This window comes from Nyctereutes procyonoides, unplaced genomic scaffold (genome assembly GCF_905146905.1).
Source record: "Nyctereutes procyonoides isolate TBG_1078 unplaced genomic scaffold, NYPRO_anot_genome, whole genome shotgun sequence".
NCBI lineage: Eukaryota > Metazoa > Chordata > Mammalia > Carnivora > Canidae > Nyctereutes > Nyctereutes procyonoides.
In genome coordinates, this window is record NW_026575147.1 from 11,303,787 (window position 1) to 11,447,965 (window position 144,179).

General features: G+C 36.9%; 1 protein-coding gene, 1 long non-coding RNA gene, 1 other non-coding gene and 1 pseudogene across 10 annotated transcripts; 1 reads left to right on the plus strand and 3 right to left on the minus strand.

The window, feature by feature from the left end:
- Window positions 1-356: 356 nt before the first annotated feature.
- Window positions 357-80,045, minus strand: ZNF638 (zinc finger protein 638). Of its 7 annotated transcripts, none has more exons than XM_055312332.1 (28): window positions 79,792-80,045; window positions 64,622-66,137; window positions 59,393-59,454; window positions 52,925-52,963; window positions 51,540-51,766; window positions 49,734-50,011; window positions 48,191-48,337; window positions 47,170-47,292; window positions 40,505-40,563; window positions 40,074-40,126; window positions 33,190-33,240; window positions 30,935-31,003; window positions 29,893-29,979; window positions 29,526-29,594; window positions 28,905-28,945; window positions 27,122-27,253; window positions 25,156-25,284; window positions 23,737-23,778; window positions 22,989-23,123; window positions 20,333-20,458; window positions 15,356-15,393; window positions 9,735-10,950; window positions 9,074-9,139; window positions 6,774-7,728; window positions 6,151-6,255; window positions 2,976-3,077; window positions 2,155-2,273; window positions 357-680 (listed from the first exon to the last, which is right to left on the minus strand). In XM_055312332.1, the coding sequence occupies exons 2-28, from the start codon at window positions 65,933-65,935 to the stop codon at window positions 615-617; spliced, it is 5,850 nt and encodes a 1,949-aa protein (XP_055168307.1). In that variant the 5' UTR covers window positions 65,936-66,137; window positions 79,792-80,045; the 3' UTR covers window positions 357-614. The 7 variants fall into 7 exon arrangements, with proteins under 7 accessions (XP_055168307.1, XP_055168305.1, XP_055168308.1 ...); XM_055312330.1 differs by having other exon boundaries at window positions 28,905-28,942; window positions 51,474-51,766; XM_055312333.1 differs by having other exon boundaries at window positions 9,735-10,875; window positions 51,474-51,766.
- LOC129501571 (U6 spliceosomal RNA) lies at window positions 62,407-62,512 on the minus strand. Its single transcript, XR_008662763.1, has one exon. It is a non-coding gene; the product is annotated as a U6 spliceosomal RNA (small nuclear RNA).
- Window positions 80,046-88,420: 8,375 nt separating the features above from the next.
- LOC129501246 (ATP synthase F(0) complex subunit C3, mitochondrial-like) lies at window positions 88,421-88,823 on the minus strand (annotated as a pseudogene).
- Window positions 88,824-137,318: 48,495 nt separating this feature from the next.
- LOC129501453 (uncharacterized) lies at window positions 137,319-143,739 on the plus strand. 2 transcript variants are annotated; one of them, XR_008662739.1, is made up of 4 exons: window positions 137,319-137,392; window positions 140,833-140,902; window positions 143,047-143,146; window positions 143,467-143,739. It is a non-coding gene; the product is annotated as an uncharacterized LOC129501453 (long non-coding RNA). The 2 variants fall into 2 exon arrangements; XR_008662738.1 differs by having other exon boundaries at window positions 143,047-143,133.
- Window positions 143,740-144,179: the final 440 nt, after the last annotated feature.

The following is a 144,179-nucleotide window of genomic DNA, read 5'->3' on the forward strand; positions in this document are numbered from 1 at the left end:
TATTTTCATAGCTTTTCAAGCTACTACTAAATGACTTGCTAGAAGCTACCTTAAATGGATCTTGGCAGAAATAGATGTTACCACAAGCAGAAAAAAGATCTTCCTAACACATTGAAAACACCAACCAGGTTTACTCAAACCTACCTGGGTCAGTTATGCTGTAATTTAATTTTATCCGGAAAAAATAGGAATTTTAAGAAATCTTTGACCTGTATATGGCTGAAGTGAAGTGAAAACTCTGCTATGCTAGGACTTCTGGTAATATAGGAAGAATCCCTAAACATCCCAAGTCACAGGGGTCTCCTGTCTGCAATAAGAGGCAAGCAAGTCTTTAATAAATCAACCACAAACACAAGTTGGTATTTTAAATATACAGTAGGAACATTTATTTTAACACTTCTAAAAGATATTTCTCCATGCCTGATGATTTGATATAAAAATCAAACCCATCATACGTTCCCCATCAGTCTTTCCACATCAAGGGCAATCAGAAATTTGTACAACATGAATATTTGCTTCTGAAACAAAAATTACAAATTAAGTGATAACAAAAATACACAAATCAACTGGACCCTAAACGAATTTCTAATGAAGTCTTTCCCCCTTTCCCCCAATCACCTAGAACTTCTTTCTTCAGCCTCATTCTGCTCCTTCTCCTTTCTCTGCTTGGCCATGAACTTCTGTTAAAAGCAATTTGCAATATAAAATATTAGATGTTGCTCTGTTGTGTGTGCAAACATATCTAATATTTCACTCAATTTACAATTTAAAAGAGCCTGATCCTACAAAATAAAGATTAGAAACACAGTGCCTTACATTAACATTCTTTCCTTCCATTCACCAGTCATCTGATATTTATGATATACCAGGCATTATGCTTGGTGCTTGGGGATTCAGTGGTCAACAAGATAGGTAAGGCCCTTTACCTCATGGAGCTTACATTCTAGTGGGGGAAGAGAAACAATAAAAGAATAAATAAACAAGACAATTTTTGGTGCTGGTAAGCACTATAAAGGAAAGAAATACAATAAGTAACTAAGGTTGACCCTTTCGGGGGCTGGGAAGGAGTTTTGTGCTTTTACCTAAGTCTTTCTTAAGTAAAGGCCTTTCTAGGAAGTATTTGCGGCTAGACTTAGCTAAAAGTGGGGAAGAGGCAGCTATACAAGCAGGACTGGGAGAGGGCAAAGGAACAGCAATATATATGTGCAAAAGCAGCAAAGGGGACTTTGACATGTGAAACAAAAAGCCAAAAGAACCGGAAAGGAATCAATCATGTAGGGCTTTATAGATCTACAAGAAGTTTGGATATCATTCCAAGTGTAATACAAAGCCAATGGAAATTTTAAATAGGAAAATGACATGATAAAGTCAGGAGCACAGATAGTATAGCATAATGGTTAAGGGTTTGAGGCTAGAAAAAACAGAGCTAAGGTTCAAATCCTAGGTCTGCCACTAACTAGCTATGTGACCTTGTGATTAGATACTTCAGTTTCTAGACTCTAAGCCTGTTTTCTTCACCTTTAAAACTGGAATGATAAAAAATACAATTAGAATGATAGCATCTATTTCATATTGATGGGGGAAGGGGATTAGATAAGCTTCCAGCAAATAACACCTCAATAAATGTTAGTTGTTGAGTGTCAGTGCCACAAATTCAATTTCTAGGATATATAAAGTAACTCTCAAATGTTCAGGAGGAATCAGAACCACTGATTCAACTATGGCTAATGATGATTCTCTAAAGTACCACTTCCTACTCCTAAAAATGAGTAGGACTTAAAAAGGGGTGAGCGGTTGTAATCAAATCAGTTTAGGGAATGGGTTAAATACAGGTAAGCAGATTCTGAGTAGACAATTCACAAATTTTAATATGCTATGTGTCCATGACTCTGCAAGAGGCCATCAGAATACAGAGTTTCCCACTAAGAGAGTGTCACATGGGACTAGTGATCTGTAGAATCTACCCTGGGGAATGCTGTCAGAAGTTCCTGGCAAGGTACAGTGAAGACTGTATTTTTGAGCTGTAGAGGAATAAAGGTACACATCTTCAAAAGTTCTCCCCAAGGAAAGGAATGTACATTTTGGGTGAACGCTTAAGTAGTTTGATTATAATACCACCTGAAGAATTTTGAAGGGTTAAGAAAAAAAATTTACCTCTGTATTTTGCTTATGACGTGTACTCTTGCAGTGATTTGTCATTGCTTTTTCACCTGAGTAGAAGAGGGAACAAATTGGACAGAAGAATCCAGCCTTCGGTACAAGAAAGTCTAAATCTAGAGGAAAGAAAAAAGTGGGGAAGAGAAAGGAGGAAAATTATTATCTATAGCTGTTACTCAATTTATCTAAACATGACAAACATGCTAATCATTGTATACACTTATATACAAACATAATATATACTGCTATGTATCTAGGGATCAAGAGTAATTATGCCTTTAATAACAAAACTGAGGACTTTATTTTTGGACAAATTCTCTAATATTTTATAGCCTCCAGGATACCACAAAATTCCTTCAGAATAGCAATTCACTGAAAAAGAATCTATCAGTGTCTTTGAAATAAACCTCTCTGGAATTCCATTAAAAAAAAAAAGGCAGAATGATGGGTAACTGTTCACTTGAGGAATATGCTGGGTAAACAGATATGGTGCTCCTTTACTTCATTTTAGCAGGCCACAACCAGTTTGCTAGCTAAGCTTTTTAGCATGTTTACTGAAATTTTTGCCTGGGCAAGTATAACTCAGTTATTACCACAGCAGCAAATAAAGTACCAGAAATAAAAGAAAAGACTTATCCCAGACTTTCTAAGAATAGGGAAAAAATATCTATATCTATCTTCTATCCTGGTTTGGTAAAAAACATAGGCCTAGTGAACTTTTCTCAGAAATGCCAATGATCATCTAAACAATGCAACACTTGCTATGGTACTGAATTTTTATTTCATATGAATAAGGAAAAATGTCATGTTTACTTTACCTTCAGAGACATCAGGTACCCCTGACTTCCCTAAAGAAGAGTCCTCAATCTTCTTACGTTTTCGTTCTGGTCCTGAATCTTTTAATCCAGATTCCTCATCCACTAAAATCATCAAAATTTTCAAGGAAAATAAGTTATTCAAAATAGATTTACAGCCTGTAAAGCTAACATCAGGTAATCTCTGCTTCAAAGATTATGGCTCATCTAAGTAGACCTTCCCTGGCTAGTTCCATTTGGCCACTCTTCAAAGATTCTTCAATATTAGAAATAAATGGACTAAAGCTAATAGCATATTTTATTACATATTGTTCTCAAAAGAATTTAAAGAGTAATGGAAGAAGTTCAAGTTCTGTAATTACTGTCAAGAGTTAACTAGTGTGGGATCCCTGGGTGGCGCAGCGGTTTGGCGCCTGCCTTTGGCCCAGGGCGCGATCCTGGAGACCCGGGATCGAATCCCATATCGGGCTCCCGGTGCATGGGGCCTGCTTCTCCCTCTGCCTGTGTCTCTGCCTCTCTCTCTCTCTGTGACTATCATAAAATAAAAATAAAATTAAAAAAAAAAAAGTTAACTAGTGTATGTAAAGGGCTGGACTGGGAAAGAGCATAGACTGAGGAGGACAAGACATGGACAGAAAATCATTCTCATGTCTGATATTGAGGCCCTCTGAATCAAGATAAACAGCCTAAACCGAAAGACTGAGACCACTGTCCAATAAAATCACAAATGACATCACAAATGTTCAAGCCCAGCAAAGTAAGTAATATGTGAGAAACATTCAATGTCAGCTGACTCCACATAATATAATCTTAGGGAAGACAAAAACGGAAACTGCTTCCAAGCAATCCTGATTACCCTCAGCAGGTTTAACACCTTACTGTTACATGGAAGCTAACAAGTCTCTTTCACATATAACCTTTCATTTAGCTTGTATCTCGTGTGAGATAGACAGGTCAAATCATCATTATCTTCATTTCTTCATAGATGGATAAAGCAAAACCAAGACTTAAGAACTGGTATGCCCAAGGTCGTAAGGAGTTTAAGTGACAGAGGCTAGAACCAAAGCTTGTGACTTCCAGTTCAGTGCTCTCTCCATGCAACTGGGTGAGTCTTCAACAAATCTGAGGGGATGGGCAGGAACCATGAAATCATTTACTCCTCTCCTATTCCTTTTATTTTAGTGGTCATCAGGTCCTCAGGAGTAGCTAAAAAAAAAAAAAGCTCTTTTCCTGCCTTGATTAAAATAGCCTCTAGTCTCTTCCTACAAAAGTTTATTCCCTCATCAGAGTAATTAATAAACTTTTAATTATTATTTGCTCCTGCCACTCCAAAGGGATATTCACCTTGTAATATATATATACTATATATAATCACATAATTTTTTACATAGATTAGAACAATATTTTAGGTTTAAAATTGTTTAGAAAATTACTTTTTCTTCAGCTAGATTCTTTTTGTCAAACATACTGTCCATTAAGAGAAATAAATTATTTTATAAGCAGTAAGTCACTTTTCTCTATTCTTCATTTGCGACGAGACAATTCTGAGCAAACTAGGAGGGGCAAACAAAACCTGGGCGAGGGGGAATGGACAGGACGACACATAATCTCATGAAATCATACTAGGAGCTATCTGTCACATCACCAAATCACTAACTATGGCTTGGTATCAAGGAGAGGTTCTGGAGAATAACAAAGGAAAGGAGCCACTTGGTCATGGGAGACAGCTTCAACAAAGAAGACATGATCAAGTAACACATAACGCAGAGAAGTCAAAACTGAATTAGAAGGAAAAAAACTTTATAAATCAAGTTGGAAAACCATCCAATGGGAGTTTAATCAACATAAATTTCAGGAAGGTGGTTCAGAAAGAAGCCAAAATACATTCAGTTCATTGAGATGAAGAAGTGAAAACAGGTGATTCTGTCCAGATACTTTGCCCTGAAAGCAAAGAGAAAAGGTGGGAGCCAGAAGGATTTCAAGGTTAAGGGCACATTTTCTTTTTTTTTAACAACACTTTTGTTTTTTGTTTTTTTTTAATGGGAAAGACTTGACCATATTTTGTATGTTGAGGTGCCAAGGAAGATAAAACACAAGCTGGCAGAAAGTGGAGATCCCGTATTTGCTCTGGTAAATGGAAATAAAAGTAAGGTTATGAGCTGGGAAGAATGAACTGGGTAATGCAGTATGTGATACAGAGGGGGGAAAGACTTTTATTATGTCTGGTTAGGAAATGGGAAAGAAAGGAGGCCCATAATAGACTGGATCAGCACTGAAAGCCCAGTTGAGATCAGATTCAATGAACTTGGGACTGAATCACAGCTTTTCCTTAGAGAAGAGAGGATAGAAAAGCAAGAGGGCAAGGAGGGTGCATCAGAGAATGTACAAAGGATACCTTGCAGTGCTGTTTCAGTCATCCTAGTAGCAGATTTTTTGCTTTAACTCTCTGAATCAGGCAACGTGAGATATGGAACTCTGCGCTTTTTTCCTACCCTTTTTGTAACTGTGCTATGAATTAAATGGACACAATGACAAATATTTGTTGAAGGACTAGAGTATTATTCTCTCTTACTAGACACTGGTCCATACTTGTTTCAACATAAATTTTATTAATTTATTTTTTTATAATTTATTTTTGTTTAATTCACTGGCTGCCTGCATGGCAGCCTCCACAAAGCAAGGGATCTGGGTCCACAAATAAGAGCTGGTTAACCAGTAATTTCAACACTTCAACCACTTGTTTCAACATAAATTTTATTAATTTATTTTTTTTATAATTTATTTTTGTTTAATTCACTGGCTGCCTGCATGGCAGCCTCCACAAAGCAAGGGATCTGGGTCCACAAATAAGAGCTGGTTAACCAGTAATTTCTACTTGATGCTGCAACATGGTCAGGATGACCTTTCACATATGTCAGTTCCACAAATTTGTTGTGTTCTACTGTCACATTCTACCACAAAAGGGATCATCTATTATTCTGTTTTCCCATTCCATTATGTTCCATGATCTCTAAATTACAAAGACAAAAATCTTTACCGAGATAAGGGTGCCTCCCCCACTCCCCACCCCACTCTATTTCGCCATTTTTCTCCTTTTCTTCTTAGATGGTAGACCTTTGGAACTTCAACCACTACCCTTTCTCTATACTCCTCCCCGCTTCCATCAATCCTGCTTTACCTTCACTAATTTGGAAGGCCTCTTCACCTTTCACTGGTTCTGTTGCAACAGCTTTTTCCGATGGTGGTATTTTCCCAATTCTAACTCTCTTGGTTGGCGTTTTAGCTTTAAAAAGAAAGTCTAATTTATTGCTGTAGTAATTGCATGCCATTCTTAGTTCAGAAATTATTTTAATCACCCTAAAGTGAGCTAAACCTATTACTCTGTGCAATCAAAATATTACTTAAAAAGTGAAATGGCATCTTCATAAATTTTTCTAAATCCTAAATCTGAGAAAAACTTGGGAGGCAGTCTGGTATAACATCCTTCTACTAACCAAAAGCTGTTTTCCAGTAACACAAATAAATCATTTTCATTACAATTTGGGCAATGTAGTTTGCTTTCCAGCTTTGTCCTCTTTTTTTTGAAGTATGTTAAGTTGGGACAAAGTCGGCTCTGTAACTAAAAGATATCTTGTAAACTTGCACACATTTCTTTGGAAAACATCACTGGCAATGCATCACTATTTGTTGACTTCTTATATCAATACATGGAAAATTATGACTCATGTTGTAATATTATTTTTTAAATTTTAAGTATAATCCCCACATAAAGCAGAAAAATTACCTCCCCTAAGTATCTACCTGCTAAGTGTCTTTCAATCATGGTTTTTAGGTCTTCTTCCATAACATTCTCACTTAGTGGACCAACTTGGGACAAGGCTTCAAGTTTCATCTTCCTTGTGTCCACAGCTTTCTTTTTTCTATCCCCTCTTTTATCTGTGGGATGGTCATTTTTGCTTTGTGCTAACTCAACTTTTAAATCACCGTCTCCATCTTCCTCCTCTCCAACTTCATCAACAGTAACAAAATTAAGCTCTTCTTTAAGGTTGTTAAAATCTGCCAGAGAGTCTTCATCCTCTTCAGTTACTTCATCCAAAGTCACTAAATGCAGATCACTGCTGTCATCCTGTATTTCATCTACAGTAACTAAAGTAGAAGGGTCTTCAGGCATCTGAGAAGAAATGAACCCAATGGGATCCCTTCCAGTACTTCCCTCATCTCCTTTCATATTTAAAGTGTCAAAACTTAAGTCTGCTGACTCATTTAGGGGTAACTCTTCAACTTCTCCAATTTCATCCACAGTTACCAATCGTTCCTGTTTGAGGAGATCGTGCTCTTCAGCCACTGACAGTACAGTAACATCTTTAGGTTCACTGTGGGCAATGCAATCATCTTGATCAATTAACTCATCTAATGTAAGAAGTGAATTTGAATTTTTTACCATTTCTTCCATATTTATTTCTTCTTCATCAATTACTTCATCCACAGTGACTAGAGCTTGTGCTAGATGTGCAGCTCCATCTTCCTCTTCCCCAATCTCATCCAATGTTACAAAAGATAATTCCCCCTCAACAACACGAGGGGCAGAAGTTTTTGCCTTCTTCTTCTTTAAGTTAAGTTCAGAGGAAGGGGTACTTTTGAGAGCCTCTCTTCTTTTTCCCTTTAGTGGGTTCTGCTTGGCTTGAAAAGGATTTACTTCTTCTATAACCTCATCCACAGTGACAAATTCATCCAAATTAAATGGAAATAATGGTTCCTGTGGAAAAGATTAAAAACTGTGAACAGAACCAATTACTGGTAACTTGTTATGTTCCAAACAGTCCCAGCAAATGTGCATGAAATATCATCTGTGAGAATTCTAGTACAAAGAAGTTTCCTATTCCTAAAGTTATTTTGTAAAGCCCCACAAATGAATTAGCTCCAATTCACAAAGTAAACAATACCAAAGGTAAAATCCTAAGAATGCCAACCTAATTCCACCTATACTTAATTCCAATTAAAATTACATTTCCTAAATAATGTACAAGTTTTGATATATGAAGCATAAACATTTAAAGCATTTATCAAATAAAGAATTTATCAAACTATAATATAAAAAATTACTTTTTTGTTAAATATTTAACAAGTGTTCTAGAAAACTTAATGGATATTTAAAAAAACACCTCAAATGTAGCTAGAAAGTAAATTGCTAACTAGATTACACCACTGACCAATTAAGATATATAACATTAACATAAAATTTCTAGCTGGACAAAGTTGTTTGGAAAATTTCGTACTAAATATGACTTACTGCCAAATATAACTATACTTGAAAAAAAAAGTCTCTGTAATTTGAAAAATGGTGCCAATACTAAAGAAAAAATATTCCTAGCAGGCCTCCTATAAATTTAGAATGCTATCAATGATTAATTACTAGCATTTATAATGACATTAGAACATATATCCAGTAACTTTGGGGGGGGGGAGGGTGGGAAAACATAAACATTTATACTATCAACTTATTAAACCAACAGAAACATTTATCCTTACTTCTTTTACTTCTTAAACTACTAACATATCTCCATGCTCCGATAAGATGACTAAAAAAATATTCTATGAATGGTAGGAATCTAAAATATCGAACAACAACAACAAAAATACCATGTTTATTTGGCAGGAGAACTTAGCACCAGGAAAGTAAATATCAGAACCCAATCAGTTAGGTTAACTTGAGCCATCTCAAAAGGACCACCTGTTTGGAAGTTCCACAAAATGGGAAGGACTCTGGTCAACCACTAGTCTCCTTTAACATATATAATTCTATTGTGTTTATCACCTATTGCTGTCAATAGGAGATAGGAGGGATTTTCCTACTCTAATTCCCCCCCTTCCTGTACCTGTGTAACTTTTTGCCCTGCACCATCAACACAAACCATTTAGCCTAGCTCAAGATAAAAAAACAAATTAGTGGTAGAGCCTTAAATAAAATATCTCGTGCCTGTCTCTTGCTCTGTATGTATCAAATTGATTATTATAGGAGAGACACTAGTTATAAAACAGATGAACTCTTCTGTGGAAGGATAGAATAGAAAGCTTATTAGTGTTAGTGAATTGTTTCTTACCTCTTTAGATTTTGAACTTCTACCAGTGGTGCTTTTAGGATTCTTAGTGTTCTGCCCAGCCAAAGTCTGAAATATTAAGTAAAAAATACAGAGAAATAGAATTTACAACTGTGTTATTAACGTTCTTTTTAAAAAAGATTACAGACACCAAACAATATCCAAACACATTTAATTATGCAAATAGTTAACAGATACCACACTAAGTCAACAATCATTTTAACATAGGCATCATCTCTGTAAGTTGTAGGTAAATTTGGTTTTACTGATCTTTTCTTCTGTATACCCACAAATCTAAGTTGGGCAATCAGTAAGCTGATAAAGGAAGCTTCAATTTAAAAGAGAAAAAACAGTTTCCCATTCAGAATCAGTGGTAAATCACCTCATGAGTCACTGCAGACTTTTTTTTTTTTAAAAAAACAACACTTGTATTTCTGACCACATTTTATTCAAATAATGCTTTTCAAACCTGTTAATTACAAACCTGACATTATTTAAATGTCTATTGGCTTAAATCAGTGAAATCATTAAGAGAAATAGGAGGTTAGGGGTGGAGTGAGGAGATGAAAATACAAAACAAGATTACATCTCCTACTCCAAAGCTACAACAGCAGAGCTACTCATTTTCAAAGGTACACTGAACCATTCTTCCTACCCTCCTCACCTTATTGCTGCTGTCATGCCGTTTCATGGCGGAAGGTCTAGCCTCTGTTTCCTGAGATTGTTTTGTAATATCCCTGTAATCCAGTTCAGAATCCTTGCCTTGCAGGGCTGAGATCCTTCCACTGCCACCTCTGGTAACACCACTCTGAGTGGGTTTCAACTTATTGCTGCTTTCAGCCAAGCCTGACCTGGCACTTGGTTTAAGGAGACCCAATTCCTTGGCTGAAAGTTTCTTTTCAGCATTTATTTGATCTCTGAGTACAGACTTTAGAAAACTTTTCTGGCTTTCAGATTTTGAAGCTGTAGCTTTTCCCTTTGGAGAAGAGACCATACCAGCTTTGATGCTTGATTTAGTGCTAGATGTATTTGATACAGCCAACATACTGGTTTTACTAGTTTCATCAGGCTTATTGGCCTGACCCATTCCTTTATTTGGATATGCCTTGGTCACAGCATTTTCTGCAGGCTTTTCTTTCACTGCTGCCACAATCTTTTCCAACTTCTCTGCAACCATCCTAGCATCACTCTTTTCAGCTTTCTCTGTTCCTATTTGCAGATCCATTCTGGATTCCTTACTATTAAATTCATTTTCCTCCTTTTCATCCATATTACTTTTCTCAGAAATTCCCTTTTTGCTCACTGCCTTCTCATCCCCAGTGGAAATTCCTGACGCTAAGGCCACAACACAAGTAGTTGGTACTATTTCTGAAACAGTTTCGTGTTTGTCCACTTCAGCTACAGCTTCTATCATAGACTGTGTAATCCCAGAAAAGAAATCTGCTTCAGATGGAGGTTCTTCTAGAATTCCTTTGATGTTCCTTTCTTCTATAATTGCACTGTCAGATGTTGATAATTCTGCTTCAGGGTTAATAATTTCTGCCTCTTCCTTCTCAAAGTCATTGGTATACACCTGCTGATTTAAAACACACTCCTCTATATTTTCAGTGAATAATTCAATACTGATTGGAGTGGATGCCACAAGAGGAATTTCCACTTTGACCTCTTCTTGAGTTTCAACTTCCAATGTTTCAATAGCAAAGTCAGAGTCACATAGTGCTTTTTCAGGTTCTTCCTCACAAAGTTCTTCCTGCTGTCCAGAAGTTTCTGTTTCAATGTTGGGAACAGTTTCTTCTTCAATATCACTAGGTTTAACAGAGAGACTATCAGCTGTTGTTTGCACCTCACTTTCATCAACTGGACAGTTTTTCAAGTCAGGGCTAAAAGTATTTAAAAACAAACAAAAAGAACACAAACAAAACACAAACAAAAATCAAACTATGATGAGAATTCAACCATTATAAATAATCCTGTTGATGCCAATTGTTAAGACTTCCTGATGCATTAGTAATAAGCACTGGGAAATCCAGCCAATCGGCATTAAAATGGTTAAGATGTTTTGACATAAATATGTAAACAATATAAAATTGTAAGAGACCCTCCATTGCATTGAAGATTTCTTTTTTAGTTCAAAGGAAATAATGGCAAAATTATGACCATTGATATAATCCTTATAATCGATTTTTTCCTTCTGTGTCACGTTTGTACTAAACATGAGCTGAATGTGAATCGGAGACATCTCAAAGTATTAAGATTAAAGTATTAAGATCTTCCCAACAGTGGTTATTGAAACAATAAATACATGTACAGTTCTACAATGAAACTAATAGCCCATGTATTGAAATTTAAAACTTTAAGTTAATCTTACCTAAAATGAACAGAAACACATAGGGAGAAAGGGCTATACTCTTAACTGTGTCAACTTTTTTTTTCTTTTAAATATGTGAGATAGATTTGGTTTTCCCAAGAACTGTATTTATAAGACCTAAAAGAAAACTTTCTTTGCAAGTTACTGGATTTAAAGTCAGAGGCAAAACTGATAGAATCACCTTAACATAAAGTAGGTGCCTTTGGCTACTTGAGAAGGTATATATTCAAAGAAATCTTCCCAGTTACAGAGAATAATTTAGAATTCCAATATGTAATTTAAAGTTTTAAGTAAAATTATTCAGAAGAAATGAAGAAAATACATGGCAAGTATATGCAATTGATCTTATTTCACTGTTGTCCTCCCAAATCCAAAGTAAACAAAAGTGTGTGTGATTCTATAATTCAAACTTCTTTGAGACAGAATAAATTTTTATAATGTTCCATAGATCAGAGGTTATCTTGAAGAGTGACAAGGAAAATCTTAGCTTCCAAAACAATGTCCAGCATGCTATCAACACAAATCATCAAATTTAACAAATACATTCCCTTATTATGCTAGAAGCAGCAGGTTAGGGGAAGACATCAGAAAGTGATGCCCTATCAACACTTCATAATAAAGAATATTGTTTTTTTTTCCTCCTAGTTTTCAAGGAAGGAGAGGATGAGATATCCTTTTAACATGCTTCTCAAAGAGTGGCCATAATACCCTTTAGTTGTGCAAGATGATGTGTATCTGTGTCCTAAGATGTTAATATTTCAAAATTTTGGAAGAAGTAAATGCTACCATATAAGGGTCCAATCATTTGAACCAATACACTGGTCCTTCCCCGTAGAAGATGGTTAAGGAGATCTAAGAGATCAGAGAAACACCTCTTGACGAAAAGTTATAGAGGCAGAGTTTGAGGAAATTATTTAAGTTCAACAGTTGGTAACCATACACCTTAATCAGTATGTAGTCTACTCCTTTGTATAAGCTTCCTTTGTATACTGAAAGGGTTTAAAACTTTTTATTTGACATTATTTATATCCCTTATATTCAAAAATACCAGTGGCTGATTTTAAATGTTCCAAATTCTTAGAACTAGTCAAAGTCAACTTGTGGCCAAGCACAAATATGACAAAGATAAGAAAAAGTTCTGACATTCAACTACAGCAGTTATGTAATACTTCTCAAATGTAAGTTTTCATTTTTTTAATTGTAAGACTCATTTCCAATAATGAAGATTAAATTCAAATTCCTGCCTCATTACAGAACTGCACCAATAACCCTAAAGGCTTTATAAATTAGGGTTACAAAAGCACCAAACTATGCAGCTAGAAGGATAACAATGAAGGTTTTCATTCCTGGCTCTAGAATACAGCAAGTCCTTCCCCTTTACCATATTTACAGTTTGTCAATAGAAAAAGCTATTCTTTTATACAAAATGAATCACTGTGAAGTTTCATACTTCAATCAGAGCATGGACCTACTTGAAAAAATGGCTTAATGTGACGTTTGTGTGAGTTTGTCTTTTAAAATTAAAGTGCTTTCTTCACAAAATTTATTTACCGAAAGTTAGTATCTAGTTTTCTAATATGGGAAAAAGCTTTCTGCAGTCATCAGGTTAGCCTGGAAAGTCAGTTTGAGATGTCAAATAAATGAAATTATTAAACACCAGAGTAAAAAAAAAAAAAAAAAAAACCACAGTCTTGGGGATCCCTGGGTGGCTCAGCGGTTTAGCACCTGCCTTCGACCCAGGGCGTGATCCTGGACCACATCGGCTCTCTGCTTGGAGCCTGCTTCTCCCTCTGCCTCTCATGAATAAACAAACAAACAAACAAAAAACCCAACAACAGTCTTTTAGAAATAAAGGAAAACACAGTCGTATTTTGAGAAATGCACAAAAAAGAAAGAGGGAAGGCACTTGGGATATAGGTATCTAATTTCCAAACCCGTGACCCACTTCCATCCTCCAATAATACCAGGCTTTCAAAACTCAAAAAAAGCTGGGTATGAGAACAAAGGTTAATACCATACCCTATACTTTCTGAGAAACTTTAGACTGCAATTTAACAATACTGAAGATTAGTATTTATTTAAGAGGGCCACTGGGCTTGCATCCTTATTTGGAACCTTAATCACACGATAAAGTAAATAAGGTTTACATGGGAAGGGATGAAAAAACTGCATCTTGCATCCTTATTCAGAGCCTTAATCACATGATAAGTAAATAAGATTTATATGGGAGGGGATGAGAACAGACAAAATGTAGAATATTATTAATATATCCATAGGAGGTTTCTTTTATTTTTTTTTTTAATTTTTAGGAGGTTTCTTTTATTTTTTATTTTATTTTTTTAGGAGGTTTCTTTTAAATAGGAAACACATTTAAGTACTTTACACTAGTTATAAACAAAAAGATCATATTCATGATGAATTTGCACCTGCAAGCGCTTCGAAAACAAAAACACAAGCACCAGTATTTTCCCAGGATCAGTATACTTCAATAAAGAAATGTGAACTATTCAGGCACCATTCATGTCTTTTTATCTAATGTCATGTAAGTCAGAAAAAACTGACTGCAAAATAGAAATTATTAGTACTAGAATTTTTAAAATTAATTTTATAAGATTACCATAATAGACGACTGTGTAAACTCATTAAGAATCTTTGGTAAGTCAAGGTAAAGAGGAAAAAAGTGACCAGAACACAGACAATAGCTGCTCTTGCAGATCTGAAACTAAGTCAAATGATATATATAAAATGATTTTTTGGAAGAACCTACTCACTTAACCAGCCAGGGTTACTGTGGAAAAACCATAGGTCTATCTATTATCACTTATTGCCCTTTGTGGGCTCTTACATCAAACAGTACTGTTAGTATTATTTCTTAGACATGTGAACATAATTGGTATAAGGATGTATGACTTAAAAAAAAAACTCCGTGCTGGCATATACAGCAAACCTAATTGCTTAAAGTTATCACCGTATTTTAAAGCACTCTTAATCATCTTTATCACTTAAAAGCCTCATTTAAGAATTACTAAGAAAAATCCGTAAGACATCTTGCTTTTCAGGTATCTTAAAATTAGTGCAACAAATAAAACAAACATTCCATATTTAAACACTTTCAAAATGCTCTTTCAAACTTATAAGCTCTTACTACATTGACTCTAAACAAGAACAAATCACTAAGTATTAAAAAGGGGAAAGAATTCTAAATCAGTTATTTCCAATGAAGAGTAGTAAAAAGGTTATTAACTGGTGCGCAAAGGTGGTGATAAAGGTGGTATTCATCAGAATGAGAAAGTTACTAAAAAGTGGGTGTACTACATGTGGTCAGGACAAGGCTGTTAGTCATTAGTTTGTGTATACACCAAACAGCTTTCATCTTTTGTCCAAGCTTTCATACTTTATTTTGCTTTATAAATATTCTATTCCCCCACTCTAGCTGTTTTCAAAAAGTATCAAGATACATACTGATTATCTTTTTGGTTTGAAGTCAGTGAAATTTTAAAAGATCATACAAAATAATTAAAATTTTATTACTATGTTTAGCTATTTCGGAATAGAAAAATCTAACATAATACTGTTAAGAGTCGAGTTGTTCAAGAGTCTACAAAAACATTTCATAAAGTCATATTTATGTATTTAATTCAAACTGTTTACAAATTCAGTTTTTCTTAAAAAATCAGTAAATAAAAAAAAATCAGTAAATACCTGAAAGAGACTAAAAAACAAAACAACGCTAGGTTAATAGTAAAAAAAAAAACACCACACACACACACACACACACACACACACACACACACACACACAATGGACATGAAAGATATAAACATTTTTGCTACAAGTAAGCAATTACCATAAAATACAGAAACAAAGTTCAATAATTAAACGCTATGCAAAAATGTTAGCAAACTTAAGCAACATACCTTTCTTTTCCTAGTTCTGGGTCTTTGTCAGCTTGAGCCTGTAACACAATTCCACATTTCATTAGAGGCTATTCTACTGGAATTTAAATATTTAACTATTCAATGCAGTGTTCTTAGTTCTTAAAATCTAAGCTAAAAAAACAAGACAATGTCTTAAAAATATATCAAACAGTTTTCAGTATCCACATAACTATCAGGTTCTAGAATTATTTTCTCATTAGATAAAGAGCCCTAAGTTAGGTGATAGAGGCTGATACAGAGCAATTAATGAGAAAAACGTCACCTTAATGTTGATATAAAAAAGAAACTTTTTTGGACACCTGGGTAGTACAGTTGTTGAACATCTGGCTCTTGGTTTCAGCTCAGGTCATGATCTCAGGGGTCCTGAGATAAAGCCCTAAGTAAGGCTCTGTGCTCAGTGAGGGATCTGCTTGAGATTCTCTCCCCCTCCCTCTGACCCTCCTCCCATTCTATCTCTAAAATAAATAGATAAAAACTTAAAAAAATTTTTTTTAACTTTAAAACCTTGGTAATACTATTTTTCCCCCAAGAATAAAAAGTCAACCTGAAATACAACAGCTTCATCGTGCAATTGTTATTTAAAAAGGGAGATGAGGTGACTTAAAAACTTTCTACTCCAAACACCTAGAAGTGCTGAACAAAATTTAACAATCTTTTTTTTAAAGGCTCCATGATGGGCTACCAGGAGCTCAAACTCAAAACCCTGAGATCAAGACCTGACCTGAGATCACGAGTCAGATGCTTAACTGAATGAGCCACCCAGACACCTCTAACAATAATCCTTTAAAAAATATATTGAACCACCAAAAATGCAATGTCCTAGGGCCCAAAATAGAAGGAGAAATTAAAATTTAATGCCTATGTACCAAGCATTGGTCCAAGCAGTCATATATATATACATATATATATATACATATACACACACCCACACTAGCTGTAGACTTTTTCTCTGGGAATCACGTGTGCTCTGAGTTCAGAAGTATCTTTCTCTGGATATATTAAAATCTGAAAACTATACTTGAAAGAAATTGAGGGACGCCTGGGTGGCTCAGCAGTTGAGTGTCTGCCTTTGGCTCAGGGTGTGATCCTGGGGCCTCCTCACGGGCGCCTACTTCTCCCTCTGCTTATGTGTCTGCCTCTCTCTGTGTGTCTCTCATGAATAAATAAATAAAATCTTTAAAAAAAAAAAAAGAAATTGAATAATGTGCCTAGAAAGGGTTTCTGGTGTGGTTATAGGAGTCCCAGAGTAAAGGCTTTCTTTACTGGGGCATTTTGTTGGGTATTCAGTCTACACTGTAATGATACATAACCAAAATTAAAGATGGCAGTTGATTATCCCCATCCATAGTATTTAAAAGCAGACTTCCCATTCATGGGAAAACCTTTATGGGTACTTGTGTGAATGTGACAGCAGAGGAAATCTATACCAGATACCTGTATTAGCCAACCTGGCTCTTTATTGATAATGAAAGAGAAAAATAAATGCACAACAGAGAGCAAGATAAGCATACAAAATGGACTGAAGATAGTGCAGACAACTGAAATACTCCACAAAACCGGTATAGATGTTACCTCCTGAAAGAACATTAAAATTTAAAGAGAAGAAATAATCAAAGAAATAGTAAGAGGAAGACCTTCTTCAGGTGAAGGAACACACTCATCTTTATGAATCCACTGATTTGCTCTTAAAGCAGGATATATGAAGTAAGTCCCAAACCAAGGCAAACCTTGCTCACTGGGCTAGCCACACTGATCCTCCTTAGAGTTCCTAAATCATCAAATCCATGTCCTTAAGGACTTAGAAGGGCTTAGCACTTGTTCTTCTGTTTAAAAACCTCCTCTCCTTGTTATGGTAGTGCCTGCTCTCCTACTACACTCAGGTCTCAAATAACTATTCCTCAGAGGTGCTATACCTGCCACTCTAAAATATACATTTCCTCCCATCCATTACTCTCTACCCTTTTATCTTGATTAGTCTCCGTAACACTTCATAACATTTTTTTACCACCTGACATTGCATGTGTGTGTGTATGTATAATCTTTTATAGTCTGTCTTCGCCACTAAAATATAAGCTCCTTGAGGACTGGGACAGCAACTCTTCTGTTTATCAACGTAGTCCAATGTCTAAGACAATGGTAGCATAGAAGAGGAATTAGACAGCTATTTGTTTAATGAACCAATGAATAAATGCTAAAAGCTTCCAAAGGAAAAAAAATAGAATACATAATGGCCTGATTAAAATCAGCCTCCTCCTTAACAATATAGGTTAAGGGGTGCCTAGGTGACTCAGTAGGCAGAGCATGCAACTCTTAGTCTCGGGGTTGTCAGTTTGAGCCCCATGATGGGTGTAGAGATTACTTAAAAATAAAATCTTAAAAAAAATACAGGTTAAAAACAATGAAAGGAAAAACAATCTGAGCACAGAATTCTCCATCAAGATAAATTATCAATGAAATATGTAAGAGCAGGGACGTCTGGGTGGCTCAGCGATTGAGCGTGTGCCTTTGGCTCAGGTGTGATCCCAGGTCTGAGGATCGAATCCTGCATTAGGCTCTCTGCATGGAGCCTGCTTCCCCTCCCTCTTCCTATGTCTCTGCCTCTCTCTCTGTGTCTCTCTCATGAATAAATAAATAAAATCTTCAAATGGCCATAAATTTAGAACAGGGAGTTTTTTTTGTTTTGTTTTGTTTTTTTTTTAAAGATTTTACTCATCTATGCGTGAGAGACAGAGAGAGAGAGAGATGCAGAGACACAGGCAGAGGGAGAAGCAGGCTCCATGCAGGAGCCCGACGCGGGACTTGGGACTCGATCAGGAGTCCCGAGTCTCCAGGATCACACCTTGGGCTGAAGGAGGTGCTAAACCGCTAGGCCACCCAGGGATTCCCCTAGAACAGGGAACTTTAACAAGAGAGTAGATTAATGACCTGATTAACATGAAAACAGCCTTTCCTTTTCCTCTCAACAACCACCTCCCAAACCTGCACCACCACAAATGTAGAGGAAAACCATAATCCAAATACTGAGGAAAACAAAAACAGCATCATTTTGAAAACTGAATGGGAATGTAAGAAAGTGACCTCCAAATGTGCAAGTTATGGACAGATATTCTACTTCCTTCTTTACAGACCCACTCTCAAACTACTGAATTCTGCAGTATCTTCTTAATCAAGATATAAAAATACAGATATTGGGATGCCTGGGTAGCTCAGCAGTTGAGTGTCTGCCTTTGGCTCAGGGCCTGATCCCAGATTTCCTGGGATTGAGTCCCACATGGGGCTCCTTGTATGGAGCTTGCTTCTTTTCCCTCTGCCTGTGTCTCTGCCTCTCTGTCTCTCATGAATAAATACTTCTCATATAGACAGACCATTATAATACCTTGAAATTGGTTTACCTGTTTCAACCAACAATTTATCATTTGTTTAATGAATATAATAGACACTATGTGACATCCTCAAGATTATGAGGCTATCTTATTGGTGTGAGGCTAACGCTACAGTAAAACAATGTGTTTTTCAATTTAATAAGCCATAAGAATAACGTTCTGAGTTAAAACTTGGGAAGTAAAGTATCATTCAGGCAGATGTTTTCTAGAATTTTCATTTGTTTCATTTCCTTTAAGTCCAAAAATCTAGGACTACACTTTTAGAGAAAAATTCTGTATTGTCAGTGTTTACAATAATTCTGAACAAAGTAATAACTTCAAAATATCAAAAACAAATTTTTAAGAATACAATGTTCTGTTGAGAAAAAAAAGTGCTAAAAACATTCAAATTTTTTCTGAAATTATCAGGTTAAACAAGCTACTCAAATTTGTGCTGAAATGAGTACCTATCATTGGGTACCTGGGGGGCTGAGTCATTTAAGTATCTGACTCTTTTTATTGTGTGTGTGTGATTTGTTTATTTATTCAGAGAGGGGGGGAGCTGGGCAGAGACACAGGCAGAGGGAGAAGCAGGCTCCATGCAGGAAGCCTGACCTGACTCGACATGGGACTCGATCCCAGGTCTTCAGGGTCACGCCATAGGCTGCAGGCAGTGCTAAACTGCTGCACCTCCGGGGCTGCCCTGACTCTTTGATTTCACCTCTGGTCATGATCTCAGGGTCATGAGACGGATGGTGGGGAATCTGAGGATTTTCTCCCTTCTCCTCTCTCAGGCCCTCCCACCCACACCCTACTCCATTCTCTCTCTAAAATAAATAAATAAATCTTTAAAAAAAATTAATACATATCACAATGCCTTTACTTATAAGATACTCTAATTTGGTTTTGGATAACGGAATCTTCTTTTTCTTGAGCTAACACAAGATTTTTGGCATATTAATTAACAGAAAACAAGCAGATACCAAATATAGGCTCCATTATTTACCTCCTGTTATGGAAATACAAAGAAACTATTAGAAAAAGAAAATATCTGAGTTTGAATCTAATTCTTTCAAAGGTGGATTAGTTTTCATGCATATATTACTATGTAAGTCAATAATCTGTAAACTCTTATGTCTTACACAAGAGTTTATAATAATTTAAAGAAAGGAATAAATAAACTTCTATCAAGAGTAGGCAAAATTAGACTCAAAGTAGATTCTGTACTCTTGAGAGAATTATGATCATGTTAGGTATATGGAAATCATTCTACACATATGTCAATAACAAGTATCAGAATGAATATGCTACATTTTTCAAAACTACTCAATTTATTGTAATTTAGACAAATTTACATTGCTCTATAAACCATGAAAATTGGAGTCATGATTGCAACACAAATCTTTAAAAAGAAAGAATATCTAAACTCAGTACTAGTTTGGCCACTCTCCAAGAATGATTCCTGAAATTTCCTTCAGAGTACATCATCTAGTTTTGGAAGGATGACCTTTACACTTTCTTCATTTTTCTAAAGGCACAAAAGTTGATAGAAAATAATCTTACAAAAAAAAAGAAAGAAAGAAAATAATCTTACCTCTGATGAGTCCATTTTTGGAGATAATGTGCACGTCAATACATGGTCGCCTATGTTCTGGGGATTTTGTTTCAGAAAGCTATACATTGACTGAGCAGATTCAGGACTATCTAACTGAAGAATTGCCTTTGGAGAAGATAAAGAAAAATTAAATATTAATTTTTTAAAGAATATTAATTTTTAAAAAGATTTTATTTATTCATGAAAGACAGAAAGGGGGGGGACAGACACAGGCAGAGAGAGAAGCAGGCTCCGTGCAAGGAGCCTGATGTGGGACTTGATCCCGGGTCTCCAGGATCACACCTTGGGCTGAAGACGGCACTAAACCGCTGAGCCACCTGGGCTGCCCCCCAAAAATTAAATATTAAGCAGTTCCTTAAAAAACTGAAGTAGAATTACCATATGCTCCAGGAATTTCACTTTGGTGTTATATACCCCAAAGAACTGTAAACAGGAAATAAACAGACATTTGTACACCCATGTTCATACCAGCATGGTAGAAGCAACCTAAGTATCTATCAATGGATGAGTAAACAAAATCTGGTATATGCCAACAATGGATTATTATTCAGCTTTAAAAAGGAAGTTAATTCTAATATATGTCCCAATACACGCTGGAAGACATTAAGCTAAGTGCAATAAGCCAAATCACAAAAGATCAAATATTGTATGATTCCATTCACATGAGACAGAGTAGTGAAAGGTGGTTGTCAGGGGCTAGGAAGGAGACACAGAGGAGTTAGTTTACTTTTCTTTATATAGTTTTTAAATTTTTTATTTATTTATTCATGAGAGACACACAGAGAGAGAGAGGCAGAGACACTGGCAGAGGGAGAAGCAGGCTCCATGCAGGGAGCCCGACATGGGACACAATCCCGGATTCTCCAGGATCACGCCTTGGGCTGAAGGCGGCACTAAACTGCTGAGCCACCCAGGCTGCCCGAGGAATTACTGTTTAATGGAAAGATAAAGTTCTGGAGATGGACAAGTGATGGTTGTATTACATCATGAATATACTTTTTTTTTTAAATTTATTTATGATAATCACACAGAGAGAGAGAGAGAGAGACAGAGACATAGGCAGAGGGAGAAGCAGGCTCCATGCACCGGGAGCCCGACGTGGGATTCGATCCCGGGTCTCCAGGATCGCGCCCTGGGCCAAAGACAGGCGCTAAACCACTGCGCCACCCAGGGATCCCCCATGAATATACTTAATGCCACTAAATGGATACTTAAACATGGTAAAAACAGCAAGTTTGGCTACATATATTTTAGCACAATAAAAACATTTTAAATTTTTCTAAAGAAGAGATAGATTTTTCTTCCAGACCTCAAATGTGATTACAAAGGTAAGGTTAATCTTCATTTCAAAGGAAGCAAGAGAAAATAATCCTCAAAATGCTGCAAAGTCCAGGCAAAATGGAAAAGTATGATAGATATTTTTAATAAACTTAAAAAATACCTATTAGAGGATTAAATATATCTAAATAAAAGTTCAAAATTCCTTATGCCACCTGTCATCTCCCTTCCCTCCTATGTCACACTATTTCTAAGGTATCAAACATGCTCAAACATGTTCTAAGAATCAGTTACAAGCATGTAAAAGAAATTACTATCTACTTTAGTGAATTAGGTACTTTTTCTGAAGCAAACACTATCAACTTTGATATGAAATGCTACCTTTCTAATAATATGTTTGCTCAAAATTGATTTTTAATAGATAAGTATCTGAATTAAATATTAAACACAGGGATGCCTGGGTGGCTCAGAGGATGAGAGCCTGCCTCTGGCCCAGGGCCTGAGTCCCAGGATCAAGTCCCACATCGGGCTCCCAGCACGGAGCCTGCTTCTCCCTCTACCTGTGTCTCTGCCTCTCTGTGTGTGTGTCTCTTACGAATAATCAATAAAATAATAAAATCATAAATAAATAAATAAATAAATAAATAAATAAATAAATAAATAAATAAATAGTAAAGCAAAGGGCAAATGTAAAGAAGTTAACAATTTCTTTTAAAGAAGGAAGCCGCCAAACCATGAAGTGAGGGATCATCATTTTATACTTCTTTCTGCATAACTAAACAAAAAACCTAACTTTCTATGTGCTTTATGGCTGGAAGGGACTTCAGAAAAATACCTGATAACACCTTTTTTCATTTTACAAGTAAGAACTAACTAAAAGTATAAAGCCAACTCAGCCGAAGTCACAAAGGTAGTTAAGGCTAGATGAACTAGAGTCTTTCTCCATGCAAGTTTAATTTCCTGTTAAAACTAGGATTTTAGGGTGCCTGTGTGGCTCAGCTGGTTGAGTGTCTGACTTGATTTTGGCTCAGATCATGATCTCAGGGTCATGGGATCAAGCTTTATGTCAGGATTCCCACTTGGCAGGGAGTCTGCTTGAGATTCTCCCTCTCCCTCTGCTCCTCTCACTCTCTCTCTAAAAATAAATACATCTTAAAACAAAAACAAAATACTAGGAGTTCTGAGGAGAAAGTCATAATCTCTTCCTTACTACAGCCCAGGAGAAAATATGCCAATCTATCATAGTTAAGGAATGATGTTGATGGGTGCTTCAGTTTTCAAGACGGATTAAAAGTTCCAAACCGTCAGTCATATATTCTCTACAGAACATACAGCTAAAATAGGAAGGACCCATTACCTTGTTTTTATTACTCATGAATACATGGTGATCCACTTTTCCAAACTGAAGTCCAACACAAAGCACACACTGAAGTCCATCTTCTGGTAAGTTATCAAGATGTACAAATCGATTGTAAATTTTATCTATATTCGCCTGTAGTTTGTTTTTTTTTTTTTTTTAAGAGACAGCATAGAAAAAGAGAAACAGCTGAAGTATCAAACTACAAAACACACATTAATAATAGTTTAATTTTTCAGAGATCAGATGATATCCTCTCCCAGGAATAAGAAAATGTGAGTGAAGACAGTGAGATTTTAGTTTTAGATTTGAGTAATCAATGGAACAATATACTAAAAACAAGAGGTTTAATCTTTCTTCTATCAACATAATATTTACCCAAAACATTTAATATATACTTAAGCTACTTAATATGGCTCCAGTATCTAGAAAATATTTCACAGTAAGGAGTACCATGACCCTTTATTTCTTATTTTTACCAAGAGGAGATCCATCTGATACTTTCATCACCTCAGTATTTTTTAAATTTAAATTCTAATTAACATATGGTGTTAATTACAACATTAGTTTCAGAGGTAGAGATCAGTGATTGATAAGGTGTCTATAATACCCAGTGCTCATTCAATCACATGGCCTCATCATTACCTAAATATTTTAAAATCAGTAGACTTGTAACAGGTGAATAACCAATGTTTCCATCATTTAAACAGTGTACAAAGGCATTTAACTTATCAAATGCAAAACTTACCTCTGGATCATTTTCTTTAATCAAGGTTGTAAATATAGCTTCCTACAAAGGCAAAATAGAGGGAAAGTGAAGATTAAGTCTTCCTCATTCATATGCTTAGTCAAGATTTATAATAAAATAACCTATATAAATAAGCATTATTTATTTGAGAGAGAAACAGAGCATGAGCAGGGGGGAAGAGGTAGAGGGTGATGGAGAAGCAGACTCCCCACTGAGCAGAGAGCCCAACACAGGGCTTGATCCCAGGACCCTGAGATCATGACCTGAGTTGAAGACAGACATTTAACTGACTGAGCTACCCAGGCACCCCTCAAGTCCCACTAATTCTTCCTATTCCCCTAAGCGAATTCAAGTTTAATAAAGTGGTGTCAGGGGAAGACATTCAAATTCACACACAGGGAATAAGAGATTTAATTTGGCAGACAGATTCAAACTATAAAACAAAAAGTTAACTGACCAAAATAGAGAATGAGGAAGAACAGAAATGTAGGCTAGTAAAAAAAAAAAAAACAAAACAAAACACAACAGTACAGAATATTTAATGTACAGTTATTTAGTGCTGTTGATTATAAAGAAAGCTAAGAGTGACATGAGATAAAAATGTCAAAGCCTGGGAAAAGCTAGCTAATGGATGGTTTACCTGTATAGGAAAGGAACTTTATCTTAGGAGAGTCTGGTTCTTAAGTTTTTTTTCTTTTCAACAATGACATACATAAAACAATTCCACCAATTACATCAGAGTGATTCTCCATGGAAGGCTTTCTCAAATAACATGCATTTCCACCTTCCTCCAGAGAGTCTAATAATTCTGCTTCATACTTCTTAGCAGTTGATAATAAATGTTTGTATGCCACAAAGAAACAATGAAGGGTTCCTAGGTCAACTGACTTTGAACAGATTTAAATTTTATGTCAGTCTCATTACTTAATGGAGAAAGGTTTTAAGGGAGACAAAACTAAAGGCAAGAGACATAAAGAACTACTTTATTTGGAGTTTCAAGAAACGAAGCAATGATGGACGGGATATAGAGGGAATGAATTACAGAAATATTTATGATTTAAAAATACAAGACCTAGTGATTAGTTGTGAGAAATTAGAGAAAAATTAAAGTAACACCTGGAGTTCTAGTTTGAAGGACAGATAACAGGAGTAAAATAAGAATAGAGAGTTATTTACAGACAGCAGTTTTCAACTTTTTTCCCACTCTGACATACATGAGAGGTTAGATTCCTCCAATAAGGAAGTAAATCTCAAACACTGGGATGGGAGACTGTGAAGGGACAGGAAGAAACTTCCTCAAGGTCTCAAAGAAAACATGTAACCTGAAGACACAACCTAGAAAGCATAAGTGACCACAATAAATCCGATTTAAAAATTTCATAATTTTCTAGTAAAAATGATACCAAGTCTATTAGTTACCTCATCTTTTATATTCATGTTTTCAGGAACCATACTTATTGAGAGTTGATTTCCATCCATTGATATTGGGAAGCAGGTATAAAATTTTACCATAGATTCTGCAGATTTTCTATTAATTTCCATAAATACCTTTGAAAATAGAAATTATAAGACAAGAAAAATAAATGTCTTAAATTTAAGTTACTTTTTCTTGAAAAGATTTAATTCTTAAGAGACAGGTAAATTGAGTAACTTAGTAAATATTAAGATAAAAAAATGCATTCCTCCGAAGTGAGGCCAACAGACTCAGAGTATTACAACCATAAGGAAGAAATAATGAATGAACTCATCAGGCAATACTAAAGAGAGAAACAAGACGGGACATTCCAGTAAATGACATTAAGGAAAAATTGTATTTATCTTATTCATCCCTATATCCTTAGTACCTAGAGCAGTATTTAACATACAGTAGACATTTAATAAATATTTAAGTAACTAAATTTAATGATTAGTAAAATATGAGAAATAAGAAAATTGAAAGAACCAAAGAAATGTGTAATGATTACCAAGTTATTTTTAATTTTGTTTTCCTAATTATAAAATTATAGTTCCATGCATTTCAGTCTTAATTTTCATCCCTGAGTAAATAAATAGGTTGAACATTCTTCTCTGTCTGATATTGAGGTAAATATCTTTCATATATATTTCTTCATAGTTGTAATTCTTTTTTTAAGGAATTATCTATTTGTGTCATTTGCCAATATATTTATTGAACTTTTAATATTTTACAGCATTATGAATCTTTCTCTTTTACAAATATAAATTTTTAATTTATATCTTGTGTATGTTAATTTTAATTCACAAATCTTTATATGACTGAATCTGGTATTTTTCTACTTAATATCTTAAAAACTATTAAATCTCCAAATAGTTAATAATTCTACTCTAATCAAAATTGGGCAGATAATACTATACACTTTCTCAATTTGGATTTTATACTTAATGTATCTTCTAATACTTTGGTATATGATACAAAGTATGAATCTGAATTATTCATTTACAGATTCCCACAATTTCCCTGTATTTCAATGGACTGTCACATAAAAAAATTATTCTATTAAAAAACTCATTCCTTTTATTCTTGTCTCTAAATAGAAACAGCTTTAATGAAATATAATTTACATATCATAAAGTTCACCTATAAAGGTGTAGAATTCATTGGTTTTTAGTAATTTATAAAGTTGTACAACCACTCAAATAATCTACTTTTAATATTACGTGAAACTACATATAACTCATTTGTGTTCACTCTCTTCTACTGTTTTCTTAAGCACACTGGCTCTGACTGCCATCAAACACATATATCCTACTCTCAAAGATCTCTTCTCTAGTGACCAACTCCTAATATAAGAACACTACTACTAAGCCATCTGAGTGGCATTTCCATTATTTACACTTTCCCAAAATCTCACTCCCTGTATCTTCCACAGGTTGTTTATTATGAATTATACATTTTGTTTTAAAATGACAAAAGTAGTATGTACTTATTACTGAAAATTTAAAACACATAGATAACCTAGGTTATTCTAAGTACTACTGATGACATCTTTGTTTGAGAATGGTTACTTCCCATTTGTGTGCAATTGGTGAAACAGCAGGAATATTAGTAAAAAAGTGCTATAAATATAAGTTGTTATAAAACTCTGTATCATTAACATAGTGAAGATATAAAACATTTCCTTTAGACTAAAATTTTGAGCAAAATTTTGACACATTTAGTGCGCCATCCTCCCCGTGATTAAAACTATGTCAAATCATTTAGGATAACACTAAATACAGGATATCTATTTTATATTTAAAAAATCCCTTAGCATGAGTGGCTTAATTTTTTGAGGTGCTTCTTTTAAACCCTTTCTTTTTAGTTTTGTGAACTTAATGTATTTCAAAATGTGCTTCAGACATATGAACAGCTATTATCAACGCTTACCTTTTTATGAGATGATAAAATCAAAATATCCTTTAAACCACCAAATGGTTTTACTAGGTTGTAAACTTCTTCTATAGAATATCCTTTATTAGGCAAATTAGAAATAAGTACCACACACATTTCCTCTGTTTCCTTCAAAACAAATTTAAGAGTTGACATTCAAATTTCTTTAACTGCTTACTTTATACTTATTTAAATTTATGCTGCAGATCATGGTATAATAGTATTTAAACTGCATTTTAATACTAAATCTTACCAATTAAGAAGGCTGGTCTGAACCTCAAAAACAAAACAAAATGCAAATTTCCTCTCTCTGAGTACATAGCATAATTTCAGTCATACCATCTGTCACTTAGGGCTTTTAGTTCTCTTTTTCAACCACTGCTTAAAAATACAAGTTTAAGGGGCACCTGGCTGATTCAGTCAGGGGAGCATGTGAGTTTTGATCTTGGGGTGTGAGTTCAAGCCCCAAACTGGGTACAGAGATTACTTAAATAAAATCTTAAGAGAAAGTAAAAATAATAAGATAATAAAAGTAAACAAAAATACAAGTTTAAAAACACCAGTTTGTCTCTGACAACAACTCCTTCATGTACTGGCTGCCATTTCTGTGTCGTGTGATGCTAACATCCCCAAGCTCCAAAACAAAGCATATCCTTTTATCTTGCTGAATGAAATAATCTTTCAAGCAAAATTAAAGTTTCCCTTAGGAACTTTTCCCTACAACCTAATCCCCATTACAAAGTAAATACTTTCATTTCTGCCTTCTCTCAGATCAATTCTTTAGGATGATTCCATCAATGCCAATTTTTCCTTTACTGGATTTTGAGAAAATCCCCAAAGGTATACTAAACTGGACAACTTGTCACTTTTCTTTTGGAAAAAAAAGGCTGGGGCGGAGGAGAAGGAAGTTATAATTTTCATAAATCAATTGAGAATGATTTTTAACTAGCATGTCAATTGTGTTCATAAATGGTTACTTTTGAAGTCCTTTAAGGCAATCTGTTTGCGCTTTAACATATTCTTCCTAAAACAAAATAGTTAAGACATACTAGTTACTCTCGAAGAATGAATCTACCAGTCAAAAATTGTTTAGCATGTGAATGATCTCAAGATCTTAACCAGTAAAATCTAAATTAACAAGATGCTAATACATTCATAATGACAGAGGTAACCACAGGAAAACAATGTGAGCTTCATGCCCTTCAAATTGAACTTCAAATTCCACTTCCTATTCTAAAAACACACAGAACAACTGGTATTCTAAGATTAACTTATCTCCCATTTGCCTCTAAGAAAAAAGTAAAGCAGATTTCACAAAATTCTACTGGTTCTAATTTGACAACCTGTTTTTCTAGTCAAAACCCATTTGGCCTAAACTTTTTTCTCTGTAAAAGGTAAACCTCAAAAACATGTACATTTATTGATAATGTGCACTTAAACATTTATGACTTACTCTGCAACTCAAATCCTATCTAAAAAGTCATATATGACAAGGGTGCCTGGATAGCTCGATTGGTTAAGCTTCTGACTCCAGATTTAGGCTCAGGATGATCTCAGGGTCCTGAGATCCACCTTGGAGCCTGCTTACTTTCCCTCAGCCCCCATACCCCATTTAAAAAACAAAAAACCTAAGGTGAAGTAATAACACTTAAAAAATAAAGTTACAAATGACAGACTTTTCACCATGCCAAATCCTGTACAATTTTTAGTAGGTTTACAATAAAAATATATTGTGTCAAAATTTCCTAAGCTTTTAAATAAGTAAAATGTAAAAACTGACCTTGTTAACTGGTTCATTTTCTGTAGCCTCCACAGCAGCTTCTTAAGATACAAAATAAGGTAAGAATTCATGCAGATGTATTTGATTTATCAAGATCCCACTTTTCCCACAATGGATTAAATAGTATGTGCATGAAAATGTACACAACTGACAAAATACTAGAAATTTAAGAAGGAAATAGCTACAGAAGTAACACTGGCTTTTAAATAATGCTTCATTTTATTCCTTCTAAGAGCTAAATTTCAGAATAATCAAGAGACAGAGTGAAGATCTGAATCATAATATTTTAAATTTCACTTAGGTATGAGCCTGATATTTTAAAAAATATGTATATATGATGCAAAATTAAATACCTTATTTTCATCAGAAAGGGAGACAGAACATAAAGACTCCTAACTCTGGGAAACGAACTAGGGGTGGTGGAAGGGGAGGAGGGCGGGGGGTGGGGGTGAATGGGTGATGGGCACTGAGGGAACACTTGACAGGATGAGCACTGGGTGTTATTCTGTATGTTGGTAAATTAACACCAATAAAAATTAATTTATAAAAAAATACCTTATTTTCTTAAAATTTAATTTTCTATCTTTAAAGATGAAACAAAATAAAAAAATTTTGACCTACCTGAAACAGTTTCTTTAACATTATTTTCAGTGGCTTTGATTTCCATACTGGTCTTTATTTCAGAGTTTTCTGCATGAAATAGTCTGCTTTAATAGTCTAGAAGAACACACTAATATAATTAAACTAATGACTCTAAACAGGAACTTAAATTAGTTTATTTTGTCACTATAAGTCTCCCTAGACTGACCTGAATTAAGTCAAAGCTAATCTAGAAGTTGCTTTGGAAAAAAAAAAAACAAAGGAGTTGCTTTGAAAATCAACAAAACAATCCCTTTGAAGATTTTAAAGCAATAATTTCCAAATAAACCTTAAAATGTACACCAAGAAGATCTAAAGAAAGCGCTTAACGAAAGCATTTAAAGCTTACCTGGTACAATGACCGGTTTACTGGTGTCTTTGTTTTTGACAATGCCAGCCTTTTTGACTTCGAGAGACTTCTTTCCACTAGATTTTGCTTTTAAAAGTAGAAGTGAATGATTATTCTAGGGATCTGTTCAATCATTTGGTGTGTCTCATACTAATATATATAAGTAATGTAGTCCAACTTTATTATAAAAGCAGTTCTTTTCCATATATTTATCATTTCCACTTATATCTATTTACCAGTATGATTAAAAGTAATTTTAAAGGGCCTCTGGGTGGCTCAGTCAGGTTATATGCCTTTGGCCCAGATCATGATCCCAGGACCCTGAGGATCAAGCCCCTCATAGGACTCCCTGCTATGCAGGGAGCCTATTTCTCCCTCTGCCTCCTGCTCATGCACACACACACTCTATCTTAAATAAATAAACAAACAAACAAATAAATAAGTTGAGTAAGTAAGTAAATTTAAAATGAGACACAATTCTTGTTGATGACCATTAACGGGCCACAGGTTTATTCTCCACGTGGCAGAAGCATATTATAATCACTCAAAAAACATTTTATAATTCCTACAACAGCTCTTTAAAATTAGCCTATATATTAATAAACAGATGTTAGTTTCAACATGTTACATTTCTTTAAGGAGGAAACACTGTTTTAACAAGGAAAAAAACATTTTTTTGAGTAACAAAAATTTACAAGCTGGGAAAGGTAGCAAGGAGTGACAGTTCTAAAAATGGAGTAAAGTAAGTATTTGTAGGGGGAAGCGACAGAGCAGTCTGTAATTACACAGCTGTCAATAAGGTCTCCTCCACCAAAATGTATCTGCAATGGCACACACTGTCAAAGACCAATGTACCAAAATATAGAAGTCCCATTAAGTGTCAGGTTTTAAAAATCAAAGAAATATCTACTTCTTACTTGTAGTTATTAGATACTACAAATTATATGAATTTAAAACTTGTTTTCAATTATTATGGCTATTATATTCTTCAAGGCAGTATTAAGTACAAACTTAATAAATCCTTTCCTTCCCAAAGTCTTACCTGTTTTGACTGAAGCTTTACCTTTAGCAGCTACTGTTACCACAGATTTTACAGAACCCGCTGATTTCCCTAAATCACAAAAGCTGTAGTCAAAATTGGCTTATTTAACTAGTATCAACAATCCCCCCAAGGAACCTCATAGAGAATGAGTGACAGACTACATTTTATCAAAACAAAATGCCATCATCCTTGGGGCACAGGTCATTCTCTAAATCTAGCAATGATGACAATTTCCTCAGGAAAAAAAGTATCAGTAAAGTAAGAATTCACCTCCCCAGTGGGGTACTTAAAAATAGCATTCAGGCTACTTAAATCTCTGAATGAGTGAATCAACCAAGAAGCAAAATTACTAACTGCAAGGATATAAGAACAGTCCAAAAATGCTTTTAAAATTAGGGTCCCCCAGCCCAAGATTCCTTTGCTCCCAGTTGATTGGATAGGCTTCAAGAACACTTTCATTATGGTTAGGCCACATAAAGCTTGCTTTGACTGATTCCTAGTGGGCTCTATGTGAACAGAACTATTTAAATTGCTTTGACTCTTCTTTGTACATACACATTTGTTACTCTTACTTATATTCAAAGATAATGTATAAAGACTGTGACCATCCAAGTGTCACTGAGAAGATCACCAGAGAGCAAAATCCCTTTCTATTCAGAGAGCAACATAAGGTTTAGCTCTGAAAATTAGGATTCATTAACAACTAGTAAAGCTGCATTATGAGGAAAAAGCCCAGAATCAGAAGTCAGTAGAGCAACTGAATTCCAAATTAAATTGTGAAGTCTTGTGGCATGAGTAAGTTTCTGTGCACATTTGCCCATTTGTAAACAAGGGTGGCAACTGCTATAATTATTTAAGAGGACCCTTGTAAGAACATGATTATGCTTTTGAAAAATTATCACACAAAACTAGTGACATGCACAAAAATCAACTGAAATATTTATAAATCCACCCTTTATATCCAAAGATAGACCCTAACCTCTACTCAAAACAATTAATACCAATCCTTACAGAGTATCACCTAGCTATTTCTTAGTCAATCCCAAATTTTCATACTGCTTGTGTCACACTGAGCCTCAAAGAGCCCTTAAGCATTTCTTTCACTATCCCTTATTACAAGTCAATTCACGTTACTACTTCTAGCTGTGTATAAGAACTTAAGGAAATAATACATAGAAATAATATCCAACAGGTAAGGGGTGGCTAAGCAGCTTTAACAGCCATTATCAGCAAATCTCCACCAGAATTCCCATAAATGTACTATAAAAGTACTAAATACTGACTAAATAAATACATCCTCAAAACAAGATTCCTAGCTTTCCCTGACCCTCTCAGGTTTACTGCTTTGAAGAAACCACTATACAAAAGTTCTGGATTTGCCACTAACAATGGTTATTTACCAACGCAAAGCTGTTCTCTTTCTACCATTATAGAAAATGCAATTTAATACACTGATCTCTAGCCACTCAAAAAGATGACCCTGGGCAGCCCGGGTGGCTCAGCAGTTTAGCGCTGCCTTCAGCCCAGGGCCTGATCCTGGAGACTTGGGATCGAGTCCTGCATCAGGCTCCCTGCATGGAGCCTGCTTCTCCCTCTGCCTGTCTCTGCCTCTTTCTCTGTGTGTCTCTCATGAATAAATAAAATCTTAAAAAAAAAAAAAAAGATGACCCTAAACTAACTAGCATTTAGCAAAAATGAGAAGTAGAAAAAATAATGCTAGAGGAAAGAGAAAAAAAATCACTACTCTGAAACCCATGAGGGGTGCCTGGGTGGCTCAGCTGGTTAGGCATCTGACTCTTGATCTCAGCTCAGGTCTTGATCTCAGAGGTTGTGAGTTCAAGCCTGACACTTGGCCCACGCTTGGCGTGAAAACTACTTAAATAAAAAAAAACCACACATGAAATAACCCCCACTAAAGTCTGTAACAACTGAAAATATAGTTTTGCTGTGTGTTATCTGAACTATTTTATAAAAGAAAGTAAACAGAGACCTGAATAAAAAAGAGGGGAATTATCTCTGATACTCATCATGAGAAATTGTTTCCCACTTAATTATCTTATTTTGATAGTAACTACAAAGAAAGAGCATTGTTTACTAAGTCTCCTTTCTCCGAACTTCTAAATGGCTATAAATTTAAAACATTTCGTGTACACTCAGCACATATTTTGTCACATGAAATCCAAGATTCCTCCTTAATACTTTTTAAGTAATTTAAAGTTAACAAATATGTCTAGACATCTAGTAAAAAAGCATACCTGAAGACTTACTGACTTTGGCTCCAGATGTCTTGGCTTGTCCAGTTTTGGCTAAAAAGAAAAATATATTAATGACACATTACAAACATATCATTAGGAAAGAGCTAACCCAGCAATGACTGAAACAAAACATCCTTATACTTATCTTTGTATGGTTACGGAACTGCCTAAGTAAATTCTGAGACATGTAGTTGCTGAGACAAAAGAAAATATTTGAAATTTAACAATATTAAATTGTCCTGCATGAAAACTCTATCAATTGATATTCCCATCAATAGACAGGAGAGTGGGGCTTCCCATTTCCACACACAGTAGATAAGTCAAGTTATTAATCACTCTAATCTGAAATGGAAACTGGTATGAGTTTTTATTTCTTTAATTAGGAGTAAAGTTGCATTGATTTTCACATGCTTAATTACACACCATCTTTCTTCAACATCTGTTTTCTTAATATTTGTCAATTTATTATCTTTTCGGTTGTTGAGGTTTTTCTTATTTGAGGACTTTATATATTAAGAAAACTCATCTGTATCACATAGGTAACAATTTTTTAAAAACAGTTATGCAAAATATGCATGTAAAAATATTTATGAAATCAAATATCCTCCTGATAGGGAAGGATGTCTTCACTCTGAAATTGAAAACAAAAAAACTCGCCACATTTTCTTTCAGTACTTTTATTTACCACCTTATGTATCACGATCCATCTGTGATTTACTTTGCCATTAAAGTACCTTTTTCCTTTTACAAAGGGACCAGTCAATTCAATGAATAATTGATCTTTTCCTTGCTAATTTAAAATATTACCATGATTTACTGATGTTGCATTGTTCTAGGAACTACCTCTGGAATCTCTCTGTTCTACTAATCTTTTGTCTATTTGTGCAAATACATTAAACTATTGGGAATTTTAGTATCTGTTACTGTTAGTCCTAATTAGTCTTCCTTTGCATTATTTTCCTATGTTAATTTTGTATGTTTAAGCTTTATAATCAGCTTATTCAGTTTAAAAATCTTATCATTTTTGTCACCTTACTGTGAATTTAAAACATCTTACTGGGATTTTTATTGGATTCGTAACATTTATCTAATATAGGGGGAAAAAAAAGGCATACTGGGGCAGTTAAGCAGGGGAGCCTGCCTCTCCCCTCGGCTTGTGCAAACTTGCTTTCATAAATAAATAAATAAATAAATAAATAAATAAATAAATAAATAAATAAATAAATAAATAAATCTCTTTTAAAAAGGAGACACATAATGGTGAGAAGCTTTCTATCAAAGAGTGAGCTGTTTTCTCACATAGCATTTTATGTCTTTCAGTAATATTTAAATTTTTTTTCATAGCTTTTACCCTTTTTATTACTGCAAATGGAATATTTTATTAGATTACATGTATGGTTATTCTTTCTACATAATAAAGCAACTGAAACCCTATATTAATTTAGAAAATTAAGGTGGCTAATTAGCAAGCACTTCAGTAGACTCTCTTGGGTGTTCCATCATACACACACATTTGCAAATAATAATGAATCATACTTTCCAATTTTTATGCTCTTGACTTGCACCGACTGACTGGTGGTTATTAGTTTTAGGACCATATTTATGTTATTTCACAGAATTAACATAATTTTTGTTACGTGAAACTGCTCCATAGTTTTAATTTATTATGACAACTTTATCAGCATTTCAAAACATTTATCTTTTTATTTTGAAATAACTGTAAATTCATAAGGAGTTGTAAGAAATAATAGGGAGAAATCCCATCCCTTCACCCGATTTCCCCCAATGGTAATATTTTGCATAATTATGTACTAAATTACAAACAGAAAACTGACATCAATACAATCTACTTACATTTCCCTAGTTCTACACACACTCATTAATGTGTATTTAGTGCCATGAAATTGTACCATAATGTGTAGATTACTGTGATCACGGATCACAATACAGCCAGTTCCATCACAAGGATCCTTCCTACTACCCACTTACAGCAATAGCCACCTGCCTCCCCCTCCTCTTCAACCCAACAACTACTAATCTATTCTCTCTCTCTCGAACTTTATCATTTCAATAGTGCTGTATAAATAAAAGCTCTAATATACAATTTTTTGAGATTGATTTTTTTCATTCAGTGTAATTCCTCTGCAATCCATCCGAGTATTACATCTATCAATAATTTGTTCCTTTTTACTGCCAAGTTGTATTCCATACTACAAATATATCACACAGTTTAACCATTCCCTTGCTCCTAGTTTTTGGTTATTACAAATAAAGATGCTAACAACATTCATGCACAGGTTTTTGTCTGGACAGGTTTTGTGCAAAAGTAATTCATCCATCTAGGATAAATGCCCAAAGAGCATAATTGCTGGGTCCTATGGTAAAGCACATGCTTAGTTTTGTAAAAACTGTAATACTTAGGGCACCTGGCTGGCTCAGTCAGTAGAGCATGCAGTTCTTGACCCTGGTTGGAGTTGTGAGTCTGAGCCCCGCGTTGAGTGTACAGATTACTTAAGTAAACTAAAACAACAACAACAACAAAAAACCACCCTGCAATATTATTTTCTGCACCATTTTAAATTCCTAACATCAATGTACAAGTTTCTCCACATCTTCAATAGCCTTTGGTGTTACTATTTTCTTAGTTTATCCTCTGATAGGCATAGTGTCTGTCAGCATTTGATGTCCATATTAACCTGCTTCTTCCTGTTTCCCTTCTCTCCATCCCCATTTTTAAAGAAAATTTTCCTTTCCTCTGAATACCATGAAATAGCTAAAATAGAACTAGATTTATTTAAAGATTTGATGGAACTCAAATGTGGAAACTATTTGGGCAGAATGCTTTACTTGGGGAAATAAGGACTTAGCATTAAAAGTCTGTGTTTTGGTTGGTCTCTTTTTTTGTTTGTTCATCTGTTTTGTTCCCTAAAAGAAAGTTATTTTTATCTGGAAACTGAAAAGTATAAAAAATAAGATACATTTACTTTATTTTTTAAAATTATCTTTTAAAGATTTTGTTTATTTACTCATGAGACACAGAGAGAGAGAGAAGCAGAGACACAGGCAGAGGGAAAAGCAGGCTCCCCGCAAGGAGCCCCATGTGGAACTCAGTATCAGATCCTGGGATCATGCCCTGCGCCAAAGACAGACGCTCAACCACTGAGCCACCCAGGCATCCCCCAAGATACATTTACTTAAAAGAAAGAAAAGAAGAGAAAAGAAAGAAAAAAAGAAAAGAAAAGAAAAGAAAAGGAAAGAAAAAAGAAAAAAGAGAACCAATAAAATGTTAAGAAAAAAATCATTAAATTAAGGATGACAAATCAGAAATTTTTGGCTGTTTCCCCATGGGTTCAGTTACAACAATACAGTTTGAGTGTCCCCTGTATTTTAATTCCTACAAATATTTATTCATTAACCCTTATACATATTACATATTCCTTATTACATATTACATATTAAGGAATGGGAAAATAAAACTACAAATATTCCCTTACCGAGCCAAATAAAAGAGATAGAATTATTAAACTACTAATATCAGGGCACCTGGGTGGCTCAGTGGTTGAGTATCTGCCTTTGGCTCAGGTCATGTTTTCGGGGTCCTGGGATCGAGTCTTACTTTAGGCTCCCTGCAGGAAGTCTGCTTCTCCCTTTGCCCATGTTTCTGCCTCTTTCTTTGTGTCTCTCATGAATAAATAAAATATTTAAAATAAACAAACAAACAACTAATACCAAATGACTCAATGTATTCAGTATTACTAGAAGGGAACTGGAGGCTTCTAATGCCCAGGTAAGTCAGGGAAGGTATCACAGAGAAGTTCTATCTGAGGTGGGCCTTAAAAAATAATCCAAAATTTGCTCCAACTCCACCCCCCAAAAAAAGAGTCTTAAATGGCTTCCTATCCACAGTACCTTGTACAAGGCCTGGTACCTACTAAGTAGGTACACAGTAAGTGCTTACTAAAGTAACTGGAATTCAGAGAATCCCAAACAAATGGACAGCATAAATAAAGGTGACAAGGGAGTAAAAAGTAACCTGGGACAAAGGGTAAAGGGTCATTTATTCAATGTTAAATAATCTGGACTTTCTCCTGCGAGTCACTAGAAGTGGAATGATCAGACCTGCCTTAAAGAGATCTCAGGGCAATGGTATGAATAATGAAGCAGAGTGGAATAAAAATATGATCAAGAGGCCATCTTCAAAATTCAAATATGGATCAATTAAAATAGTTACAAGTGTGATGAAGCAACGTCAAAAGACATAGCTTGATCCAGACTCAAGAGAGAACTAGTTTGAATCAGCCACTGGTTGGATGAAAAGAGGAAAGATGTTATTTAAGCTTGAACTGGGTGGTATAGAAGAGAAGAGACAGGGAGAAGATTACTCATAATTTCTACATTGGATGATGAATGGTGACTGTCAGATGACATAAAAAAATGAGAGGAACAAACTCGAGGGGGTAGAGGTTTATGTATATACACGAGATGTCACTGGTCCTTAAAGCTGTACAAAGAAAAAAATTAGGAAGAAAAGTATGACATAAGAGGAACAGACATTTAGGGAAACCATTATAGGGAGATAAAAGAGCAATCAAAGGAGATTTTTTTTTTCAATCAAAGGAGATTTAGAACAAGTTTTCATAGTTTAATAGATGAAATGCTTTGAAATCATACAGTTCTAGATCTGAATCCTAACTCTTCCATGTGACCCCAAATAAGTCATTTAACTTTGAGTAAATTATTAATCTCTGAATCTGTTTTCTCATCTATAAAATGAGAAAGCAATTTGAAAGATTAAGGAAGGTAACATAAATTGCCTCGTATTAATTAGCGCAACCAATGGCAAGTTTCTTTCCCTTGTTTTCTGTCTTCTGGCATAGATTATACCCGTTAGTAGACTCTTCTTCTATTTAACAAATCATTATCTTATTCTAAACAGTAAGTTCAAACTCCAAACTAACCCTGGATCTCCTTCACCCTGTCACAACATTTTTCACTTTATAAAACATAGTATTTAGTATATATCATCTATTACCTCAAGTTAGTATATAAGCTACACGGAAATAGAGACAGTGGCTACTGGTTCACTGATATATCTTTTTTTTAAAAAAAATATTTTATTTATTTATTCATGACAGACACACACACAGAGAGAGAGAGAGAGAGAGTGGCAGAAGACAGAGGTGAAGGGAGAAGCAGGCTCCATGCAGGGAGCCTGACATGGGACTCAATCCCGGGTCTCCAGGATCACACCCCGGGCTGAGGGGGCGCTAAACCGCTGGGCCACCAGGGCTGCCTCACTGATATATCCTAACACGTTAAAAAGTATCCCCAATTATGAGCATATAGTAGATGCTCAGTTTTTTTTTTTTTAATTAGTGATGGGTAATGGTTCTAAAGTTTTCCTTTCTGATCAAATTATACTTTTGCTTCCTTCATGTATTTCTCTTCATCCTTTCTGATTTGTGCTTATAATTAAAGTTCTCTTTAAAATTATCTAATCAGGGATGCCTGGGCACCTCAGTGATTGAGTGTTTGACTCTTGGTTTCAGTTCAGGTTGTGATCTCAGAGTCATGGGATGGAGCCCCGTGTCGGGCTCAGCACTCTCAGTGTGGAATCCATTTCAGACTCCCTTGCCCTCTGCCCTTCCGCATTCTTGCTCAGTCTCTCCCTCTCTAAAATAAATAAATGAATAAAAACTGCCCTAATTAACTTATCATGCACCCTCATGAGACTTTCTCAATCCTATTTACAGGCTCCTGTCTTTCTACATTTCTATTAGAAGGGAGAGTATACTTGACTTGAAGCATTTTTCCCTCTACTCATTGCTTTTATTATGTTAGGACCAGTCCCAAAATTTAGACCTTAAACTTAAAAAATTTCCAAAGTATCCCACTTCTTTCAACACCAGGTGATGGCTGACCTAAAGGATATCTCCAACAGGTAAGTCTATGATACATGAAATTTACCAATGTTGAAATCAGAGTTCAAGGTTTTTCTCAAAGAAATCCCTGCATCAGGTAGCCCCGGTGGCTCAGAGGTTTAGCGCCGCCTACAGCCCAGGGCGTGATCCTGGAGACCTGGGATCCAGTCCCAGTCGGGCTCCCTGCATGGAGCCTGCTTCTCCCTCTGCCTGTGTGTCTCTGTCTCTCTCTCTCTCTATGTCTATCATGAATAAATAAATACATCTTTAAAAAAGAAAGAAAGAAAGAAATCCAGAACACACTATACACCTTTCTAAAAGAAAACATACAAAACAATTTAACTTTCTGAATTTTATAAACTTTCTAGTTTATATCTACTTTAGCTTTTCTGTCTCATCCTTCACTATCAAGCTACCTATTCTTACTAAACTCAAAAGAGTGTTTATTGTGGCAGTGACTTCTTTCCAACCCCAAACAGATGGAGAAAACTCAGTTTATTAAAACTGTATGCAAAATTCACTTAGCTAATTCATAATAAAGACCTGCAATGTTTTCCTGAGTATAAAGAAACAACTTTAACACTTGAGTGTAGTAACACTGCCTTCTGTTTGGTCTTTTTTTAGTTTACCTTTTGGCTCTCAGCAAACTTTCAAAATCAAAGGAGACCAAACAAGCAATCTTAACATATCTTTGTGTTGTGTCTTATTGGTAGGGGCTGAAAGGAGATACTACAAAATTAACCTAAACAGCTATTACCTATGGAACTATGATAGGTATTTTATAGACACTATCTCTTTGAACCATTATATATTAACTACTAACCACTAGCTTAATATAGGGACCAATCTGGGTTCCTTCTACTAATGCACAATAAATAGTTTTCCTACCAGCATCTTGTAAGAAGTTTCTAGTAAACTGACAAAATATACTTCTTTGGAGGAGTATTAAAAGTAACAACTTACGGGCAGAAGCTGAAGTCACAGTTTCAACACCTTTGGAAGCGTCTGTATCTTTTCTATTTAAAAGAAGAAAAAATTTAGCAAAGATTGAAAGTCTAAGTTCTAAAACTTCTGAAGATGAAAAGCTTAATCTAAAAAAGTTTAGAGGCGCCTAACTGGTTCAGTAGGTATGGCATGTGACTCCTCATCTCAGGGTCATGAGTTCAAGCCCCATGGTGGGCGTAGAGCTTACTTAAATTAAAAATTTAAAAAATAAAATTAAGGCAATTCAATTTGAACAATGTCTCATTTAAACTGGAATCAGAAAAAAAAAAGAAAAAAATAAACTGGAGTCAGGGTAATAAAATATATTAAAAATGCAGTTGTACAAAAATTTTAAAATTTGAATTCACATGCACATTCATTCTCAGATATGAAATCATGGCGTTACTCACTTTAAAGCAGATGCAGATATTTTCTTTGAATCTGATGTCTTTTTTTTCATCTCTTTGTTCTGGAAAGAAAAAGATTTTGGAAAAGAAAAACTTAAGTTTCTTCCCCAATTATCCAAGGCAATTTAGAAAATACACACAAGCAAAAAGATATACAACAAAAAACATAGATATTATGATATTCAGATCAATTTAACAAATATCTACTGAATGTTCACTAATTGTCAAGCAGAATTTTAGGCACTGGAGAGTAGTAAATAAAACAAAATTCTTAATGAGTTTACCTTCAAGGGTTAAGGAAAGAAAGACCACAAGGAAATTAAAAATATATACATATCATCCATTAGCAACAAGAGCTGTGGAGAAAAGTAACAGAGAAGGGAAACAACTGTTCCTGTTTGGGAATGAGGAGCTATGCAACTTTCAAAAAGTTTGTTACACAAGTCTACTGAAAAGATAATATATGAGCAAACACCTACAGGAAAGAAGAGAGCAAGCCATTCCCTGTGTTGACAGCACTCCAGACAGAAGGAACAGGAACTGTAAGACTTTTGAGATCCAAGCCTATTGGATGGTTTATGAAGTATAAAGGATGTAAAAACTTGAAATGGAAAAAAAGAAAGAAGGGATCTCTGGGTGGCGCAGCGGTTTGGCGCCTGCCTTTGGCCCAGGGCGCGATCCTGGAGACCCGGGATCGAATCCCACGTCAGGCTCCCAGTGCATGGAGTCTGCTTCTCCCTCTGCCTATGTCTCTGCCTCTCTCTCTCTCTCTCTGTGTGACTATCATAAATAAATAAAAATTAAAAAAGAAAGAAAGAAAGAAGAATAAAGGATGCTTGGGGTTGGAAGTAGAGATGGAAAGAGGTACAAGTGGTTTAGGGGCAGAGTGTGGGTGGAATGTGTGGTGTGAACTCTTATAAGCCACTGTTGAGTACTGGCTTTTCCTCTGAGTGTGATGAAAAGCTGAAACTATGAACGGCAAAATCAATCTGCTTCTATGTTAAGAACAGTCTGAGTGGGTGAAAAGGTAAGGACAGAGGTAGAGACTGTTATAAGGCTACAGTAATAGCCAAAACAAAAGACAGTGGTGGACTGGACCAGGATGACAGCAATTAGATACTGAAATGTCACTGTATTATTTGAAATGCATTTGTAAGAGAGTGGTAAGAAAATGTAGATCAATGGTAAAAGAGAATTAATGAATTACAAAGAATTTATCTCTCTTCCATTACACTGCTAAGACTAGACTACTCCTTTTTATACTTACACTGTTTGTGCCTGAATTATTAGAGGTTGCCTCTGTATAACTATAAAATTTAAAGTCTTCAACAGTATTAAAGTGGTGTCCTCTTTCTCGACTTTCAGTTATTTGCAGACTGGGTCTCCTGAATATACCCACCATGTCTTTCCTCTTCATCACTAGAAAACTATTAAGTTCCAAGAAGAGTGAGAGCACATCTGTCTGTTCATCACTCTATCTTCTGCAGATATCACAGTGCCTTATAACAGATTTTTAAGAAACAGTTTTTCAATTAAAATGAAATTAGGGAAGCCCGGGTGGCTTGGCGGTTTAGCACCGCCTTCAGTCCAGGGTGTGATCCTGGAGACCTGAGATCGAGTCCCATGTCAGGCTCCCTGCATGGAGCCTGCTTCTCCCTCTGCCTCTGTCTCTGCCTCTTTCTCTCTCTCTCTGTGTCTCTCATGAATAAATAAATAAAATCTTAAAAAAAAATGAAATTAAACTGTCATCTGAATTTTGATTGTATCTTTGGTTTTATTGCCTTGTTACTTTTTCTATAATGCTCAAACCCTAATAACGGTTTCTCAGCATTGTTTTTCATTTCTATGCAATCTTCTTGGATATTAGCTAACTGCTTACTCTGGGTTTTAGATGTAATATTACTATGGATCTTTCTAAAAATACTAAACTAGAGCAGCCCGGGGGGCTCAGCGGTTTAGCGCTGCCTTCAGCCTGGGGCCTCATCCTGGAGACCTAGGAGCGAGTCCCACATCAGGCTCCCGCATGGAGCCTGCTTCTCCCTCTGCCTGTGTCTCTGTGTCTCTCTGAGTGTCTCTCATAAATAAATAAAATCTTTAAAAATAAATAAACAAACCAAACTAAAAATTTCAAAGTATTGTTTTCATTTAGTTTTTGCAGAGTTAGGCTACAGCACTACTTCAGAGTTGCAATGAAAAATCTGATACTTTTTTTCTAGAGAAAGTACTCTTGCTCCATTAAAGAAAATTCTGGGAGTACGGACCACTGTCCATTTCTGCGAAAAAAAAAAAAAATGCCTCCTTTCATCAGATTCTTGGTAGTGGGAGCTCAAAAATGGTTAAGAATCAGTACTAAGAACTGAGGTCTACATTGGCTTATAATTAAAGACAAGGTAATTGAATTTGTTAAAGTTGTGCCAATTCATATTTTAATCCAGTTTTATTTATTTTTTATTTTTAAAGATTTTATTTATTCATTCATGAGAGACACAGAGAGAGAAAGAGAGAGGCAGAGACACAGGCAGAGGGAGAAGCAGGCTCCATGCAGGGAGCCCGATGTGGGGATTGATCCTGGGACTCCAGGATCATGCCCTGGGCCAAAGGCAGGCGCCAAACCGCTGAGCCACCCACGGATCCATTAATCCAGTTTTAAATACAGGGATGTAGGCAATTTTCATCTTTTCTGTAACATTTCTTCATTGAATTGAAGAAGTAGCAAAATGGAGAGGATATTCTTTGAATCACAGCCAGAGTCAAAGGCAGTCCTAACACGAAATATCAAATGTGGACGAAAACTTTTTTCTTGGTCTATTCGTGTCAAAATTAAGATCTGGAACAAGAAAGCTGTAGCAATGCCCTTCTTCCTGGTTTGGGCTCCAAGTCTGTTTTAGTTTGCTCTGGGAAAAGAGTTGATGTCTTCCCCTGTAATAACAGGCTAAGAAGGTTATCTATACATTTCCAATCTGAAACATCCATAGCTGGAGTTCTCTATGGGATCTCCTCCAGTCAATCCCTAGGAAGGCTGCTCAATTACAACAGAGTCATGAGTTAGCCTCATTCAAACTATATTTAGTTGAAGAATACCAATATTTTTGACACATAGATGGCATGTTTTCTAATTTATAGTGCTGATAGCTTCCTCTATTAGTTACTATGAAAATCAGAATAGTAAATATGGGTGGGCTCTTCTTGGACTTGTTACAACCATACCAACCTTATCAAAATGTTATCAAAGAGAATTATTTTGATCTTACTGAAATATTCTAATAACCTAGATGTATCCTTAATCACCTGTTTTCCCAGATTAAACTTTTTAATATTAAAGAAGACTTTCTCCTCTGTTCTCAAAATTTAATGATCAGCCAGGTCTTGCTTGAGAGTTAACTCGTTTAAGCGATTTCTCCTTCCTATTCTCAAGTTTACTAATCTACCTGAAACCATTACTATTATTATAAGAGGCTGGTTGGCTAGATGAATCTTCTAAACAAACTTCAGTAGTTTTTTCCTCTTTTCCCCTTTAATCACTCTGCTAAGCTTTCCTCCTCTTCTTCAATCATTTGCCTAATTTATTCTACAGATCACCAAATGATTTTATCTAATCCATCCACTTTCCGTCCCAGCTCTGTTCAAAACGTTGAATAACATTGAACGGTCTACAGGATAAACTTTACATTCTTAAATATATAATTCAATTCAATTCTTGCTTCTCCCTAACCTTCTCTGCAACTAGAGGAGTAACGTGTCACTGTTCTGGTAAATCATATATTGGTAAAAGTTGCTCATTCTTCCATTAAAAAAAAAAAAAAAAAGAAAAAATTCAAAACAAATAAAACCTAAAGAAACCTTCTTTTTGCTTTTGGCTTTTTTTTTTTTAATAGATTTCTGTTTTTTTTTTTTTTTTTAAACGTTTTTTTTATTTATTTATGATAGTCACAGAGAGAGAGAGAGACAGAGAGACAGAGAGGCAGAGACATAGGCAGAGGGAGAAGCAGGCTCCATGCACCGGGAGCCTGATGTGGGATTCGATCCTGGGTCAAAGGCAGGCGCCAAACCGCTGCGCCACCCAGGGATCCCTTGCTTTTGGGTTTTATTCCTTTCTTTCTTCTTGGAAAATAAACTTTATGGGTTACCATAAAATTCATTTTTCAAATCAGGACAATGAAAATAAATATATGGTATGTAACAGATGTAAACTAGGATCATGGGTTACTCTAGCAGTAACTAATCAGAAAACATAAACAAAATAAAACATATAGATCCTTTATGGACTAGCAATTTAAGTAATATTTATGATATATACAAATAAATAGAGTAAGTAAACTTAACATCCCCTCCAAAATGTACTAATGGAAACATTACTAAAGACCATTATGAAAAGACACTATATGAAGTCTACATAGAGAAAAGCCATGCTTCTGAACAGAAAGAATAAGTACTGTAAATCATCCATACAAATGCAATACAATATCAGGAGTAAATGTTCAAGATTAACCAAAATAATTTTTTTGTTGTTAAAAAGATTTCATATTTATTTATTTTGAGAGAGAGAGAAAGAATGTGCGTGCATGCGTGAGAATGAGCAGGGTGAGAAGCAGATATGGAGGGAGAGGGAGGGGGGAAAACATTCCAAGCAGACTCTGTGCTGAGTATAGAGCTGAACATGGGTCTTGATCTCAGGTCCCTGAGATCAGGGCCTGAGCCAGAAACCAAGAGTTGGATGCTTAACCAATTGAATCACAAATAGGCACCCCAAATAAATTTTATTTTTCCAAATTAATTTTAAGTAAAGAACAAAGAAAAAGGATTCTATCAGAAAGATAGGCAATTACGTAAAGTTACAGTAAAATATAATAACTGATATCACACAGTATTGAAACAGAAATAAACGGATTGATTTAACAACAGTATGAAAAGATCTACGTGTGCAGGGTAATTTATACACATAACGATGGTTTTTGAAATCAGTGAGGAAGAACCAATTAGGTATAAATGGTGTTGGGTTAGTTGGCTATCCATTTTGGAAATAGTTATTAATCCCAATAACACCTTAACCACAATTTATAGATTAAAGTAATAATGAAATCACATCTTTTCTGGCACTGGTATAAAGGGAAATTCTAAAACAAGACAAAGCACAAAAAGCAGAAGCCATTAAGAGGGGGGAAAAAATCAACTTGAGTACACTGAAATTAAAAATTTTATATAAAAAAATTTACATAAACGACATACTGGAAGAAAATACTTCTCAGAGATAATACAAAATTAGTATCAAAATCATGAGCACCTTCAAATGAAATTTCTTAAAAAGACAACCCAATAGAAAGATGGGAAAAGATATACGCAACTCATTAAAACAGTAATAACTAATAATTAAGTATGAAGTTTAATAATAATCAGGAAAACACAAATTAAAGGTCAATACCATATTTTACATATTGCATTTTAAAACTGCAAATATTAAGACGTGGGTAACAGAAACACTAGTATTCTCATTATTATCAGACAAAATTATTATAGCTACTTAATGGGAGACCTGATATTACTTATTCCTATATAACCTATCACCCAGCAGTTCCACTAGATATCACCTTAAAAACAGTATCATAAATGTATAAGAAAGGCCTGTAAAAGCCATATGCAAGGAAGTTAAAGTACTGTTCTATTAGTGAAAAATTAGAAATAACCTAAATATCAAATCCACAAGGAACTGTTAAAATAACTGTGGTATATTTATACAAAGTGATACCACACAGAAATTAAGAGGAATGAGGAAAATCTATATGTACTAACATTTAGATCTCCAAATCAAATTGCTGATTGAAAAGTACAAAGCCTCTATAAAGTAGACATTCTTCAGCAAATATAATAATTACATGAAAAGAACACTCATACCCAAAGCAAAACTGCAAGTACTTCTTAAAAAAGCAAAATGTCTATAGACATTATCAATGGATATATAAACTAAAGTGTAAGAAATGATCTAGAAAGACTAAATTCATAAACAGTAATATCTTTAAGGAAGCAAGGGCCCAAATGAATATATACGCTCTATAATCCTATTTCTTTAAAGTTCAAAACAGGCAAAACTCAATTATGGTATCAGAAATCAAGCGGGGGTTACTTTTGGGCAGAAGGAAGAGTGTAAGGATTCGGAAGAGGTATACAAGGGGCTTCCAGGATGTTATCAATGTTATTAGCTTGTGAACTAGGTACAGGTTTCACAGATGTTTCTAATTTTTTTTTAAGTTTTTAAATTTTTTTTAATTTATTTACGATAGTCACACACACACACACACACACACACACAGAGAGAGAGAGAGAGAGAGGCAGAGACACAGGCAGAGGGAGAAGCAGGCTCCATCCACCGGGAGCCCAATGTGGGATTCGATCCCCGGTCTCCAGGATCGCGCCCTGGGGCAAAGGCAGGCGCTAAATCGCTGCACCACCCAGGGATCCGTGTTTCTAATTTTATTAAGTATTTTCTCCTAGTCTATTGCTTGCCATTTAACACTGTTTATAGTGCTATTTCTGTAAATATAAAGTCATTAATTTCAATATATTTCAATCTGTTGAGTGAACATTTATGTTCTGTGCATTCTTTTGTATGTATCACTTTAAAAAGTCAAACCAACCAAAAACAATGAAACATGTATGATCTAAACCCAGTTTACCTGTGATTTTTTCTTTCCTGGAACACATACTTTCACACTTTTTCCTTTTATCTGAAGAGGTGTTGTTTCAATGTACTTCATGACTGCAGTAACTGCCTCTCTAAATTCCATTTCCAAGTAAGCCTAAATAAAACGTATTCAATTTTTAGTCAAAAATCTAACTCAAAATTCTCTGCATGACTTAGTACTTTTTGTCAAACATGAAACTATGAAATTACTTCAAGTCCTGGTTGCTTTTACTTCTCATTTTGTTCAGCTAAAGTGTCATTTAATCTCTAAGGTGTTTTTACACATGAAATGGATATTTAACCTTATAGAATTTCTATACCATTACCAAAGTAAGAAGAGAAAGATAGGTCCATGGCAGCTCATGGAACAATGAGATATAGGAAGGCAGGGCTCACGGAATAAATGGAGATCTGGTCTACCTGCTGTAAGTCTGATGTTTTTAAGGCTTCTTGCAATAAAAAATACTACTAACTATATTCCCCTGTTTTGTCTCACAATTTTATGTTCTGCTTAGTCTGGAGTTGTTCATAATTGTGATCAACTTTATTGTGTGAGTTACAGGACTATAACCCACAGGTGAAAAATACTGTATAACATCATTTTTTTAGTATAATTTTACCAGTGTACTAAAGCAATGGAAAGCAAGCTATAACCTGCCATCTGTTTTTGCAAAGTTTTTTGAACACAGTCATACCCATTCATTTGTATATTATTTATGGCTGCCTTTGTGCTACAATGGCAGAATTGAATAGCTGCTGCAATCCTATGGCATACAAAGCCTAAAATTTTACTATCTGGCCCTTTACAGAAAAAGTATGCCAATTCCTGTTCTAAAGAATATAAAACGGTATTTGGGAACCCTGTTCACTGGAATCTAAGCACTTACAACATTAACTCTCAATTAACAATTATATATGTAGTAAAAGCTGCTAAAAGATCTTTATAAAGTAATAACCAGACTTTATAATGTAGTAACTTTGTATGTATTTTTGGAACAGAGTGAATGACTCACTTCTTTTCTATATGGAACAATGAGGACATCATTAACTTTTCCAAATGGTTGAAATATTTTTCTAATATCTTCTTCAGTACAGCCATCCTCTGGTAATTCAGATACAAGAAGAACTGAACCATACTGTAAAGACTGGTCTTTCCGAATCTATTTTTGAATGAAAGAAAATTTAAACCAAATTAAGCCATCAAGTACAACAATAAATCCCAATATAATTTCTTCTACCATTACCCTAAGTCCTTTAAAGACTTTTCTAAATATTTTAGCACAATTTAAAAGAAAAATTTAAATGTCAAGGTAGTAAAAAATGTTTTATATATTACCACCTAAAAGCTTATAGGTAACTCAATCACAGATGCTCTTTTCTGTTTAGAAGCATTTTGTAACAAACAAGACCTATGGAATGTTCCAAAACTGCTGTAGAATATTTTTCTACATGAATCTACATGGCCCATCATTAAGGAGGATGAAACTATGGTTTTGTTCACTTTGTGTTTTAATAGCTGAAATGGTATCTAGATAGGTTTAGCATTTTTAAAAGATTCATATGTAATATGTATAAAATCTGACTACCCTGTAATATCAAATTTATCACCTATATTTAAAACTGACTTTAAAAAAACTTAAAAAGTTCCACTGTCACCATCTAGAAGTCTTGAAACAAAATGAAAAGAACACTATAGATAAATTTAGCCTCTTCAAATTTTTCCCTGTACTAAAAGTTCTTCCTAACACTCTTCAAAATGGTGTAATTACAGGTTGATTATTTTAAGTGCATCCTTCTAAATATAACCTCTTTAAAGGCAAGGAATTAGAATTGTTGAAAATATTTAGACAATGTTACGAGTAATGTATACCCTAATACCTGAAGACTTGTTAATATCACATAACCATCTGACAATCTGGCTTAACACTGGCAATTACTCTAACATTTGTTCTCCGGATGCTTCATATACTACTTACTGTTATCAGTAATGTAATTAATATATATAATAATACACCAGTTTTTTAATTAGCAGGTTACAGTCAAAATACACCAATAAATCAGTACCAGAAAATAGGCTATTCTACACTGGGCAACAGAGTTTTTGACTTCTGAACTGTACTGCAAAAAAGTAAAAAATAGGCTAAAAATTATCAATTCTCGGTAGAGACTTTTACAGCTTACTGACAAAAGATTACAAAAGCTCACTAATATTGGCTGATTATACTCACTTCCCCTACTAGATATCAAAATTCATCACAACCACCTCTTGTGTGGTTAGCTTAAAATACCCAACCATCAAAATGTTCTCACTTTTGATACATCAAATGCCAAACCTCTAGGATTTGTAAGCTACAAGATTTGGAATTAATGGGATTTTACTAAATTCATAGGAGCAACCAATAAAATATTCTGTATCAACAAGGTTTAGTAAGTCATGATTTTAAACTTTTGAAATATGAAAAAAAAAGAAATATGAAAATAAAAAATCCAAACAACTTTCCTGTATCAAAATGACACAAGTATCTACATGCACTAACAAATTAAAGAACTACTAACCTTACGCTGGAGAGAAACTGCTTTTTCAGGTACTGGTTTACATTCTGGTAAGGTGTCATCTTCAATATTCTTGGCTTTGTAACGAGTAGAATGTCCCACTAAACTTGAATCACTCTTTATAGAGTTTGTAGATTTAACTGATGGCTTTGATCCACTGCTAGTTTTAGGCTTCTGTGCTGGTGAGTGTCCTTTATCAACTATTTCAAGATGTTTCTGTTTATTGAATTCTGAAACATGCCCAGATCGTTGTACTACATCTTCGAATGCTTTTTTTCTATCTAGTAAAAAGGACATAAAAACAACTTCAAATGAAAAGAATGTATGATGAACACCACCATCTCATCACATTATTTAAAAAAACAAACAAAAAACAAAAAACTCAACTGCCCAAGTATTTATCACACAGAGCTGCTGTCAGACCAGACAGGAAGCAAAAAAACACAAAACAATTCTTAATCTTCAATTCTTCACTCATGAGCTAATCTTATACCAGTAGTCCTCAAACTTTTGATTTCAATATCCTTCCTCACTTTTAAAAATTGAGGACTCCAGGGACACCTTGGTGGCTCAGTGGTTGAGCATCTGCCTTCGGCTCAGGGAGTGATCCCAGGATCCAGGATCGAGTCCCATATCGGGCTCCTTGCAGGAAAACTGCTTCTCCCTCTGCCTGGGTCTCTGCCTCCCTCTCTCTCTCTCTCTCTCTCTCTCTCTCGCTGGGTCTCTCATGAATAAATAAATCTTAAAAAAACAAAAAAAATCTTAAAAAAAAAAAAGAATTCATATTTATTTTTTTTCCTGAGGGCTCCAAAGAGTTTTTGTGTTAAATTTATCAGTATCTACTATATAAGAAATTGAAATAGAATTTTAAAAATATTTAATTCATTTAATAATAATAAATTCATGTGTTAGCATAAAATAACATTTTTATGAAAAACCATTTTAATTCCCAAAAGAAACAAGAAATTAGATGAGTGGCACCACAACACTTTCCCACACACTTTCATGTTGGGCTTAAAACCTGAATTCTCGGGCGGCCTGGGTGGCTCAGTGGTTGAAGGGCTGCCTTTGGCTCAGGGAGTAGTCCTGGGGGCCCGGGATCGAGTCCCATATCGGGCTCCCTGCATAGAACCTGCTTCTCCCTCTGCCTGTGGTTTTTAAATTTGATTTTGGGTAGACAGATACCCACGTTTCTTTTGACACTTAATAAAAGTAAGGAGAATGGACCAGAGGTTGGGATGTGGGTCAATTTCATATAGAAATTCTAAAATAGGGATCCCTGGGTGGCGCAGCGGTTTGGTGCCTGCCTTTGGCCCGGGGCGCGATCCTGGAGACCCGGGGTCGAGTCCCACATCGGGCTCCCAGTGCATGGAGCCTGCTTCTCCCTCTTCCTGTGTCTCTGCCTCTCTCTTTCTCTCTCTGTGACTATCATAAATAAATAAAAAAAATTAAAAAAATATTAAAAAAAAAGAAATTCTAAAATATATATATATATATATATAAAAGAAATTCTAAAATACAATAAAATAGAATATTTCATCTCTATCTTATTAAAAGAGCTAGGATAAATAGCTCAAAATGTCAACTTGTGTTAAATCTTGACAATAGCATGTAAGTCATGATTTCAAACTTATTAAAGATACAGAAATAAAAAAATTCAAACAAAACCTAAAAAACTTAGTCAAAATAAGTAGATTTATTATTAGCTATATTGTCCATTAATATTCATGACCATAAGTGTACCTGATGATCTAACTGATCTTCGTGATGTCTTTTCAGGGCTAACTGATCGATAACATTTTGGACTACCTCTAAATGGATTTCTCATTCGATACGGTGAACGAGATCTGGATCTGTATCGAGAAATGTAACGATGGCAAATTCTTGGACTTCGACTTCTTGGTCTATATATATAACGTATTGGGCTTCGAGATCGACGGAATCTGTGACTTGAGCTTGATCTCCTAGAATGTCTAGGACTGGGGGAATGAGACCGTCTTCTTGGAGTTTCATTTTCTTTTCTATTGCCTTCATTTCTATAAAGAAAGGGAGGAATCACAAGATTCAGCAATTTAACGTAAATTTAACTTATATTAAATGACAGAAGTTCCTTAATAACAGACTATAAACACTACCAAACTCTGATACCGTGTATTTAAAACAAAAACCTGTTTTTTATGATGCAATTCACCCTTATATATGAATAAGAAACAATCAGACCAGATGCTCAGCCCTCTAGTTGCCTGGATCCCTGTTTTTGCTATATACAGAAGAATATGTTCCCCATCAATCTCCTGGGATTCTCCTGTACCACTATGTAGCCAACTATATATTGAAAAGTATTAAGTTAGGGACACCTGAGTGGCTCAGTGGTTGAGCGTGTCTGCCTTTGGCTCAGGGCATGATCCTGGGATCGAGTTCCGCATCACGCTCCTCAGAGAGAGCCTGCTTCTCCCCCTGCCTAGGTCTCTGCCTCTCTCTCTGTGTCTCTCATGAATAAATAAATAAAATCTTAAAATAAAGTATTGTTATATAAAAAATTTAAGAAACATTTACATAAACAAATGCTTTTCAACAATTTTTTCCTGAGAGATTATGCCATCTACAAATATTTCTTTGACTGCTGTACTTGCATATACACACGTTAAACAGGGACCTCCTAGGGAATACAAACCTTAACAAAACCATTCCCAGCCTTCAAGGCATTTATAACGTAAGACCACAAACATAAAACAATAACAAAAACATCAATTATCTTCAGAAAAGACTAAACAAAAAAAATAGAAGTTTAGAGACAAGCTATCACATTTAAGCTGGGATAGTTAAAGAAAGATTCATAAAGATTGTTGCATTTATTTGCTGTTTAAAAGTAAAAATTATCAGGGACACCAGAGTGGCTCCAGCAGTTGAGCGTCTGCCTTTGGCTCAGGGCGTGATCCTGGAGTCCTGGGATTGGGATGAAGTCCCACATCGGGCTCCCTGCAGGGAGCCTGCTTCTCCCTCTGCCTGTGTCTCTGCCTCTCTCTGTCTCTCTAATGAATAAAAGCTTTCAAAAATAAACAAATATATAAATGTAAAAATGATCAAAATAGGAACTCAATTAAAAACAATTTATCTTGCAAAAAAAAAAAAAAGGTACCTGTTTACTCTTAAAAGAAAATCAGGTCTCAACAATCACTATTCAAAAGAATTACCTTCTTGATGGAAGGATCTCAGGATTCCAATCGGGATACCTATTTTGAGAATAAATCGTGTTAACGAACAGTTAAAATGAGATTACAATTCTCAATCTTTCCTGCAATGCATCAGGAGGACTGTTCAAAACCAAAGTTGACATAGTAATTTATTAGTATATTAAAATATGAAAATTTTCTTGGAAGTATGGTTTTTGAGGGTCTAATTCAATAAATAAAGCATTATTCTAGTAGGCAATTCAAGGAAAAGAAACACATTCCCAGTATTTTATAAAGATTTGAAAGTTTATTTAAGTAAAATAGGCAATATACATACAAGTGTTAAGAGGCACAGAATAGGGACATGACACACAAGTGTAAACAGGGGTTAAAAGACAAAGACAGTTCATGCACTTTGCAGAATTCCAGAATGTAATGTGTGTGGTGCCCTTTACACTATACCATGCAGTCCTTGAAGAGACATATCTGGTGGAAGAAATCAGGGGAGAATTTGCAGAAAAAGGCTGCTTTTCAGGTAGCACTTAAAATGGTCTACTGTAGTCATGAATTAGGCTAGGTTTCATGCAGTGGTGATACATAAAAGAATTCAGAGGCAAAACAAGTGTTCTATTCCAGGAACTGGTCTGGCTGTAGCATGGAAATGATGAAAAGGAATTATGAAGGGGAAACCTGGAAAGGTAGCTCAGAGTCATAAATTGTGAAGGTCCTTGAAATCAGGTAAGAAGGTTGCACATAAGTAAAAGGCAACAGGGAACCAATAAACATTTCTGAAGTGAAAAGAACACAAGAATATTTTCAAGTCAATTAGAAATAAATATCTGGAATTATGGGGAAAGATGAAGATTGAATGAGATATTTAAAAATTAGGCATGCAGAAGCCACAAACATAGTACAAAGACTGTGTGAGATTAACAGAATAGTTTATAGGAAAAAAAGGGCTGCAGACAGAATATGCACACCAACACTAAAGAGTAAAGCAAAGACAAACCAATAAAAGGGATTAAGTAGTAATCGCAGGAAGAAAAAAGTACACAGGACAGTAACATCACAGAAGCCTAAGAAAAAGACATCTTCATCCTCAACTTTTCTAGAGAATCTAAACTTAAAAGGTTAATTGGAGGACGCCTGGATGGCTCAGTTGGTTAAGTTCAATTCGATTTCAGCTAGGTCATGATCTCAGGGTCATGAGATTAAGCCCTGAGGTGATTCTCCCTTTCCCTCTGCCCTTCCCAATTCCTGGCTTACGTGCATCCTCTAAAAAAAAATTTAAAAATAAAAAAAATAAAGGTTAACTGGAAATTTTGGAAACATTTTAAAATTGGAAATTAAATCATTATGTCAACTGATATCCAAAAACAATTTTTTAAAACATGAGAGACACACACAGAGAGAGGCAGAGACACAGGCAGAGGGAGAAGCAGGTACCCTCCGAGGAACGCAATGCGGGACTCCATCCCAGGACCCTGGGATTACCACCTGAGCCAAAGGCAGATGCTCAACCACTGAGCCACCTAGCTGCCCCTCAAAAACAATTTTAATAACCAAGAAGAGACCCAAGTAAGGAAATGGAGGCAACCAACTCTTTCAGCAAGTCATGTGGCAGGAAAATAAAGTCAGGTCAAAACCATAGTAACGGTAAAGTGGTTTTTATTTGTTGCTGTTTGTCTAAGACACTGTTATAGCAGGTTAACTCAACAATTCTCAACTTCCTTTTCCCTTTTCTGCCTCTACTACAAAGGCTAAAAAGGCTAAATATCTGTTTTCCTAACCTCCTTAGAACATAGTCAGTGACAGGTTCAAAACAATGAGACATAGGTGCAAAACCGGTGGAAAATTCTTCCTGCTTCTTGCCCTCTTCTTCCTTCTTTGAGAACACACATGATGCCTGAAGTATCTTCTAACTATAAGGTGACAAACTATGAAGACCAAAAAAAAAGGTTAACTTTAATCCAGTGTATCTACTATCTGGCATCAACGATTGTCAAAACATGAATAATTTTATTTCATTTACACTTAGGCTTCTAAAATCCTTCCTTACTCTGTTACTATCTAAGAAGGTAAATTTCTAGTCCTGTTGTATAGTGTTTAAATCCAAGACCTCTAGAATCAAGCAATGTTAGGTCTAAGTGTAGATGCTAACACTTAATGGCCATATATCTGAAAGCCAGTTACTTAATGTGAATAAGCCATAACTTTCTCATATACACAATGCTAGAAATATGCTGTTAACACTTAGAGGTTATTAAATTTCTGGAGCTCTCCAGTTTATGGTTTCACAAGAGCTTGAGGACACTTACTCAAGAGTCAGTGATAATGTTTTGTATCCTCATTAGGTTGACTGCTAAAATACATGTTTTTGTCTCTGTTGCCCAGGGCAGAAAGATAAAGCATGTATACTATTCTGCAGGTAGAGTTTTAACTGCCTGTACATTGCCTAACTAGTTTAAAATGTGCTTCAGAAGCATGACACTCCTCAGAGGCAGTATAGCATAATGGCTAAGAACAAGGACCTAAGTGACAGTATCTCTGACCCAATGTGCTAAGTATACACATCAACTATAGTTTCTGTGACAAAAATGTTCAACCTGTTATTTATTGATAAGGAAACAAACAGAAAAGTACAAAATGTACTTTTGGGACATTCTACAAGACAACTCCTTCCTGGATATTTCAAAAGAAGTCAACATGAAAGTATCCTTCTCAAAATGAAAGAATAAATGAAAGAAAGGAAGAAAAGAAAGAAAAGGTAAATAAAGTAAGAAAAGAAGAAACAGGCAGATGGGCTGTTCTAGCTTAAGAGACTGCAATAAATGAATCTTGGTTGAATTCTGGTTTGGGAGTGTAGTTGAGGGGTAAGCAGGGATTCAATGTGGTTATAACAGATCTCAGGTTCCTGAGATCAAGCCCCATGACAGGTTCCTTGTTTGGCAGGGAGTATTCTCCCTCTGCTGCTCCCTCTGCTCTTGCTCTCTCACTCATTCTCTCTCTAATAAATAAAATCTTTAAAAATAAATTTAAAAAACAAATAGTTCAAAATAGTTTAATGAAAATACAAAATAGATGTGGCAAATGATAATAATTGGTGAACAAAAATGAACATATGCATGTTTACTATCCCTTCAACTTTTACAGCTTAGAATCTTTTTTTTTTTTTTTTTTTTTTACAGCTTAGAATCTTTTCAGAATAATCTATTGAGCAGAAAAGAGGGGGAAAGGAGTAAAGATCCATGGGCTAAGAGAGACTAGTTATGCCAATTATTTGCTGTGAGATAGCAGAGAAGTTGATTCTCTATGCCTCAGTTTCCTCATTGGTAATATTACAAATAGTCATTATACATACATCTCACAAAGTTGCTTTGAAAATTAAATTATGCGAAGGACTTAAATTATGCCCAGCATACAAGAATATATTCTTATTTATTACGAATACTAAAATTCTGATGCACTGTATCTTTTCTCAGGTTATCCAACTACTTGTGTATCATATCCAGAAAAATCCAACAAAGACAAAGAGAGGGAAGAGTTAATCAGCCTTATGAAAAGGAGTAAGAAGCTAAATATACATCAGCAGGTGAATAACTAAATAGATTAAGGTATAGAAACAAAAGGAACATATGTAAAAAACAAAGAATGGAATAGCATAGATTTTCCCATGGAATGATTCCAAGCACCTAATCAAATCTATTTCTTATCATTTTTTTTTTGAAGTGCAGAGAAACGCAAGAAAGAATTATTCAAGAGCATACAACCTGAAAAAGGTAATAACGTAGGCTAGATAATACAGTGGCAGGCACAGAAAGCATTTTAAAATCAGGGCCTAAGTGCATGAAAAAAAAATAGGCTATCTACACAGAAGGCTTTAACAGGTATATGTGCCATTTGCTCTAGTAAATTAATGGCAGTGTATATAGCTAGAATCTTATTAACGTTAATGCCTACCTACAGCAAATGACTCACTACCACTTAAATCCTTCACCTTCATAAAAATCAGACATCCCACTGGGTATCTGAGAAAATTTGTGGCTTAGGAGAGATTTTCCATTTCCTAGTGGCAGCTAGGCCTATCTAATTCAAATAACAAATTATCTCCATATAATAACCTATGCTTGTCTACACAATGTCTATATAGAGAAGCAACTCTATTCATAGTCTTTATGATTCAGGTAGGGCTTATTTTCACATTCAACAGTAGGAGCAAGCATATGACACCAACACAGGTAGGGTACCCAACTAGTTCTCACAACTATTATAACTGATTTCAAGATGGACAACTAACTCAAAGTGGACCAAAAGAGTCAAACCTTGGACTTAAACAGGAGTTGTGAGGAAAGTGGGTTTTTTGTCATGTTTGTTTTGTTTTTAACTCCTAGAATTATTAACTACACAGTTCATTTAAGTCCTGAACTATGGGGGCTATTTTGCTTTGTGAAGGCAGTATACCGGGGATCTCATGAGGCCAAAGTAGAAGAGATCAGAACAGCCAAGAAACAAAAATATTTCTGACTACTTTGATTTTTGTTACAGCATCAATTCAGCTGTTCCTGAAACTAGTATCACTTCTTAAGCTTCTTCCTTCAATAAAAAACTAATAAATCCCCTTACTTTAAAAACTACTTTGGGGCAGCTGGGTGGTAAAGTCAGTTAAGTGTGAGACTTGGTTTTGGCTCAGGTTGTGAGCTCAGGGTCATGAGACGGAGACCCTCATTGAGCTCCATGCTCAGTGTAGAGTCTGGTTAAGAATCTTTCCTTTCCTTTTCCCTCCTCCTCTGCTCATGGTCCCACTCAGTCCTGCTGGCTCTAAAATGAATGAATGAATCGGGCAGCCCCGGTGGCTTAGCAGTTTAGCGCTGTCTTCCGCTCAGGGCGTGATCCTGGAGACCCGGGATTGAGACCTACGTCGGGCTCCCTGCATGGAGCCTGCTTCTCCCTCTCTCCCTCTCTGTCTCTAATAAATAAATAAAAAATCTGGGATCCCTGGGTGGCGCAGCAGTTTAGCGCCTGCCTTTGGCCCAGGGAGTGATCCAGGAGACCCGGGATCGAGTCCCACGTCGGGCTCCCTGCATGGAGCCTGCTTCTCCCTCTGCCTGTGTCTCTGCCTCGCTCTCTCTCTCTCTGTGTGTGACTATCATAAATAAATAAAAATAAATAAATAAATAATCTTTAAAAAAACAGCATTAAAAAAATTAACTTATTAAAATAACTAAAAAATGAATGAATAAATGAATAAATTCTTTAAAAAATAAAGATAAAGGGATCCCTGGGTGGCGCAGCGGTTTGGCGCCTGCCTTTGGCCCAGGGCGCGATCCTGGAGACCCGGGATCGAATCCCACGTCGGGCTCCCGGTGCATGGAGCCTGCTTCTCCCTCTGCCTGTGTCTCTGCCTCTCTCTCTCTCTCTGTGTGACTATCATAAATAAATAAAAATTTAAAAAAATAAATAAATAAAAAATAAAGATAAAATAAAAATTAAAAATAAAAATTAATTTGAGGTAAGTTTATCACTTATGACTAGAAGAATCCTGAATAATCTCAAAAACTTTCTGTGAGGTTTTCATAAAGAACAAAACCAAAATCCAAAACAGCTGTCACAAAATCATTTGCCCCAAAACATGTTACTATCAGTCTAGTGACCAGTAACTTGACACATAACTGTATCATATTTAATGATAGAAGGGGCACTACAATTTAGTTTCATTATTCCAAGGGATATATGAGATTCCTATTAAAGTCACACTTTTTATCTTCATAGCTGTCTGTCTTAAAAAAGCAAAAGTCTGAAGAACTGAAGAGACAATACTGAGGAAACCAACATATCTAGCTTGTTTATCTCCCACTTAAGGTTTATTCTTTTTTTTTTTTTCAAGATTTATTTACTATAGAGAATGTGCATGTGTGAGTGAGCAAGCAGGGAAAGGAGGTTGGGGGGTGGGGTGGGGGAAGGATCCCAAGCAGACTCCACCCTGAGCCGGCTGGCAGGGCTCAATCTCACAACCTGAGCCAAAACCAAGGGCCAGATGTTTAACTGAATGAACCATCCAGATGCCCCTAAGGTTTATTCTTAAAATAAGCTCTAAACCAGGAGATTTAGACCTGAAATTTAATTTGGTGTTTGGTTTGGGGTGGCTTTTCGTTATTTATCCTTTAGGCAAGTGGGGCATATAGAAGAAGGAAATCATATCTACTATAAAATAAACCACTGCAAAGAAGGCAAGCCAGCAAGAAATGAACCTATGATATTAAAAGTCTACCTACTGGGATTAAATTAGGAGAGCATGAGAAGAAAAGATCATACTTAATTCTCTCCTTTTGGAAAAAGATTAAATATACTTTATAAAATACTTCAAATAGGCAATAGCTTTCTAAAAATATTTTTCTCTATAGTACCACAGTAAAGGTATTAAACAGTCATATCTGAACATTAACTATTTTGTAAATTTGCTACCTATAAAAAAGAAAAACTTGTTCTTACTGTTGACGTAACTGGCGGCAGCTCTCAATATGAGTAGATGTATTTTGATGCTGAATCCAATCCTATTGTGAAAGGACAAAAGTGATGAAATTAGAATATTCCTCATACTGACTAATGAAATTAGGCTTTTAAAAATGACACAGGATACTTCTTTTTTCAAAAATTAACAAATCTAGTTATAAATAACATTTGACTGCTCAATGATATTTCACAAAAATAAAATGCCTCCAAACAAAGCCACTTAATAGCAGACCACCTTGATGCCATTTTGAAATATTTTAGTATAAAACACATTTTAAAAATCATACCCATGGATACTCATTTCGAAATCAAATATATATTTAAACTTGGAAAAAATAAAAGCACTGACCAAAAATAATTCATCTTACATATAAAAATACTCCAGAACACCAAAAACTCTGTAAATAATTATAAACAGTATCTGAAATGGCATCTTCAAAATATAGTATCAATGATTTATATCTCTAAATTCAAGCTAATAACATCAACAACAAAAAATCCTACCTCTTAGGCCAGTACCATTCCAAACAAGGTACCCACTATATTAACAAAGGATAAGATTAGTAAAAATATGAAAAACTGCTGATTAAATCCAATTTACTTTCAGGACTTAAGGGAAAGTAACACCATTCCAAAGACAATATCCCTTACATGTAGAGCTTTACAGTGAACAAAATGCCTTTTTAATACATTTCTTCATTTACAAATCTGCCCTAAAATTGCATTCTGTACCCATAAATAGCTCCTGGAAGATATCTGATTAGAAGTTTTAAAAAAGACAACACAGTTTTCAAAGATTCAATCCCCCAAGTGAAACAGTTAAAAACAATGTGTATTTTTATTACTCAATGTTTTATTGTTTTTCAGCATTTGGATAGGAAAAGAAATTACTCAACACTTCTGTTTTAAAATGTTCCTTGAGGAAAATATTATTCATCTCCATTTCAAAAACATTTTAGTATGTCATTGCTACAAACTAGAAGTCTCCAGTTAAAACCACAGCTGACACTGATCTTGGAATCTGCCTTGTCAAGAACTATCCGAAGACAAATGCATGCTATTTGCAATACTCAGCAACAGGTTATGAAAAACCCTGAACTATTTCATTAAGTCGTGGAGCTGATTGTGGATTGCAAAAATGAAATGTCTGCATATCCCGCTCAACGCTACAAATAGAGTGCTAGCAGAGTTTGGAAGTTAAGAGTCTCTAGTACTGCTGAATCCATGCCTTTGACATTAACTGGACATTGTTTACATCAGAGAGACACACTGCCAAGTAGTGGGTTGGGCATGATTTATTTAGATCAGAAAGTGTTTCATGTGAATAAGTTGCCATCATTTAAAAATCCAGTGATTTTACCCCCAAATCCAGACTTCCAGTTTTTCTTGAAGAAATAATACTGGACATATATTCTGTATAGCAACTTTCAACTGATGTTGATAGCTGCCCTATTTAAGGCATACTCTCCAGTCCTACACATACATTCATACACATACACACACACATCCTGTGCTGTTTAACAGGCCCACTTCACTGACTGATATCACTCACTTAAGCTCAGTAAATATACCTTTGCCACCCCAATTTCTAGACTCTCTAATAACAGTATCCAGATGAGGTAATAAGGGTCCAAAAGCAGTACTGCCTCTCCTGAGAGAAAAAGTGATAATTACTAGGCAGGAAGCTTCAAGGACTGTAGACTTGAGCCCAGAATCAAACTGTGAAAATACCTACCCACGTAAGAGTTCACTCTATCCTCCAACTACCTCAAAAATCTTTTACATTAATTAGTATTTTCTCAAACTGAATTATTTCAGTGAGAAAGATAGCTTCTAAACTGAGAACAGGGATGCCTGGGTGGCTCAGTGGTTGAGTATCTGCCTTTGGCTCAGGTCATGAGATCCCGGGGTCCTGGGATGGAGTCCCACACAGGGTTCCCTGCGGGGAGCCTGCTTCTCCCTCTGCCTGTGTCTCTGCCTCTTTGTGTGTCTATCATGAATAAATAAATAAATAAAATCTTTAAAAATAAATAAATAGTGAACAGAGAAAAAGACCTAACTTCTAAACCAAGCACGGCTCCTCGTATGACGTCTAAATCTCAATTTAGAAAAGAAATCCATTTCACATTCTACTGTTGCCTTTTTCAGACTATAGTTTTAAAGATTCAGCGGTGGGGAACATATGCGTCAAATGTCACTTAGTAAGAAAAAACTCTGCAATCAGTAATTTACATTTATTGGCTACAGTATTTACAAGATCATATATATGCACATTTACAAGGCAGCAAGATGTATCACACAGAAACGAGAGGTAGTTTGTAACATCTAAGTCCATGTTCACAAATCTCTATCATGTGGTCATCTAGTAGTGAAAAATTTATTAGTCAGATCCATCATGCTGTTCTGTTTAAAAAAAAAAGGTGTTTTTTGTTTTAAATGGCAATCTCTGTGAACTCTAATGAATCACTAATGATTTTGTAAATTTTACTTTTATCATATTAACCTAGACTTTCATCATCTTACACCTGAGGTAACTAGGGAAGCCTCGTATTTGGTGTCTACTGTTATCACTTCTCATTCCTATTCACCTTGCTCACATCTGCCAGATTTATCCCCTTAAAATACACTTTGAACATGTCACTTCACATATCAAGAACTTTAATTAGCTTCCTAACGCATCTCACCTCAAGTCTAAACTCTAAGCTTTCAAAGGCCCTTGGTACTTATTGTTATTGCTGACACCTGAAATGTCATCCCTCCCATATGTATATCTGAAGCCTACTTATTATTCAAGACCCATATTTAACCTTCTCCATGAAGTTTTCCCTCCCAGATCCTTCCAGTTCAGAATCAATGCAGTTAGTCACTGTCACTCAATCTTATCAACTAGTGCCTTTTGAGGTCAGAAAGTACATTTATACTTTTTTTAAAATTTTGCTTTCTCCTTTTATAGTATCTATATGAGATGTTGGATGTTAACTACACTTATTATAAAAAATATAGAACATATCATGAATTCTCGTGTCATCTTTGCACATGGGCCATGCTAATTTCTTCTGTACCATTCAATTTTAGTGTAAGTGCTGCCAAAGTGAGTATTATTTATACTTCTTTTGAATTACATGCTGCTCAATAAATACATAACAGGTATTGATAAATTGATAATGCTGGTCTGAATGGATATAAGCCTGAAGATAGAAATATTAAATTTCTCTCCCCTACAGCACAGCCAAACAAGTGCAATCACCACACCATTTGATGCCCTCTAATTCTGTAAATTCCTTAGATGTGTAATTTTTCTCTTCAATGAGACTGTTTAAACTGCTTAAGACCAATGTCTTCATTTTATATAGCTCTCATTTCTGCCCAGCATCTAATTGAGCCATGTATGAAACTGGTAATCAGTAAATACTCATTGAATAAACATACATGTTTTTCATTCCACAAAATAAAAACCTTAAGTTCTTTAAGATACCTATCGGGAAGCCCTGGTGGCTCAGCGGTTTAGCGCCACCTTCGGTCCAGGGTGTGATCCCCACATCAGGCTCCCTGCAAGGAGCCTGCTCCTCCCTCTGCCTGTGTCTCTGCCTCTCTCTCTCTCTCTCTGTCTCTCATGAATAAATAATTATTTATATTAAATATTTATGAATAAATAAAATATTTTTAAAAAATACCTTTCTTGGATTTATCATGACTAATTAAAAGTTCAAATGGAATACAGAGAGCCTATTACTCAATTCAGAATTTAGGCCAGAGCTACTTAAAGACTATTTAACTAAGTGCAATGAATTATTCTGAGATTTTTCAAGACTTGGCTATCTCCCCTGATAGCGAAGGCAACTATTATTTTATTAGAACTCAGCAAATCTGGCTAAAATGAAAAAGAATGCTGCTTTCTTTTGCTGGAGTTAACAAAAGCATCAGCTGAAATCTGGAGAGTGGGTAATACATAGACAATAAAAGGGCAGCACTGGAAGGAGAAAAAAGAAAATTAACACCTATAGGTTTTTAAGCCTATTCAAAGTATACAACCAATAACAGGGCCTTGAATTGAAGCTTATTTCCATGGGAAATACATTCCTTCCTGATTATTTATAACATAAATCTACAAATCACATTAGTGAACAGAAGAAACACTGGTTTCCAAACATATGTAAGTAAATAAAACATACTGGGAAATTCCTACACAAATCCACCAACAGTTACAGTTGACCCTTGAACAATACAGGTTTGAAGTGCACGGGTCCATTTATACACAGATTTTTACAGTACACATAAACGTATTTTCTCATCATTTTCTTAACATCTTTTCTCTAAATTACTTTATTGTAAAAATACAGTACACAATATTAACATACAAAACGTATTAACCAACTAATTAATGTTGTCGCTAAGGCTTCCAGTCAACAGGCTATTAGTAGTTTTTAGGGAGTCAACTTGGATTTTCAGCTGTGCAGGAGCTGGCACCCCCAAACCCCAACCTGTTCAAGAGTCAACTGTACTATCAGAGTATATTCTACATTGCTCTTCAGCACCTCTATAAAATACTTTCTTCTAATTATACTGACCATAGAGGTACCTAAGGCCTTTTTAAATTTTTTCTCTAAATTTCTACCATGTTACACTGTGAGCCAACAGCTAGGCCCAAAATAATTACTCTTGACTCAATTTTGCTATGGATTAAGTTATTTAGGCTGCTCCTTCTCATGAAACACTAAAAATCCTAGTCTAGCTAGAGTCAGAACGTATTTGAATCAACATTAACTGTCTTTTAGCCCAAGACGGGTAGATACATGCAAGGCTACAACATACTATTTCTTAAAAGCGTGCAGTACAAATATTTTATTCCAACTTTTTATATTTTTATAACAGATTCTATTTAGATAAAGTTGACTCGTGATATTGTTTTATTAAGTCCACAGTTTATGTTATGTAAGTTTTATGTTGCATGAATTTTCTGCAAGAACTAATTGAAAGTTCAAAGTACATGGACAAACTATGTGGTGTGCCCAGTCACAGGAATACAGAAAGCCTAACAATTCAGTATTTAGGCCAGGGCTACTTCGATTATAACTAAGTGGTGATGTTTGCAATCACAAATAATTTCTGACATTTCCTCAAGACCTAGTTAACATCAGCACAATATGAAAATTTAGAGGAAATTTGGGCGCTGATTATCATTATACAGTGATCTTTAAAAACACTCACCTTCAAATGACTACATTCTACGTTACACAGAGAACACAAATGTGGAAATATTCTTGGAGATGCTGCATAATAATCATTCATCATAGAGGGAGTTGGAAGTCTCTTCATCTTCTGGGCATCAGCATGTGAAAACTTTGGTAACCAAGATGCTTTCACAATCCCAAAGGGTGACTGAATGGGAATATCAGCCTCTGACTGGTAATTCTTTTTACTTCCTCCTGATCCATGTACACTGGATGAGTTAATCACGGGTTCATGTGGGATCCGTTCTTGCTGGCTTACAGCTGAAATTAATTCTGATGAAAAAGGTTGCTGGTTCATAGACGGAGGAATAAGAGATTGACTCATTGTCTGGTTAACTGTTTGGCTAATGGATTGACTGACAGATTTTACAGGTTCAAGGACTGACTGTCCTCCTGAAATGTGTAAGCCTGACATCTTAGTTCCACTCTCAACTGGGAAAAAGGACTGATTATTAGAGGACTCACTGGGGAAGTCCATCTGTCGAAACACATCTTCAACAGGAAACATAGAATTACATATCACATTTGGAGTGGGAACAGATGCAGAAATATTCTGCTGTGACCGAAATTCATTCTTGACCTCATCTGTTGGAATTTCAGGATCATAAATACGTACTTCTAGTGGATCTTCTGTGTAGCCATATTTGCTTGCATGCCCATAATCAATCACATTACTGGAAACTGCCTCATTACCAAGTGTTTCTTTATTTCTGCTCTGTGAAGGTAAATTAGGTAATCGGCGCCCCATTTTTCGCATTCTTATATCCCTCAAAATTAATGGCATATTTTCAGGAGTTAGCTGTTCATCAGGATAGCGACTAAGTTCTTCTAAGTCTTCATTAGATAATCCAAAACTTGCTAAGATACTTGAGGCACTCTCTTTTGTATAGCGGCTCTGCACTTGAGGACTCTGCTCTGTAACCTGTGTTATAGAACTCTGTTTCACTCCCACTGATGCAGATATATGAGGCTCATCATCCCACCGGCTACCATGAGGCTTCCCCTTCTTTTGTTGTGCTTCATGAAAATCCAATTTTTCTTTGGTCAATCTTGGATCAGTTCGGTGTTGAGTTACCTGAACATTCATTCTCTGTGGTCCCATGTTCTGGTAAGATTCATGGCCAGCAAATCTGTGTGGAATTCCACGGGCTCTTCCTGCTGGGTAAAATCTTGGAAGACCCATGGATCCAGGCCTCATAAATGGTCCTGGAGGCCGCATCCCAGAAGGGTTAGGTGCTCGTGGCCTCTGAAGTGGAAAGTTTCCTCGTGGATTAAACCTGGGTCTCGACATGGCTATTTTCAAGAAAGCCTGATTTAATAAAGTATAAGGTGGTGCTGAACTATGTGAGGCAACGGCATTCAGCTGCTGAAGCGCCAACTGAGTCTTAATCTGAGCAAAGTGCAAAGGAGATGGGCCCAACAGAAGTGGGTTTGCAATGCCCAGGTTCAAGGAATTCACAAGTGGTGCGAAATTTTCCAAGAATAACACAAAGCTGAAAGTTAAAACACAAATATTAGATCATTTTAACTCAAACTACTTTATGAAGTGGGTTCTACAGCCAGTGTAAAACATTTTGAAATAAAGCCATGAAATCATCCTTCATTTCATATACTTTTAGAGTGTTTACAAGAATTGTTAACTTTCCCAAAAAACGTTCTCTTCTTTTCTTCCCCGAATCCAGAACACAAACCCCAAACCTCAAGCCAGAGTTCATGTAACATAGTGTTGCACTGGGTGCTGTCCTAGGTGCTGAGCGGTAATTACAACTCCTTTAAAATAATCTTGAAAAAACACTGGGGATTTATTTCATATTTCACGCTTTGTTACTGGAAAAAAGATGAAGGCATTAAAATACTTAGAAATACACATACACTTAATATGTATGTTATGTACAAATCATGAAAACAAAAACTGTAAGCCTAAAATTTTACAAGACCCATCTCTCCAACACAAGTCTTCCTTGGAATCACCTCTCACAAATTCCATATAGCAATTAGACTACGCTTAAGTTTCTGTTGTTAAATAAACACTTCTTTTATGATGAAATTTACAAACTTGACTAGTCTGACAAAAGAGAGTGTGCAGAAGCATGGAATTGATTATAATATACAACATAATACACAGTACAACCACCAGTCGCCTTTCTCCACAGTGTGACTATAGGCAAACATACATCGATAATAATAACTAAGTTTATTTATACCGTTCATGTGCCAGTGACTCTTCCAAGCGCTTTGCATGGATTAATTCATTTAATTCTTCACAACAACCCCTTGAAATGTGTAAGTGCAGGACAAGAACACTAAGGCTCAGAGAACTCGCACAGACAATAAACGACTGGGCCAAGATTTGCACTCAAGGTAATTTAGCACCAGAATGCATGCTCTTAACCACTAATTGATGTGAGCAAGAATATCTTGCAATTCCCAGACACTGTTGTTAAAGTGGTTGCTGTCCAGCCATCAGAACACAGCACAACTCATTCTAACCTAAGTCTCAGAAAAATAGTACTTCAGCACCAAGGTCAGCAGCCATGAAAACTTGACTTCCCTCTCCCAGTTTTAAAAAACAACAACAAAAACCCCTGTGTCCGTTGTTCACAAGGTCCCTACTTTTATACCTGATAGAAATGCAAGATGGGAAATACAAGGTCTTGAGGCACCTACACCTACTATGAAAATCCACACTATAGATCATACTTGATGATTATCACTTTCTGGGTCAAGCTACAACTTCATAGCTCCACTAAATCCTTCTTTAATGTATACGTTAATAAAATGTTAATTTGGCTGAGAAATGGGCTTTATCTAGGTAACACACTCCCTTCCAACCATCTCTTCCAGTCAAAACAAATAAAATAAATTTTGTCGCAGACCTGACTTACTTGATTTTTACTCAACGGTCAGCCTCCATTAAACATTTCTCATCCACCAAGACCCAGTGAGTCTTTCAGCAAACTTTCTTATTTGTTGCTTGTATCACTTGGGACTCATACCTTTCATTATGCTTTTGTGTTCCTATCTGTGTTTTATAAAAAAAATAAAAAAAAATAAACTGTCAATTAAAACCATGTGTTTATTGTTGTCTTATCTTCCAAGCATAAATTTTACTCCTACCTAAAACACCATCAAATATTTGTTAAGCTAGCTGAAGGATCCAAAGTCACTATAGATTAATTGTCAAATCAGAATGAAACACAACAGTACTACAAAAATCTTAAGCTTCTAATTCAACAGATACAAGCTGCAGACACAAGTTTAGTAAACAATGAAATGATGCAGTCATATGAAAATGTGTCTGTTTTCTACAAAATAAAAATATTTCCAAGAACAACTTTATCTTACCAACAGTTTGGCATCCAGTAATTCAAACTCTTTCAGCACCATTTTCCTTAACTGGTGAAGACTGTTCCCACAACATTAAGAACACAAACTATCTCAAATACTGTTTCTCCTCCATAAGGAAATCAAAAAGGAAGAGACTTCAGTCAGTCATCTAACTACTGCATGGAATTGTGAATAAGTATCATTTAGAGGCATCTATGTCTTAACGTTCTTTAAAGGCCAAAAACTTATCTATGTATTTCCTAATGTGTCCAGCACAGCCTTACAGTGATGTACGAATCAGAATTTAAGAGAGCAGCCCTTCACAAACTGTATCCTGCAGAAATTAGTACCCTGTGAAATTGTAGGTCTTCCATAAACAAGTTCCCTGGTCAAGAAAGTTTGAAATGCATGCACTAGCTACCCTTTTCAGAAAGACATGAATGATGCCTATTGTATACTAAAAGCTCTAAAAAAAAAAAAAAAAAAGCTCTGTGATGCCCTGTTATCAAAAGTTTTTTTTTCATTTTGTGCTTCCTAAACTTGAGTTGTCTTCATACATATACCTAGAGACAATTGGAATATTTAGTTATTGGTAAAGCACAAACAGTGAACAATGAGTACAGTTAACTTGTGACTTACAGTGTACAACCAGGGTCCTGAACCCCTCCTTCCTCTATTCCCCTTAAGCTTATAGTTGCTGTAGCACAAGGTGTTGGGTGAGGGAGAGGGGTGCAGTCCTCAGGGAAGGACTAAAGAGCAGGGGAAGTGGAGTTCCACCCTTGGAGAGAAAGCTACTTACTAATCACCGCAGAATTATTTTCATGTTTCAACAACTGCCATATCTGTATCAGTGTTGTAGTTATGAGTATCACTCCTGAAAGATTCAATATTCACAAAACAGTGTGGAATATAAATGACAAGAATCAAAAGGCCTTTTCCCGAATTTAAATTTCAGTTCTCAGTAAGTAGAAGTTTGGCTTGTTTGCCTTTTTTTAGGATCCTTACACACACATACACACACACACAATGTCCTATATGGTTAGTCCCAATGTGAAACCTAATATAATGAGGACACAGTAATAAGTTAACAGCGGCCCTCGCTTTCCCAAAGAGATTGTTCTCCCTTCTCTCTTGGTAAGACAAGTTAGGGGCTTCTTTAGTCATAGTTATTTATTAAGCATTCTAATACCAGGACCTGCTGCTAGCTAAAGGTAAGAAAGTTTCTCTCCTGATACACATATCCTGGAAAATACATCATTATAAGCAAATGTCACTCTTAATAGGTCTCTTCAACTAAATTCCTTTCTAAGAACAAGTTTAATCCTCCTGAACTTTAAACCAGTATTTCTAATTTTTATCCCAAGACTCATTCTGAATTTCAAACCTAGTCTATAGTGTATTTTAACTTTACATTGCATTTAGTAACACTTTCAGACACTGATCCACTAACATAAAACCATCAAACACCTTCTTATGCTATTATCAGATATAATCCTGGTAGAAGTTTCTCACAAGTAGTTAATCAAAACAACATCATTAAAAAAGGAATTATGATAAATTACTATACATGTAGTTCAGCTGTCTCCAGTTCTATCTATTCCCACTATAATGATGTGAATGTTAAATCAGAAGCATGAAACACAATGTTGAGCATTGGTAAGAACTTACACGGACCATTTTAAAAATATACTAAAAAGTCTGCCTACAATCCATATGCCAAATAACAGATCTTCGATGGTTAAAGAAATGTTAAGTAACCTTGTGTTTTCTCTGTAAATGAAATTTAAGGAGTACAGTCCTATTTCATTTGCATAACCTTTTTATAAGCATCATTTAGGAAAGTTATCATTTAATCTTCTCTCCTTGGGATCCCTGGGTGGCGCAGCGGTTTGGCGCCTGTCTTTGGCCCAGGGCGTGATCCTGGAGACCCGGGATCGAATCCCACGTCGGGCTCCCGGTGCATGGAGCCTGCTTCTCCCTCTGCCTATGTCTCTGACTCTCTCTCTCTCTCACTGTGTGCCTATCATAAATAAATAAAATAAAATAAAAAATTAATCTTCTCTCCTAAAACTATCATTCACATTACTGCAAACAAAATGTTCTAACTAAAAAGATGCTTGTATTTACAGTTCAAGCTTTCTATTTACAAAGTATTATAAACTTCCCTTTTGCAATTATATAATTTTCAAGCCTTATTTCTTCAACTCTAAGGCAAGTCCCACCAATCAGCATCCTCTTCTTTGTTGCTTAACTTTTCCCCTTTGTTTAAACTTCAGTCCTACCAATGATGCCTCAGAGTACAATTACTCAATGCAAATGATAACCACTAAATGAAGCACAGGAATTTATTACCTTCTCAATAGATTTGGAAGAATAAAATTCCATAATCAACTATTAGATCTTTCAAGATATCTAAAAAAACAATGCCAAGTACTCCTAAAAAACTTAGAGAAACTGTCTTCTTAGTGCTAAATATGTCAGAATAATTTCAAACCCACTTAAATACTTTAAACAGTGCTGCTTTACAAGGGGAAATAGCAAGGCTATTAAGCTAGAACAGATCCTTTCCTTCAAAAACCTTTAAACACTCCAGTTTTTAAAAGATAGAGTTAGTGTCTTAGAGAAACCACAATGATAAAATATAGTTAAAAATCTGGATGTTTCCCTTTTCACACTTCTGCAATTAAGAGGGTTTGCGGAGACTGAAGACTGGTTGAATAAATTATGGTATATTCATAATTTGCAGGGGTAAAAAAGGAATGATATCAAAAAACCTTAGAAGGGGGAATCCCTGGGTGGCGCAGCGGTTTGGCGCCTGCCTTTGGCTCAGGGCGCGATCCTGGAGACCCGAGATTGAGTCCCACATCGGGCTCCCGGTGCATGGAGCCTGCTTCTCCCTCTGCCTATGTCTCTGCCTCTGCCTCTCTCTCTCTCTCTCTCTCTCTCTCTCTCTCTCTCTCTCTGTGACTATCATAAAAAAAAAAAAAAACCCCTTAGGAGGATATACCCTAAAGTAAGAACTACTACATTTAAAAAAAAAAAAGAACGCTCCAAAAGTTGTTTTCACTTTTTTTTTAAATTGGCATATGGACAAAACATAAAATGCTGATTAAAGATAAAATACCCATATATTATTCACTTTTTTTTTAAATTGGCATATGGACAAAACATAAAATGCTGATTAAAGATAAAATACCCATATATTATTTATTATTTAAAGATAAAATACCCATATATATTTATATATATATATATAAATATGTAGTACCACCATCCCATATGTCTAAAGTCAAGCTGGTTTCTAAACCAAAAATAAAAGAGAATCCTTGCTCTCCAAATCTGCTATTACAAGTAGAGAAACCCAAGGGGTTTCACCAACAATGGCATTCACTGATTTGATAGTAATTTGTAAATTTTAGTAATATCAAAGAATTTATAGAAAGTAATAAGTGATAGCCAAAAATTCAGAACAAATGCCTAACACAGTTAAGTACAAACTTTATTAACCATAACTATTAAAGAATATGACACTTTCTGGAGAACTGAGCACTAGCCATTAAGAGGCTGGTTCACCTAATTTATGAAATCACTAAATTGACTTCAAAATTAACTTCGAAAAACCCGAGTTAAGATCTGAGTTAATTATTAACACTCCTTTGAAAACAATTTTCAAAAATTGAAAGACTGTTTGAAAAACTGCAATTAAATATTAATACCTTATAATAAATTTTATCCATGATAAGTAACATATGCTTTTTACAGAAAATAAAAGGTAGTAAATTAAATCCTTACCATTAAAACCATAATCCTAGAATGAACTAGTATTCTGATATAATTTCTTTCAGGTTTGTGTATGTGAATACGTACATGGATGAGAGAGAGAAGTACACCAAATTTTACTGTATGAAATTAGAAATACACTATTTTCAGTTAACATTTTATTTTCCTTTATTTAATATTTTCCAAAAACAGGCTATTTATTAATCATGATACTTTCTCAACTTCTGAAAGAAATTCTATTGTTGTGACAAGTAGCACTTAATTCTTTTCTGTAACCTTTTAAGAACCAAAGCATGCCACTCTGAAACAAATATTCAATAAAATGTCAAACATAAAAATTCTTTTAAGAACACTTAATAGAAACCGACTTCTTGAATCAGGCATGCAAAAATGGCTCGATCTATTAAAAAGATACTGACATTAGATCCCATGAGTTCTTTCTGAGATGTTCACTACCACACACAATCAAAAATTGCCTGTTATTCTAATGTAATCTTTCATAAGGGCATCCTTTATTTTCTTTATAGATACTGGTAAAGAAATCAGAAATCTAAAAATCTAAAAGCATCATTAAAAATTAGCCAGATCATAATGGCTCCACTAGATTCATAATGAAAAAATCTATATCAACCCCCAAACGTGAACTTTATAGTATTCAGTTTACAAAGCACTTTATATTATCTCACTGGAACCTCACAATAATCCTATGAGAAAGGGAATCCCAGTTTTTACAGATTAAGTGAAGCCTCAGAACTAAGTTGCAAGATCATAACTAAAATCTTTAACTCCTCTCTATTTTTTCATGCAATATTCTAGATATAAAATGTAAATGTCATAGCTTTGGTTTTTCTAATTAGAAAAAGTAACAAATATTCATTATCACCCCCCCCAATAAAGAAAAATCACCTTCATGACACATAGAAGAGTTGTTTTCTATAATCTTAACATAAAAGGAAAACTACCATTATTTTTCTACATATATACCCACATATTTCATTTGGTATTATTTTGTTAGAGTGACTGACAATATAGAAATCCACTTTCGTATCTAAGAATACAGGGACTACACTGGTAACTTAATATAAGAGGGAGTACATGTCATTCTATGCTTTCCTCAGTTTAAATGTCAATCTGCTAATCTCTTCTAGTATACAGATGGATCCACTTGGCCAACTCTTTTCTACCATTAGTTTTGTCTCTTCACATCTCAGAAAATATGTAGGTCCTAATTCTGAAGGTACCACAAGTGTGGCTGGGCAGTATTATTAGAAACTAAAATGCCAAAATGTGGTACCTCAAGGTAACTGTTAAATAACCAGAAAGAATAAACAGGCAATTAGAAACATTATTTGATATCACAGAGGGTGTCACAAATTTCCCTGCCACTTGAAAGGATTGCTAAACATCATGATTCCATACACGAAAAAAAATGGAAGCTCAACTTGCTAACAACACACAATTCCAAGGACAGATTACCATGAGAACCATGCATTAACAACTTCATATAGCAATGATTTAAGCTACTATTTCCAGAAAAACAACTTTTTGATAAACAGAATGCATATAATTGTACGTATTTTTATATGTACTTTTTTTTTTAAAAGCACTGCATACATAAATGTGTTTTGAGAGATCACACTGAATTTATAGTAAATGATGCCTCCCTGAGAAGTGCTTTGGTGGGCCTGCTTGTCTTGCTACCCTCAATAAATGTAATCAGTCAAAGAGAAACCACCTGATCAGAGCTGGAACAAAGAAATCTGTCCTGAGATTGTTTTTAAAACTAGAAATTAAAAAAGTGGTGTATGTTGATAAAACTCAAATGCTGATAGCATATTTACTGCCTTAGCAAGAAAGCATAAGCATGGAAACAAAATAAAGCCAATGTAACAAAAGACCTCAGGACCAAGAAGTAAAAACAGTACTGAAGACATTCACTGCTTAGATGCAATTGTTCTGAGGCATAACTGCATTCTTGGCCTTCCTGCTATTAGGTTGTTCACGTCCATGAAGCATACAGGCCAAAATATGTCTTGTCTCTGCCTAAAATGGGTTTCCAAAATCTTTGATTAAGCATACCTAAACTATTTGGTCAAATGCCTTAAAATGCCAAATTCCTTAAAGTCTTTACCAAGTAACAAAAAAGCATATATAGCATGTTACCTTTTTTTAAGGTTTTATTTTACAGAGAGAGAGAGAGAGAGCACGCGTATATGCAAAAGCAGAACCCGCAGGAGAGGGAGAAGCAGGCTCCCCACTGAGCAGAGAACCAGGGGGCCCTTGATCCCTAGATGCCAGGATCACGACCCCAAGGGTCACAACCTCAGCAAAAGGCAAATGCTTAACAGACTATGCCACTCAGGTGCCCTAACATGGTTACCTTTTGTATAAAAAAAAATGAAAATAAAAAAACACATGTATCTGCTTACAGTTACAAAAACCACAGGTAGGATAACACAGAAAACAAGAGGATTACCTATGTGAGATAATAAAAAGGACTGAAAAAAATTGGGAATATTTCATGGAGTATATGAAATATACATGGAGTATATCCTATTATATAGCTTTGACTTTTAGAATCATATTAACCAACATTTTTTAATTTTTATTATTTTTTTTCATTTTTTAAAATTAAAACAAGGATGGAAGAAGGTAAGAAAAATCTAAAACTGAAAGCAAATTCAATCATTTTGCAAATGAATACTATAACCCATTTAACAAATTAATTCAAGTAATTTATGAACCCACTATTTGATATATATATCTTCAGTTTTAGAGGAGCTAGGAAAAAGGGGGAGAATTACAAATAAATTCTTACTTTTTAGTAGTTTGTTTGGGGGAGTTCTGTAATGATATGGATGAATTCTTAAATTACTTTAGATATGTTACAGGATTAAGCAAACAAGTAAATGTTTTGATAGTGCTGGGAACCAAGGCTTTCAATGTCCAATACAAGATACACAAATATGAAATGAAAAAAAGAAAAAACCTGACAATAAATTATAAACCATTGAAAAAAATCAAGAGTCTGTAACTCCAATCAATCACTGCAAATGTAGAGGAACTGTTGATTGAAAAATCATCATTTTGTAACTGTAATAGTAAAGACTGGTTCAGACAAAGAATCTTCTGTGCGTGTTAAATCTAGAGGGAATTTTTGATAAGTAGGACATCTGCATAGTCTTAGAATGTCTCTTCTTAAATCAATTAGTTCGGAGATGGGGGGTGGGGGGGGCATCAAACATATCCGTGGCAGACAGATGGATATCATATACCTCCAGATTTGATACAATGGGGACAAAGGATCGCTTACGTGACTTTTCTGACCAGGGACACATAATCTGAATCTAATCAAGAGGAAACATCACAGAAATCCAAATGAGAAATGTTCTATTTCAAAAAAAAAAAAAAAAAAAGGTAAAAAGAACAGAGAAAGAAAGCAGGCCATATTTTTCAGAAATGTCAACTTCACTAAAGATAAAGAAAGGCTATAGGAAATGCCCCAGAGTAAAAAAAAACTAAAGGACACGACAATTATATGCAATTACCTGACCCTAGACTGATCCTGTTCTGGAAAAACAACAACTGCTATAAAGAACACTAGTGGGTCAATTGACAAACCAGAAAATGGCAGATTAAAGAATTGTATCACTGTTAAATTTACTTAACTAATAACTATGTAGTTATTTTACTATAACTACAAAAGAAAATACCCTTTTTTTTTTAAAAGGGAACCCTCTTTCTTTTTTTTAAATTTTTTTTTATTTATTCATGATAGTCACACACACACACACACACACACACAGAGAGAGAGAGGCAGAGACACAGGCAGAGGGAGAAGCAGGCTCCATGCACCGAGAGCCCGACGTGGGATTCGATCCCGGGTCTCCAGGATTGTGCCCTGGGCCAAAGGCAGGCGCTAAACCGCTGCGCCACCCAGGGATCCCGAAAATACCCTGTTTTTAAGGAAATAAACTAAGGTAAAGGAGTACAACATATGCAACTTACTCTCAAACAGTTGGGGGGGGGGGGTTAATCACATGTATATGCATACAAGAATAGAAGAGGGGAGGAAGGGAGAGGGTATTCCTGTCAGAGATTTAATTCACTCAAAAATTAATATTCCAACCTTTTAGGTACGAGATTAACTCCTTAATTATATACTAAGTAAAAAAAAAAAAAAGGTTATAAGTATGGCCACATGCAGAAAACACGCAACACGACAAAAGAGCATCAGCTCTACACACATTTTTGTTTTTCAAAAAGCAAGCAAAAAAAAAAAAAAGTGAGCATCATGCTCACTCCCTATTGACTGTTAGCCCATTATGCAATTCATAATAATCTCATCTTTGGGGACATTTCAACTAATCTGAAGATATCCACCCTGCTAGGAGGGGTGCCAGTGAATTACTTCATTCAAAACTGGTTAACTCCCATAAGTAAAATTTAACACTAATGTAGCATAGTGTTTTTTAAGAACTTAGTTCTTAGATTTAGTGTATTAATTCTGGTCCTGCTGAGTGCTAAAACTGTGACCTTCAACAGGCTGGTTAACCCAAACCTCAGTTTCATCATGTGAAAAACAGGAATAAAAACAATACCCACTTCAGAATGGTGATGTGACCATTAAAATTATACCTCCCATAGTGCCTGGGTGACTTTAGTTAAGCGGCCAGCTCTTGGCTGGCTCCTGATTTTGACTCATGTAATACATGTATTACATGTATATGAGACACAATTGGGGAAATTTGGATACTGGCATAAGGAATTATTATTTCAGGAGTGATACACGTTTTTCTCTAAATATTGTAGAGAAAAAAATCTGAACTACACACTGATGAGTAATATGGGATTTGCTTAAAAATAATAGGGTGGAAGGCAGAGACATGACTGACCATTAGCTTGCAATTATTGAAATTGGGTGACAGGTACACAGATGAATCATCACATAATTCTCTCTGCCCTTGTATATGCTTAAAATTTTCCATAATAAAAAGTTTTCTAAAGAAATGAACACATTCAAAAGAAAATAAAGTTGACAACATTCACTCAACAGTAGAACAACAAAAATTAGTTGAAAGCTCAACAAATTAAAATTGTGGAAATAAGGTAAGAAAAAAAGTGTAAAACCTTAAAAGACCGGAACAATAATTATTTCGGTATTTAAAGGGATTCAAGAGTTGAAAATAATCCAAAATACATATGTGCCCAACATAACCACGAAGAAAATATCAAAATATGTGTGCCTTAAAACTAAAACTCTCTTGTATTCCCTGAACTCTTTTCTCCGGACAAAATCCTTGCTCTTGACCCTCACTGATCATTATTATAGCTGTTTTATTTCTGCATCTCATTTTCTTCCTTTCCATTATTCTCTTATCTTCCATATACCTGTTTTCACTTTCATTCTAAGCCACAAATTTCAGACTACAGTAAATAAAGTTGAATAAGAGAGTAAGTAAAGTTGAATACAAATGGGGCTTATTGGGTTTAGCTACAAATAGAACTACTTTCAAAATTTGGAGGAGGTCTAAACCACCACATACCAACATTCAGTAGCTCTTCTTTCCTTGCAAAATAGGTCAATGTTACTGGGTACCCATACTGGAAGCACTGATTCCAGTATATAAAGCATCTTATCTGATTAGTATATAAAGCATCTTATGAACAATTTGGACAGATTTATCCAAACTTTGTCCAGTATACCTTAAGTCACAGTAGGAAGAGCACAATTTGGACTCCAAGGGCTGGGGTTCCTACCCAGGCTCTGGCAACTACCAGCTGAGTTCATTTACTCAACACATGAACCTGGAATACATACCAGGCAATGGGACAGATACAAAGATGAACATAACAATCATATAAATAAGTTACATTTTATTTTGGTAAGTGCTACAAGTGAGGAACATATAAAATTTATAAATACACCAAATTATTTCAATGAAATATTAAATGATTTTTCAGCTCCAAAATTCTATCAATTTAATCTGAATTCTTTTAAGCCTCTTTTTAACTAAAAGGGAATATTCACAATTCTATCAAAAGATGCTGCCTAAAACTTAAACATTTGTAATAAAAGTAATGGCTAACGTTAAAGCACCTATTATGTGCCAGTGGATAGGGGCTTTCCATTCATTGTCTCTCAATTCTCACAACAATCCCAAATAGGAAGTAGGTATTAGCACCATTTTACACATAAGGAAACAAAAGTTCAGTAAGACTAAAGGAACTTGCCCAAAATCTTAGACATAAAGAAAAAAATAGATTTGAATCCAGATCTTCTGATCCCAAAGCCTATTCACTAAACTATCTGTCTCGCATTTTCTTTCACTACATAAAAAAAAAATTTCCAGAGATCACCTTCTTTAGAGCATCTAAGAAAAAAACCTTTAGGACAGCCATGAATAACAAAGTGATCTCTGATTGTAATGTGTTTTTTAAACAAGAGTATGTTATATACACCCTCCAAGACAAAAAAAAAAAAAAAAAAGATTACAAGACTAAAATATACCCAATATTCAAGGTAATAAATATGTGACAAGAATATTCTGAAAACTAGTTAATAGAAACCAATGAGGTTTTGTGACTTCTTCCAACTGTTTTAGCTTTCCCCTTACTAGATGGCAACAATCAAGCAGAGAATGGCCCACTATATTTCACTGTATTAACATGTTGGATTCTACACAATAATTTGAAAGTATTTAGAGTATGGGGAAATAAAATGCATACGAAGTACTGTCAAATTAAAAAAAAAGAACAAACTAAGTCTAGGATGTCTAATAAAATTAAAGCTGTGTTGAAATACTGTAAACTATGCATTTTTCTATATAGACCTCATTAAGCATTTTTTTTGAAATTGATTTTTCCAAATTATCCAATTTAATATTAATCACAAATCTGAATCAGCAAATATCCCCAACAAATAAGTCAACCCTTTACAACAGATGAGGGAGAATTAAAAACGAAGGAATTTTTTTGTGCACAATTCCAAAGCCAGTTAGGTTAAGAATTTAAATCAACTTTCAGTTGCCGGATCCTGGTAACAAGCTTTTCTTCAAAAAGTGTTCAGATTAAAATAGGGTCCCCCCCCAAAAAAAAAAAAAAAAATTCCTCCTTAGAGTAAATTTTAAGATTAAGAAAAATTAGCTCGAGGCAGCCGTCATTGTCTCGTCTAGTTCGACTGAAGATTTTGTACTAACAGAAGTTCCCCCCATTCGCAATTATCTCAACAAAAGATCGGTTTCAAACGTCCCCAAGGATGGAACAGTATGTATACGCCCCCCCTTAACAGGACGGGGCTCAGCCTAGAAATCACACACAAACCACTAACGACCCGTACTCGCGATTCCTCTGAGAAATTTGTACCAGAACGGTTTAGGAGCCTTCCGTATCCCGCACCGAGGTGACATTTTCTTTGCTTTCCAGCCCGCAAAACAGCAGGCATGGGGGACAGCGACGAGCAGAAGCCGCAGGATCTAACATCCCCCCTTCCCCAGCCCCAGACACAAACATGCTCTTCTCTCCGCGCTCGTGGCACGGCGCCGCTCGCCAGAGGGCTCCGCTCGAGCTCCGCCGCCGCGCTTCAAGGCCTGACGGGAACGGTTCCTCCCTCCCCGGCGCTCCCGCACCGCCGCTTCCTCCGGCTGTCAGGCCTGGCTCGGCCTCCGCAGGCCCCGCCGCGATGGGGAAGGGGCCGCCACGGCGCTGCCCAGGGGCCGTTCTCGCTCCTCCGCCCGTGCAACGGCGTCAGGCGGCTCTTCCGGAAGCAAGGTCCCTGCACGGGCGCCCGACCCGGCCCTCCAGGGCAGCCAAGTGACCCGACGCGGCAGCGGGGCAGCCGAGCTTCCCTTCCCATCCCGGGGGTCCCCCAACCTCCTCCCGCCCCCGCCGCCTGCTCGCCGCCATTTTGTGCGCAGCCGCTGCGACACAGATACAATAGTCGGCCCGGACCGCACAGGAGAGGCTCAGGAGCCCCACGCTATGGGCTCCCGCCTTGCAGCCCCCTACTCCCCCCAAGGCTGCGGTCCTACCTATGCCTACCCGACTAACAGCCGGATCCCATTCGCGCCCCACACAGTTTAGCACTCAGCCTCCAGTCTCGACGCCGAAGAAGCTGCCGCCTCCAGAGAGCTGCACGCATGCGCGCCTATCGAGCCTCGGCGAGCCCTCATCCGCTCCCGGCGCCTGCGTACCGCCGGCCCCGCGCTCGCCCCGCGGCGCGAGAAAGGGGCCGGAGGGGCCTGGGCCCGAAAGGGAGCGCTCGCGCGCGGGGCGTCCCGGGAGCGCCCTGTGTTGGCCGCCGCCGCGCCGGCGCCTCTGCCTGCTCTGCTCCGGGCCCGTCCCAATCTTGCGCAACCTGGAAGACCTGTGTTGTCTCGCCTCCGTGAAGTCCCCCCTGACCGATTCTGCCTTCGGTAACACCTCGCACTGGATATCATAAAGCTCTGTATGGTTAGGATTTTGCCTGCCATTAGGCTCTCGCCTTTTACCTATTTTTGCATCCCTCTGAGCAGTGACGTGATGTGTATCACAGCCCCTGACTATGTCAGGAAATTAGAATTCAGTTGAAGTTTATTGTTTATTAAGCTAAAAATCTGGGCAGCCCCGGTGGCGCAGGGGTTTAGCGCCGCCTGCAGCCCGGGGTGTGATCCTGGGGACCCGGAATCTGGGTCCCACGTCGGACTCCCTGCGTGGAGCCTGCTTCTCCCTCTGCCTGCGTCTCTGCCTCTCTCTCTCTCTGAATAAATAAATAAATCTTAAAAAATAAATAAATAAAAATCTTTTCATGTGTCATTTCACAATCAAAATACCCACATGTGTGGTAGATACTTGACACCTTCATTTTATTGATGGGAAATTTTGGGTTGAGAGAACTTGAGTAACTTAAGGTTACTCTACTACACCAACATAAAAGCTCAATCATTGAGCAAAATCGGGTGAAACTCACAAGTGTTGCCTGTGGATGCCACACAAATCACACACCGCCTGCCTGAAGTCTCATGCACCACTTTTACCTAGCACCCAAGCAAATGTGTCTTTCTCTTTTCTTTCTTCCTTTCTTTTTCCTTCTTTTCCAGAGATGTATTTCTTTTAGTCATGTTAAAATAAACAGAAAAAGCTGAAAGAAAAGTCTTCTTATAAAATGTATCTTACCAGATTTTCATTTCAAACGAAAAATCCTGCAGAGGCAACAAGCCAAAAACAACAAAGAAAAAGCCAACAAGCCAACTCCACATAACCAATGTTAAAGCTTGAAGTGTTTCCTTCCATACATTTCCTTTTTTTCCCCCTTGTTTTGGGGTTTTTTTTTTGTTTGTTTGTTTCTTTTGTTCTTTAAAGATTTTATTTATTTGACAGAGAGAGAGCACAAGCAGGGGGAGTGGCAGGCAGAGGGAGAGGGAGAAGCAGGCTCCCCATTGAGCAGGGAGTCCCACATAGGGCTTGACCCGGGGTCATGACCTGAGCCTCCCAGGCACCCCCATACATTTCTTTTTTTTTTTTTACTCCCATATATTTCTATATAGTCATACAAACATACATAAACGTGTTATTTGCATGCAATGGGAAATATTCTTTTTTTCTTTTTTGTCAAAAACTTACACATTAGCCTATTTCCCTTTATGATTACTGATATTTCTCCCAGTAAACCATATAGATCCGCTTTCTTAAATAGTTGTGCAATATTTCATAGCATGGTTCCATCAGTTATTTAACCTGTTCTTGACACTGATGTTGTTTTCAGTCTTTTTTGATACTATAAACATAGCTCATATATAAACAGCCTTACCAACTGATATTTTTATTTCTAAAGGCTAGAATCCCAATAGTTATTCTACATTAAAGATGTATATATAGATAGATTAGATGGATAGATAGATTTAATTCTGCTACATATTGTCAGAATCCTTTTTGAAAAGCTTATCCAGATTCCCACTTGCACTAAATGCATAGGAGAATGACCATTTCTTCCCAACCTCACTTCTTTTTCTAAACTCTGAAACGACTTAAGTATCATTGCACATGTCTGTAATTTAAAAGGTGGTATAATTAGAGGCACGTGGCTGGCTCAGTCAGTAGAGAATGTGATTCTTGATCTTGAGGTCATTAGTTTGAGCCTCACATTGGGGGTAGAGTTTAATTAAAAAAACTTTTGAATTGGTATAATTAATCTTTGAAATATCTCACCTGATGCTTTTTCTGGGAATGGCTCTTGAACAACTTTCTTTAGATGTTTTTATGATATATAGTTGGATTAAAATTTTTCTCTCCCCCGCTGCAATCATTTTTGTAACTTAATTCTCCTAGAAAAACCACCATTTTGGGGCACCTGGGTGGCTCAATGGTTGAATGTCTGCTTTTGGCTCAGGTCGTGATCCCCAGGTCCTAAGATCAAGTCCCGCATCAGGCTTCCCACAGGGAGCCTCCTTCTCCCTCTGCCTGTGTTTCTGCCTCTCTCTCTCTCTCTCTCTCTCTCTGTCTGTCTCTCATGAATAAATAAATAAAATATTTAAAAGAAAAAAAAAGAAAAACAACCATTTCATCTGGGTTTGTTTGTTTATTTATTTATTTATTTGAGATAGAGTGCTCACATGGAGAGAAAGATTAGCAGAAAAGGGAGAGAGAGATCCAAGCTGACTCCACAGTGAGCATGGAGCCCCCCGTGGGGCTCAATCCCATGACCCTGAGATCACAACCTCGATATCACAACCTGAGCTGAAACCAAGAGTTGGATGCTCAACTGACTGCACCACTCAAGTGCCACTCATCTGGGTTTTCAAACTCATTTCCCTAGAGTTGGGCAAACTAACCTTATAAATTCTTTTTACTTTTATGCTGTCCCTTATATGGTTTGATTTATTTCTACAGCACTTATCACCTTCTAACATACCATATAATTTATTTCTTATTGTTTCTTATCTCTCTCCACTAGAACATAAGCTCCATGATATTAGGGATTTTGCTTCTTTTCTTCACTGCTTTATCTCCAATACTTAGGATGATACTTGGCACACAGTAGGAAAATCAGTGTATATATTTTTTTATTTTTTTAAAGATTTTATTTATTCATTCATGAGAGACACAGTGGGGGAGAGGGGGGCAGAGACTCAGGCAGAGGGAGAAGCAGGCTCCATGCAGGGAGCCCGACGTGGGACTCGATCCCAGGACTCCAGGATCATGCCCTGGGCTGAGGGCAGGGGCTAAACTGCTGAGCCACCCAGGGATCCCAATCAATGTATATTTTATCCAAAAAAATGAATGACCCTGATGGGTAAAAAAGTATATGTGTGTGCATGTGTGTGTCTGTATGTGTGTGTATGAAATTGTTGAGCCTCATTTCATATCTACTGGCCATGTGCATTTCCTCCTTCAAAAATCCTTTTAATATTCTTTGCTTATATTTCTAATAAGCAGATGGTCTCTTTCTTATTAGGAGATAATTCTTAGTGTAAGGAATATTAACCCTTTGTCAAAATCTTGCATTTGGTTTTGCCCCATTCACATTTTCTTTTGCCATTATAAATTTTAAATGTAATCAAATTTGTCAATCTTTTCCCTTGTGACTTGAGTATTCTTTTTGTCTAAGAAGTCTCACCCCACCCCCACGAAGCATACACACCTAGGAATTATACAAAAATTCTCCTAAACTTGCTAAATTTTTGTTTATAATTTCAAATTTTTATTTTTTTACAGTTAGACATATTTAATCTAAAATTTATTTTTAGGGCACCTGGCTGGCTCAGTTGGAAAAGCATGGGACTCTTAATCTAGAGGTTATAAGTTCAAGCCCCACACTGGGTGTAGAGATTACTTAATTGAATAATAAGTAAATAAACTTAAATAAAATAAAATTTATTCTTTTTGTGATATGAAGCAAAGATCTAACTCTGTTTTCTTCCAAATATATATTAAATCAATCATGAAGTTTCCATGTGTTAGAAAAAACATGCTTTCCCCTCCTTCATTGAAATAGCCCTTCCCTTTAAAAAACAAACAACAAAGAAATAAGTCCCCATACATAAAATGGATTTATGGACCTTCTAGTCTGTGTTACTTATACATTTGTCTACCTATAGGCCAGTACCATTTATTCATTCATTAACTGACCCACCAAGTATTTGAGGGCCTACTTTGTTGCAGGAACTCATCTGGCACCAAAGAGTCAGTGGCAAACCAAAGGCACCAATAACTCATGCCTCATGGAAGACAATACACAAGTAAATATATAGTATGTCAAATGGTAAGTGCTATGGGAAAAAACAAGCAAGATCAGGAGAGGGAATAAAGAGGTAACAGAGGTTGCAGTTTAAACAGGATGATATTCAAAAAAGGTATAACTAAGGGATGTCTAGCTGATTCACTGAGTAGAACATCCAACTATTGACCTCAGGGTCATGGATTCAAGCCCCATGTTGGTGCAGAGATTACTTTAAAAATAAATAAATAGATAAACTTCTTTTTTTTTTTTAATTTTTTTTTAATTTTTATTTATTTATGATAGTCAGAGAGAGAGAGGCAGAGACACAGGCAGAGGGAGAAGCAGGCTCCATGCACCGGAAGCCCGATGTGGGACTCGATCCCGGGTCTCCAGGATCGCGCCCTGGGCCAAAGGCAGGCGCCAAACCGCTGCGCCACCCAGGGATCCCCAATAGATAAACTTCTTTAAAAAAAATAAAGGCATGACTATCTATGAAAGCAGCATGTCAGCAGAAACCTGACTGAAGTGGATGAATAAGCCGCAGAGAAATCTGGGAGGAAGAGTATTCCCGGAAGAGCGGAACATAAAATATAAAAATTCCAAGGTGAAAGCCAGCTTGTCATATGAGAAACTACAAAAATGCCAAAGAAGCTGTAACAGCATGAGTAAGAAGGGACACAGCAGATGAGGTGGTAGAGAAGTGGGCTATATTAGTCTGCTATGGTTGCCATTAGCAAAATATCACTGGATGGGTGGCCTAAACAACAGGGATTTATTCTCTCACAGTTTCAAGTCTAGAAACTGATTGGGGAGTCTAGAAGTCTAGATTGGGGTATAGATATGTTTGGTTTCTCCTCAGGCTTCTCTCCTTGGTTTGCAATTGGCCACCTTCTTTCTCTGTCCACACATGGGCTTTTCCCTATGCACACACATCCCTATTGTCTCTAAACTCTTCTTATAAGGACACCTGTCATATTGGATTAGGGCCCACCCACATGACTCCACTTAACTGTAATCACCCTTTAAGGTCCTACCTCCAAATATAGTCCTACTCTGAGGCATACTGGCGGTGAAGACTTCAACATATGAATTTGGGAGGAACGATTCAGTCCGTAACAAAGACCATTTTATTTTTTATTTTTTAAATATTTTATTTATTGATTTATTCATGAGAGACACACAGAGAGAGAGGCAGAGACATGGGCAGAGGGAGAAGCAGGCTCCATGCAGGGAGCCTGACATGGGACTCATTCCAGGTCTCCAGGATCACACCCTGGGCTGAAGGCGGTGCTAAACCGCTGAGCCACCGGGGCTGCCCACAAAGACCACTTTAAAGCCTTTTGGGTTGTGTTGTGAATGAGATGGGAATATTTTGAACAAAGGAGTGACATAAATTGACATTCTAAACATTGGAGGATAGAATAGTCAACAAAAGTCAAGAATCTGCTTTCACAGAGTTTACACTTTAGTGGAAAAAACAATACACAAAAGAATATATAATGTGGTAAAATAAATTAAGGGAAATAAAGTGAGTAAGGGAAAAATGATGAAGCAGGGGCTGGGTAATGCCTTAGAGAAGATAGGGAAGTCTTCTCTGGTAAGATGACAGTGGAGCATAGATATAAAGGAAGAGAGAGGGAATATCACATTGATATCTGGAAGAAAAGCTTTCCAACAGAGGACACCAAGCAAGTACAAAGGCCTTGGGACTGGAGCACATTGGGTATGTTTAAGAAATAATTAGGCAGCCAACACAGTTGAGGTGAAATGATATAGAGGAAGGACAGATAAGGATAGAGAAGTACAAGGGATCAGATCATGCAAATCTTTATAAGCCACTTGTGGCTATACAGAACATTAGATACATACTGGATTAGGAATCACAAGAATTTCCTTTCTAGCTCCTGTTCTGATAATGACCTCACTGGATTTCAGTTTTCATATTGTAAAAAGAGGGAGGAGGAGTGCGGGGGTGGCTGGGATGGTTAAACATCTGCCTTCAGCTCAGGTCGTGATCGCTGGGTCCTGGGATTGATCCCCACATCAAGCCCCACATTGGGCTCCCAGCTCAGAAGGGAGTCTGCTTCTTCCTCTTCCTCTGCCTTTCTACCTCCCTCCTCATTCTCTCTCTCTCTCTCTCTCTCTCTCTCTCTCTCTCGCTCTCTCTGAAATGAACAAATAAAATCTTTCATAAAATGAGGGTGGGGGGCGAGGAAGGGACTAGATTATCTTGCCCATAAAATGTGAGTCTGGAAATCTCCTATAAACTGAAAGATGCTCATGAATATTTATAGCATTCCCAAGAAAAAATTTTTTTTTCAAGATTTTTATTTATTTATTTGAGAGAGAGCAAGAGAAAGCATGAGGGGGGTGGGAGGGGCAGAGAGAGGAGAAGGAGACTCCCCACTGAGCAGAGAGCTGATGTGGGGCTCAATCCCAGGATCCTGAGATCACGACCTGAGCTGAGACAGATGCTTAACCATCTGAGGCTGATTCAGGTGTCCCATCCCCACTTTTTTTATTTTAGAATCTACCATATCCACACTACTCCACATTTTTATATTTTTTAGCCACCTTGGATCACTTGCAGAAATTCACATTCCCACCTAAAAATGTCAATATTCTTGATGGAAATAAAAGTCATCTTACTCTGCCTACTCTTCTGACCATCACTCTTGTCCACCATCCTCCTCCCCATTTTTTTTTTTTACTCCATCTCAATACTTTAATTCCTCCCCATTTTTTAACAACTCTGTTTTCTGATTGGCCAGACAAGTACTGAGCAGCTCTGTTCACAGCTCAGCTCCTCCCTGCTCAGCACAGTTCAATGCCTGAAAGGATTAGAAAAAAGAAGACTTTTCCTGTGATTTGTGAAGATACATGGGGCTTTGTCCCAATGACACAGGAATCTCATTACCATTTCATCTCAAGTGCAAGTGTTGTAGAAAATAGGAGCTGGGAGTAATAATTGCCCTTCATATGTCTTTAGAATCCAAATGTGATGATTGGGATAGATACAGGGCCATCATGAAAGTTTGAGAAATCCCATAGTCATATTATGCCCCGCTAATAAACATGAACATCAACAAAACTTGATTCTTATTGATCCTTGAATTTTGCCTCATTGGTGCCAGACTATAAGCTGTACCCATGTATCATATAGAGAGGAGTTCAAAAAAACTCAAAAGAACACGCAGTTATTTTTCTCAGTTTTTATCAAAGCTAGTGCAATGGTAACTAGAAATCAGTTTGTCTCTTCTTGTTAAGGTGGTTTCTAAATATGTCCATAGATTCTTTGATGTAATTCACTTCACAAGGTAGAGCCTAATTCCACACTCACTGAATGCAGGTGGGACTTAGCATATTGTTTCTAATGAATAGAATGTGGTGGAAGGGATGCTGTGTGATTTCTAAGGTTAAGTGATAACAACGATAGCTTCTACCTGACTTTCTCTTCTTTTATTGGATTACTTACACTAGTAAAAGGTTCATGAGAACATCCAGCCTGTTAATAACCCCAAAAGGGAAAGAATTTTAAATACTAACCAAAGCAGACAGCATAACAGAGAGATCAGGAAAAGAGACTGTCAAAGACAGTCCTGCTAAAACACTGCCATCCCAGAGTAATTTGTGTGCATCCAAGACTGCAGTCTTTAAGGAGCAAGAACAGGGGCTGCACAATGAAGGGGCAATACACTTCACTAAAATAATTCAGGTAAAAAAAAAAATTAAAAAAAAATAATTCAGGTAAATTACTAAATAAATAAATAAATAAGCAATCAACAACAAAAACAGTCCCAGAAGAAAGGGATAATCAAGATCCAGATTTGCTACAATATACAACCTAAAATGTCCAGTTTTCAACAACAACAAAAAAAATACAAGACACACAAAGAAATAAGAATGTGTGACTCATACACAAGAAAAAAAAGATAGATAACAGAAACTGCCTGTGAGAAGGTCCAGATATTGGATTTAACATAATAATATGTTTCATAATAATTATTAGAAATATATTGGGAGAACTAAAAGGAACTATGCTAAAAGATGTAAGTAAATGTATGACGTTGCAACAAATAGAGAATGTCAATAAAAATAGAGGAATAATTTTTTTAAAGAACCACATGGACATTATGGAAGTAAAAAGTACAATAACTGAAATGACAAGTTCATTAGAAGGATTCAACAGTTGATTTGAACTGGCAGAAAAAAGAATCAGCTAAAACAGGGACTAATATGGGTCTTTCATAAAAACAAAGGGCTGTAATGCAATCTTAAGAAAGTTGGGGATACTCTTCACTTTATATCATTTTGGCTTAATAAATATTTCATAGGACTGTTCTACTTTCAGATAATGGGAGGAAACTTGTACATTCCCATGACTCCAACACTCTATGTTTTGAAGTCACAGTAAAATCAAAGAATTACATTCATAATTAATATGAATGACAACATTTCAAGAAGTAATTTCTGTTACATGGAAAACAAAATTAAGAAAGCAACCATCAAACAAAAGCATCAGACAAGGCAAGTCCAAGGATAGCATATGAGAACAGCTGATGATCCTGTGAGGGATTTCTGGCCTAACCAATGAGAAGTCTGCCAAAGACTAGTTCAATACCAGCACCAGAAACTACCATTCCTGTTGTTGAAGCACCTGCACCAATAAAATTGGTAGCAGTATAAATGTCTCTGCTGATTGCACTGGTCTGAAACTCCCACTGGATTAGCTAAATCACACCATTCTGTGTCCCATTAACTACTATAGAGCCCTCTTCTATTAAGATGACACTGATGTGGCAATGGGTCTGGATGCAATTCTGGATCCAGTTTGCATCAGAGCAGGGATGCAGGAACCCTTGGCACAGATAAACATCTTATACTCTTTGGGTGCAGCACAGCAAGAAGACTTCGGCCACAAGCAACATAAAGTCCTCTCCCACTTCCTCTCTTCTGGGAAGGTAGTGGGCTGTGACTACAACAGAGATCAAAGGGGTGGGTTCTCTCTCATTTTTGAAGGATAGTTCTACCAGACATATAATTCTTGGTTGATGCTTTTTTTTTTCCTGTAGCACTTTAAATATGTCATTCCATTGTCTTCTGGCTAACATGATTTCCAGAGAGAAATTGGTTGTCACTGTTACTGGGGCTCTCTTGTAAAAGATAAGTCCCTTCTCCCTTGTTTCCTTTATCTTCTAATAATTTGACTATATTGTGGCTGCATGTGGATCTCTTTGAATTTTTCCTGCTTGGATAAGCTTAACTTTGAGTTCACTGAACTTTGTGGATGTGTAGTTTCATGTATTTCACCAAATTGGAAAGTCTTTGTATATTATTTCCTTGGAAAGTCTTTCTTCCCTGTATTCTCTCTCCTCTCCCTCTGGGACTCCCATTATACATATATTGGTATGTGTGATGATGTCCCACACATCTTTTAGGCTTTGTTCATTTTTCTTCATGCTTTTTTCTTTGTGCTCCTCAGACTGGATAATCTCCATTAACTATTTTCTCTTTTAAATATTTAATTTATTTATTTGAGAAACAGAGAGCACAAGAAGGGGCAGCAGCAGAGGGAGAAGGAGAAACAGGCTCCCTCCTGAGCAAGGAGTCCAAAGTGAGGCTCAACCCCAGGACCCTGGGTTTATGACGTGAGCCAAAGGCAGACACTTAACTGACTGAGCCACTCAGGTGCCCCTCAATTAACTATGTTCAAGTGTGTTGATTCTTTCTTCTCCTTGCTCAAATCTGCTATTACACACCTTGTTTTAGTTTCTTCCTTATCACCCCACTAGTGAGAGTGGGACTCTCACTCTAGGATTATTGGCATGGGTGAACACACAACACGCAGCACAAATGATAGGAGATTGCTAGCATTTTGTTATCACATATACTTATAATCTGGGGGAAGAGGACATCACACATCACAGAGGGCCTTGTGAGAGTCATACTCATAAACAGAGTGAACAATGACATATGGGAAGTAGGCTTTATAATTTCAGTAGGGTGGGTGGACACCTGGCTCCTGCAGTAAGTAGTGATTATCTTGTCTGAATACTTTCAGGGACTTGCAGGGAATGGAAACCTGTTACTTAGGAATAATCAGGAACTGCACTTGGTCTCCATGATAAGAAAGTTTGTTTAGGGGCATCTGGGTTGTTTAGCAGGTTGGGCATCCAGGTCACAGTCGAAGAGTCCTGGGATCAAGCCCCACATTGGGCTCCCTGCTCAGTGGTGAGCCTGCTTCTCCCTCTCCCCCTGCTCATGGTCTCTGTCACTATTTCTCTTTCAAATAAATAAATAACATCTTTAAAAATATTTTTAAAAAGGTTGTTTGGCTAGGGGTATGGGGTTTCTCTTTTTTTTGGGGGGGGGTTTCTCTTAAGAGTGATGAAAATGTTTCTTCTTTTTTTTTTGAAAATGTTTCTAATATTAATTATGGTGATGGCTGCGTAGAATTCTATGAATATACTAAAAGCCACCAAATGGTACACTTTCAATGGATGAACTGTATGTTATGTGAATTATATCTCAATAAAGCTTTTATATTAATGGTTCCTTTAATAACTTATGAGAGCTTATTTTAAAGCTACACATAAAAAAAAAAAAGAGTAGCAGTCTCCAGCTCAGCTTCTGGGAAGCCAGCTCTCAAAGAGCAATAGAATATGAACTTTTCATCACTCATGACCCAAAAGCAGCACTGCTAACTTTACCATCTCCTTATTCCATCTGAAATAAGCTATTGTTGTCCCCTACTTAAATAAGTCTATCATACAGATGACTCTGTACCTCTAGGATGCTGCTTCATTGCTCATCTTGGCTTCTGCTTCTCTTCTTTCCGAGAATCTCAAATTCAGATTTGTTTAGGTCCCCTGTCACCTTTTTGGCAGAGTTCTCATACTAGTCCATTCATAAGTCACAGGTCTGGCTAATATAATGTACCTTATAGCTAAGGCACTTATTCTTAATTTAATTAGCTGTGGCAAACGCAGTAAAGCAATATGATACATTGCTAGTGGGAATCCAAAATGGTACAGCCATTCTAGAAAATGGTTTGGCACCTTTTTTCTAAACAAGCATTTTCTATATAACCCTACAATCCCACTTCTGAGAATCTACCCTAGAGTAACAAAAACTGATATTGGCACAAAAACCCAAACACAGATGTTCATAGCAGGTTTATTTGTAATAACCCCAAATTGGAAACAACCAAATGTTCTTCAAAGGGTAAATGGATAAACAAATTTTGGTACATCCATACAATGAACACTACTCAGCAATAAAAAAGGAACACATTACTGAAACATACTATAACTTGGATGAAACTCAAAACATGCTGGTGAAAGAATCTAGTCTCAAGAGGTTACATTCTATGTAATTCCATGTATATAGCATTCTCAAAACCACAAAACTGTAGTGATGGTGAGTAGATCAGCAGTTGTCAGGAGTTATCATTGAAGGGAAAGTGTGACTATAACGGGTTAACACAAGGGAGTGTTTGGGAATGATAAAACTGTTCTTTATTCTGATTATGGTGGTGGTTATACAAATCTACACATGAATTAAAATATAAATAACTGTACACCAAAAGAAAAAGAATAACATTTTCTGTATGATAAAGTAAAAAATAAAAACTAACAAGCTTAGGATATTTGTATGGAGTGAACATTTGTGTCCCCCCATCCCCATTCATAATCTGAAATCCTAACTCCTAATGCCATGGTATTAGAAGGTGGGGCTTCTGGGAGATGATTAGGTCATGAGTCTGAGCCCTCATAAATGGGATTCATACCCTTATAAAGGAGACTCCAGAGTGCTCTCTCACTCTTTCTGTCACATGAGGACACCGCAAGAAGATGGCAGTCTGCAACCCAGAAGAGAGATCTCACCAGACCTGGTCATGCTGGTACCCTGATCTTGAACTTCCAGGTTCCAGAACTATGAGAAATAAATGTTTGTTGTTTATAAGCCACTCATTCTATGATATTCTCTCTCTCTCTTTTTAAAAAAATATTTATTTATTTATTTGAGAGAGAGAGAGAGGCAGGAGGAGGGGCAGAGGGAGAGGGAGAGAGAGAATCCCTAGCAGACAACTAGCCAGAGGTGGGGCTTGATCCCATCACTCTGAAATCATGACTGGAGCAGAGGACAAGAGTCTGACGCTGAACCAACTGAGCCACCCAGACATCCCTATGATATTCTCTTATAGCAGTCCAAACTAAGACAGATATCAACAAGCAAGTTATAGAAGAAAAGTGCAAATAGCCAAACTTATTAGTAATCAAAGGAATACAAACTAAAACAGTAAGAAGAGGAGTGCCTGTTGCGTGTGGAGATTACTTATAAATAAAATCTTGGGGCACCTGGATGGCTCAGTTGGTTCAGCACCACACTCAGCAAGGAGTCCGCTTCTCTCTCTCTCTCCTTTTGCCCCTCCTTACCACTCGTTCTCTCTCTCTCAAATAAACAAATTTTTAAAATTAACAAAAATAAAATAAAAATAAAATCTTTAAAAAAACAGTAAGAAATTGTTCACTTATCAGATTGGCAAAAACAAAAAAGACTGATGTATAGTGGGTGAGGATGTGTGGAATTTAGCAGCTGGTGAATATGTAAATGGTAGAGCCTTTGTTAAAGGGTGTCTGGCTTTTTTTTTTTTAAGATTTTATTTATTTATTCATGAGAGACACACACACACACAGAGGCAGAGACATAGGCAGAGGGAGAAGCAGGCTCCATGCAGGGAGCCCGATGAAGGATTTGATCCTGGGACTTCTGATCATGCCCTGGGCCGAAGGCAGGTGCTAAACCACTGAGCCACCCAGGGATTACCATCTTAGAGGGCATTTTGATGGCATCTTTAAAAATATGTGTATATCCTTTAAAGCAGATAGCGTATTTATAATTTACTTTTCATAGTACCTGATAGAGAGGGAATTGATTAGTGTGTAAAAATTGAAATTATTTCCTGGAAGAAATGAAAGTTTGAGCTGAACCTTCAAGGATGGCTAGGGTTTGAATCAGTGAAGAGGAAAAATAAAGAATGTCCTAGGAAAAAGAAAAGCTGAGACACAGTGGCTCAAGAGGTAGAATGAATATGTTAAATTGGCATCAGCCAGGCTTCAGTGCAAAAGCGGAGTAGGGAAATGAAGAGAAAGACATGGAAATTTTTTCACAAAGTGAGGTCCATCTCACCTTTGGGGGCTCAAATTAGATGGCACCTCCCCTAAGAAACCTCCCCTACACCCAGAATTAACTGCTTGTTCTATTGCCCTTCCATAGCTCCTGAGGGAAACCTCACTATTTTCACTGGTTCTCAAACTTCATCCTGCATCAGAATCACCTAATGGGTTTATTAAAACACAGATTGCTGGCTCCACCCCTCAAGGTTTCTGATTCAATAGGTGTGGGGGCCACAATTTGAAAGCTACTACGCTAGCCAAATTGGCTTCCTTTGAATCGCTAAAATATGATTACATTGAACAGCTGTTATTTTTGCCTTCCCAGCATTTATCCTCCCTTTGTTTCAGTAAGGGAACCGTTCTCCAAAGGGGAACTACTTCACAGTAGTTTAGGTATGGCTGATCTGCCTCCCCTGACCAAACTAGGCACAGGACCCAGACCTGCCTAGAGTATTCTCTTCCCATGGTCACAGTAATTGATTCAGGAACGAGACTACAACCAGTCAGAATCTTCTCTGGGGTTTTTCTGCAGACTTATCAGAGAAGATGCTCTCCTTCTGCTCAGGTTGCTAAACTGATAAGACAGATGTAACTCTAAGGCTTCCGGTAGTCCTCATGACTCTCAAGTGAAGAAAATCTGTTAAAGAGAAAAGAAGGGGGGATCCCTGGGTGGCTCAGTGGTTTAGCACCTGCCTTCAGCCCAGGGCGTGATCCTGGAGTCCCAGGATCGAGTCCCACATCAGGCTACCTGCATGGAGCCTGCTTCTCCGTCTGCCTGTGTCTCTGCCTCTCTCTCTCTGTCTCTGTGTCTCTCATGAATAAATAAATTAAAAATCTTAAAAAAAAAAAAAAGAGAGAGAGAAAAGAAGGATGTGGATGATGTCACTTGAGCCCTTTTATCTGATCACACCCAAAGCCAGGAGCTAGTTAAACTCCTGTAAATTGGAACACTGACTTTGTGCCTATCAAACCTAACGCTTTAGTGGCTTTTGAAATATTTTATGTATGAGCACATGACCTAAATTGACCCAATCAGATTAAGGAAAAAGATTTATTTCATTTTAGTGGACAATCCCTCCCTGCTTCTACTCCAAGACATCATGAAGAAACTCTCTATCCTCTACTTATTGGCAGCTCCCTTGCCACCACAGGAATCCAGTCTTAGGGATGGAGCCAATGTTGAGAATAGCAGGATGAAGAGAGAAATAAACGAGGGTCTATATTGACATAAGCAAGCCACTGCTGATCTTTATCACTTAGCACCCCTACCATTGGACTTTTGGTTATGTAAAACAACAACAAATTTACTTGCTTGAGCCAGTGTTTTTGTATTAGAGTCAAACACTATCCTAAGCCATATAACTGGCTACTTCTGACATTGAATTATTGTAAGAAAGGACAAACTTCAGTCAAAATGGTGCATCTGAAAAAAAAAAATGGTGCATCTGAAAACAAATAAAAAATACCCTAGCCTTAGAACCTTGCAAAGAGATATTTTTATTGCCCACGGACAGCGATCTCAAAACGGATGTGGGTCAAATAATTACTAATCTTAGTGGGTTACAAAGCTAAAAATTCTGCCTCAAGCTAATGTAAAGAAGGAGACACAATGGGAGATCTGATCCGGATCCAGGAAGACCCAAAGAATTGGGACAGCCAAAGGGCCAATGTCCCTCTTGCCTCCTCCTGCCTCACCCCAACCAATTTTAGGTTGGACAGAGGTGAATACCAACTGGCTCATAATGAGCCAGTCTGAAATGCACACTGGCGACAAGGGGAAGATAAGCAGAACCTCCCCACCTCAGAAATGCCCCAAGACAAAGACCAAGTCTGAAACAGTTAAAATTGAATTAAGGAGCTTAACAGACAAATAGGTCTATTCTGAAGGCACAGAAATGAGTATTCACATTCAATATTGATGGGAACAGTCTTTCTGGAAGGTGATTTAGCTTAATAGAAACGTTTTTTAAAAAAATGTTTCTACTCTAGGGATGCCTGGGTGGCTAAGCTGTTGAGCATCTATCTGCCTTCTGCTCAGGGTGTGATTCCAGGATTCCGAATCAAGTCCTGCATGGGCTCCTTGAAGGGAGCCTGCTTCTCCCTCTGCCTAGTCTCTGCCTCTCTCTCTGTGCCTCTCATGAATAAATAAATAAAATATATATTAAAAAAGTTTCTACTCTGGATATAGTAATTCTATCTAGGTATCCATCCTAAAGAAATAAAGACAACTACAGATATAGTCATGTGGTATTTAAAATGGCCACCACTGAGGGCGCCTGGGTGATTCAGTCAGTTAAGCATCTGCCTTGGGCTCAGGTCATAATTTCCAGGTCCTGGGATGGAGTCCCACGATTGAGCCTCATATGGGGCTTTCTGCTTGGGGGGAGTCTGCTTTTCCCTCTCCTGCTATGCTTCTCCCTCTCTCTCAAGTAAATAAATAAAAAATAAATACTAAAAAACCACTGAAAACAACTTGAATGTCCCCAAATTGCCCAAGTTATGTCTTTCATTTCACAAATATTTATTAAGTGTCTTTTGTATGCCAGCCATTCATTGTGATTAAATATGGCCTGTTCTCAACACTTGGCCTTAACCATCTGCTAAGCACTGGGGATACAAGAGCACACATCAAATTAAGGGCAAAAATGCAGAGTGTTCAGAAACCGTAGAGGCCACTTTTAGGCAAAGAGGCTGGAGTGATGTAATGCAAAAAGGACACAAAGGGCTACAGGGACCACTTGACTGGATGCAGACAGGCCCAAGAGGTGGGGTGACCCACCTCAAAATATCCATAGGCCCTCACTGACCAACCAGGCACAGTTCCCAAAAAAGGGAAGATTCCATTCACTGATCACGCCACCAGCTTTTGCTCGATTGTCGCCCCACATTTGGGGGTCCCCATCTGATCGATACTCCATTTAGGCACCACAGAAATTTTATACCAATTTAACACTGCAGTTTTATGTCTTAAATATAATAACAACATGTGGCTTATATTCTGTATATCTTATCTTTGGGTTTTTATTTCCTTTTTCTCCCCAGTCACTTATTTTTATTATATTTCACAAAATATTGGTCTGTGACAAATTGAAAAGTTTTTAAAATTGGTCCTTCACTGCAGATACTTTGAGAAGCATTGGCATAGAGAATTTATAAGATGGGGGTCTGGTTGGGTGTTGGAAACCAGTTGGTTTGGCCAAGAGTTATAGCACAGACTAAGATGTTGGCAATGAAGATAGTAAGAAATGGAAAGACTTAACATGTTTAGGAGGAGAAATTGATATAATTTGGTAATACAGTAGATATGAAGGAGAGATGAGGGATGTGTCGACAGTGCTTGCTAAGTTGATCACTTACTCAGCGGGACAGATGATTTTGCCATTCCCTTAGCTAGGAAATGCTGGAAGACTACCAGGTTTGGGGGATAAGGGGGATTCATGAGTTCTGTCTAGCTTGGATACATAATTTGGAGTGTCTTTGACACAAGTAGAAAAGCTAAATAGACAATGAAATACCTATGCTAGGTCTCAAAAGAGGCTTGTGAGATGTAAATTTAGAAGTCATTGGCAGGTATCTAATAATTGAAGCTATGAGTCATTGATTAGATTACCTGGGGAGAAAATACTGAGCAAGAAGATGGTCAAGGCCAAGTGTTGAGAACAGGCAATATTCAATCACAATGAAGAAAAGGATGAACTTGCAGAAATAACTGAGGACAAACCACACAATCGCTTTGTATCCATAAATAGAATATCACTCAACAATTTAGTTTTTTAGATTGTAATAAATATTAACTGAAAAAGCTTAAAGTATCCGTCATATGTTCCCATTTTTAAACAGAAAAATATACATATAGGCAATCGCATATCCAAAAGTAGATGCCATCAAAAGCCTGGTACTAACAGTGAGACATATTGAGAGAGGTTTTTTCCTGCTCATTTTCATTTCTACTTTTATTTTTTTACAATGATAACAGTTTTTTCCTTGTGCCAAAGCAAACTTTTAAAAAGTTATGTGCACATGAAGATATAGTCCTCAGGTTTAAAATTTTACCTGAAACTTAGGATGTATATTGATTTTTTTCTTTTGCTTATAAATACTTTCATTTTATAAAGCCATAGATCATTCTGTAAAGTATTTTTCCCCCACACTTATAAAAAAGATGTTGACAATTCTTAGAAAAAAAAGGTGAAAATGTTTCTTATTAAGTCAGGGTTACACCAACATGATATTAAGAACCCTCATGTTTTTTTTTTTTAATCATTTTATTTTTTTTGGTCTTAATGAATTAAGATGATTTAAGCTAATATTTGTGCTACTTTATTTTTTTTAATTTATTTATTTATGATAGTCACACACACACAGAGAGAGAGAGAGGCAGAGACACAGGCAGAGGGAGAAGCAGGCTCCATGCACCGGGAGCCCGACGTGGGATTCGATCCCGGGTCTCCAGGATCGCGCCCTGGGCCAAAGGCAGGCGCCAAACCGCTGCGCCACCCAGGGATCCCAAGAACCCTCATGTTTTAAGTAAAGATTGCCAAAGGCACTTAAGGATTCTTTGAAAGTATAGTCCTTGGGCATACTGGATTTATATTTTTTTGTGGCCTGGCATCCCTGGCACCTATCACAACTATATACTAGCACCAAGAAATGATTTACTATAAATAAATAAATAAATAAATAAATAAATAAATAAATAAATAAAATCACAAAATCAGAAAGTGTCAAAAATATTATTAAAGAAATTTTAGGGCGGCCCTGGTGGCTCAGCAGTTTAGCGACGCCTTCAGCTCAGGGTGTGATCCTGGAGACCCGGGATTGAGTCCTACGTCAGGCTCCCTGCATGGAGCCTGCTTCTCCCTCTGCCTGTGTCTCTGCCTCTCTCTCTCTCTCTCTCTCTCTCTCTCTCTGTGTGTGTCTCATGAATAAATAAATAAAATCTTAAAAAAAAGAAATTTTAAAGTACTTTTAAAGTACTAAACTATTAAAGTAAATGTATCTAGGAAAATATTTATAACATATTACAAAGGATGAGTTCCCCTATCTAGGCCCCATAAGTTAATAAGGAAAAAGAACTCAGTAGTAAGATAGGCAAAGGATATGACAAAGAAAGAAGTACAAAGTACTATTAACTATGCAGTGATGTTCAACTTAACTCATAAGAAAATGTAAATTGAAACTACACAGATATACTATATCTCCTCTATCAGATTAGCATAGATCAAAAAGTATGACTATATAGGTTAGAGTGTGGGTGATCAGCATATTCCTATGTGGAATGTAAATTGTTATGATCTCTATAGAGGCAATTTGGAAAATTTCTGTCACATTTACAAAAGCACATGCTCTTTGAAACAGCAATTCCACTACTGGGGATTTATCCTGCAGATGTACTCATAATTATACAAACATACCAGATTATTCACTGAACACTATTTGTAATTACAAAATATTGGAACATCTTAAATATCCACCAAGGATCTATCTAAGGAATTCCTATCTAAGGAATTAGATAAATTATGGTACACCCAACCAATAAAAATACAACCAAATTGTAAAACTGAGCAAGGAATCTGTATAATGATCAGAGATGATCACTGAGCTATATTTAGTGAAAACAAATAAGAGGTAGAACGCTGTACAGTAGGTAGCTAGAGCATATCTTCTACCTTTTAAATTTGAACCATGTGAATACATTGCCTATTCAAAATACTTTTTTAAAAGAATGTAATTGGGGAAAAAAAAGAAAGTTATCTCAAATTTAAAGCTAACAGGAAGAGAGAGAGAAAAATTAAATAAATAAATAAATAAATAAATAAGGCGTTAATGTTAGGAAAAAGATAAAGATGCCCATGGCATTAGTTTCCTAGGGCTGGGATAAAAACCACAAATTGGGTGGCTCTAAAACAACAGAAATTTCTTCTCACATTTTGGGAGGCTAGAAGTCCAAAAGCAAGGTGTTAGCAGGGTTGGTTCCTTCTGAAAGCCTGGAGAGAGAAAGTGACATGTCTCTCTCCCGGGTGGTTGTTGGCAATCCTTGGCATTTCTTGGTTTGTAGATGCATCACTACAATCTTCTCCTCTACCTTCACATCACCTCCTTTTTGTGTCTGTGTGTGTCCTTTCCTGCCTCTTATCAGAAGACCTTCATTAGATTTAGGGCCCACCCTAATGCAAGTCTAATCTCATCTCATTCCTTAGCTTTGGCTACAAAGACCCAATTTCCAAATAAGGTCACATTCTACGGTTACCAATGGACATGAATTTTGAGGGACACTACTCAACCTGCTATACTCATTACTCCTGCTTTTTCTTAGCATTACACTGGAGGTCCCAACTAATGAGCTAAGACCAACAAAAATGGTATAAAAAGAAATGGAATCATCACTCTTTGAAGATGATATGACTATGTACACAGAAAACTCCAAGGAATATGCAGATAAATAACTAGAAATAAAAAACTTAACAGGGGTGCCTGGTTGGCTCAGTCAGTAGGGCAAGTAACTCTTGATCTCAGGGTTGTGAGTTTGAGCCTCATGTTTTAATTACTTAATTTAAAAAATAAGATAGTTTAACAGACTAACAGTATAAGTTCAAATTACAAAATCAATTGCATATCTACACATCAACAAAAAAGTCAGAAAATATGATTTTAAAAATAACTTTATGGTAGTGATAAAAATTAAGGTATTAAGAGTAAAACAAAATGATATGCAAGATTCCGTGTGGACACAATAATAAAACTTCTTTGAAAGATATTAAAGAACACCTAAAAAAATGTGAGCTATGTACTACGTTTATAGATAGCAACATTCAAAACCATATATATAGCAATTCTCCCCTAAAGACATGTATAAATTCAACTGAATTTCAATCAAAACCTCAATTGCACATTCTTTGCAATCTGATAAGCTAATCCTAAAATCCATATGGAAGAATGAAGAGCCAAGAATAGTTAAGATTATCCTATGTAAGAAAAATAAGGGGAGAATTGCCCCACCAGATATCAAAAGGCATTAAAAGTTAATAATATGTAAAAAAAAAGTGTGGCATTATGCAGAAATAAACAAAAAACTAATAGAACAAAGCTCAGAAAAAGACTTAAGCATTTATAGAAACTATAGAAATATAGACAAAGGGAGGCCTAGGTGGTTCAGTGGTTGAGAATCTGCCTTTGGCTTAGGTCATGATCCTGGGGTCTTGGGATCGAGTCGCACATAGGGCTCCCTGGGGGAACCTGCTTCTCCCTCTGCCTAGGTCTCTGCCTCTCTGTGTCTCTCATGAATAGTAAAAAAAAAAAAAAATCTTTAGGAATATAAATAGAAATATATATATATCAAGGTAATATATATATTTAGTGAAAACAAAAATGTAATTTGAAACAGCAATTCCACTACTATAGAAAAGATTATATATATATATATATATATATATATATATACATAATATATATATATATATATACATATACACATCAGCAGGGGAAAGGATGACTTTCCAAATGGAAAAAACAAATGGACTCCCACCTCACAACATACCCCAAACTCTGTTCCAGTACATTAGATACTTGAAAGTAAAAGCAAAGCTTTAAGATGTTTACAAAAAAAATAGGTAAATGCACTCAGGATAGGAAAGAATTCCTTATACAACAGTCAAACAATACAAACCATAAGGGGATATATTAATGAACTTCATTACTTATAATTAAAACTTTATGAAAAGATATAATATTTTTTAAAAAGTTAAAGATTAAATCACAAAGTGGAAGAATATTTATGGTACAAGTAATTAACAAAGGCATTGGGATTACAATCGGGATTTATAAAGAGCTCCTGAAAATCAAAGAAATGTTCAACGACCCAATAGAAAAATGAGCAGAAGATATGGTGAGGCATTTCACAAATGGGGGAAGTATAAATAACCAATAGAAACCTGATCAATTTATTAATAATTAAGCAAATGAAAATGAAATCTCACTGAGATTCATTCTGTTCAGTCAACGAATATTTATTCAAGTCTAGTGCACATTTGTTACCTTCTAAGCTCTAGAAGTGAATGATACATACAAAATCTCTGTCCTTGTGGAGTTACCTTCCTGTGGGGAAAGGCAGTGGTAATAAATGCTCTGGAGAAAAATGAAACAGTGAAGGGGGATAAAGAGTAGGAGAGAGGAATATCAAATTTTAAAAGGGATGGACGTGGGGGTGCCTGGCTAGCTCAACTGGTAGAGCATGTGACTTGATCTCAGGATTGTAAGTTGGAGTCCCATGAAGGATATAGAGATAACTTAAAAAATTATAAACAAACAAACAAATAAGTGGGATGGGCTAGGAAGGCCTTACAGTTCAGAAAAGGCCTGAAGGAGGTGAAAGAGCCAACCATGCAGATATCAAGGGAAAGAACATGCTAAGCTGTCTAAGGAGATTGTGCAAAGGTCCTGAGTAACACTAAGGAAGCCAGAGTTGCTGGAGTAGAGATCATTTTGTACACACCAGGCAAAACCTCAAAAGCTAAATGTTGATGGTGATATGGAGTAGCATTAACTCTTGTACACTGCTGATAGGAAGGCACATAAATAATAATCATCTTGGAAAACTGTGTGTAGCTTTCTAGCACTACCTTCATAGGTACACAGCTTAGAAAAGCTCTTGAACCACTTCCTTGTATCAGGAAGTAGGCACATAATATAGCACTACTGATTTTTTCACAGCAAAATTAAATGTCTTCTTGATTTTAATACCATTTTCCATCAACAGAAAAAAGGCAAAATAAATGGTATATTCACATAATACATGGCAGTTAAAATGAATAAACTCTGGTTAAACATATCGAAACAGATGAATGTCAAGAATAAAATGTTGACTGAAAAAAGCAAGTTGCAGAATATCTATAATGTGACTCTGTTCATGCCAAATTTTCAAACATACACATCAAAGCAATATATTGTTTGTGAATATGTCCGTAAATAAGAAAATATTTTTAATGTAAGAGATTAAGAAGTGAAAAAGTCATAATGGGGGAAATTTGGGGAAGGCATGGAATCAGTAAGAGTATATGAGCATCAAAAACATGGTGAATCTTCTATTTTTTTAGACTGAGTGATAAGTATATGTCACTAATTTTATATTTATTATTTTATCATACAAATATAGGAGGTTCTAGGTGGCTTAGTCCATTAGGTGTCCAACTCTTGATCTCAGCTCAGGTCATGATCTTAGGATTGGAGTTCAAGCCCCACTTTGAGCTTCACACTGAGCATGGAGACTACTTTAAAAATATATATATATATATATATATATATATATATATACACACACAAAACCTTTTGGATACTTGAAGTATTTTACCTAAAAAGTTTTGTTTTCTGAAGAGTGCATGTACCAGTGTCAAATTTTCTTGGCAGATAGATAGTTTTAATATGACCCTAAAATGGTTAAATAAAGCATGGCATTCTTTAAAAAAAAAAAAAAAAGCTTCTGGATTTTTTTTTTAAGCTTCTGGATTATTGAAAAGGTCTTTCTCCTATTCAGAGAGCAAATATCTAAAAAAAAATCTATCCTGCTTGAATCTGTTTTTTTTTTTTTCCTCTTGTTTCACTTTCTGGGAATATTACAACCCAACATCCTTTAATAAAAATCTGCCATATAAAAAAAAATCTGTCATATAAATACACAGAATCCTTGTCATCTTCTTCTTTTCAGTGATTAATCTAAGGGTGGGAAATGGGAAAATATGACAGAAAAAAAAGTTTATGAAGTACTATTTATTTTTAATAAATACTATTTATTTATTTATTTATTTATTTATAAATATGCTATTTATTTTAATAGTATAAATACTATTTATTTAGCACCTAAATTTGATTTGGACTTCTTTTTTTTTTTTTAAGATTTTATTTAGGGACGCCTGGGTGGCTCACTGGTTGAGCATCTGCCTTTGGCTCAGGGTGTGATCCCAGGGTCCTGGGACTGAGTTCCACATCAAGCTCCCTACATGGAGCCTGCTTCTCCCTCTGCCTATGTCTCTGCCTCTCTCTCTGTGTCTCTCATGAATAAATAAATAAAATCTTTTAAAAAAATAAAAATAAAATAAAACACTGTAATCATAATTAAAAGGCCAGTACAAACCGGAATACAGTATTTATAACAAGTGGCAAAGGGAATAAAAATGTTTATATACAAAGATTACATAAATGATTAAAGATGAATAGTGTAGTATAAAAATGGGTAAAAGGCGAGGATCCCTGGGTGGCTCAGCGGTTTGGCGCCTGCCTTCGGCTGAGGGCATGATCTTGGAGTCCCGGGATCGAGTCCCGCATCGCGCTCCCTGCATGGAGCCTGCTTGTCCCTCTGCCTGTGTCTCTGCCTCTCTCTCTCTGTCTCTCATGAATAAATAAATAAAAATAAAAATGGGTAAAAGGCATAAAACTCACCAAAAAAGGAAGACAGAGTTGTATTAAAATATACCCCCCCAAAAAAAATAAAAAAAATAAAATATACTCAAGATTTGCTTAATCAAGTATGATAAGACATGAAGACACAGACATGACTGTCAGGAAGGCAAAAGTTTATAATCACAGGGCCTTTTTTTTTTTTTAAGATTTTATTTATTCATGAGAGACAGAAGAGAGGCAGAGATACAGGCAGAGGGAGAAGCTCCTCCCCACAAGGAGCCTGATGCAGGACTTGATCCCAGAACCTCGGGATCATGCCCTGAGCTGAAGGCAGACGCTCAACCACTGAACCACCCAGGCATCCTTGTACATTTTTTTTTAACAAGAGAAAATTCTCAGTTTACTCATGTGCTTAACAAATTAAAACAAAGTAATTCTGTAAATTAATAGAAAAAAATTGAAACTTTAATTACATTAAAAGTTAACATTTTGGTCTGCTAGGCATTGTTCTGAGAGCTTGTATATACATTAATTCATCTAATCCTGAGAAAATTCAATAAAGTGGACAATGTTATTTTCCTCAATCCATGGAAAAAGTAATTAAGGCCCAGAGTTAGGTAATTTGCTGAATGTCACATAGTTAATAACTGGTGGCTCTACGTGAACTCAAGCAGTAGGGCTCTGTAACCCATACCCTTAATCACTACATTATTTTGCTTTTCTCATGTTATAATGTCTTGGTAGAAGCAGACAGAAGGACAGAGGTCAGAAAAAAGAAAAAAAAAAAGAAGGCAGAAAGCTAAGGCAATATTGGTATCTGTTAAATATCTGACATACCGACTGAGAACTCCTTAACTCACCTACCAATATTGCTCTTTTTTTCTTTTTTCAGCTTTATTATTTTTTTAACTTCTTTTCTTTTCAAATTTTTATTTAAATTCTAGTTAGAGGGGCCCCTGGGTGGCTCAGTCAGTTAAACATTTGCCTTGGGTTCAGGTCATGATCCCGGGGTCCTGGAATGGAGCCCCGTATCTGGCTCCTTGCTCAGCAGGGAGCCTGCTTCTCCCTCTCCCTCTGCCTGCTGCTCCCCTTACTTGTGCTCTCTCGCTCTCTCTCTGTGTCAAATAAATAAATAAAATCTTGAAAAAAATAAAATAAATTTTAGAGTTTTATTTTTATTGCAAATAAAATTGTAAGATATGTATACATCATGATGATTTGATATACATATAAATTGTGAAAGGATTTCTTCCATTTGGTTACCTGTCACTATATATGTATTTTGTTTTTTAGATTAACACAACAGAGGTTTATTTTTTGCTTATGCTGCTTGACCAGTGCAGTTTGGTAAATGGGTTCTGTCCCAAGTAGTTATACAGTGTCACTACTGGAGTCCATATTCTTGTGATATTGACACTAATACGTAGCTTTATATATATATGTGATGGCTGTATTAATTAATTATATACACACACTAGATGCACACACATATACACACTTTTCTTTGAAATATACATTTTTTTGATGAGAACATTTAAGTTCTACTCTCAGAAAATTTTAATTATACAATAAAGTGTTATCAATTCTAGTCACCATGTTTTACATTAGATCCTCGGATCTTATTCATCTTATAAGCAAATGTTGCAAAAACTTGCCAGAGAAAGTACTTCGGTCATATAAATTTTGAAATATAGACATTCTTAAACTTTCTTGTCCTTGTTTTTATCAAGGACATCTGATCTAAAACTGCCTCTCCTAAATCTACCTTTAAAAAAAAAAGAAAAAAAGGGCATTTTAGAGCTCTTTTGCCATCTTGTGGTCTCTTGCAGTATTGCTACTGAAAACCTAACACCTCAGAGCTGGGCTCCAGAAAAAATGTCAATGCCAATCTTAGGGCTGACATTTTGCCTGCTTTTGATCATCTTGGTCACCCTCTGTGGGATCCTAAATTTATCTACATCTTTTTAAAAGTATGGTAACCAACCTGGGCACAATTCAGTCTATCTATGAAGCCCCAAACCAAAGCTGGCTATGCTCAAAATCTTTCTGAGGAAAGTTATTCCAAGCCCCTGCTGGAGGGGGTAGTCTGTGTGACTTTTTACAGTTATAACAGTCGCAAGACAGTTTTTCATGCTGAATTCATTCTGCGTCTCCTTTGTCTGCTCCAGTAACACACTGCATCAGATCAGAATTCTTAAATTAGTCAGTATACTATTTCCTCCTCTGGTCTGGTCTACTCCCTCAAGGATATTTCCCTTTCCCCTTTTCTGGAAGGGAGGAGGAGAAGGCTGGCACCAAGGCAATACAGCAAGTGCCAGGGGAACACTTCAGGGTGAGGCTCACAGGGCAAGATTGATGAGTCCCATAGGCACATGGCCATTTCCTGCAGCTCTCTGGTGCTGGGAACTGAGAGCCTAATTTAAACCTCCAATGAAACTTAAGTGCCCCAACCCTACCTGCTTTTCTGCCTTGCTTATGGTTAAACTAATCTTTGAACAGTCCTTAAATTCTTTAATCAAATACAGCATACACACTTCTGTATAACCAACCTAAAGACATCTAATTCCTCAATCTGCTTTCTTATGACCTTATATTATTTCTTCTTTTTTCCCTCTTATGTTCCCAACCTGAGACAGCATGATGTCAGCATCTGCCCCACTCACTTCTGTTTAAAGACCTGTAGGTCTGGCTCTTTGTTTGATCCAATAATTCAGGAACTACTGGCATTTCATGGTTGAGGGCCAAATATATTAAAAATCCTGCAGTGTGTATGAGATCCTCTTAAAACAAATAGCCCTACATAATAGTTAAGAAGGCCACTACTGTTCACTGGTCTGGCCTCCTATATTATGCATAATTTTTCTTTATAAATGGTCAATAAACCCCTTAAAATTATTTGGACTCTATTTCCACAGACTGTTACAGGATGGAGTATATATGTCTATGTATACTCACAAAGTGGGAAAAATGGCCATGGCAGTCCCCTGTGCCTGTTTAAAAATCCATATTTCTCTGCTTTTTATCTACATGCATTAATTGATTTTGAGTAGGTGAATATGTGATGAAATCCCACTGTATTTATTCCTCTACCCATTTTTATTTTTATTTATTTTATTTTATTATTTTCTTTAGAGAGTGCAGGGCGGGGGCGGGGGTAGATGGAGAGGGAGAGAATCTTAAGAGATCATGAGCTGAACCGAAATCAAGAGTTGAACATTTCACTAACTGACTGAGCCACCCAGGCACCCTCCCCCCACCCATTTTTAAATATGCTGTTCTGCACCTTGTTTTTGACTTAATAATTCTTTTTTTTTAATTTTTATTTATTTATGATAGTCACACACAAAGAGAGAGAGGCAGAGACATAGGCAGAGGGAGAAGCAGGCTCCATGCACCGGGAGCCCGACGTGGGATTCGATCCTGGGTCTCCAGGATCGTGCCCTGGGCCAAAGGCAGGCGCCAAACCGCTGCGCCACCCAGGGATCCCGACTTAATAATTCTTTAAGATTATTTTATATTAGTACAAAGAGTTCTACTTCATTCCTTTTAATGACTGCAGAATACTTTATTTTATGGAGATAACTTAGAATTTAATTAACCAGTCTTTGTGGAAGGATTTACGCCAACAGTATCATAATGAAAGGTATATTTTGGAAAGGTCATTCTGGCTGATAATTGCCAGGTATCATTCACTGCAGAGAAGGGCTTGAAGATTTGGAATAGTTGAGGTGAGAATACCAGTAAGAAGATACTACCACAGTATTCCTAGTGAGGAGTAATCTCTTTTTATTGTTGCTCTGTAATAATTCCTCAGCAGGGCTAAGTCTGGGAAAAAGGGAGGGAGCGAGGAAGGAAAAAAGGTAGGTTTACTTTGCATTTCTCTACTAAAGACACTAAGCACCTTTTATTTTTATTTTTTTTAAGATTTATTTATTTATGACAGAGAGAGAGAGAGAGAGAGAGACAGGAGGAGGGAGAAGCAGGCTCCATGCCGGGAGCCCGAGGCGGGACTCGATCCCAGGACTCCAGGATTGTGCCCTGGGCCAAAGGCAGGCGCTAAACCGCTGAGCCACCCAGGGATCCCCTATTTCTTTCTTTAAAAAGTAATGATATCTGATTGTCTCAGAACCATTTACTGAAAAAATTATTCATTTTTCCTCTTCTCTTTAGAGTCAACTTTGTCATGTATCAAGTGTCCAGATATATAGGATTTTGTTTCTGGGCTCTCTACCCAATTTTATTGATTAATTTTTCTTATCTTTCCATTAATATTTCACTTTCATAATAACTGCAGCTTTATGTAAGTCTTGACAGCCAACACAGCTAGTCCTTCCTCTATTGAAGATTGGACTACTTTTTGCCCGTTGCATTTCCATGTACATTTTCTTGTTTTGTTTTTTGTGTTTATTTTTTTAAGATTTACTTATTTATTTATTTATTTATTTATTTATTTATTTATTTATTTATTTTAGAGAGAGAGGATGTGCGTGCATGAGAGAGAGCAGGAGGAGGTACAGAGGAAGAGAGAGAGGGAATCCTCAAACTGACTCTCTGCTGACAGCAGAGCTCAATGTGGGGCTCAATCCCTGGACCTTGAGATCATATCCTGAGCAGAAATCAACTGCTGGCCACTTAACCAACTGAGCCATCCAGGCACCCCTCCATGTACATTTTAGAATCAGCTTGTCAAGTTCTCAAAAAAAAAAAAAAAAACTTATTGAGCTTTGGGTTGGGAGTGTACTGACTTAATAGATCAGTTTATAATACTGAGACTTCCAATCCATAAACATGGTATATCCTTCCACTTAATCAGAAGTTATTTAATTTTAGGGTGCCTGGCTGGCTCAGTAGGTAGAGAATGCAACTCTTAATCTCAGGGTTGTGAGTTCAAGCCCCACATTGAGCATGAAGCCTACTTAAAATTTTTTTTAAAGCTCTTTAATTTCTTGGGCAACCCCAGTGGCCCAGCTGTTTAGTGCTGCCTTCCACCCGGGGCATGATCCTGGAGACCCGGGATTGAGTCCCACATCAGGTTCCCTGCATGGAGCCTGCTTCTCCCTCTGCCTGTGTCTCTGTTTCTCTCTCTCTCTCTCTCTGTGTCTCTCATGAATAAATAAATAAAATATTTTTTTAAAAAGTTCTTTAATTTCTCACAATATTTTATGGCTTTTTGCATTCATATGGTACATGTATATTATGTTAAGTATTTAATGTTTCTGATACTTTTTTTTAAGGAGACAGAAGTTTGTTGAATACACTGCAATGGAGCATTAGGCAGGACAGCAGAGGAGAGGATGCCTGCTATTCCTGATGCTTTTGAAAATACTAGATATTTTTATAAAGATTTATCTATTAATTCATGAGAGACACAGAGAGAGAGAGAGAGAGGCAGAGACATAGGCAGAGGGAAAAGCTCCCCTTGCAGGGAGCCCGATATGGGACTCGATCCTGGATCCTCGGATCACACCCTGAGCCAAAGGCAGACGCTCAACCGCGAGCAACCCAGGCGTCCCGAAAATACTATATTTTTAAAAAATTTGTTGGTTGTTGCAATATATAAAAGTAATTGATTTTTGTATACTGGCCTTGAATCCAGCAACCTTGCTGAACTTACTTAGTAATTCCCTAGATGCTTTAGTATTTTCTATATACACATCATATACACAATCATTACCATAGGTAAAAAACAGTTTTATTTCTTCCTTCCCAATCCTTTAGTACAGTTTAACTTTTTTTTTAATTTTTTTTTTTTTAATTTATGATAGTCACAGAGAGAGAGAGAGAGAGGCAGAGACATAGGCAGAGAGAGAAGCAGGCTCCATGCACCGGGAGCCTGACGTGGGATTTGATCCCGGGTCTCCAGGATCGCGCCCTGGGCCAAAGGCAGGCGCCAAACCGCTGCGCCACCCAGGGATCCCCAGTTTAACTTTTTTTTTCTTGTTTACAATACAAGCTAGGATCACAAGCACAATGCTAAACACATAAGTGATAGTGGACATTACTGTTTTATTCCCAATCTCAAAAGGAAATGTTTCATCTTTCACTGTTAAGTATGATGCTTGTTGCAGGGGTTTGTTTTGTATGTTTGTAGTGGAGTAATATTCTATTGTACATATGTGTCATATTTTGCTCATCCCTTCATCTGTTGATTAATACTTGGGTCGCTTCCATGTTTTAGCTACTGTGAACAATGATACTATGAACGTGGGTTTACAAATAACTCTTCAAGACCTTGCTTTCAATTCAATTGGGCATATATCAGAAGTAGAATTGTTTAATCATATGGTAATTTAAATAAAAAAAATGACCATACTGTTTTCCACAGTTGCCATACCATTTTACATTCTCACCAACTTTGCACAAGGGTTCCAATTTCCCCATATTCTAATCACTATTTGTTGGTCTCTCATTTTTTTAATTGTAGCCATTCTAATGGGTGTAGAGTCTTAATGCATTTTGGGTTTTTTGTTTTGTTTTGTTTTAAAGATTTTATTTATTTATGAGAGATGGAGAGAGAGGCAGAGACACAGGCAGAGAGAGAAGCAAGCTCCACGCAGGGAGCCCGATGTGGGACTCGATCCCGGAACTCCAGGATCACATCCTGAGCCAAGGCAGATGCTCAACCGCTGAGCCACCCAGGCGTCCCTCTTAATGCATTTCGACTTATATTTCCCTGATTAGTGATGTTGAGTATCTTTTCATGTATTTATTGGCCATCCACATAGCTTCTTTCAAGAAATGTCTAGGGATGCCTGGGTGGCTCAGTGGTTGAGCGTCTGCCTTCGGCTCAGGGTGTAATCCCAGAGTTCTGGAATCAAGTCCCACATCGGGCTTCCTGCATGGAGCCTGCTTCTCCCTCTGCCTATTCTCTGCCTCTCTCTGTGTGTCTCTCATGAATAAATAAAATCTTTTTTTTTAAAAAAAAAGAAATGGCTAAGCCCTTTGCCCATTTTTGAATCAGGTTGTTGTTTTTTGTTGTTGAGTTTTAGTTTTTCATATATTCTGCATATTAATCCCTTATCAGACATGTGATTTGTATGTATTTTCTCTCATTCTTTAGGGGGCCTTTTTACTCTGTTGATAGTGTCTTTGGATGCACAAAATTTTTTAATCTTCACGAAATCTGATTTGTCTATTTTTCTCTTGTTATCTGTGCCTCTGGTGCCATATCCTAGAAATCCCTGCCAAATCTGATGTCTTAAAGCTTTGTCATATATGTTTTCTTTTGAAGTCTTATTGCTTTAGGTCTTACATTTAGGTCTTTGATCCATTTTGAATTAGTTTTTGTATATAGTGTTAGGTAAGGGCCCAATTCATCCTTTTGCATTGTGGATATCCAGTTTTCCAGGATCCATTTGTTGAAGAGACTGTCCTTGCCCCATTGAATGATCTTGGCACCCTGTCAAAGATCATTTGACCACATATGTGAAGGCTTATTTGTAGGATCTCTATCATATTCCATTGGTCTATATGTTTGTGTTTATGCCAATTCCACACTGTTTTGATTACTGTAGTTTTGCAGTGAATTTTGAAATCAGGAAGTGTCAATCCTCCAGCTTCTTCTTCTTCTTCTTTTTTTAAAATTCTTTTGGCTCTTTGGGATCACTTAAGATTTCATATGAATTTTATTTTATTTTATTTTTTAAATTTATTTATTCACGAGAAACACAATAGAGAGAGAGGCAGAGACACAGGCAGAGGGAGAAGCAGGCTTCATGCAGGGAACGCAACGCGGGACTCGATCCTGGGTCCCCAGGATCACACCCTGGGCTGAAGGTGGTGTTAAACCGCTGAGCCACCTGGGCTGCCCTCATATGAATTTTAGTATGAATTTTTCTATTTCTGCAAAAAATATCATTGGCATTTTCACAGGGTTTGCACTGATGTGTAGATCATTTTGGGTAGCATGGCATTTTAACAATATGAAGCCTTCTAATCTGTGAATATGAAAAATATACTTATTTATTTGTGTCTTCTTTAATTTCTTTCAGTAATGTTTTGTAGTTTTCATTATACAAGTCTTTCACTTCCTTGGTTAATTCCTAAGTATGTTATTGGTTTTGATGCAATTGTAAGTGGAACTATTTTTAATTTCTTTTTCAGATCGTTTGTTGTTTATATATATAAATCAGTTGATTTTTGTGTGTTGATCTTGTGTCCTTCTACTTTCTTGAATTTATTTATAGAATAAATCTGTTGTTTTATTTTTATTTTTTTTATTATTTATTTGAGAGAGAGAGAGAAAGAGACAGAGAGAGCATGAGTCTGGGGAGGGGCAGGGGGAGAGAATCTTTCAAGCAGACTCCTCACTGAAGCAGGAGCCCCATGAAGGGTTCCATCCCATGACCCATGAGACCATGACCTGAGCTGAAATGTGGGACACTCAACCGACTGCACCACCCAGGTACCTCTAGAAAAAATTTAACTTAAACTTTTCATAATTGTATATTCATATGTAATTGTAAGAAAGTTTTCCTAATGGTAACATCTTATAAAACTAGTACAATATTACAACCAGAATATTGACATTGATACAACCTAGATACAGAGCATTTCCATCACTACAAGGATCCCTCCTATTATACTTTTTTAAAAGATTTTTTTTGTAAAGATTTTATTTATTTATTTATTTATTTATTTATTTATTTACTTGCTTTATTTATAGAGAAAGAGAGGGAACACAAGTAGGCAGAGCAGCAGGTAGAGGGAGAGGGAGAAGCAGCTTCCCACTGAGCAGGGAGCCCAATGCAGGGCCTGATCCCAGGATCCTGGGATCGTAACCTGAGCCAAAGACAGACATGCAACCGACTGAGCTACCCAGGTGCCCCAAGATTTTATTTATTTATTTGAGAGACAGAGAGACAGAGAGAGAGAGAGAGAGAGAGAGAGAGCAGAGGGAAGGTCAGAGGGACAAGCTGACTCCCCACTGAGCGGGGAGCTTGACATGGGGCTTGAATCCAGGACCCCAAGATCATGACGGGAGCCGAAAGCAGACACTTAACCTACTGAGCCATCCAGGTGCCCCTTTCCTATTATACTTTTATAACCACATCCATTTCTGTCTTGTACACACCTCCTTCCATAACCTGGGGCAACCACTAATTTGTTCAACATTTCTATATTTTGTCAGTTCAAGAATGTTATATAAATGGAATCAGATGGTATTTTATCTTTTAGGATTGGCTTTTTTCATCTAGCATGTGTCTGGAGATCCATCTAGATTGTTACATGTACCAATAATTCAGACTTTTTTATTGCTGAATAGTGTTCCATAGTATGAATGTATCACAGCTTAGCATGTTTTTTTTTTTGTTTTGTTTTTTAAAGATGTTATTTATTTATTCATGACAGACACAGAGAGGGGCAGAGACACAGGCAGAGGGAGGAGAAGCAGGCTCCATGGAGGGAGTCTACATCCAACATGGGACTTGAATTCATGACCCTGAGATTAAGAGTCTTATGCTCTACCAACTGAGCCAGCCAGGTGGCCCTGAACATTCTACAGTTTGTTTTATTTATTTTAAATATTTTATTTATTTATTTTTTCATGAGAGACACAGAAAGAGAGAGAGAAAGAGAGAGAGAGAGAGAGAGAGAGAGAAGAGGGACAGAGATCTAAGCAGAGGGAGAAGCAGGCTCCATGCAAGGAGTCTGATGTGAGACTCAATTCTGGATCCTGGGATCATGCCCTGAGCCAAAGGCAGAAGCTCAACTGCTGAGCCACCCAGGCGTCTCACATACTGCCATTTAAATATTCATCCTTTATTATTTTTTTTAGATTTTATTTATTTATTCATGAGACACACACAGAGAGAGAGAGAGAGAAAGAGAGAGGCAGAGACACAGGCAGAGGGAGAAGCAAGCTCCATGCAGGGAGCCTGAAGTGGGACTCGATCCCAGGTCTCCAGGAATAGGCCCTGGGCGGAAGGCGGCGCTAAACCACTGAGCCACCCGGGCTGCCCAATATTCACCCTTTAAAGAACATGTAGGCTGATTCCAGTCTTTGGTTATTACAAATACAGTTTCTTGGAACATTGGTGTATAGGTTTTTATGTGAACAAAAGCTTTCATTTCTCTAGAACAAATAATGCCCAAGTGCTCTTGGGGTTGTATGGTAATTGCATGGTTAATTTTATAGGAAACTGCCAAATTGTTTTCTAGAATGACTATGTCATTTTACATTCCTACCAGTAAAGTATAAGGGATCCAGCTTCTCAGCATCCTTGCCAGTGTTTGGGGTTTTCACTATTTTTCAATTTTAACCATTCTGGTAATTATATAGTGATAACTCACTGTGGTTTTAATTTGCATGTCCTTAATGGCTAATGATGCTGAACATTTATTTCCTGTGCTTACTTGCTATCTGTATTATCCTCTTTGTTGAAATGCCTTACTGCGTCTTTTGCCCATTTTCTTTCTTTTTTTTGGGGGGGGAGGGGTAGAGGGAAAGGGAGAGAGAGAATCTTAAGCAGACTCCACACTCAGTGTGGAGCCCAATGTGGGACTTAATCTCACAACTCTGAGATCATGACCTGAGCTGAATTCAAGAGTCAGATGCTAACCAGCTGAGTCATTTAGGCTTCCCTTTTTTGTTGTTCATTTTCTAATTTGATTGGTTTCTCTTTATTAACTATTTGTTAACTACTGTTTAGCTCATATTTTTGCCAGTGGGTATGCAATTTCTCTAGCACTGTTTGTTGAATCAGTTATCTTTCCTCCATTGAATTGCTTTTGCATCTTTGTAAAAAATCAGTTGGGCATGTTTGTGTAGGTATCTATCTGGGTTTTCTACTCTGTGCCATTAATCTATGTGTCTATCCTTCTACCAACACCGGTCTTGACTATTATGGCTATATATAGTAACTCATAAAATCAGATAGCCTGACTTTCCCCATTGTATTCTTCTTCAAAATTGTTGTACCTCTTCTGGTTACTTTGTTTTTCCATAGAAACTTTAGAATAATGTTTATATCTATAAAAAATGTTACTGAGATTTTGATAGGAATTGCATTAAATATATATTTCAACTTAGAATCAACATGTTCACTATGTAGAATCTTCTAATCCACAGTATTTCTTTCCAAAGAAGCATTTAGATCATTCTTGATTTCTTTTGTCAGTATTGTATAGTTTTTAGTATACACATCTTGTACCTTTTTTCATTAGAAGTACACATAAGTCCTTCATATTTTTGGAGCAACTGTAAATGGTATTGTATTTTAAATTTTGGTGTCCATGTGTTCACTGATAGTACTTAGAAATATAGTTGATATTTGCATGTTTTCTTATACTTTGCAACCTTGCCAAACATATATTAGTTCTAGTTTTCCTGTTGATTCCTTGGATTTTCTATAAAGATGATTATGTCATATGCACACAGGGACAGTTTTATTTCTTCTTCACTGATCTGTATGCCTTTTATTTTCTGCAATAATTTCCAGCACTGTTCTTGTTCCCAATCTTAAAGAGAAAGCATTCAGTCTTTCACCATTATATATGATTTTATCTGTAGGCTTTTGTAGATGTTCTTTACCACATTGAGAAAGTTCTCCTCTCTTCCCATTTTTTGAGAGTTTTTATTTTTATTTTTTTAAAGATCTTATTTTATTTATGAGAGACACAGTGGGAGAGAGAGAGAGAGAGAGAGAGGCAGAGACACAGGCAGAGAGAGAAGCAGGCTCCATGAAGCGAGCATGATGTGGGACTCGATCCCGGGTCTCCAGGATCACGCTCTGGGCTGAAGGTGGCACTAAACCGCTGAGCCACCCAGGCTGCCCAAGAGAGTTTTTAATCATGAATGGATGTTAAATTCTGTCAAATGTCTTTTCCATGTTGATTAATATGACCATGCGATTTTTCTTCTTTACCTTGTTAATATAGTGAATTCGTGTGATTAATTTTAAGATGTTAAACCAGCCTTACCTCCCTAGAATAAACCCCACTTGGTTATGGCATATAATTTTTTATATATCTTGATTAATTCCATTTTTTAATATTTTAAAATGATTTTGTATCTGTATTCATGAGGTATCAGTCCGTACTTTTTTCTTTTCTTTTTAAAGATTTTATTTATTTATTCATGAGAGACAGAGAGAGAGAGAGAGAGGCAGAGACACAGGCAGAGGGAAAAGCAGGCTCCATGCGGGGAGCCTAATGTGGGACTTGATCCGGGGACTTCAGGATCACACCCTGGGCCATAGGCAGGCTCCAAACCGCTGAACCCCCCCGGGGATCCCCCGTACTTTTTTCTATTTGTCTAGTTTTGGTATCAGAGTAATATTGGCTTCATAAAATGAACTGGATGGGAATTAAAACACATAATCATCTCAATTGATGCACAAAAAATACTTGACAAAATTCAACATCCTTGGGATCCCTGGGTGGCTCAGCGGTTTGGCACCTCCCTTTGGCCCAGGGCGCAATCCTGGAGACCCGGGATCGAATCCCACATCGGGCTCCCGGTGCATGGAGCCTGCTTCTCCCTCTGCCTATGTCTCTGCCTCTCTCTCTCTCTCTCTCTGACTATCACAAATAAATAAAAATTTAAAAAAATTCAACATCCTTTCCTGGTAAAAACGCTCAACAACTAAATAGATGAGAAGAGTTAAAATTGTTAAAATGTGAATAACTCTCTCACCCCACCCCACCCCGGGCTCTCTCTCTAAATAAATAAATAAAATATCAATAATTCCCAAAGTGATATACACATTCAGTGCCCAGGTAACAAAAGAAAAAACATGGGACGCCTGGGTGGCTTAGTGGTTGAGCTTCTGCCTTTGGCTCAGGGCATGATTCCGGAGTCCTAGGATTGAGTCCCACATTGGAGCCTGCTTCTCCCTCTGCCTATGTCTCTGCCTCTCTCTCTTTGCCTCTCATGAATAAATAAATAAAATCTTTAAAACAAAAAAAAAAAAAAAAGAAAGAAAAAACATTAGATTGGGCTTTATCAAAATCAAAAACTTTTGTGCATCAAAGGACAGTATTAACAGAGTAAAAAGGGGAGGAAATATTTGCAAATTGTGTATCTGATAAAATATTAATATTCAGGATATATAAAGAGGTCCTGCAACTCAAAACCAAAACACTCAATTAAAATAATGGGCTAAAAGCTTAGACATTTCTTCAAAGAAGAATACAGATGACCAATAAGCACATTAAATTATGGAAACACAAACCAAGTAAGATACACTTTTTATACAGTAGGATATAATATGCATTATTTGAAAAAACCCTGAAAATAAAGTGTTGGTGAGGATATCGAAAAATTCGAAACTTTGTGTATTGCTGGTGGGAATGGTGCAGTCACTGTGGAAAATAAAATGGCAATCCTTCAAGAAAGTAAACAGAATTACCATTTGATTTTGCAATTCCACTTCTAGATACATACCCAAAAGAATAGAAAGCAGAACTCGAATAGGTATTTGTACATCAGTGTTCATAGTGGCATTGTTCACAATAGCCAAAAGGTAAAAACAACCCAAACACTTACCCTCAGGCGAATGGATAAGCAAAATGTGGTATATACATACAATGGAATTTTATTCAGCCTTTAAAAAGTATGAAATTCTGATATATGCTACAATGTAGATGAATATTGCAGATATTATGCTAAGTGAAATAAGCCAGACACAAAAGTACAAAAATTGCATGATTCCACTTACATGAGGAACCTAAAATAGTCAATTCATAGAGAAAGAAAGTCAGAAGAGTGGTTATCTGGGGCTTTGGAGTGTGAGGAAGGGGTCCTTATTGCTTGATATGCACTTAATTTCAGTTTGGGATGATGAAAAAGTTCTGAGGATGGATGGTGGTGGTGGTTGCATAATAATGTGAATGTGCTTAATGCCACTCTGCATACTTAAAAATGTTTAAAGTGAAAAATTTCACGTTACATACATTCTACTATAACAAAAAAAAAAAAACACACAATTTCACATACAAAGTGATTTACTCCATGATTTAATTTTCCTCCAGTGAATTACTTACATTAAATAACCAGATAGGAATAATTGCTTGGCCAGATTTCAAAACTAGCTTTCCCTATGATCAATAGTTCTTGGGATGCCTGCTCTGACCTCTTCTGGAGGTGCCCAAGGATCTATCTCACCCATGACCTGAACAATATTCAAGGCAGTTAGCTGACTATAGCCACCACAAAAGTCCACAAAGCTGGGATAAAGGTCTGCAGTTCATCACAATATATATACTTCGTCCAGACTCCCAAAGCAAGGAGGAAGGAAAGCAGGAAAGAAAGCAGGAAGACACTACAGGAGTTTGAAAACCTTTATAGGTTTCCACATCCAAATCTAACACAGGTTGTTTTTTTTTTTTTTTTTCAAATCTAACACAAGTATAATTCAAGTTCTATAAAGCAGTGGCTCACAAACTTTAGCATTCACCTGAAAGGTTTGTTAAAACACAGGTTGCTGCCCATCCTACTCTCTGAGAGTTTCTCATACTGTAGGTCAGGATGGGGCCCCAAAATTTGCATTTCCATCAAGTTCCCAGCATTGCCTGGCACAGGGGCCATACTTGAGAACCACTGAAGAGTGTATTCAGAAGCATAATTCTATCTGAGCCCAAAGAAGGATCAAAGGGAGCCAGGAGAAATGTGAAAGGTGTTAAGTTGCCATTTGACCCCCTGATATTGTCATTCTTAAATGTTACTTCTAAACATTTAGCAAAATTAAAATTTAAACACCCAACTGGACACAACTTTCTGGACAAGAAAAATATATATTCATGGTGATAGTTCAGTACTATCATTTGAGATTTAGAAAAACATTTTCCATTGTCCTCTTTTTCTCTGTTTTCCTTGAGCTGGTTTGGGAACTTTAACAAAAAGATTGTGTGTATGTCGTCAAAAGCTTTACTAGGGAGTCTTTAAGGTCTATAAGTCTATGAAAAGGCAACAAACAGCAAGCAATTGAGAGGGCAGAGCTGTAGCTGCATCGGAGCCAGGATGAGGGTAGCACTGCCAGGGAGAGAAGAGTACCAGGCAGCTTCTCATAGACAGCAGTCATCTGGTCCCCAACTCAAGAATTTCAATGAGGCAACAAAGAAACTTAGGAGTTATTATAAAACACAGTACAGCTTCTGATTCCTCACCTGAACACAACTACTTGCCTAAACAGAATCTGGATGGAGCCTCTGATCCTATCAAAGCTCATGGGTTTTATTTTTTAAAAGTTTGCCCTGAAGATTTGATAAGGAATTCTCATGAAATACTCTGTAGGGGTGAAAGAAGGGTGAAGGGAAAAATCTTATTACATGATACTGGAATGGCTAACCTGTACTTATGATGCTGAAATAAATAGGCAGGAATTTTTCAGTTTTACTTCCTAAAGCTACCACCATGAAACAAATCACCATGATGATACGTTTAGTGACCAAGTTATGGAAAAGTGGTTAACAGTGTAAAATTAATTAGTATGATATGATCACCATATTTTCATAGGAATCTGCCCCAAGAATATAGCTAAGATTTTACCTTCCACCAATGGGAAGGGTAGCAAACTCAGAACCAGCTAGTAACTTACAATAATTGAATAATACATATTAATAGATGGATATATCAAATAGAAAATAATTGAATATATGTAATAATTGAATAATGATAAATAATTGAAGTGTTCAAAATCAAAGAAAATTCAGAGACACCTGGGTGGCTTCAGTGGTTGAGCATCTGCCTTTGGCTCAGGGTGTGATCCTGGGGTCCTGGGAAGGATCCTCACATCAGGCTCCCTGCAGGGAACCTGCTTCTCTCTCTGCTTATGTGTCTCTCTGTCTCTGTGTCTCTCATGAGTAAATAAATAAAATCTTTTAAAAAAATCAAAGAAGGGATCCCTGGGTGGCGCAGCGGTTTAGCGCCTGCCTTTGGCCCAGGGCGCGATCCTGGAGACCCAGGATCGAATCCCACGTCGGGCTCCCGGTGCATGGAGCCTGCTTCTCCCTCAGCCTATGACTCTGCCTCTCTCTCTCTCTCTCTCTGTCTCTCTCTCTCTCTCTGTGTGACTATCATAAATAAATAAATAATTTAAAAAAAAATAAAAGAAAATTCAAATGCCAGAAATAGAATCAAACATTGTTTTTAATAAACTATCATTTAGGCATATGTAACATAATACAAGCATTTATGATAGTAGAGATTATCAATTTGAAACTGTCAAAATACAAATTAAAAAATAGGGACACTTAATTATTAAGGTTTTCCTATATCTCACACCTTAGACCTAAAACCAAGAATTTGACACCCTTTCCCTTGGACCAAGATGCTAATGTAGTTAGAGTTGCATGCAATGTGTAATATGGCATTCATCCCTGAATCCTTAAACTAAGAACAGTATTTTTTAAAATTGAGTTTCATAAAAAGAAGACAACTCCTCTTAAACACAGGCATTTTCAAACAAAAATGAAATTTTGGCATAGTGAGTTTTGAATTTAGGGTAATTAGAAGGTATTCATGGACTTCTGTTGCTCCAATGTTATAATATTTAGTTTTTATACTTCCATTTGTAGTACCCATTCACATTATTGCTATTAATTGAGAAATATTAGCTCATTTTCATAAAGCATAAAATCAAAGAACCTGCCTTAGAATTCAGTCTCAAATTCTATCATTTGGGGAATTCAGTTAAGACCACATGAAATGTGGTCTAAAAGTTAGTTTCATTTCTGGAAACTAACTTCAGCATATAAAAATGATCCAGATTATTCCTTACCAAATGTTTGCCAAAAAACATGTATTTACTAAAATGGGAGAACTGAATCATATAAATGTGGTAATCCCTGTGAATTCCCCTGTAAAGAAATATTTGCAGTATTTACTTGAGCCAAATCTTTGAGCATTCTTCACTGGTAAACTGAGGCAAAGATTTCTCTGAACAGTTAGAAAAACCATTCCAGCCTTAAACTGTATATGGGAGACTAGAGTTGTACAAACCATGAATCCTGCAAAGCCTTGAAACACCTAAAGTTCAAGAATCGGTAGCCAGTTTATGGTGGCATTACCATATTCATTGCATTTTTAAATCTTTTTGTCCTAAAATTATTCCTAGTGCAATCTGCAATAAACAAATCATTAAATTCATGTCTTATTCTTTCACCATATCATCAAAATGTCCAGTGTTAACCTGCATTATTTATTATTCCAGGAGCACTATCTATAATCAAGCTAATATATTTTTAACTTATTTTCATTAAATTTTGACAGACTTTCCTAACACACGTAAATGAATCATTTGATATTGGCCTTTTCATGGGTGACAAATCCAAAAGTTCTTTGACTCATTAAAATTTTCAGACACCACCACATATATATGATATTATCTATATATATATGTGTTTCCATGAGCTTAAATTGAAAATGCCATAAATAATTTAAATTTGAAATGTAATCTGCCTTTAAGTTCTCAGTCATATCTTCAAGATGCTATGACATAGTGTTTCCAATAATATTTATATTTCTTTACTTTTCTTTCGGTTTGAGGTACATGATTTCTGCTTTCCTCAAAAGGCATTGCTTTAGGAACTTACCATCCATATAAGATATTGATACCCAGGATTTTTTTTTCTTACTAAATAAACAAATACATATCATAGTGGCTTTCTTTATTTATTTCTCACCAAAAGCAAACCCTATTAAATCTTTTCCAAACACTAGTTATGGTGCTATGTGGGGTTGGTTTTAAAATGGCATCTTAATTTGCATTCTTTTGACAGACACACTTGGTGTGCATATTAAAACACAGAAATGGGCAGCCCAGGTGGCTCAGCGGTTTAACGCCGCCTTGGGTCCAGGGCCTGATCCTGGAGACCCGGGATCGAGTCCCACGTCAGGCTCCCTGCATGGAGCCTGCTTCTCCCTCTGCCTCTGCCTGTGTCTGTGCCTTCTCTCTCTCTCTCTCTCATGAATAAATAAATAAAATCTTTAAAAAAAAAAACACAGAAATATTCTTTACACACACACACAAATCTCTTTCCTTTTTTTTTTTTTAATAATAAAAAGGCCTTTTTCTCTCCCCACTTTTGAAAGATAAATGGATCTGAAATGTACAGGCTTTCCTTCTTAAAGCTACAGGGGACAAAGAGCAGTGCAAGTACAAAGAGAAAAATGACTGCAGGTACTCGGCCGAGATACTGCGAGTAAGAGGGTGCAGTGGGATGGTCTAGGTGGAGAGCACATGTCACATGTCTGTCTGAAACTGATAGGTGCTCCCCAACTCCAGCTTCTTGCAGCCATGTGCTAATGTAACCTCAGTGTTCTCAGAGCTTCCAAGTCTTTAAATGCTAGAAATGCAGATTTGTGTGTGTTTGCGTGTTTATATAAAGCTGCTTTATTTCAAAGTGTTGGCAACTAATTAAAACATATATAAAACACTAGGAGGGTCCAACAAATGTCGATGGCCCATTAATTTGGGACATTCCCTTCTATTCATCCTCCCCTAACCCATCATGAGATTTAAGTCCTACCAACATCAATCTATATTCTTTGTAAAACTAGTAAAGCAAACAGTAGTGTTTTCAAACAAAAAGGCCTCCCCTCTTGGCTGGAGCTTCACAGTGTTCTACCAAACGTTGGTTAACTGCCCAGAACTCCTAGCTGCATCTAAAAAGCCTGTTTTTTATTTTTGCTTTTTTAATGTCCTTTCCTCCTAACTTTGTTATTTAAACTGCCCCTGTTCTAAGAAAACTGAGCTCAAAATAGAGCTGTTTAGCTCTTCTAAACTACGCCTATAGAGATAAAAAAACAAACAAGAAAACTCCTGGGATGAGAATTTTTGTTCTGTTCTGCAGCCTGTTCGTGTCAAAAATCTTAAATATTGCTTCTCTTTACCTGAGAAGCAATTGAGAAGCAATTAGCCATTCCATCTATCTCCATGAAAAGTGAAAAAAAAATATATAGAATAAAAATGCTGAAGCAACTATGTCATTTATTTTTTTTTAAAGATTTTATTTTTATTTATTCAGAGAGAAATTTATGTGTGTGAGCAGCGGAGGGGCAGAGGGAGAGGGAGAGAGAGAGAATTTCCAGCAGGTTCCCCACTGAGCATGGAGCCCCATGTGGGGCTTGATCCCACAACCCTGAGATCCTGACATGAGCTGAATCAAGAGTCAGATGCTTAACCAACTGAGGCACAGGCACCCCACAACTATGTCATTTAAAATAAATAATGGATGGAAATATTTTTAAGGAAGTAGAGATTTTATATGTCAGATTCTCTAGTCATTCAATAAAATTCCAAATAATAAAAAGATTTTTAAAAAAACATAAATACTTAGAAATTAATATACTACTAAATAATCTTTGTATCAAAGAAATCATGGGGATCCCTGGGTGGCTCAGCAGTTTAGCACCTGCCTTCAGCTCATGGTGTGATCCTGGAGTCCCAGGATCAAGTTCCCCATCAGGCTCCCTGCATGGAGTCTGCTTCTCCCTCTGCCTGTGTCTCTGCCTCTCTCTCTGTGTGTGTCTCTCATGAATAAATAAATAAAATTTTGAGAAAAAAAAAACAAAGAAATCAGAAGTGAAATTACAAACCATTTACAAGATGATGAAAAGGAGAAAATTTTATTGAAGTTCGATATGCCAACATATAGTATAACACCCAGTGTTTATCCCGTCAAGAGGAGAAAATTTTAGACCAATGAATGAACATTTCTAGCTAAAACAGTCCTTAGGGGAAATTTTAAAGCCTTAAATACCTTCCTCACTACATAGGGTTTTTAAAAATGTAAAGGAATTATTTATTCAAAATAAGGAAAAAGGATAAAAAGGAAAAAGCAGTAGGAAGTAGGAATTAATACAGATAAACTTAAGAATAACCTTAAAAAGTAATAGTAGGATATATAAGTACAAAAGCTTGTTCTCTTAAAGAATAAGAAAACAAAACTCTAATTTTGGCAGAATGGAGAAGGATGAAAAGGGGTGAATAAAAATGCATGGATCAGAAATAAAAGAAATATCAAAGAGCTTTAAAATTGCAAGAGAATATCACATGCAACTTCATGACAAGAAATTTAAAAATAGAAAGAAAATGACTTCTTAGCAAAGTATAAATTAAAAATTATAAAAATTGACTCTGAGAATAGAATAGAAAATTTGAATAGATGAATCACTATAAAAGAGAAAAACTCGTGTTTGTTGTATCTATCTATATATATGTGAGTGTGAAGAAAAGAATAGCAATATATATTGCTATACACACACTCTTGGGCACTGCTAAGATTGTATACATTACATTGCTAATAAAAGATTACATTGCTAAATTAAAAAAAAAAAAAAAAAAGGGATTCCCTGGGTGGCGCAGCGGTTTGGCGCTTGCCTTTGGCCCAGGGCGCGATCCTGGAGACCCGGGATCGAATCCCACGTCAGGCTCCCGGTGCATGGAACCTGCTTCTCCCTCTGCCTATGTCTCTGCCTCTCTCTCTCTCACTGTGTGACTATCATAAATAAATAAAAATTAAAAAAAAAAAAGATTACATTGCTAAGATGTAGAACATAAGAGGGAAAAGATTAACAAAAACGTGACTATTAAAAAGTATCAGTATCCTAAGCACCTGGGTGGCTCAGGCGGTTAAGCACCTGACTTTTGATTTTGGCTCTGGTCATGATCTCAGGTTTGTGAGATGGAGCCCCTCCATTGGGCTCTGTGCTAGGTGTGGAGCCTGCTTAAGATTCTCTCTCTCTCTGCCCCTCTTTTCTCTCTCTTTCTCCCTTTCGAGAAAAAAAAAAATTGCAGTGGTCTCTTACAAATAAGGCAATATGCTCAATAATTTACTACCATTATCTCATTTAATCCTTAAATCCTGTGTGGTAGGTGTTATTAGACCAATTTTACAAACAAGGGAACTGACTTGAGAGGAGTGTGTGCTGTTAGTACACTCTATTACTACAAAATGAATGGTTAAAAACCCAACAAAACAAAACAACATCAAACTAGCAATATATGCAATGAAATAAAGCATGGTAACACCTTCATTCAATGATTATGAGATATCACCTAGAGGTGCCCAACTTTTGGATCAAATAATGTTAATATTTATACAATTTGTAGTACTGGTAATCATAGATTGTTTGCAGATGGCAAAGGGTAAATAACATTCATATAGTCATTGGCAAACAGACCTGAGTGACATGGAAATTAAAGAAATTTTTGAAATTTCTAAGCAGTTTTGAAAAAATGAGATGCATATTTGTTAGAATAAAGGCTAAGCTACTATAACAATGGCCCCAAAACAAGATGGCTCAAATAAGATCAGAATATGTTTCTCTCTCAATTAACTGTCTACACATAGGCTATTAGGTTGTTCTATGATGTTAATCTCCCAGATTCCTTCCATCTTGTCACTTGAGCTCCCTTTGTCTGCAGAGTTGAAGTTAGCACACCACATGTGCCTTCCAGCCCACATGCTGAAAGAAAGAGGAGGAGAGAGCAAACCAATCCTTTGAAAATATGCTTTCTCAACAAGGACAATATCACTTTTAAGGCAGCAAAAGCTGGTTCATAAGGGGTAGAAGGGCAAAAAATGCTAGTCTTTTTGTAGATACAGTACATATATTCCTATACAGTACATATATTCCTATAAGTGTATAAACAGATATACAATGTATCTGTGGTATTAAAATTTTATGGAAGAACTTAGAGGGAAAAAAGTCTAAAAAGGCTCCTCATGCAGTGATAATAATAACAATAATAAAAAGGTTGAGAAGCTCTATGTTAAAGACAAGTACCAAAAATTGCACACATCCTCTGCTCCCAAGAACTTAATCACAAAGATAAACCAGCTGCTAAGGAAACTAGGAAACAGGCAGTAGCTAAGTGGCTACTGACCCAGAGTAAACTCCATTTCTTCCCATTTGAGCTTCCTCATAAGGCTACTTGAGTGTTCTCATGACATGACAGTTGATTTCTCTGACAATCCAAGAGACTACAGCGGAAGCCCCCATGTCTTCTATAAGTAAGTCTTGGAATCCACACACTGCCACTTGTACCACATACACATAGGTATACAGACCAATCCTGATACAACGTGGGAGGAACCTACATAAGGGTATCACCACCAGGAGGCTAGGTCTGGGAATTATCTAGGTGATTGGCTTTTTGTTTGGAAATAAAAGCAGAAGTTCTTGTGTCTGTATAACTAGAAAAATCATGCTGGTTAAATTCTAGTTTTCCTTCAAGGCCCTGATGACATGTTAACTTTCTAGCCAGAATTCACTGCCTCCTCCTTTGTGATTCTACATCACATTATTTTCAACTCTGGTGCAGTACTTATTACCCTATATGATGGTTCATTGTGTACAAGGCTGTCTCGGCAATGAGAATATAGAACTGAGGCTTACTTATTTTGATGCCCTTCAAGCTCAGTGTTGAATTAAAAAAAAAAAATTCAACCACTGTCAGTTTCTGGTAGGAAAACCAGTCTGTGGCCAATGTAAGAAGCCTTATAAATTATCTATTTAGCTCATCACTGATTTGCCTTATACACCTAGATGACTTGCTTAAAACAAGCAAGTAACCTAGCAAACAAAACAAGCCCAGAATACAAATTTATTCAACGATAGATTTAACTTCTCTGTCGACCAGAATTTTCATACAGATAACTTTTCAGGATCAGGCAAATTAAAATCTCAACATCGCTAGGTGGGTTTTACAGGAGAAAATGTGTGTTTCAATAGAAAGTGATCTTGGTTTAGATCACACCATTCCAGATTATCTGATTCCAGGCTTTCATTGCTGTTTAACTATTATACTTTATTAGTTCATACTGAAGAAAAGTTAGAATGATATAAAATAATTTTTGCCTCTAGGCATGTAAAATCTTGTGGAGGTTCAAGTGACTCCCCTCTCCAATGAAAGAGGCCAGTTCTGCTTTCATTTGCATGTTCATTTCCATTTTCCTGATCTATAAATATGTCTGTTCTCTGGCTTTTCCTTTTGAACTGGCTGTACCATCTTACTGGGGCTCTCATTTGATTAATGAGTTAAATAAAAAAATTAACATTTGTAAATGTTATATTTGTATGAGAATCATGATTTTACCTATTCCTTAAAAATGTCCTTCAACAGCCCATATATACAGGACAAGAGGGATTGGTTGGGTGATCTTAACCAAAATGAAAAAGCACAGACCAGAATTACACAAACCTGGACTCAAATCCTGGCTCTTTGAGGCACTCAGGACCACTGCACTTCATACCTCCAGAGACATGCCATTCACACTCAAGTTTCTATGAATGGTGCTTCCCTGTATAGCACTTCACACAGGTCTGCACTGCCCACATAGCAATGCCACTTGCCCTACAAGAGCAATTTATGTGCATGCTGTGTGTCTTAGCAGAAAGCCTGTCCCTTGTCTTTGCCTTGGTGACAAATGAGATGTTTTATGAACCAATAATACATGTATATGTGCTTAACTGTCATAATTAAGCAAACAGCATGGGGGTAGAAATAAATAAGGGAAAGAGATAGAATGGCTTTTAAATGTTAATAGCTTTGATAGTACTGTCCAACAGAATGTTTTGTTTTAAAGACTTTATTTATTTATTCATGAGAGACACAGAAAGAGAGAGAGGAAGAGACACAGGCAGAGGGAGAAGCAGGCTCCATGCAGGTAGCCCGATGTGGGACTCGATCCTGGGACTCCAGGATCACGCCCTGGGCTGAAGGCAGGTGCTCAACCACTGAGCCACTCAGGCATCCCCAACAGAATGTTTTGTAGTAATGTAAATGTTCTAGATCTGTGCTGTTCAGTACAGTAGCCACTACTACCCACACATGGTATTGAGCACTTGAAATGTCACTAGTGTGACTGAGGAATTGAATTTTTAATTTTAATTTAATTAACTTATATTTAAGTACATGTGGCTAGTGGCTACTATTTTGGACAATATAGGTATTAATACTAGCAGAAAGACAAATTTCTAGACTCAGAAAAATGGGAGATATAGGCTTCTCAAGCTTTTTGGCAAAAGGACCTATATGCTTAAAAAGCACTGACAAGATCTTATTCTTTTTGATGGCTGAGTAATATTCTACTACCGCTTCTTTATCCATTCGTCTATCAGTGAACACTTGGGTTGCTTTCATATCATGGCTATTGTAAGTAATGCTGCATTGGGGGATGGGTGAAATAGATAAAGGGTATTAAGAAGTACTGATTATTCTAGTAATAGAATAAATAAGTCAGAGATGAAAAATACATCACAGGGAATATAGTCAATAATATTGTAATGATATTGTATGGTGATAGATGGTGACCATATATCATGCTGAGCAAGGAGCAATGTATAGAATTGTTGAATCAATATGTTGTACACCTGAAACTAATATAATATTGTGTCGATCATATTTCAATATTAAAAAAATTGCAATCACACACACAAAAGTAATGCAAAAATAAAAACCATGGAGACTCCAAAGAACTTTTATTTATGTAGATTATATCTACCACTAATTATTATCTAACAAAAATAGAAATTTAAAAATATTTCTTAGTCCATTTAGAAATAATAATAAACCCATTATGTTATGGAAAAATAACTAGATTTTCCAAAACAAAAAATAAACTAGTGAGAAGAGTGGCATTGCTTTATATTTCTGCATTTAGTCTATTGGAAAACTCCATTGTACATTCGTAAGAAAAGTGCAAATATCAAGTCAATATTATTATGGAAAGGGTCACACATCTAGCTGTAGGATAAGTAACAGCAATGGTTTACTGATACAAAATGGTTAGCTACTCCCTTCCCTGGGGCCACTCTCCAGCCCTGTGGCAGACAGGTGACTTCTTCAGCCCCAGAGCAGGTGAGAGGCTTTGGCCTCCAGGTTACCACCAGAGGGCAAGGATACAGCAGGAGGCAGAAGATAAGGAGGATAAGTGAAAGCCTACAGAGTAAAGTGTGGGACCCTCAGTCCCTGTGCAGAAAAGAATTCTCTTAGCATGCATGAGACATCTATCCTTTGAAAGGCCTGCTTGCAAGGTTAACCCTTGGCTGGAATCTGGGAACTTTGATTTCAGAAAGGATCCCACCATTCCCTAACTGATAAGAGTTGTTTAGTATGCCTAATCAGAGTTTGCACAAACAATGTAGTTTATGCTGAACACCTGCTTTCCCTGAGAGTCTGGAATTTTGATATGTGCTAGGCAGAGGGTGCCTAGGTGTACAGTCCCCAGTAAAAACCTTGGATGCGGAGTCTCTAATGAGTTCCCATGTTAGACAACACTTCACACATGCAGTCACAATTCAGTTACAAAAGAATTAAGCACATCCTGGTGACTTCACTAGAAGAGGATTCTGGGAAGTCTCTGCCTTGTTTCCTCTGGACTTCACTCCACGTTCCTTTTCTTTTTTCTGATTTTGCTTTGAAGCCTTTCTCGAAAATAAATCATAACCATGAGTACGACCATATGTTGAATCCTGTGAATCTTCCTAGTGAATCCTGAACCTGGAGATGATTTGGGGGACTCTTGACACAGTCCCTTTCATTGGCCTCTGCTCCCAGAATGTCAACACCCAGGATTATATCCCACACTGCAGAGGACTAGAGACTTCTCTCTGAAGAAACTGAAAAACGAAGAGAAAAAAAGGACTGCAAAGGGCAGAAACATTGCAAAAGGCAAAAGAAAGTCTCCAAATAAAACTACAATTAATGTCTTTAAAAAGATAAGAAAATATACTGCATTTATAAAAAGTAGAATGCTATTAAAAAGAAGCAATCAGAACAAGAAAGAGCAATATGAAATTGAAAATGTAATAAAATGAAATTCTGAATCAAATGGCTAGAAGATAGTATTGACAACTTGCCCAGAGAAGTTGGGGGGGGGGGGTAAAAAAAGAGAGAAACAAATGAAAAACAAAAGAGAAAAGATAAGAAAACTGAAGGATCAATCCAGGAGGTCCAAAATTCCAACTAAGAAAAAAAGAGAACAGCATAAAATGGAAAGGAAGAAATTATTAAGGCAAATTTCACCACACTACAAAAAACGAACGAGAGGCATCAGGTTGAAAGAGCACACCAAGTGTACAGCAAAATGAGTGAAAAAAGAATCACATCAAGGTCACCAAATCATCACATTTCAGGATACCAAAGAGAAGATTCTCAAAAGTTTCAGAAAGGAAAAACAATCCATACTGGCATACAAAACTTAATGATATCAGATTTCTTCACAGTAATACTGACAACAGACATTCTAAAATTAACTCTTAATCATTTTGAGGAAAAACCTAGAATTTCATACTCAAACTGCAAGTCAATATCCCAGCCATGAAGAAAAACATTTTAAGACATACAAGAACTTTGAAAATTTATCTTTTCTTAGACAGTAATGGGACTAAGTGCTTGAGCAAAATGACTGAGTCAACCAGATCAGGATCTAGGAGAGAGGTGAATTAGGACTATAGCTATGCACCAAACCTAGAGAAATTTATCTTCTGCTCCTATTCAGAATAATTTTGGCTATCTTTTTAATTTCATAGAGCACTTTGTGCTCTGATTGTTTCTTTCCATAGCATCCAATTCCTATTTCATGGGTACGATCTCTTTTCTTAACTCCTTAAAGATACTAATCTTTAGGGTGGTTGCAAACCTAGAAACAAACCAGATGTATGTGAAGAATGGGACCTACAGGAAGAAGACTTAAGGAAAAAAATTAAGTTGATAGATTCTTGTAATTGAGCATTTGACAGCATTTGAATACTTGGAAAAAGCCATAGATAGAAAATTAGGCAAATAAAAAAACAATCTTTATCTTTTGGCTCACAGGGTAATCATATTTACTTAATCATAATAATATAAAACCTAACTATTAATTCAACTAAATATTGAGATAAATGTCAACTGAGAGGATAGAGGAAGTGGAAGTAGAAGAGAGATTAAAGGAGTTACATCCTTATCATAAAGTATCAATTCTCAATTTATAAAGAAAATAAAATAAATAATATCCAACTCATTTAAGTCAAGAAATAGTTACAGTATACTTTAAGACCTTAGGAGGTAAATACTAGAAGAAAAAAATTGGGATGCCTAAGTGGCTCAGTGGTTGAGCATCTGCCTTCAGCTCAGGGTGTGATCCCAGGATCTGGGATAGAGTTCCACATTGGGCTCTTTGCAGGGAGCCTACTTCTCCCTCTGCCTGTGTGTCTGCCTCTCTCTGTGTGTCTCTCATGAATAAATAAATAAACTCTTTTTTTAAAAAAAAAAGAAAAGATTAAAAGAAAAAATTAAAGAGTTGAAAGTAGTTGCCTCAGAGGAGAGAAATAAGGACTGAAGACGAATGAAGTGTCTCATATTTTTGTGGCAAATTTTTAAGAGCTGCTTCATTACTCTGATTATATTATATATTATATTATATAAATATTTTTTTAAGTAAATTTTTTTTTTAATTGGAGGCACCTGGGTAGCTCAGTTGGTTAAGCAACAGACTCTGGATTTCATTTCCCTCAGGTCATGATATCAGGGTGGTGAGACTGAACCTCAAGTTGGGCTCCAAGCTCAGTGCGGAGTGTACTTGTCCCTCTCCTTCACCTCACTTGCGTGCTCCATCTTTCTCTCTCAAATAGATAATGTCTTTTTAAAAATAACTTAATGACAATTAAACTGGAAGCTTTTACAATTCCGTATGCCACGTTCAAGTACACTCAATATATTGTTTCCTCTTCACTCAGCAAGACAGTCTTGCACTCAACATACCAACCATGAAGAAAATTCTTCCTCTAATTGTTTTAAGATCCATCTCCTTTCTTCATACTCTATGTTCTAACCACTTTTTTTGAAAAAATCTTTGAGGATGCTCTATGTACTATGAAAATATCTTCATGACGCACGGTTGAACGGAAAAAGCAAAGGAAAAAATGGCATATATATCCGAGAAGGGAAAAATGTCAATATGTTTTGGCTTAGATACACATAAAATATCTCTGGAATGATAAGCAGTAAACGAATAATAACGCTTACCCAGGATAGGTGAATTGGAGAAATGGGAATTGAGGAGATGAGGAGCTTGGGAAAGAGGGAGACTTTTCATTGTATAACTTTTTTTTTTTTTTTTTTTTTTTTTTACGTTTTGATCTTCAACCCTATAAAACCATTGCCTACTCAAAAAATATATTTAAAAAAATTTTAAGTACTACCCCTTTATCTTGCACACTTACATCCTACTTGAGAACTTAATTAGCAGGCTTTTAATCATTACACAAATAAATCTATTAACTCATATTAAAATTACAAAGGTTCAGATAAAATAGAGTAAATCTTGGGGATAAACAGAGACATATGGATTATCCTCATTTATCTCTAGGGATTTAATGATTATTTCAAAGACAGAATGGTTTCAATGCCTACATATGAAAATATAGTCTTTGCTTTTTTTTACTTCTTTAAACCTAGCTCAAGGGTTTTTAAACTTTACCATGCAGAAGAATTTCTCTCAAAGTGAGAAGACTAAATATTAAATCATGCATAATCCTTACTACACTTCAGAATCTTCTTACGCTTCTTTTAACCAAAATGGAAAAATATTCATACTTTTTTAGTATTCTTTTTTTACCCTGATATCATATTATGACCATCTTTTGATTTTTTGTCAATTTTTTCTACATGATTAGTAATGGCTGCATTAGTTTATGTGATATTAATATATTAGTGCAACATATTAATCAATATATTATATTGATCAATATAATATTAATATTATATTTATTACTGTTAATTAATACACTGTAATATTACTACATTGTATAGATATTTTCTGGCTTAAATTATTTTACCATTTCCCTATTTTGGGACATTGAGTGTTTTCAAAGTTTCACCATCATAGGCAACATCACAACAAACATCCAAGTAACTAACCCTGTATACATCTCCATTAATATTTGCTTAGTGGTAGAATTGCTGGGTCAAAATGTATCTAAAAAAAAAGATGTATCTAAAAATTCAAGAATTTTAACAACTACGGTTCCAATTTTAGTATATGTGCTGCCGAAGCGAGCACAAGAATTTTAACAACTATGAACAAAATGCTCTCCAAAAACCTACTTAACTGTTAATGGGAACCTAAACACAAGGTAATTAAGGGAAATGACAGGATGCTTTACTGAGTCGATCTGTGAGTCTTCAGGTACCTCAGTGAATCCCCAAATCTCAAACTGCAAAATGTTCCACATGTAACATGTCAAAAAGTCAAAAAAAGAGGGTAACGAACCTTGATATTAAAACCATACCTCTTACATGAATGCTGCAAGAAATGTAGAAGCATCAGAGAAAGAGGAAAAAGATCTCTTGGCAGTGATACACCACTGAAAAATAGCAGAGTCAAGTTCTCAAAAGCCTTCTAGTTTAATGTCATTTGAAGAAGTATTTCCTGTTAGTAAGTATAATATTCAAAATTATTAAAGTATTTTGTCATCACATCCATATATTAAAGGAGAAATGTCAAAAAAGATTTTGCTGGTGCTGACATTTCGATGAAGAAAAATAAAACTTTTAATACAATGAATAAGACCAACATTCTCTGAAGTTGCGTATTCAACACCGTAATTTAATACCATTCAAAATTTGGAACCTGAATATGTAGTTGTAGGTAAAAGCAGGCCTTAAGTAAACTGGGAAAAAAAATAATCTTTCAAAACTGATGACTCAAAACACTATACATGAGTTTTTCTTTTATTTTTCTGCATTTTTCAAAATTTCCTTAATAAAAAAAGTGCATAAACATAAATTAAGAAAGCTCAAACTTATTATTTAGGAAACAAAACTATGGGTGTTGCATTCAAGTGATTACCCTGATATCAAAAACCATTTTTGGATGATATACAGCCTATTATACAGTTCTAGAAATCATAAGAAACATAATGTAACTTTCTTTAAAAAGAGCGATCCCAACAAATTCTTTAAACCAGATTATTCTCATAGATGAAAACTGAATAAGTCTCCCTCACCACCACAAAATGTCCCCAGCGGCAAAAGGTAAAGAATTACTGCATGTGATAGCTCACTCACCTCCCTTCTCTAAAATACATTTACAGTTCAAGGGGAAAAAAAATTGACTGATTGCAATTAAAAAGCACCCTTGTTTAAAAAAAAAAAGACAAATACTTAAAGTTCAAATAAGTTACTACGAATCCTGACGACTAGGGACAGCAAAACACTCCCCAAGTCCTTTAAAGCATATGCAAAAAAAAAAAAAAAAAAAAAAAAGGATATACAGAAAAGATGAATTAACGGTGCTTTTTGATTTTACAAGACCATTCACAGCAACATTCACAGTTGGAAGGCAGCGGACTAAATTCCGGCACCTTTTTCTGAAGCCAGGAATTCCTTTCCCTGATGAAATAAGGGAATCCTTACGGAATAATAAAAAAGACACTCCTCAACTCAAAGTAACCCACGGGCTCCCAGGAAAGAGCAAAGCAAGCTGACACAACGCCACGGAGAACTTAGATCTAAAAAGGGAACACTGGACGTTCCGCTCTGCAAAACATCTACCGTTCTCCTCTCCCGACTCCCACCGACGCGCACAAACGCCACCGAGATTGGGGGAGGGCCTTGCAGTGCCGTCCAGGGTTGGCGGAGCAACTAGGAAGCTAAGCGTGGGTTCAGCCTGGTCCAGCAAGACCACCGGACGCAGACTCCGGCCACCGGGGGAGAAGAGCTGATGCTGCTACCGAGAGCCACCCCGCCCCGCCCTCCCGGCTGGGACGTGACCCGCGTCCTAACAGACACGCAGCTCGCCTTTCTGGGGACTCTTGGAATGTACAAATCGCTGCCATCAGCAGCCGGGCCGGCCGGGCGTCCTCCTGCCCTCCCGGAGCTGCGCGGCAGCCTCCCCGCGCGGGGACAGCCTGGAGTCCGCAGGCCGAGGGGGGCTCCCGGGTGGGCGGATTCCCCGCCACGGTCGGGTGGGCTGGGGGAAGGGCCGCACGCGCTATCTGCACAGTATTCCGAAGTCTGGAACCCAGTTTGCGGTTGTGGGGGAAAGCAAACCCAAGCAAACTGTAAAAAACAAAGTCCTTCAAAACTGGTGACAAAAAAAAAAAAAAAAAAAAAAAAAAGAAAGAAAGAAAGAAAGAAAATTTAGAAAAGAAAAGAAAGAAAAAATATATAGAGATAGATGACTCAAACCACTATCCATGGTGTTTCATCTTTCTGTACTATGGAAAACTCCTTTCATGAAGAAATCTATTGCTCTGAAATAAGAAAGCTCCGACTTATTATTTAAGGAACAAAAGGGTCAGCGTCGCATTCAAATGACTACTCCCGTGAGATCAAAAACTGTTTTTGGATGAGATGCAGCGTATTAGGCAACTCCACAAAGTAATTCTTTTTTTTTTTTTAAGAGCAGTCTTTAAAAAGAGCTCGTCGGATGTCTCCCTGATTGAGACGCGAACACCACGCTATTCGAAGACTCCTCATCACCACGGCGCCCTGTCCCTGCCGTGTAAGGGGTCGTCTACTTCGTCGCGGACCCCCTAGGCCGCCCGCACAGCGCCGCGTCCACAGAGCCCGTCCCGACCCGGGGACGAGCGCTGGGACCGCGAAGCCCAGCGACAGGGGCCGGCGAGGCGTCCCAGGGCTGTTTGCTGGCCGTCCCGCGCCTCCGCACACAAACTTGCGCAGCGCCGAAGACCGGCCTACTGGGGAGGGACAGTCACGGGGAGGGCGAGGAGGGGCGAGGAGGGGCGAGGAGGGAAGCGGAATCTGGACCCGAACCCCGTGACGCGAGGAGGCCTCGGCACGGCCAGGGCCCGCCCACCCGCCTTCGCTATCCCACCCACTGCCGAGAGCCCCGGAGGACGCAGCGGGGCCGGCGCCCGGGGGCAACGGCAGCGCTCACCGCTTCAGATGGTCCGAAGCCCGCCCGGCTGCGGCGGTCGCGGAGACCAAACTCGGCGCCGTGGCCCCGGCTGCGGCCCGGGGGGTGGCCCGGGCAGGAACCGGCTCCCGGGGCATCGCCGGCGGCCTCCACGGCACCCGCGCGCAGCCCCCAGCGCTGGGCGCACGCCGCCTCTCGGGCCACAGGGCGCAGGGCACCCCGGCGCGGCCCCGCCCACTCCCGAGGAGGGCCAATGGGCGCGGAGCGCGGGAAGCCGGGGCGGGGCGGGGCGCGAGCGGCGGGTAGGCCCACGACGCCGTGCGCTCGGAGGTCCTAGCCGCCCGCCCGGGTCCTTCAGAGTTTCGGAGCGCCCCGCCCCCACCTGCTTGGAATCGTGTGTGTCGGGTGAGTGTGGAGGGGGCAGGGGACGCACAGTCCGCAAATTAAAGATCTGTGAGAGTCGGAGGCGCCCGGGACACGCTTCTGACTTCGCGGAGTCTCTTTCTCTTCTCAGACTTCTTGGTCCGCTGATGACCGAACACCAGCCACAGGGTTTGGGGATGCACGGGAAACATAAACAGTCCCTACTTTAAAGATCTCCCGGTCAGTCGGGTGGGGGAGCAGATAAGGAAACAGGTGACTAGGAGAGCACCTCAGGAGGTGCATTCCCAAATCAAAAGTCCTGTTTTGCAATGCGGGGGTGGGGGGGGTGGGGGGGTGGTATGTGAAGGTGGGGGGTGGGTTCTCCCAGGAGAGACCTGTAAGACTGGTTACCCGGCAGTACTTGTAGCCATGATTCACAGTGGAGGACAGTGCACACATCTTTTTCATTTTCTTTTTTCCTAATGGTGACCTGATAATATGCACGACAGTTAGAAATTTCAGTAGCATCAAAATACAGTGATGTGCAATGAAAAGAAAGTTTCCATTAGCCATTGCTCCCTCCCACTCCCTCAGTTTTCTTTCCTGTTAACTAATTTGTTTTATGACCTTTCAAAGACACTCTGTGCAGTAAATATATATTACATGCTGTGTATGTTATATATATATATATATAGTCTTCCCTCAATCTCCCTCCCTCCCTCTCTCTCCCTCTTTCTCACACCTAGTATTCTTTTTTTTTTAAAGAATAGGAAATATTCTATTTTTTTTGAATTTTTTTTCTTAATTTTTATTTATTTATGATAGTCACAGAGAGAGAGAGGCAGAGACATAGGCAGAGGGAGAAGCGGGCTCCATGCACCGGGAGCCCGACGTGGGATTCGATCCCGGGTCTCCAGGATCGCGCCCTGGGCCAAAGGTAGGCGCCAAACCGCTGCGCCACCCAGGGATCCCTCACACCTAGTATTCTATGGAGTTTTGCCACCTTGGTTTTCTTCACTTAACACTGTATTTTGGACGACTTTTATTGTTTGTGATGATTGCATAGTATTTTACCAAATTATTATTTCAAGTTTTTTCCATTCTTTTGCTTTTCCAAACAGGGCTGCAGTCAGTAGTTATACTCCTATTTATAGCCACTTGGCATGTGAACAAATGTGTGTCTAGGCCAAATAGCTAGGTGTTGAATGCTGGATCCTAGGGTATGGGCTTTAAAAATTCTGGTAAATGTTGCCACACTGCTCTCCATACAGTGTGTGTCTGTTTATGCTCCCACAGCAATTTATCAAGGTGCCTGTTTCCTCACATCTCTCCATACAGTATGTTATCAAACTTAAGTTTTTTGAATTGCCATTCTGTGGGTTGGCTATTCATATCCTTTGCCCATTTTTCTATTCAACTATTGATCTTTTTTTCTTTATTATTGGAGATATAGATATCTATATTTATCTATCCTTCTCTATATAAATAAAACCAGTCCATTGTGAATAAATTGCTTCTCTTTCCTCCACCTTGTCTTTTGGTTTTGTTTATTGTATTTTTTGCAATGAATTATTTTTTATTTTCATATAGTCACACTAATTGATTTTTATTTATGTTTCTAGGTTTTTTAATCTTAGAAAGATTCTAAGATTGGCTGTCACTACCACCAAATTAAGATTCTTCCATGTTTCCTTTGGTATGTTTGATATCTATATGATTAATCCATAATGCAGATAATCCACAATAAAAATAATATATGTTATGATAAGGAAATAGAGCAAAGGATATGATCAGATAACTCTCCAAAGAAGGTATCCAAATGGCAAATAAGCACATGAAAAAATGCTTATAGTGTCAGTAGCCATCAACAAAATGAAAATCAACACCACAATGAGATACCACTTCACACTCACCAGAATGGCTAAAATCAAAAAGACAGATAATAAATGTTGATGCTTAGTCTCTTTGAGTCACTATAACAAAAATATCATAGCCTGGATAGCTGAAACAATGAACATTGATTTCTCACAGTTCTGAAGACTGAGAAGTCCAAACTTAAGGCACTGGGCAGATTCTGTGTCTTGTGGGGATTTGCTTCCTGGTTCAAAAATGCCTGTCTTAAACATGAGAGACATCTAGCTCTGGGAAATGAACAAGGGGTGGTGGAAGGGGAGGTGGGTGGGGGGTTGGGATGACTGGGTGATGGGCACTGAGGGGTCACTTGGCAGGATGAGCATTGGGTGTTATGCTATATATTGGCAAATTGAACTCCAATAAAAAAAAAAGAAATATCTGATGGAAAAAAAAAAAGCCTGTCTTATTCTATATGGCAGAAGGGGTGAGGCAACTCTCTGGGGTCTCTTTTAGAGGGCACTAATACCATGTATGAAGGTTCCACCTTTGTGACCTCATCGTCTCCCAAAGGTCCCACCTCCAAATACTATCATGCTATCATGTTGGGGATTAGGTTTCAACATATGAATTTTGGGGAAATGTAAACATTTCAGTCTGTAGCATCTGGCAAGTGTTACAAACCAAACTGTCCCTCCAAATTCATACTTTGAGACCTTAACTTCCAATGTGACTGTATTTGGAGATAAGGTGTTTAGAGAGGTAATCAAAGTGAAATGAGGTCATAAGAGGGCCCTAATCTAATATGACTGGTATGCTTAAAAAAAGAAAGGAAGAGATACCAGAGATATGCAAGGACACACATAGAAAAGACTATGTGAGCACACAACAATAAATGTTACTATCTGCCAGCCAAGGAGAGAAACCTCAGGAGAAAGGAAACCTGTTGACATCTTGATCTGGAACTTCTGGTCTCCAGAACTCTAAGAAAATTAATTTCTATTGTTTAAGACGCCCAGCCTGTGGTATTTTGTTTTGGCAGCTCTACAAAGCTAATGCAGCAAGAATGTGAAGAAATCAGAATCCTCATACACTACTGGTGGGAATGTAAAATGATGCAGCCACTTTGGAAAACAGTCTCAGTTAAATATAGAGTTACCGACTGTATGACCCAGGAATTACACTCCTACATATATACCCCAAAACATATGTTCACACAAAAACCTGTACATGAATGTTCGTAGCAAAATTATTCACAAGGCAAAAAGTGGAGGTAACACACGTGCCCATCAATTGATGAATAAATAAATGTGATATAGCTCTATGGTGGAACATTATTTGGCAATAAAAAGGAGTGAAGGGGGGATCCCTGAGTGGCGCAGCGGTTTGGCGCCTGCCTTTGGCCCAGGGCGCGATCCTGGAGACCCAGGATCGAATCCCACGTCGGGCTCCTGGTGCATGGAGCCTGCTTCTCCCTCTGCCTGTGTCTCTGCCTCTCTCTCTCTCTCTCTCTGTGTGTGACTATCATAAATAAATAAAAAAAATTTAAAAAAAAAAAAAAAAAGGAGTGAAGGGATGGTACATGCTACAGGATGGATGAACGTTGAAAACACTATGCCAAGTGAAATAAGCCAGTCATTAAGGACCACATATTATATGATTCCATTTATATGAAATTTCCAGAATGGCAAATCTATAGAAACAGAAAGATTCATGGTTATCTAGGTCTGGGGTGAGATGTAGGGTAAGTAAAGGCTAGGGGTATGGGGATTCTTTTTAGGGTAATGAAATGTTCTAAAATTTATTGTGGAGATGATTGCATAGCTCTGAGAATATACTAACATTCACTGAGTTATACACTTTCAGTGTGTCAGTTGTATGGTATGTGAATTATACCTCAATAAAGATGTTAAAATCAATACCCAGACTTTACTGGACATGAGGCCAAAGTATATGATCAAATATTCCGTAATGGGAAAACTCAGAGAAGTAAATTTTGGGGAAATGATTAGCCTTGCTGCGAGGTTAATTGAAAGTCACAAAGCAGAATGTTGGCAGAGCTAAGCAAAATGGCTAAACTCATAAATTGATACAATTACTTATTGGGACAACTGTTGATGAGAGAAGCACAAAATCTATGAGGTTATTCATGTTTGTGCCATAATCTACATTTGGGAATATATTCCCCCAAAACAACCCAAGTGAGAAAACCAATTTTCACTAAATGTTTATAGCACCACTCTTTGTAATGTGAAACTAAACTGGAAATACCTCAAGAACCTGATAATTCGGAGGATGTTTATTAAAGTGGGAAGCCTGGGCTGCATTCATAAATAAGAAAGTATATCCAATATAATGAGGAAAATAGAATTCAAATGAGTTTGGGAATGCTGATAAGTGTACATAAATAAATGTACATTGTTGAGTATATTGAAGAGGAAATATAGTATTAAATGGCACCAGTATTCCTCTTAGAATGAAACTGTATTCATTTGGAAAAATAACCTGATAAGCTCTTTCTGGTATAAGGTGATACTCCAAAAAAGACATGGGGACACCTGGGTGGCTCAGCGGTTGAGTGTCTGCCTTTGGCTCAGCTCATCCCGGGGTCCTGGGATCAAGTCCTGCATCAGGCTCCCTGCAGGGAGACCACTTTTCCCTCTGCCTCTCTCTCTGTGTCTCTCATGAATAAATAAATAAAATCTTTAAAAAACTAAAAACAAAACAAAACAAAAAACCATGGAAGTAGTTGAAAGCCCCAGCAACACAAGAAAAGCTGCTCTCTGTGTACACACTAGAGGAACTTACATTTACATTTGCTAGTGGGAAATCTCTGGTGATAGGGTAGCAAAATGGACCCTAAAGACAGGAATGTCTAATATATACATTTTAAATTGTTTTCTCAAATCTTAAAATCTCACTAATGCTGTGTGTGAATGGGGTTTTGTAGAAACTGAAGAAGAGCCTGAAGATGGGACAGTTGGAACAGTGAAAAGACAGCAGCCATGGATATAGGGACTCAGGGGAGAGAAGACAAGAAAATGAGTCCCTGGGAGAAAGATGTCAGTAATCTTGGGAAGGACTCTGAACACCCAGATTGGATGTTTGGGGCATTCTCCTTGAGATTACAAAGGGAAGGGAGGCTCTGGCTGACATTTGCCTTACATAAAGGATACGAAAGTAACATGAAGTAAATGCAGGTGTTTTAAGTTTATAGCAGGCTTAAATGTATGATTTTTTTAAAAAATTCTCATTTGTTCTAAAAATATTGATCCTTATCCACAGACTAAAACAGAATGAATGGATCCTGGCTAAGCCTCTACTGTGGCAAAAATCTGGGGGAAGTGATGTTCAGGTAAACCCTGGATAATGGCTAGGGGGATGGAAATGAATGTGTAAGATGGAAAAATGTATACCCTTTCTCTTTAGCAGTAAGGAAGGCCTGAAGGGGGGTAGTTAGGCTGTCCCCTTATAGAAACATTGTTTTATGTGTTCTGCATTAAAGTGTTATTAGAGTAAAAATAGGATCAAATGTTCAAGAAGGCTGGTCTGTGCAAAAAGTTCAAAAGAACTAAGGTGTAAATGACTCTCAGTATGCATGTTGAGGTTCTTAATTGGCTAACTCCACAATTCATGACTTCCACTGACTTAGCCAGAGGCAGGTTACTAACCAGGCCTAATTTACAGATGGCAGGTCTGTGGCAGAGGGCCTAGAGGTGATTTTCCCAAGGTTATAGAGCAAGCCAGAGCGTGAGCCGAAAATAGAATTGTACCTCACACTGCCATGCAAGCTACATGATAACTTGTGTACTGTCCGCAGAATTGAGGAGTCAATGTCCTGGAGAGGTTAGCCTAGTTTTATGGCTAAAGGAGCTTTCCTCAACAATTGCAAAATGCTACTTGACAACAGCAAATGACCTACTTCATCTTGTAAACAGTAACATTATAGACAAAATTAAGCAAAAGTGTCAGGAAAAAAAATTACTTTTTTGACCATAGCAAATTTTGAAGCTACTATTTGTATAATGTGTAGTACTGTAGAGCTGGTTGTCCTCTTCCTCTAAAGACTAAACTTCCAAATGATGACTCTCAACACTCTAATACCAGCAAGCTTATAGGATCTGGCTGACCTGCCTAAATATTTTCAGAAGTGTAGGATTTTTCCGGATTTCTCAAAGGGTAGGATTTTAGGCCTCAGTGTTGACATTCTGTAAGTTTCCTTACTAAATGAAGAGAATTAGAAAGTACAATGGGATAGGCAGTTAGAGCCACAAGGCTTAGCCACTAAATTTATGCCTCTTGGGTTACCCTGGCTATGAAAGGATTGCTTAGCCAGCTACTATGCTGCACCTGAACTACCATGCTCCTATTTTCAGGAAAAACAACAAAAGCTAGTACCACTGTTAGGTAACTCTTCTCTAGAGTAGATTTTGACATTGCACTGATCTAGTCAACAAAAAGCTTTACAAATTTATGTCTTCAGGAGTGTTGTTAATCCCGTTCCCAGTTTTTAGAGTGGGTTCTTCTTGACAATTGCTGTACTGGATTAACACTTATGGGCCAGCTCTAAAAGAATATCACAAATGATCACAGACTATGGGGACCTGACTGCCAGTTTCCTTCCTATCACATGTGAGGCTGCACTTTTACTGCTTTAGCTCAGTGCTTCAGTCTCCTGCCTTCTATAAGACCCTGACCAAAAAGATAAACTCTGTACAATAGAAAAAAGAAAGTGATATATCTGGCAACTATTTCTCAGAGAACTCTCATTTCATTGTTAAGAATGGTGGAAGCCAGACCCCTTTCCATAACATAACATCCTATCTGAAACCATCTTACAGAGACCCCATAAAAAGCAGGAAATGACAGAACTGCCTGAACAAAATGTAGATCAAAGTGTCCAGGATAAAATCAGGATTATTAGAAATGTTACCTTTTGCAGGCAATATTTTATTAATGTCTTAAAAGGCAATTACGGTGAGGTGAAGGGAAAATCCAGACATCCAAATTTGCATGAAATTTTTTTGCTCTTTCAGTCTCTTTTAGCATAAATATTTTGGCTGCTTCCAGGTTGTTTTTATCCCCCCTTTTAAGCAGCACAGTGACATAGGTCAGGATTTTCTGAGTTATATTAACATAAATAGATAGTTTAAATACGTTTAGTGTGGGAAGTGGATCTAGCATTATTCAGAATTCCTTTTGAGTATTTTTGGCCATTCTGTCTAAATTCTAGCTGTACACAGGGTTTGTCTCTGCTCACTGAAACAGGTAGCCTATGTTTCATACAGAAGAGCTCCAAAGAGTCAACAGTGTACCTGGGTCACCCCTTTGCTCACTTCTACTCCTCCTTTCTCAGTTGGACCTATACTCTGTTGTCCAGTTTTGTTTTATTATGAACCTTCGTTTAGCCATTTCTGTATGCAAAGTTCCAACATATGGACTATTTTATTTGATTTCATGTATTTGTCCATTTTTTCACAAAGATTTCTGTCCCTCCAGGAGACATAAGTATCCACTACCCTTCTAAGGCTGCAATTGAATGAGGGAGATAGCAACCATAACAAACACAATGTAAGAATATATGAAGTAAGTGCTAGAGGTAAGCTTTGGGGTTCAGAAAGACTTGTGTTCAAACCAGCTCTGCTATACACTAACCAAGTGACCTTGGTTGAATTATTGAACCTTACTGACTGTCTGTTTCACCATCCAGGAAAAAGAGTTTGGCAGTTCACTTTCAAGATGGCCCTCAGGATCCTGATATTCATGTGCTTATATAATCCCCCTGCCTCAAATGTGGGCTGGACCTAGTGACATGCTTTTAAAAAGTGAACACTACAAAAGTGATGGGATGTGACTTCCATTGTGAGAATTCAAAAAACTGACTTCTGTCCTCCTGGCTTTTCTCTCTTACCTTCTTAGCTTATGTGTTTTAATGAAGCAAGCTGCCATGTTAGAGAGCCCCACGTGGTAAAGAATGGAGAGAAGCCTCCAGCCAACAGCCACCGAGGAACTGAATCCTGCCAGCAAGCACATAAGTCAGCCTGGAAGCAAATCCTTACCCACTAGGGGCTTGCAATGACCATAGCTTGTGATGGTTGGCTGCAGCCTGTGATGTCAGGGACCCAGCTAAGCCAGCCTGGAACTCTGACCTTGTGGAAACTATAAGATAATAAATGTTGTTGAAACCCACTACACTTGGGGGGTAATTTGTTATAAAGTGATAGATAACTAGTACAATGGGATAACATGTTCCTTGAAGAATTATCACAGGGATTAGAATGTATACAAGGATTAGAAGAATGACAATAATAATAATGATAATGACAACAGGGGATCCCAGCTAAGCTTAAATTAAGACTCAGAACCTGGTAGAAATGCTGCTATTGTAAAGTTATTTTTAGTGCTTTAGCCTCCTGAGAAGTACAAGAGAGAATAAAGTATGAAGAACAGGGTATCATATTTCTCAATCAGGCTCAGACTATGTCGGACTCTGATAGAAAGGGGCTTGTGAGCAGAACTAGAAGTAGCAGGTTTGTGAGAGCCAGTGAATAAGAAACAGTGTGTGGGAGCCCAGGTGACGGAGTGTCACCAAGAACTGGGGAGAGGATCATTCTACCACTTCTGTTCAGGTT

Excerpts from the sequence above, each read along its gene's own strand:
- ZNF638 (XM_055312327.1), bottom strand. The coding sequence starts at position 65,935 with ATGTCGAGACCCAGGTTTAATCCACGAGGAAACTTTCCACTTCAGAGG. Across the intron at positions 59,455-64,621 it reads TAGAATGTAGTCATTTGAAG|GATTGGATTCAGCATCAAAA; the intron begins GTGAGTGTTTTT and ends CTTTCACAATAG. Across the intron at positions 50,012-51,473 it reads AAGATCAGTTAGATCATCAG|ATAGAAAAAAAGCATTCGAA; the intron begins GTACACTTATGG and ends CCTTTTTACTAG.